This window comes from Hoplias malabaricus, chromosome 14 (assembly GCF_029633855.1).
Source record: "Hoplias malabaricus isolate fHopMal1 chromosome 14, fHopMal1.hap1, whole genome shotgun sequence".
Lineage (NCBI taxonomy): Eukaryota > Metazoa > Chordata > Actinopteri > Characiformes > Erythrinidae > Hoplias > Hoplias malabaricus.
Window position 1 is genome coordinate 14,337,880 of NC_089813.1, and position 144,179 is coordinate 14,482,058.

Genomic DNA, 144,179 nt, shown 5'->3' on the forward strand with positions numbered 1-144,179 from the left:
TTACACTGAGGTTGTGGTGGGGTGTTAGTGTGTGTTGGGCTAGTGCAACTGACTCAGACACAGCAGTGCTGGAGTTTTTAACCCCCTCAGTGTCACTGCTGAACATAGAACAGTCAACCAACCAATCTCCTGCCAACATTGTTCTGTGAGCAGCGTCCAGTGTCCACTGCTGAAAGACTAGATGATAACTAACACAAACCGTGCAGCTGCAGGTGAGCTATTGTCTCTGATTTTACAGGTGTATGTTTAGGTGAAATATTTGAACAAAATTTCAGACACGCTGTATGATGTCAGCATTTTCAAGAAGCTGTGTTAAAGTGTTGAAGACCACTGCCAATGGAATAGTAATTCTTTCTTTTTTCATATTGGACTGAAGGCCAAACGCAGACCAAACTTTCTTTTTTATTTTTTTAAACTATCCGGATTCATAAATTACATGTTTGGGTTTGTTAGTTGTGTTCGTGGACATGGTCCACTATATACTGTGTTAACATGTGTTTACTTACTATAACAAAGAAAACTTGTCAAATACAGACAGGTGTGTGTATGGTGTGTGAATGAATTCAGTCAGTGTCATGTGTGAAGGTGAATTAGGGCTGTTTCTCAATAGTAAGAATGGACTTGCAGTCTCCAGAAGAACATTCTAGAGAAATCACCTCGCAAGAGCAAATTCATGTTGCCGTAGTGAGATCTCATTTTTTTCTGGAGAAGAAGAACAATATCTGGGTACTTGGTAACTGTTCTTGCCGTTTGTGTTCCTCAGTATGGAACATACATTCAGCCGTGGAAGATGACATCAAGCAAGAACACAAGAATGTAAGAACACACACTGACCCTGTGGCCAAAAAGGCTCACTATTCACTATTCCCTCATTCACTATATAGTGCACTATTATGGGTCACTGAATTCAGGAGGGTAGTAAACGAGTTCGGACATTACTTCATGCATGGGTTTTTTAGCCACACAACACAGTGGGTAATCTGCTATCTGCTTGTGTACACGTGTGGTACACTACATTTTATAGTACATTATTGGATTGTTTCAGCGCACTGAAAATGGACAACTATGTTTTTGGACACTATTACACTATTTGCAGAACCCCAATATAGTGCATATATACTGCAGTCCCGGAGGGGGACTGAAGGACAGGGAACAAACCCGTGAAGAGACAGTGGTGATGCTTGGGCCTGTGGAAAGAAGTATCACTGGCAGGAAAAGCAATGCTGCACCTTGAGAATGCAGAGAAAGGAGCTGGTGGAGAGACAGCAGCTGAGAAGGCACCAGCAGGAAGAGGGTTGTTTGCTGTTGATGGAGCCCTTGCAACGGCACGGAGCACTTACATTCAGAACACAACTGCCCAAAATTTATCATCAAAATGTATAATGTCATTTAGATAATTGCTGAGATAAATCCCTCATCTTCAAAGACATAAAATTGTGTGTAAAACATCAAATAAGTCTCATGAGTTATAAAGAGGCCAGAGAGCACAGAGGAATTAAAACTTATGTTTGAAATGTTTCATGAGATATTCTGGTCTGATACTTACTCTAGTCTAATGAAGTCACATACTTTCCATTCACTATTTAAATGTGAGCTGCTTATTTGTGACACGTGGCAATGACAGTATAAAGTGTGTCACAAGTTCAGATTAAGAGATAAGATTAAGGTTAAACTGGGGGTATTTTATAGTTAACAGAGGTGTTGGTGAAGATATTTTGAAACAGTAGTTTTTCAAGCCATTCTTGGTTAAAAGTAGCCAAGCTGCATCCAAGCTACACTTCTACAAATTACAGAGCTACACTACGAGCTACTGAGGAAAAGTAGATGACACTGAAGCTACTTAGTGATATGAAATCTTAAATACACTGTTGATCAGAAGAGAAAAAAGTGAGGTGTGTGTGTGTGTGTGTGTGTGTGTTACTGAACTCAGGGATCGGACTCTCAGGTGATATGTAGCTGAGTTATACAGACATACAGTCTACACAGATGTCAGTAATTATCAGGTCTGTGTGGAACCTGTGGCGGCAGAAACCCAACACCTGCTCCAGAGGATTTCAGAGGAATTCACACATAGTGGAGTTTCTCAGAATCAAACAAATCAAGTGAGGCATCAGAGCTGTTGCAATCTAAGAGTGGAACCTGACTGATATCCAGTTAAGAAATTATTATTTAACAGATATGGTGAAGGAAAAAAAAAATTATGTTTTTTTCTCCTTCAATATTCAGACATTACATTTGATCATTTTTATAATGTGAATGTGAAATCTGAGTCAAATCACTGAACTACTGACCTCTGTCATGTTCCTCAAATAATTACTGAACAATTTTTGCAGTGTGACATGGTGCATTATCCGGCAGAAAGAGGCCACTGACTCTTCAGGAAATACAGTGGCCCTGACTGGGGGAACGGTCAGTGATAATGCTTAGGTAGGTGGGATGTGTAACGGTAACACCCACATGAATGTCAGGACCCAAGGTGGCTGTAACCTCTGTAACAACCTGTTCAGTTTTATTAAATAGCTCTTAAATTAACTTTAATATCAACATTACACTTTCATTTATTTTAAGTTCATTGTTGTTTCTTTATTTCTCTCTAATCGTCCACATGTTCATTTTTTTTTTTAAAAAAGTTGAGTCACAAAGATAAAGCGCAGTGTGGAGAATGGTGATCTCAGCTGCTGCTCCATGATCCAACAACTATTTCAAAAGTGTTTATGTAGTCATTTGATTTGTCTGAATACTTTGTACTTTAACACTTTTAAACTACTTTGTTTTTGGATGTAAATAACTCTTTTGTTGTGTACAATTATGAGTACATAGTAAAAACCCAGTAATCATTTTATCAAAGTAGAAGCGCAGTTCTGACCATCCTGAATCACATAAACACTACGTCATTAACGTAGTGTGACTTATCACTACCTTATTTACACAGGACCCGCCCAATTCCATAAACATGCCTTCATTTTTGCAGATCTTTCCATAGTGAGCCAATAACAGAAGAGCATTTTGAAGTTCCGGAGCCAATTATTGTCCTCGTGGGCGGAGTTTTATGTAGTCAGATTTGTGCCAAAAAGAATCGCACAAAAAAAAATTATCTCAAACGTAAAACTTATAATTTCCAAACAAAATATCCAGCTCTGAGTTTTTTGCGCCTGATCCCTGAGTTTTGCGAGCAGTTTTGGCACAAAGCTCTCGCGTGGGCGGGACTTCTCATTGGTGCCTTCCCATTGGCTAATGAGTTTTTGAGTGACAACTCAGTGCCCTGAACATCGTTCACGACTGAGAGCAGGAAGCGTGTTTATTCGGCGTTGGGATTCCGCTTTTGCAGAATGTAACGCATTTACGCGCTGAATAGCTCTGATATAATTTCCACTTTCATAATATTTAAACAGATAGTTCTTTTGCTTGAACTGTATAGTGTTAGAACCTTTTGACTTCTTGTTTATAAATATCAGTATTAATAATCATTGTTATTGTTAATAATTCATTATGTTAATAATGATTAGTGATTTATTAATTATTCACATTCCCTCTCAAAATCCAAAAATGACAGTTTGATACAACTTTATTAAATTTGTAGTCATTAAAGGAGCAGGAACACTCTTGTCTGTGATGTTTCTCTTTTCTCTGAGACCTCCTGTAACAAAATGCCCATAAGGCATTTGTTAAAAACAGATTAACTGTGATCTTCAAAATAAAATTTGAGCATTTAAACCGTCTAACAGTGATTACGGTAACGTAAACGTTCATTTATTCTGTTTCACCCTGAGTAAACAGACATGGGTGTGCATTCGCCTCAGATCAGCATCTGGTAACGAGAGACAGACAGGTTTGTTTTCACAGTAAAATCTTTAATGTTTTGTTTAAGACAGAACATTACCTCAATATCTACATTTATTGTCGGAGTTTGCAGATATTTCATAGTTTTTAAACAGTAAAGTACAAAGAGAATTCGTGTTTGTGTAAAATTACTCACAATGTTGAAATCTTTCCTGTCTCTCCACTACTGAGCTGCAACAAATGCTTTGGGCACTGAGTTGTCACTCAAAAACTCATTAGCCAATGGGAAGGCACCACTGAGAAGTCCCGCCCACGCGAGAGCTTTGTGCCAAAACTGCTCGCAAAACTCAGGGATCAGGCGCACTTAGAGAGCTCGCGCACAAAACTCGTGCAGCTGGCGCACAAAACTCAGAGAGCACACGCAGAACTCAGAGCTCACGCACTAAAACCATGGAGCACAAAGGTCAGAGCTGGATATTTTGTTTGAAAATTATAAGTTTTACGTTTGAGATGAATTTTTTGAGCGATTCTTTTTGGCACAAATCTGATTCCATAGTATATACCGTATATAGTATATAGTACATTCCATAGTATATACATAGTATATACACTACGTCATTAACGGATTTATCACTACCTTATTTACACAGGACCCGCCCATTTCCATAAACATACCTTCATTTATGCAGATGTTTCCATAGTGAGCCAATAACAGAAGAGCATTCTGCAGTTCCTGAGCCAATTATTGTCCTCGTGGGCGCAGTTTGAGTACATGCAGAGGGAGCACAGCCCCCTCTACTGGTCAGAGCTTATACAGATTTACATTGAGAGAAATAAAATGTGAAATGAGTATCACGTTCTACTTTTTTCAGAGAGTAGAATGATGAGATTCTGTACTGTAATATTTATCATAAACACTGAGCTATATTACAGCAGTATATGAGATATGTTTCTATTGTAAAAAGGTAAGCAGTGTGTTCTGTATTTATAGAGAGATACTGTATGAGTAGAGCCCAGAGGGCTTTATTAAGTGTAAACCTATTTCACAGGCAGGATGAATTTGAACAGGTACAGGGGCTTTACTAACATTTAGTAGAAAAATCATTTATTTTATTTAATTGTATTTTACTTTATGGTTAACACCAGTAAATTAATATTTTATCATGAAGTAGTTCAGAAATATCAGGTGTGGAGATTGAAATATGTTTTAATATGAAGTCATGGCCGTAACTAGCTCTGAGGACACCAAGTACTTTTTTACCTTTTCTGTATCTCCCATGCCCCCTCCAGGGTGTATTCCCGCCTTGCGCCCAATGATTCCAGGTAGGCTCTGGACCCACCGCGACCCTGAACTGGATAAGCGCTTACAGATAATTAATTAATTAATTAATTAATATATCTCCCATATTTTTAGGACACGGGTTTTCGACAGACTTTGGTCTTTGTATTTTTGCTGGACCTGGCAACCCTGCCCTCAATTTGCCGGTAGAATTGCAGTCCTGCTTTCGCAAGACCTTTCAATTACTAACTGTCTTTAAGTGTTTGTTGAGAGGTATGTTATACATATATTATAGACTAGTCTACGACACCGCTGCTATGACATAAACGTGAGGACTTTGTGAGGGCAAACTGAAGGTTTAGTCAGAAATGTGTATGTAGCTATAGAAGCAAATCCGTCTCTTCAGACTGAAATATTGCCACCTTTGAATTTGTAGCACTGAATTTTTTTGCACTGAAATTATGCATCTGAATTTTGTTGCTTTTGAATTGAAGTCTTCAGATTTCCACCTCTGAATATTTTGCTTCGTAATTATGCATCTGAATATAACTGCTCTTGAACTGAACTCGTGAATTTTCAGGAACACGCTTTCACTGTTATTATTCAAGGTTAATACTTTCAGATAAAAAAAAATCAAACAATATATTTCCAAGTTGCTCAAGTTCGATAGGCCAAATTCAGATGCCAAAATTCGAGTTTAAAAAAAATTCAGAAACACATCCGGGATACAAAGGATAAGCAATCGATTCTGTCTCCAATCGAACCAACATCCAACCACCACGCTGAAGTTAGCTACTTATTCGCCAGTTTCTTATTAGGGTTTTCTAAAGGGTGCAGTAGTTGCATTCTGTCGCCGCTAGATGGCAAAATACGAACACAACTTCCATGTAGCACTGCTGTTTAAAACCTGTTCTCTAGCTGCAGTACCGTTAGCTGAGCAGACTTTATACCTGTCGAGTTCTGCTACCTTGTCAGATCCTGCTACTAGTGTGTATTTACAGGTTTAACTCCCAAAATACAAAGACGTCTTAACACAGGATAAAAAGGGAATGATACAAAATGCTTTCAGTAGTTACATGTTTTATAGTAACGTTATATTTATTTTAAATCACTTTATTAAAAAGTTCAACACAAATAAAACTATAAGTAGTATATTTTGTAATTTATCTAAACATCAGTTATTTATATAAGTTGCAAATTTCTGTATCGTAATAACTTGTTTTCAGCTTTAAACAGTTATTATTAAAAGTAACGTGATAAGACATAATCCATACAGTACATTAGTACAATATAAGAACATGAACTGTTTTAATTACTGCATTAATACAGTAATATTGATTGGTCATGCAGTATATTACTAATATTATTATCATGGTCAATCAATACAACTGTATTAACGCTAGTAATTAAAACAGTCAGAGTTCTTATGTCCCAATCCTACATGGATTACTACAGTATGTTTATTTTAATGAGGGACTATATATATATATATATATATTAGTAATCATAAATAAGGAGAAGTGAGAGAAGAGGTTGAGTACAGCAAGAGAAAGAGAGAGAGATTAATTCTATTTTAATTTAAATTTTAATTTTAGTTACAGCCCTGTATGAAGTCTGTATTATTGAACCTGTATTGTATGAGTGTTTGCTTCAGTGTTTGTGTGGTGATACATGACAGATATTAAATCAGACTGATAGCATAACAGCTCCAGTCTGCAGTAACTGCTTGTAGTGTCACACGGCTAATTTTTCCTGTGACTGTTTCACACTGCTACATGTAATAGATGCTGTAACATGATCCTTCTAGGGAACAAACCATAAAACAATCACTACATGTACATTACAAACACATACGAAACAAAGACTATACACTCCAATCAACACAATAACAGAAAAGAAACATATTATATCATGGACATTTCTGCTCATATTTTCTAGTCGGTTAGACCCCTTCCCCACAGTTCTTCATTAATTAGGACCTCCATAGGACAGTTGGTATTATTTGGGTGATGGATAATTGTCAGCACTTCAGTGACACAGACGTGGTGGAGGTGGTGTTAGTGAAACGTGGAACAATCAGGAAGAGTACTGTGAACTCTTATGTTTGGAATTAGCATTTAGCTGAGGGGGCTTTGGACCAGTTTGGGCTACGCCACTGCGAGTGGACATTATTTTATTATTAAATGAGGTGTTTATTTTTAATAAAAACCAAGCCAAAATAAAAATATAGTACCCTTTTCTTTGGCAGGCTGTATTTTGCTGCAAAGAGCACATTAAAAAAAGGTCTCTGAATTAATCAGATAATTATAAGTTAACATGCAGCCTTTAGGTTAACACTATAAAATAAGAATCCAGCAAAATTTAATCAATAATTATATTTTAACAACAGAAGTTTAGCTTCCTAGTGATGGCACCCTTAAATCTGAAGCTTCAAAGCATGCAAACAAGATTCTCAAAATTTTAAATTCTTGAATTCAAATTCCTGAAAGAGTAACGGATCATGAATCTTATTTGTCCCACAGTTTTACTGCATTAAGCTAGAAAATATTTCTTTAAGTTTCTGATTAAAAAACATTCAGTTCTGAGAAATGTGTGTCTGATTACTGTAGGTTTAACAGATGATGTTGCTGTGGAAATATGAGGTGGATGATCAAACAGCAGATTTTAAATAAAAATTTTGTTCCATTTTGAACCATGTTTTGTCAGACTTTGTTCTCCACTAAACTGGTTTAAGATCAGAAAGGGTATTTTAGTTGTCTTACTGAACTAAAAGCAGGCCAGTGATTTGAGCTGCTGATTTACAGAGCCTTCATTTCTATGTAGTCACATTTTTAAGTTCTTTTAGAGTGGTTTTGTTTTTCACTGTAATCATGTGATTCTGAATATTTTAGTTTATAAAATGAGCTCCAGCTCTTTCAGATTTCTTCATTCTGGGTGTGTTACCTGCTGATGTTTCACACTAATACGTCATGTCCTCTGTTTCGCTCTCTGCTGCAGTGCTGGTTCTGCTCTTCCACCGCGGACAAACTCAAGGTGAATCATTACATGCATCTACTGAACTCTCTCATTATCATTCACATACACAGAGTATTACAGAGTATTCTGCGTATTTAAATGGCCATGTGAGGACACAGACATTTGGACTGGGTTCAGAAGGTTTATTTTCTCTTCCATGAATATTTAGTTACAAAATCTGTACCCAGAGCTGAAGTAGAGTTTTGAGCGACTGTGGCCTACAATGTGAACAAACTTGCATTCTAAGACCAAACAACCAGCAAGTGTGTTAACACCACCCAGACTGACTGTAACACAGTTTCAGTATAAGCTCCAGCAGTGCTATAAATGTGAGAGTTCATGCAAGAACATATGAAACAAGATGAACCCTAAATTCATTTCTTTATTAAGACTACTTTAACATGATTTGTTGTGTAAATGTATTATAGACAGCTCTGTGGTTTGTTTTCCAACAAGAGCTCATAATATTCAAGCTTCCAGCAAATAAAGGGTTTATGCAACAGTCTGAAGATGGGAAATTGCACACTTCCACTCAGTTATCACTGATCTGACTGCTGTCTGAATAAAATTTGAATCTAGATATTGAGTTATTTGGGCTTTGGCTGAATTTATTTTTAAAATGTAACAAAGCTGTGGTGAATTGGCTGGTGTTTGGTCAGAAATGTTGCAAACATCTTAACTTTGTCTTCAACTTTGAGTCAAAAGCCTATTTTATTAGCTCTGCGTCAGTGGACACGCCGTGTTGAAATGGGATAAAAGAGTAGTCACTGAACAGCTTTAACTACTCTGAGGTTGGGACTGTGGCCTCAGGTTTTCAAATGGAATTGGAAAACTTGAAAATCAGAAAAGTTCCCTCTTGTTTATGAACACAACACAATACACACACACACACACACACACACACACACACACACACAGACACACAAACAAAGGTTTTAACATATGATGATGATTGTGTTGTTGGTGACTCATAGTTGGTGACACTACTGACCTCCACACAGCAGATTAGGACTCAGTTCTCAGGGCTGGAAAACAACAATAAATCAGAGTAGTTGTGTAGGAGTGTGTTCACCTACTGTAGGTTTAACATGTAAAATGTTGCAAATGATTTAAACCCTGTTTTCATTTAGAAATAACATAAATGGAAGACAAATGTTGGAACTGTGAACTTTTATATTGTTCTATAAAATTAAAAAATATACATTTAACTGATTATGTATTTTTATTTAAACTGTGCTTAATACAAGCCAGATTACCCTTCTCCTATTCAGTCTGGAAGGTTCCATGATTTCCAAAAGGAATTAATTTTTATTTGTTTAACCACAGGAAAGTTTTCAAATTTGCCTCCATTTGTTGCCTCCAAAATGCTGCAATTTAACTGCTCTTGGGCTGAGAAGGCAGCTGCGTTTCTGAATTTTAACTTGTATTTGTGGATGCAGTGTGTGTGGTTTTGGGGAGTGTTCCTGATTTCCTGCAGTGATTTCTGCTGCAGTATCATGTCTTCTATTAATACAGTGCCATCTGAGGGCCCAAAGATCATGGCCATTCCATATTAGTTTTCAGACTCAAGACACTCGTACTCAAGATACTTATGTACTAAAGATGATGATATCACCAAGTTCTTTACTGTTTTATTCTGAGAAACTTTATTCTGGAATTATGTCACTATTTGTCTGTGCAGTCTTTTACAGAGTGGTGAAACTCTCTCCATTCTTACATCTGAAAGATTCAGCTGAAAAATATAATCAGTTTCAAAATGTTGCTTTAGCTGTAACTGCTGGTGTGAAACATGTTTCTGCTGTGGATGAATGGAGGGAAAAGAAATAGGAGAAATGAGAAATTAAGTGGTGAAATAAACGAAAAGAAGCCTCCCACACCAGTTACAACATGTACATTTTCTATGAGAGGAGTGTGAATTGTGGCTGTATTTGAACCTAATCCTAACACTGACAGTGCAGAAATGTTCATGCTTTTAGGACGGTAGACTGACATTATAATTACATTATTAGTAATTAGTCATGTTCATTACTAATTATTATAAATTACTAATAGCCGCGGTGACTGTTTACAGTTGTATGCAGCAGTGTGGAGACCCTCAGTGTCAGGGATCACGGAGCGGACTGACCGAGGCGGACGCACTTGCTAAAACACAGAGATAGACAGACTAGAATGATTAGACAGAATATCTAGACAGAAGGATACCTAGACAGAGACTGGAACAGAGAACTGAACAAGGAGAACTAAGCAGAGAAATAAATAGATACAAAGAAAGCTAGACTGAATTAAAATACAAACAGACCTGAGACAAGGGAAGCGATAGGAACAAAGCAAGGGAATGAGCGACAGACAAGACAGACAGACTGGAGAGTACAAACTAAAGTGGAAACTCAGAGACAAACATGACTAAGGAAATGAACAGAGGAAACAACATGACCTGGGAGTGAAACGAATGACCGACAAACAGGAACTAGACAAGGGAACTTAAATACATGACGCAAACAAGACACACCTGGACAGATAACGAGGAGGACGGACAAGGAGGCGGAACAAAGGCGGGGACTGAAAACAACAACAAACATAGCCATGTGCTCACTCTCAGCACATGGCCGGAAAAACAGACATGACGAGGGCGTGACAGATGCCCCCCCCCCCTGAACGCGCAACTCCCGGGGCGTGTACTCCTAAACCTCTCAGGAGCTGGCACAGGAGAGGGCACGGAAAACAAAACCACGGAAGACAAGACTCAAGACAAGACAGGAACAGACACAGGAACTGGGGACACGACAGGACTGGATATATGAGACAGGACATGGGACATGACAGGAGACTGACAAAGGGGGGCAACAAGAGACTGGAACGGACTGGACAGGACGGGAGTGGACACATGAGACTTGACTGGAGACTGGGGTCGCACATTGGACAGGAATTGTGACAAGACAGGGGACTGAACAGGTTTGGGGACAGAAGACTGGACATGGGCAGGTGACAGGACAGGGGACTGGAATGGAGACAAGACAGGTTACTGAACACTGGATGGATACAGGGACTGGACATGCGGCAGGACAGGTGACAGGACTGGGTGCTGGGAATGGACAGGAGACTGGACTTGAGGACAGGGGGTTGAAACGGGGACTGGACAGGAGATGGGACTTGAGACAGGACAGAGGGTTGAAACGGGGACTGGACCAGACTAACAGGGGACTGGACAAGACTTGGCAGGGGAACAGGACGTTTACGGGGACAGAAATGAACACAGGGACTGGGACAGAGACAAACAGACACAGGTACAGGGACGAGGACAGGGACAGGAACCAGGACAGGGACAGACAGGGGAACCAAGACAACATGGGGGTGCCCAGGACTGGCCAAAGTCTGTGGGGCTGTCCAAGAAGCCAGCCTGGGCACAGCTCTAGGGATCGGCCTCGAAGTCCTAGGGGCCGACCTACGGACATGACCAGGAGCGGCCGTAGCCACAGTCACAGGGGCAGAAACGGCCGTAGCCACAGTCACAGGGGCAGAAACGGCCGTAGCCACAATCACAGGGGCAGAAACGGCCGTAGCCACAGTCACAGGGGCAGAAGCGTCTGAGGAAGCCGCCTTCGCTGGAACAGGTGCGGCCGTGGGAGGCGGCACTTTCACGGAGACAGGAGCGGCTGAGGAAGCCGCCTTCATTTGAACAGGAGCGGCTGGGTTCGCCGCCTTCATTTGAACAGGAGCGATTGGAGGCGCTGCGCACACTGGAGCAGCAGCGGTAATCCGTCCTGCAATGACGTCCTCGGAAACAGGGGGACCTGCGACAACGTCCACGGAGGCAGGGGAACCTGCGACGACGTCCACGGAGGCCCCTGTTAGCCTCCTCTTTCTTGTCCTGAGGATGGAGGCTAACAGCCCCAACCCTCAACCCCACCCCCCAAAATTTCCCCAGACCTGAGGGGGTGATCCACCATCGAGGGGGTGACTCCAGCATGTTTCTTACGGCGATTCTTTCACTTCCCGCTGGAGTAATCCGTTGACTCTTGAATCGAGTCCTCTGTTAGGGGATAAGGAACCGTGCTGGGCATGAGCTGGAGCCGTCGACTCCATTCCAAGGCCGCTCTTAAAGCCTCCTCCACAGGATCTTTAGGGCCTGTACGAAATGGAGTCCGGCGAATTGCACACCTCGCAAAAGGATAGTCTGTGCTAGCTGCATCCTTAAATTGGTCGGTCATTCTGTCAGGGATCACGGGGCAGACTGACGGAGGCGGACGCACTTGCTAAAACACAGAGATAGACAGACTAGTATGATTAGACAGAATATCAAGACAGAAGGATATCTAGACAAAGACTTGAACAGAGAACTGAACAAGGAGAACTAAACAGAGAAATAAACAGATACAAAGAAATGAAGTGACCAATTTGGTGGTTTATCAGGTCCAGAACATTTTTAGAAGTTCTCATCTTTTTTATTGTTTAAATATTTAATTATTTGACCCCTTCTTTTATTATATCCCCTTCTTTAAGCACATGTCTGACTTTTTCACAGCATCACAATTCATCTCATTACAGCTGCTTCAGGAGCAAAAATACACTGATTCACTGAAGTAAAGCTTAGTTTAACTCAGTGATTCCCAAAGTGTGTGTGTGTGTGTGTGTGGGTGCCCTTTAGGGAGAGCACAGAGGTGTTTGAAAGGGGTGCAGCAAGGCAAGTGTATGAGAGGAGAGTAATGCACGTCACTTGTAATAATTCCACTGTAAATGTAATTTGAGACTTTATTTAGTTTGTTCATTAAGGAGATGCAGGTTTGTAAACAGAAGTCGTAGTTTTGTAACATTTTGCCTTCAAATAGATGCTTTAGAATCCCGAAGTCAAGACTGAATAGGTTTAGGAGCTGGTTTATACCTCAGTGAGTGGGAAAGTTAATAAAAGAGTGATCTATATAGATTTGCTCATGAAGGGAATCTCTGGTGTGGTTTTAAGTGGATTGTCCTGTGTTGTTGTAAAACATGTTGTAAGATGTTTGTAGATGTTTGTGAAATAGATCTCACTCCCGGCCCCTTCTTTGTTATTGGAGCCACTGTGATAACAAACCTCAGAGGAATCTGAGAGTAAAGTGTATCGTATCGTATGAATTTCAGAGTTTAAATTAAATTACAGTGGAGTCTGGAAGCATTAGATGTGTGTGTGTGTGTGTGTGTGTGTTGTTGGAGTGTGGGTGTGTGCTCGAAAATATTCTCAGCTATAAAAGGGGCACTGCAGCAAAAGTTTGGGAACCACTGATCTAGATTTATCCACAGCCACAAAGTGGAAAATACCAATAAGAGGAAATGTTTAGATTGAAGGGTGAAAAATATCCCTTCCACAAATTGATAGAGCAGTATATAAGATTTTAACAAACAAATATGGAATAGACTCCAGTTCAGTCTTTCACTCAGGACAGTATGAGCATGTATTCATTATTAAAATGTAAAAGGAACAAATTATATTATTTACCAATGATGGATTTGTTTATAGCACCTCAATAAACACAATGAAGGGTCTACAGAGTGAACTGGGTCCATCTGCAGGTTTGTTTTAACACTGTGTTCTGACAAAATGTCAGATATTTAACTGACTTCATCATTTCATATCAGCAGTAAAACCCAGACTGAGAGTGGAGTCTCAGAGCACAGCCTTTACTGGAGACACAGTTACTCTGAGCTGTGAGCTGCCACAGTCGACTGGATGGAGATTTTCTGGAGGAAGACTCTCAGTATTTACACCCTCCTCTGATTCCTGAAGATAGACACAACACAGTCAGTGCAGCAGTGTGTACTCCAGGAGGAACAGAGTTCCAGTGTGCAGCGCTCAGGGAGATTATTATTCTGTGTTCTACAGTGATACCATTCAATTACAGTCAGAGTCATGTGATGACGTCTGTTTCCAAATTTACTTGGGTTTAGAAATTTGTGGGTTTTTTATTTTAATATTTAAAATATGTCATTGCTCTGAGAAGAAAAAAAAATTCTCCAAAGCTAACTTTACAGGAGCAGTAAAAAGTTAATTTTATATTAGAAGTGTTTGAGTATTTATTGGTTCTTTTGTGAAGAAATCTGTCCCAGAATAAAAGTGCAGTTGGTGTTTCCAGAGTCAGAGAGAACTAGAGAAACATCAAAAATGGAGATACATGGTTTTGTTCTGTTATGATAAACATTTAAAAGCATTTGTGGTCTTTGAACAGAGAAACCAATGTCTACAGTGAAGATCCACCCAGCTCTGAGTGTTTTCATCGGAGAGAGAGTCACTCTGACGTGTGAAATACAAAGTGGATATTCCTGGAGTTATTATTGGTTTAAGGGTGACACACAGCAGTCTCAATACTCAAAGACGTACCAAATCCCTACAGTTGATGGGAATCATGAAGGTGCTTATTCCTGTAGAGGAGGACTTTCAGGCCGAATAAGAACACACACCAGTGCCTCTGTTACACTGACTGTATCAGGTGAGTGTGACACCTTTATTACATTATTCTATTATTAGAGTTCATATAAAACTATATTAGTTTTTATAAATCTGTGCTTCTCTCCTATTACAGCTGCAGGAGATTAGTTTTTTAGGATCCTTGACTTTTCCTCACCTCTGAAGTTCAGTTACATGTTGTTTGCGTTCTCTACTTCTCAAAGATCCAAAAAATCCAGACACATTCAGTGAGATCAGGGGCCAGATTCACAAAAGCTTTCCTAAGAAAAAATGTACAAAGGATCTTATAATAAACATGAAGCCTTTCATGCTGCATTTTAAAGTTTATAAATGCTGTGAGACACATCTTTAAACATGAATCACGCATTATTCCCAGTATTCAGTTAAATCTCTGCAGCTGATAGAGAAATGGAGGAAAAGAATAATCAGACTAGATGAGCATTAGAAACATGTAAATGAACTAGAACTAGAAGTGAGGGTGAAGGAAATCTTTTAATCTTCTTCTGTTAGTAGTGGTTCAGCTCTTTAAACTGATCATTTTAGAGATTTACCTGAATTCTACTCAACTCTAAAACCAGTGTCAAGGGCAGAGCACAGACTTCAAAAAAAGACATAAACACGAGGTAAACAAGTACAAGCCGCAATCCAAAAATCCCAGTGAGAATAAAGGAGCCACGATCAGAATCAGGACAAGAGATTTTAAAAAACTGCAGGAGAAACCCGCTCAGAAATGTGCAGAGAATTCACACAACGCTGGGCACAGAGCTCTGTGGGGGGGTTTTTGAAGGGGGCTGCTGAGGGACTTTCTAAGGAAATATAAACCATTAAATATAGATTGGTTTTCTGTGTCAAAGAAATGTATAAAACCGTCCGTAAAGAAGTTGGTGATCAAACTGAATACAGGGATGTACTTCCAAGTGAACACAAAACAGTTACGTTGGCTCATGGATTGTTCTTGTCTTTGCTGCTAGTGAGTAACACTCAGTGCATGAACCCCTAATGGCTCCACTTGTTCAGCCAATCAGAGCGCGAGTCTAGGGATTTTAGCACTGAGAGAGCTCAGTAGTGTTACAGTTTTGAACAAGAGAAGGAGTGGACCTATGTTGGTGGATGGACTTTTTCCCTCATTGTGTGCGTTCAGATACCTGTAAGTGCCCTTAACTTAGATAATGTACAAATGTTATCATTAGTGCTCCATACTGTAACTGTGTTGGTAGAACACAGGTGTGAGATTAAATGGTACACTAGTTATTTCAGTATTTCCTGTCTGAGAAAATTGAGTTATTTACCTTTTTAGACACAACACAGTGTAACTTTGCTCATGTTTGTCATGTTTGCCCAGGCTGTGTGTCACTCTCTTGCCCTCTCTCCTGCTCTGTTTTGTGATGAATGTTTCTCTGTGTTTGTTTTGGTTCCTGTCTCCACCTTTGTCTCCACCTTAGCCCTGCCTTAGCCCCACCTTGTCAGTCATTAGTAAATGACTGTAATAAACAGAATGTTCAAAATACTAAAGGCAGCAAAGTGTGTTTCTGAGACTCAGAGAGTAGTGTGTAAAAAAGAGAGATTTCCAATAAATTTATTTCACGACAGTAAAACCTCAACCTACGCTGACATCAAGCCGTAATGGATCTGTACTGAGAGGAAACCCAGTGACTCTGTACTGTACACTGGGTCAGTCTGCTGGATGGACCTTCTACTGGTCCAGAAACACACAGAGTCCTGAGATCAGAACCAGCTCCTCCATCTACACCATCAGCTCAGTTAGTGACTCTAATGGAGGTCAGTACAGGTGCAGAGCTGGCAGAGGAGACCCAGTCTACTACACACACTACAGTGATGCACTCTGGGTAAACGTCACTGGTGAGTAAGAGACTTTCACTAAGTGATGATATTTATTGCTATTAGGACTGAACATGTAATGATTTATATTTACATCACTACACACACAAATAGTCAACATTATTCAGAATTCATAACACATCTTCCTTCCACAGCGTCACATATTTATCTGTGAGTTTTATCAGGGGGTGTGGTGGTGTATGTTTGTGAAATGCAATATTAGAAGATATTTTAGAAACGGACAGAGACAATGTTTTACAGGAAATAAAAGCATCTTCTAATTGATATGATTTGATGAATTTTGCTTTTAATAAAACTAGGGATGTGAGCTAACAAGGAAGTAAGATTAAAAGTGTCATGTGCATAATCACTACTCAGAATGGTTCTGGAGGCAGCACTGACTTTGAGGCAGAAAGAAGGTGATTAGTTTCCAGCCAAAAGGTGGGATGAAGATGATTATCACACATCGGGCGGATATTTTCAAACACAGCGCTACAAACTGGTAAAGCTCTGTCTAGACCTCCATGGTTTGCCTGCTCTGACGGTCAGAAATGACTTTGAAAGAAATAAATGTGCAAAATAATTTTCTTTTTTTCCCCCCCTGTAGATTTGTTGCAGAATGTTATAATGCTCTGCTTCCTCAGAGGCAGCAGTCGTGCATTTCCACTTTGTCTTAGCCTCTACCTCAGAGGAAGCAGAGCATTATTGTATAACATTCTGTAGCTCCTTCACAGACAGCAGAGTCATAACTCCAATGTGCAGGAAACTACTTCTACAGAATCTGCCTCAGAGGCAGCAGAGCATTATAACATTCCTCAGCTTCCTCAGAGGCAGTTACATTATCCTCCATTCAAGCAAAACATAACAGAGATTTCTGCAGTGCTTCCAACAAATTACAAAACAGAACTATGTAAAGTAACAGAAATGTAAAGTATATTGCACATTTCTTTCTTCTAATGTCATTTCTGACAGAGCACACACTGGGTCTAGGCAGAGCTTTACTGGTTTACTGCATGTGTTTGGAAATCTCCTCCCAATGTGTTCGCTCAAATCAGGTTCATCCCCCTCTTTTGGCTGGTAACACTTTGGCCTCAAAGGCAGCACTGCCTCCAGAACAATTTTGAGTAGAGATTTTGCACATGAGAGAATAAATATAGCTTCATACTGACTTTAAAAATGAATGGACCAGCTCTAATTTTATTCATTTAACTGTAATGTGTAAATAATTCTCAGTGGTTTTTCTGTCAGATTTTCAATAAACTTAGTTGTGTTTTCTTAAACATTAATCAGCTCAAGGGTCCAGTTTTATAAATAACATCAACCCAAACAGCTCTGCTTCCCGTCATAAAGAAAACATTTGTTTTTCTTACAAACTGAAAAGATAGATTAATAATAATAATTAAATAAATAACTAAAGCAGTTCAGTAGATCACAGGAGATTACAGTCCGCTCTGTTACAGAGTCTAACAGCGGTAAATACACCTGCAGAGGGGAGAGGAAAAGTGACTCTCAGAAGTCAGAGATCAGTGCTGCTGTTACACTGACTGTGTCTGGTGAGTCTGTGGGTTTGAGGTGTATTTTCTTGTTAATTATACTGTATGTAATAATCTTCTCCCTCTGTATAAACGTGTTTGTGTCTGTTCTATTCTCCATGTCGTCTGTGTCAGGTGAAGCCCAGGCAGTATTGAGTGTGTCTCCACAGAGCTGGCTGACTGAAGGAGACTCAGTGACTCTAAGCTGTGAGGTTGATATCTCCTCTAAAGGCTGGACGTTCAGCTGGTACAGAGCTGTTCCCTACAGACAAGGTTTAACCCAGATTACAGATGTTCATGGTACAGTGGTGTATTCTGTAGAGCTCCTGTCAGACAGCAGAAGAGGAGCTGGAGGCTCCTACACTCTCAGTCCTGCTGCTCAGTATCACACAGGAGTTTATGTGTGTGGAGCAGAGAGATGAGAACCAGCCTTTCACACACAGTACAGCAGTCCACAGCCGCTATAGATCACTGGTGAGGAACTAGAGCCTGTGAAGAATATACAGTCAGAACAGTCTCACTACACTTCTGTTGATTTTTACAGTGAAAATGAGTTAATGTCCTCTACAGGAAACAGACTTTAATACGACACTGAGTCTAAACACATTGCTCAGGACACAGTTTATATTGTAAATTTCTGCAAATATAGAATTAATAATTAACTGTGCATTAAAATGTGTGTGTGTCTGTTCTCTGTAGAGGAAGTGTGTTTATTTTCACTTAGATTATTTAATTTACATTCAGTGTACTTTATATATACTCACTGTACATGCACACAAATGATGTCTTTTGATTTTGAACTTATGAATAAGAACATAGAATTAATTGTTTAGATTAGAGAGACAGAGGTGGGGGTTCAGAGCCTTGGAGCTCATTTGGGACATCCCTGTGAATCTATACGTTTCTGTGATTAGTACAAAGTCTAATTTGAAGTTGAATTTGAAGCGGACGTATGCAGGGGAAGTGTTTCTTTCTCTTCAGTGTGTTTTACATTTTAAACTTATTCTTTCAGTGAACCATGTGTGTGTCTGTGTGGCATTATGTTGGTATTTAACAACATGCTACATATTTCTCTTTTGTGTATTTTCAGGTAACTCTCCTCCAGTGTTTCTGATCATGATTCCTAACAGAACTCAACACTTCAGCACTGACTCTCTCTCACTGAGCTGTGAGGGACACAGAGACTCTGCTGGATGGAGAGTGAGACGATACACACACAGTGAAAATATGTCCAACTGTTCTTCAGTTCCAGGGTTTACCTGCAACATCAGCTCCCTCTCCACATCAGACACTGGAGTTTACTGGTGTCAGTCTGAATCTGGAGAGAGCAGTGATCCTGTCAACATCACAGTGCACAGTGAGTCTCCACTATTCTCATCAATAATAACAGACAGTAAAGAACTGAAAGGTAAATATCTTAATGAATTCAGAAGCTATTGCAGTTGTAATCAGAGGAGAAAATCTATCCCCAGCATTGACTTCTATTTATTTATTTATTTGTTTGATTGTGTTTTTGGTGTTGTGTCATAGTTAAAACTTTGTAATGTCAGAATAAAATATTTAAAATAAAAAAAAGTTGTTTGAAATGACATACTGTGAAGATGTGTTCAATTTTTTTTTTAATTACATTAAAGACTGCAAGACTTGTAGGAACATTAATGAATGAATTTTAAATGGAGCTACGGCGCCTGTAGCTTGTGGTGTTTTTGTTTCTGTAATTTTTAAAGTTTCTAATAACCTTTACAGCCAATATATTAAAATAAGAGAGTAATTATGAATGTAAACCAAGTTAGCACAGTTTAATCAGTTCAAATGTTCCTAATCTATTAGCAGATATTAGAATAATGGACTGTGTTAAGTTCAAGCTCATTAGCGGCGTACAAATCTACTCTACAACAACATTCTACACAAGCACCACACACATCACATGTTCAGCTTTTCTGAGAAAGGCAGTGTATTCTGTGGAAAACATGAACTCAGTCTGTATAATTATATTAAACTTTGCAAGCAATTAACCATCTGGAAAACACATTTCATATTTAAGATGCAGGGCTAGTCCAGACCATTACTCTGTTCTCTAGTGTTTTCACTGTTGTCCTGCAGATGGTGCTGTGATTCTGAAGAGTCCTGTCCACTCTGTGTCTGAGGGAGATTCTCTGACTCTCCGCTGTTTAAATCGCTCCACAAACTCCTCACAGCTCCCAGTTGATTTCTGTAAACATGGAGTACTTCTCCAGAAGCAGACAACAGGAGAGATGACCATCCATAAAGTCTCAAAGTCTCATGAAGGTCTCTACCACTGTAAACACCTAGAGAAAGGAGAGTCTCCACAGAGCTGGATCTCAGTCAGAAGTAAGAAGCAGCTACATGTAATTTAACTCTAACTCTACAGTAAAACCCTTAAATATTGTGATGTCATGGAGGTGGGTGATGAGACTAAGCCATGACTGCTTTTTTAGGTAACTTTTATTGAACACTTTAAAGGGCAGTAGGAAAGGAAGCAAGGGAATGAGCAGCAATCTGGGCTTGATGTGTAGCGAGATTCAGAGGCACCACACGCCGCCCAAGAACACATGCAGCACAAATACAACCCCCCCCCCCACCCCCGAAATCACAAACACAGCACAAAATCCCCTTAAATAACCCCCGCCTCCAAAATTTTTACCTTTTAAAGATTTTAACCCTGAAGAGTTGCTGTTTTTGTCAAATTATATAAAAAAAGTAAAACCAGGTTTAGTTCTGACAGAGACAATGTGCAGGCTGCTCAAACGCAGATGATTTCTTCACGCTATGGTGTGTGTTCTCTTTGTCAAACACACATTCTTGTTTTAACAAATACACACAAGTGAAAAAGATTATTTTGCTTTTATTGTGGAGCAGCGTCTCTTTTTACCTTTTTTGGAAATCAGTGGAACACCAATCAAAGTCGGAATCTGTGGGGAGCTGCACACTGTCTCTCGGGATCCTCACCACTGCAGACTGGTCAGTTTTCATTGTCAATATACTCACTAACATTTACATTTTACACTGTAGGCTATGTCACTCTAGAAGATCTTATTTCTTTTAATAAGAAATGATCCCAGTAATATGTAGTTAATATATTTGATGAATTATATGAGCCGGTCTGAAAGGGGAGGTGAACACTGAGAAAGTTGGGGAAGTGTTCTGGGAGGTTTGCTGTGAGCTGGGAATCTGGGCCCCTGTCACTCAGCAATCAAGCAAGAGTCTAAGGAGTGGGTGGGACTTGAACCTTTTCGTCACCAGAAACTGAAGGGAGAAGGAAGGATTTGTAGGGTGTAGCATGTGTAGGAGGAGGAGTTTAGGACAAGGTCATTCCCCAAACTTATTTGATAACTTGTTTTTAACAGTTATTTTCCTCTTTAGCTGTACTTTATAAAGGAGTGTATTTATGATGTGAGAATGCAGTGGAGATTTGTCCAGTGAAATTGTGTATGCCAATATTGTGACAAGTAAAAAGAAAAAACCCAAACAAAATGGTAAGATTTAAGTTAAATTCTTATGTTATTCTGTGCAATTCTGTGTATTTTACATTTTCTCTTTAAAACATTTTCTATATCAGAAGATGCAGTGATAACAAGTGATGTCACATATTCTGAAATTAAGGAGGAATCACCAAAACCCCATGGTAAAGGTATGAATTACACACTGCATATTATTTTCTAAAGAGCACAGAGAACTGTAACATGAAACACTGGCTGCTCTACTGTACAACATTCACTCAAATAATACTATTTTTCCAAAACCTCAAGGAGAGTTTAGTTCAGAGTGGGTGTACGTTTTTGGGAAATATTCAAGTGAATTGAAAATTATTATCAATTACTGGTTGAGGACGACATTTTTCTGATGTGTTAATGGATGTTGACAGAAGAAAGACAGTGGGGACACAAAGCTTCTGTTCTCTTTCAGAAACCAGAGCTGAACCCAGTGATGTGACTTACGCTGATATTGAACTGAAGCCAAAGAAGGAGTTAAAGGGTGAGTTTGAAAGAAAGTATCCAAATATGATAAGAGTGTGCTGTATGGCGGGACATTTGTGTGAATTGAACTAATGTCTTTACATTTCTTTGAAAAACAAAAGCCATATCAAGAATACTTACTTGGGTGACATTAATTCAGTGACTGTGTGCTGCAGGGAAAACCACTGCAGACGATGACACCATTTACTCAGACGTGAAGCACACCACACACTGAGGTAAGATGAAATCATAAAGTTTATCAGCTTGGCTTCACTAGTTGAAAATAATGGCGTTAATTACACAAGGCCACTGTGTTTAAATGACACTCTCGGGAAGTGTAAAAGGTAAAGGTAATTTATGTTCATAATTATTATTATTATTATTATTATTATTATTATTATTATTACTTCTACTATTACTATTTTCTGAAATGAACATTTTAAATACAGAAACCCTGTGTCTTTTCTGGTGGATTGTCTTTTGCATTTCAGTTGCTACCTCTTAATTTGCATTGTTTACAGCTCACTTTTAATCGTTTAAAGTAGTTTTTATAAAAATGCTGTTTTGCATATACTTTTTTTTCATAGACAGGAAGTAAATTTTAAACCTGTTTAATTCAAGTTGAGTTTTCAGAACATTATACATTATTCTACATATTTGTATTTTTTTCTACAATATAACAATGTAATCAACGCTTTTTTGTGTTCTTCTAATTGTTTTGTGTTCTGTTAATGACCAGAATTAAATAAACACTGTTTCTAACCACAATACTACTTCTCTTCTGTTCATTATTCAGAGATATGAGTCAATACTGACCACGGGCCACAGGATTTTTTAAAAAGATTGTTAAAATTACACATTACAGTACAAATAATTATTAACGTTTATGTTTGCGTAATGTGAATTGTAATTCAGCAGTCGTGAACTGGATAAGTGTTTACAGACAATGAGTGAATAAATGAATGAACAATCTCTGCCCTATTTTACAGCCATTTTATGTGTGTGTATGTGTGTCTGTGTGTTTGTGTGTGTACCAGGTGTGTCTGATTCAGGATCTCCATTCTCAGTTCTCAGAATTCTCAGTAGTCTCGTGGCAGTGACTCCGTATTTGATAACCTCTATTATGTTGGGGGTGAAATGCTACAGAGCTCAAGGTAAGAAAATTTTCAGTCAGCCCACAGTTTCAATGTATATCAGACATTTATCAATCTTTAACTGAATCAGAACATCTGATCAAAAACTAATGTGCTGTGTTTATCATTGTGTATTTCAGTTAAACCTGATGAAGTGAACAGACCATAGTAAGTGATAAAAGCTGGAGCATCTGACTGAGTGTTTAATAATGTGTCTTTAATGCCTCATTTGGAGACTCTCAAACAGAAAGGTCATAAAATAGAGGCTTTAAATAGCTGTTCAGTGTCCAGCAGCTTCATTTCTGCTCTGTCAGTGAATGCAGTTGTATTAATGCAGCAGCTGTGGACTGCTACAACAGCTACACAATGAGAATTTACCTCTAATAATAATTTTAATTCAGTTCATATACCACCCATTATACTGACACCTAGGGGCCTGAATGTGTTGGAGTTTCTGTATTAAATTTAAAGGTGACAGAGTGATAATTTCAGTGCTTTAAGTTGGCCTCACTGTCAGGATTCTGCCAGCTGCATCCTGATTGGCTCTGCCTCCTTCTACCAGTCATGACAATATAGCAAATTAGTGATGGGTCCTTTTGCTTGTCAAATTTCTTTTCCTGCAGTAGTAGGCAGTTCTTGGCCACGTTAAGTGACAAAAGGCACCCCACTCTGCCTAGACCCACTCAGTGAACCATAAACTCTTTTATTCAGTGAGTTCAAGCAGGTGGTTTATCTCCTGTGACTATTGATTTAAAGGACAAAAAAGATTTTTATATAAATAGCTACTTTTTTGGTGGTAAAAATAACTGATTGCTTCTTTAAACTCAAATCTTTGCCAATGCTTTTTATGCTTAAAAAATGAATGTCTAGAAAACCTTTTATATTATTGTTGTATTATTGTAGGAGTGGCACGGTGGTGCAGCAGGTAGTGTCGCAGTCACACAGCTCCAGGGGCCTGGAGGTTGTGGGTTTGATTCCTGCTTCGGGTGACTGTCTGTGAGGAGTTGGTGCGTTCTCCCCGTGTCCGCGTGGGTTTCCTCCGGGTGCTCTGGTTCCCTCCCACAGTCCAATAACACATGTTGGTAGGTGGATTGGCGACTCAGAAGTGTGTGAATGTGTGTGTGTCTGTGTTGCCCTGTGAAGGACTGGCGCCCCCTCCAGGGTGTATTCCCGCCTTGCGCCAAAGATGATTCCAGGTAGGCTCTGGACCCACCACAACCCTGAACTGAATAAGCGGTCACAGACAATGAATGTATTATTGTATGGTTAATACATATTAACTTTCAGAAGCCATTTTGAAAACTTTTCTTACTTTTCTGTATCTTAATTTTCTGTAACTAATTAATATTTACTAACATATTTTTCATCATTGTACAACTATCAATCAATTAATATTTTCACCAGTTTGAAAATGAATAAAAGACTCATGTTGGCTGTTTAAGACATGAGCAGTGATCACCGCTTTTATGATTTTTTACAAATATACAGCATTTTTGTCATATTTTATGATATTTCAGCAGTAATATATATATTTAATTCAGAAATAAGAGAAATAAACTTGAAGTGTGATCGTGATTTGTGTCTGGTGCGATTGTCAGTGTTGAAATAAAGATCAATAATTTATTTCAGTAATAAAAGGTATGGGTTGTGTTTATTCTGAACGACCAAGCTGTGGTAAATAATGTGATTCTTGTAACGGCTTTTCAGAAACTAAAAGAGAATTTCAGTACCATGTGCTCCTGTGGAGCTGAGAGGATTACAATTATTATTATTATTGCCTTTTCTTCTGTTCTATTTTTGTTTCATTTATTTAATATTGTTACATGTGACACCCCTACTTTAACATATTAGATCCCTAAGGTCCACAACAAAAAAAAAAAAAACAACCATCTCCTTCGACCCAACAGAATGAGGCCTGGAGAAAGCCTGCAGCTGCAGAAAAGAAATAAACTGAGGTCAACAATGGGGCTTATTTCCTTGATGGTTTCTGCTTTCACAAGCACGTACATACTGTACAATAACAAATCCAGAGGGGAAACACTTACTTAAATTATATTAAAAACTTAAACACTGGCCATTATTCCATTAGTAAAATGGTTGTATTAGTAAAAAGATTATATCAGTGTAATCTTTGTTGTATCTATATCAAACTTACATCTGTGAATTTATGAACAATGTCAAAATATTTCATATATTTAAAAAATCTTAGGAAAAACAGTAATAATTTAAATTGAGGCCAAAAAAAGGTAAAGAGGTAAACAAATGTATTAATTAATGCCAACCACAGTAACACATGTATTTATATGCACACACAACTCCTGTTCCTATTAATAAAGACTTTTAATTTCTACTGATAGTGTCTCCCCTTCAAATAAGAAACACAAAGCTTACCTTTTCAATAGAAGCATATCTCATATACTGCAATAATAAAACTCACTCAGACAGTGTTTTATAATGAATACCACAGTAAACTCTCATCATTTTGCTCTCTGAATAAAGGCACGATATTAATTTAACATTAAATTCCTCTCACTATGAATCTGTTTAAGCTCTGACCAGTAGAGGGAGCTGTGCACTCGCTGGACCCCAAACTCCGCCCACGAAGAAAATAACTGGCTCATGAACTGCTCTTCAGTTATTGGCTCACTGTGGAAATATCTGCAGAAATTAAGGCATTCCTGATGAAGGGTCGTCGGGTTTTTACCTTGTTATTTTAATTATACACAACAAAGGAGGGATTTTTAGCCAAAAATAAAATAATGTTTAAAAAGTAAAGTGGTAAGATGCAAAGTGTTCAGACAAAACAAATGACTACATTAGAACTTAGGACATAATGCAAGCTGCTGAGGGTTTTCCCACACTGTGCTTTACCTTCATCATTTACCTGAGCCCGCTTCAAAACTTGTCATTTGCTTAAAGTTTTGCTGCAACGTTTAAGGTGGAACTGAGGTGAGTATTTAATATTGTCTATTTAAGGTTCACCAAAAATGATAAATCTTAATAAGGAACTGATCTTTCAAATTTGTAACGTCCCTTAAGATGGAAGAGACACTTTAATAAGAAGACGTCATCATCTTTGTAAATTCGCCTGTTTAAGAATGAAAATATTGCACACTTTAACATTCTATCAGTAGTTTAGTCGACTACTGTCTAAAAATATATATTGTTTTTCCTTTTACCAATACTCTGTCAGCAAAGACAGGTGGGTGCCATATGAGTATGGAGTCAAAATAAAATGGTCAAAAAGATTCTGAGCTTGTGAAACAACACTCACAGAGGAACTTCTGCATTTGAGTAACTACATACACATACAATTCAAATCCACAAATGTATTTAAATCCTCAAATTTAAAACAACAACTACAATAATAATAATTTAAATTCACAAATTAAAATCAGAACACTGATTTGTTGCTATCACTCAACCTTTGCACACTACTTTTAAACGCTTCCAATTCTACGACATGCTGCTTCCATTCAGAGATACAACATGAACTAACATTGTTATGCTGCGGTCGGGTGCTCATTGGAAGGTTGTATATACGGTGGTGGGTAAGTAGTAAATACGACTTCACTGCGTTGACTTGAGCTTGACTGAATATCCACCCACTGTACACAACATGTCCCCAAAAAGTGATTCATAACAATTGCAAATAACAAACTCAAACGGTTTTTGAGTAATAACAAATCTGATCAAAATGTCTTTTAATTACAGAAAACATGCATAATCAAACTATTCAAATGCATATTTGCTATTTTCTCCTGGAGAAGAGGTATACGTCACATCTCGTAAACTCGTGTAGCATCCAGTGGTAAAAGGCACCGCTAGGTGGCACTGTTCTTTCCCCAGTGTTTCAGGACTGACCTGTTACTCTCAGGGCCGCAGTAAAACAACCAACTATAGGCGGGACTGGGACTCCATTGCCTGCCGCAGTATATGATGGACAGCTAACTCTGGCTGCGGATTGGCTAAACAAAAGCGATGACCAATGAGAAGCGTATTTTCTCTTTAGGAGCCGTGGGTATCTGCTCCTCCCTCCAGCTGACGCAGAGCATCTCGACGCTGAAGTTAGCTCCTTATTCGCAGATCCAGATTCAGTGAGCCGCGGTGAACGAAAGGGACTGTTCGATGTGCACATAATGCTGCGCACATTGTTTTAACTCTTCATGGACAAATGAATAGCACTAAACACAGAAAGTAACGAACTGTTTACCCTCACAACACTAATAAACAAGCCAAAAACATGTACGAAGCATTTTCTTTCTTCTTTTACTCAATCGCTGTTTAGTTTTTTATTTGATCCTACAGGTCTCTGCCGTTTTAAATACTTTAAGGTATTTTTATACATTATAAAATAATATATTGTATGGTATATAAAGATTTAAAATTGATACCTTTTTATTTATTTGTTTTAAATTGACCAGTAAAAATAAAACAGAAAATAGCAGGAATGTTAAATAGATATAAATTATTAAACAGAGAGTCTGTATTAAAGGTACTATCAGGTTGGGACACTGCAATTATCATCCTAAATATAGTTCTAATGTATAATATATATATATATACACAAAATGAGACCATACAAATTAAATATATTAATTATCAACATATTTTTATTCATTCTGTATCAGACACATTTTTTAATTGACTTACACTATGAAGTGTTGCATCTGTTAATAAAGACTTGTTTTCTACTGATACAGTGTCTCCTACAAATACTAATCACACTGCTTACCTTGTACAGTAGAAACATATCTCACATACTGCACTAATTCAGTCTAGAGTATAAATCTGTTTAAGCTCTGACCAGTAGAGGGTGCTGTCCACTCACTACTAGACTCCAAACCCCGCCCACGAGGACAATAATTGGCTCCTGAACTGCTTCTGTTATTGGCTCACTATGGACACATCTGCATAAATTAGTTGCTGTTTCATATAAATGATGTGTACAGGAGTTAAACTGGGCGGGTCCCCTCTAAATAACTCAATGGTCAGTCAGTTGGGCACTTGGGCTTCAGAACTGGAAAATGGAGCAAAGGAAGAGTGTGACCTGGTCTGATTCATCACTTTTTACATAATGTGGATGGCATTGTGCCTGCACTTTGCTTACGTGGATACAGCATAAGAAAAAGGCAAGTCAGGGGAAGCAGTGTGATGCTTTGGGTGATGCTCAGTAACCTTGGATCACCTGCCTAAGCACTGTCACAGACCAAGTACAATGACACACTGTAAAATTAGTTCAGGAACGGTTCAGTAGTTCAGTGTGTTGACCAGGACTTCACATTCCCCTCATTTCAATGTGACCTGAGAAACATAAGTCTAATCCATGGGGAATCCACCTCGCAACTTACAGGACCTAAAGGCAGTGGTGGACAGTGACCGTATTTTACTTTACGTTATTCATGTATCTGTATTTTTACTAGAATATTTCCATTTTGGGCGACTTTTTACTTTAACTCCACTACTGTTCAAAGTCAAATATCTTACTTTTTACTCCACTACATTATGAAAATTTGCCGTTCCTTTTGACCTACAGTGACATCTACAGAGGTTTAGTGGTGCCCAAGTCTCAATGGGGATAATGCAGTCACCCTCCCAAATTTGGAGACATCTCCACTATAAATGACCCAGAACAGCAAAAACTAGTCAATATTTTCCACCTGGAGCAGGAATAGAGCAATTTCCTAATCTTTTTTTCTTTTACACATATATTCTTTCAGCTAAAACATGGTTGATTGCGTCACTAAGATTTTAAATGTTTAAGGTGGGTGTAACATGAGGAATAGAAAAAATAGCACCACTGCACATCTTTCAGAAAATGCAGTACGACACCCAGAATATTAATGTAATGCTGATGTAAACAATTATGGAAAATTTCAGGCAGTAACAGGTACATATGTGCTCCCCTCAAAAATCTGCTAAATGGAGATACATCAGCAGGTACAATTTTATACAGTCATTCATTCAGACATAACTGTGTGCCTTCCTCCCTTAGAACACCGCATATATGACATTTCAAACACAGTATAAGTAACAGCCATTCCTGTCCTTATCATAGTCCATGGAGAGTGTTTGCTAAGCATTAAGCCTCAGTTTAGTCCAGAATGCAGCAGCTATTCACCAAAGGTACATTTGATTATACCCCGGTTCTCTCATCACTACATTGGCTGCCAGTACAATTTCACACCGACTATAAAATGGTCCTCCTGACCTTTAAATCTTTCCCCACAGCCCCACAGTATCTTAGTGAATGTATTATAATGTACAACCCGTCCCATATGTGTGAGTCAACCTCACCTCACACCCTGCAGTTTCTTCTCCTGTCTCTTCTAATTCTGCATCAGGGTTCTTCTAATAAAATATATATTTCAGTATATATATATATATATATTTGTAGTGTGATATGATGAATGTGTATTAATTTCTAATAAGAAATTTGGACTTTCTGAGATGTGATTTTAAATACCCAAACTTTAGCTGGTTTTCTCAGAGACATCCCCAAGCCACACCAAGTCAAGATTGGAATTTGAGATAAGCTTTTCAGAAAGAACTGGCTCCAAATTGGTGCCTGAAGGTCTGCGTAAGAGAGTCATAAAACAGACACTACAGGCCCTTTTAAGAAAGTTTACGACACAGGGTCTTGGAGGGTCATGCAACTCTTCTCAAATGCAGAATACAGAAAGACACATAAACTCAACCTTGATTAAAACTGTCTTCTCACACATTTTGAAAGATTGTTAAACAAAATAATCACAAACCATCCATCCATTATCTGTAACCGCTTATCCAATTTAGGGTCGAGGTGGGTCCAGAGCCTACCTGGAATCATTGGGCGCAAGGCGGGAATACACCCTGGAGGGGGCGCCAGTCCCTCACAGGGCAACACAGACACATTCACTCACACCTACGGACACTTTTGAGTCACCAATCCACCTGCAATGTGTGTTTTTGGACTGTGGGAGGAAACCGGAGCACCCGGAGGAAACCCACGCAGACACGGGGAGAACACACCAACTCCTCACAGACAGTCACCCGAAGCAGGACTCAAATCCACAACCTCCAAGCCCCTGGAGCTGTGTGACTGCGACACTACTTGTGCACCACCGTGCCGGCCCGTGATAAAACCAGTCCTTGGTTATTTATTTGTGTGCGCACCTTTCTTGTATAGAATTATTACTTCTAGTTCAGATTCAGTTTCAGAGTCAAGAACCTATGGCGGGTCAATGAGCATAATTCATTAATAATAATTATAATATGTAAAGTCATCTAACATGATGACCTGTTTGTCTAAGCTAAAATTGGACAGGTAAAGACACTACATATTATTTAATGGCTCCCAAACATGGAGCTTAGAAAAATGAATTAAATAATGAATTTTTAATAAAATAATAATTAGTTATCATTGACTCCGCTATGTAGTGCTTATGCCACCGCAACGTGTGCATAACTATTTCCACTACATGACCACGGTGGCCATTTTGTAGTCGGCTGTTTTGGATCCAACTTTAGTTATTTCAATGGGAAGCGTGTCATGTGACACATCAAACTTACTGGGAATTTCACATTGGTTTTAACATAACTTTATTCTTCTTGAGGTATTTACAAGTTTCTGACCACTTATAAAATGTGTTCAAAGTGCTGCCCATTCTTCACACACTGATAGCAACACTGCAGGAGAAATGCTAGCACAGGCTTCCAGTATCCGTAGTTTGGTCACCACCCATCTTGAAAAGTTTCCCCCCTCCAATATACTAATGTGCCACAAACAGGAAGTTAATATCACCAATCATTCCCATTTTATTAAAGTGTATCCATATAAATGGCCCACCCTGTATGAAGGAACAAACGGTGCCAAGAGTTACTATAAATATATTTTAGGAAATCATTTTTACCAAATGCTGTGGAGATGATGAATTCTTGACCACATCAAATAAACTGACACCTTAAAGAACCCTGCCATCTTAAAAAGTCTCCCATTATATTTAGACCACGTTCAATAAACTGCTGCTGGAATTTCATGTCCCACCTTAAAAATTCAGCCACAATTTACCAGGGCTTCCTCAAGTCAGTGCCTTATGCTGTTATTCCTATGCATTAGGCTCTATGTATGAGTCTGTGTTTCTGTGAGAGAGTGGCAGTTAAAGGTCTGTGTTCCAGTAAGTTCCTCCACACATTTCCTATGAGAGAGCATGTTCTGTTTGAACAAACACTGTATAAAAACCATACACCAGATCACAAAACTAATCACTTTGTACAAGAAAGAACCCTTTTATAATCGATTTGGTGCAAGAACTGTGCAGATTGAGCTAGAATTGTGTTATGGCAGTGTGAACACCCTCCCTAGTTCTGAAAACAAGTGTTAACTCAAAAACACAGTGAAATAATTTCATGTTCATAGCTGTTAGAAAGGGGACGTTCTCTAACATTTAAACTTTAAATGAATTTTCTATGTGAAAGTATAAGGGTTTTAGAACATGTTTAGCTGAAAAAGGCCTATTCAGAAAGACCCCTGAGTTAGAGTGGATTATGGAATCATCACCCACTCTAGCCTTCCCCATTCAAATGAAAAGAGAGATAATGAAAGAAAGATAAAATGAGACGGATGAGTGCAATTGGTCTGAAACTTGACGTGACGGGTCCCAGTGTGCCCAGGTCTCACCAGTAAATCTCATGGTCATAGCTTGAAAATACAAGAAGTATAAATATATACAGTCTACGATTGTTCCAAATTTGGTGGCTGTAGCTCAAAATCCATGACGTGTGAAAATGTTTATAGTAATGTGTGTAGAATAAAAACTTGTGATAAAGAACAGTGAAGAAAATAACAGTAATTTGGCTTTGATAAGCCAAATTAATTAAACAATTCTTTCTCTTGTGAAGCCCTCAGTTTCTAGTGATATTTAGTTGTTTTGATAAAACATTAGCAAAGTTTGAGATTAATTTTCTTGCCTCTGGGGGACCGGCCAAAATTTGTAGAACTGGATCCACGGAAGAAAGAGACTGATAGAGATGTGTATTCTGACAAATATAGCTTCTTTCTCAACACTTCTGTTAACTATAAAAATAGCTCAAGTTTAACCTTGATCTTATCTGGTATCTGGTGATACACTTTACACAGTGTTTTAGACTCTTGCACCCAGTAGCTGATGTTGGTCCTGTAAACACAGCACTTCCTCTATTTAAACTAAGAATGGAATATATGTGACCTCAGTAGATTAGAATATGTATCAGATCAGAATTTGTCACACAAGATTTCACACGTATCTCACAATTTATTTCTTCTCTCAGGCCTTATAACCAGTGAGATGGTTTATATAATGCTATGTCTTTGTAGGTGAGGTTTTTATCTTAGCACTTAGCTGTAAAACGGTCTATATTTTATATGATGATGTGTTCCCACCTTGTGCCCAGTGATTCCAGGTAGGTTCTGGACCCTCCGCAAACCTGAACTGCACAGTAAATTAACCAGTGTCAAATCAACACGATTAGTGTTAACACTGAGAGTGATAAATTATTACACTAACAGTGTTAATTTAACCCTAATAGTGTTGATCTAACACTGTTTAATTTACTGTGTGGATTAGCGGTTACAGACGATGAATGAATGAATTATTTGTGTGCTGCTGTGCTCTTGACTGTAAGGGCTCCTTGCTATGAGGGAGCAATCATCCCCAAGCGTTGGTTGTCATTCTGACACCATTTTGTTTTACCAGCCCGAGTGTCCCTTGGCCTCAGTCGCTGTGCCAACTTCTGCCTCTGCATTCTCGAGGTGCAGTGTCTCTACGCCAAACAGTTATTGCTTCCCACAGAATACGCACACGTAGTGCTGCCAGCCGTTCATTATTTGTGCGCTAACAGTTGCGTTGCGTTTTGAACCGATACGGGGTTTTAATCCGTATTTTGAGGTCACAGTATTATTGCAATACTTTGAAACAGAAACACGCAGCTGTCTCTCAGCCGGAGCGAGGGGCAGATTCTCCACGGCTCCTAAACAGAGAACAGCTTTTCATTGGTCGTCACCCTTATATAGCCAATCAGCAGCCAGCATTATCTGTCCATCGTTCAATGCTGCAGCCAATGGAGTCCTACAGGGGGTTGTTTCCAGCGGTGCACAGGTCAGTGCTGAAACACTGGGAACTACAGCTCTGCTTTCAGATATAACTAATGTTAGCACATTTCATTCTCCCTCAACACATTACAGATGATATACATACAAATCTAATTAGATAATTTAGTATAGATTACCAATAACAATAAAAAATTATTAGACAAATACGAGTCCTAAACAAGCAATTATAACTGGACATATGATAATGTAATGAGGACGAAATTCTTTTTAGACTCTTAGACCCATAAGAGTCTTTCACTTCAGATCCTATTGTAATTAATGAAAAATGTAATATAATACATTTATTTTAAACTGGTAATACAGTATTTACAAAATACATGGAGAGATTCTGCTTATCCATTGTTCAAAATGGCTACTGACAGGCACTGACCGTCCTGATGGCAGTTGGCTTAATAAATGTCTGACACGAAAAGGTTTTATCTAATTGACTACAGTCACAAAGGGTCCACACCTTCAAAACCTGACTATTGATGAAGGTAAAGGAGCCTGCTGAAAAAGCCAGTTCAAATGTTCATGCATTAACCCCTGCAGTATTTAGGGCAGACTGAAATGATGGTTATGATCTTTCCTGACATTATGACTGTATATTTTACAGATACCTGAGTTAATAGTTTTTCAGAAATACGTTTTGCTTTTTTACGTGTAGATGGATATTCTGATTTTTTTTTTTTAAGTAAAGGCAGCAGCTCCTTGAGGTTTGTTTAATCTGGACCTCGTCAATGAAATTTGCTGCTATGAGGCAATTACCCCTAAACTCCCGGTTAAAGCTTAGCCTCCCTTAATCATTAATCTCTAGTGATGGTCCTGGTATTTATCATTGTTATTATACTGAAATTGACAGTTTCATAGCAATATTTGAAAGTATCAAATCATATCTGAGACTTCAAGTAAGAAAGAAGAATCAGAGATCAAATATTTCCTTTTTATTGTTTTATTTAACAAACACATAATTAAAATATGTTTTGTGGCCAAGTTACGATACTTGTATTAAAATGATTACATTATTTATTTACACAACAAGAAAATAGAAATACCTTTGAAAAAGAAGACAGAGTATGTGTGATTATGTGTGGATATGTGGCCTAAAATCTCATGGCTTAGTCTGAAATATGGTGCAGGTTACACAAAGACCTCAGCAGATCTGAGGTCAGTAAAAAACATCTGTGTCCATATCTCAACTAAATGTGTATAGACAAGTGGCAGAATGTCTTTAACTGATGAAGTTGTCCCCAAACTGCTAAAAGCAAATGGTGCACTTAACATTTCATGGCTTCATTCTGGAGATGAAACTCCTGGAGCCCAAATAACTGGCACATACACCGGTACTAGTCAATACTAGTCAATAATATGCTGTTGGAAATGAGTTACAAGAATAAATTATACTCTTTATAAACTCCTTTACTTTGTCTGAAGCAGTTATTTCACTCAGAGCTCAGACAGTGGTGAACAATCACCCATTCATTTTTATTTCACGTGAATAATTATTAATGCAACTTAAAAGTATATATTTCTTGCACAGATATTTATGTGTTTGTAATGATTTATTTGCACTGAACACATTAATGGTCTATTATAATACAGATTAAAGTAAATTAGTCATATCCAGTATGTGAGTGTATGGAAACATAAGAACTGTTGCATACATTAACCAATCTCAAACCCACAGTACAGCTTCTCAGTTCTGAGAACAGGGAAGGGTTAGATATGTGTTTGTGATTTCTGTTCTACTGGTATAATGGCAATGACAACCTCAAAAATGAGGAACTGAAAACCAATCAGAGATATTTAAAACACATGCAGCGTGTGTGTATTCTAATAATGCTTTGTACACAGTCAGAGTTAAGTTGAGGTGTAGTGCTAGTCCTCAGCTCAGAGCAGGTATAATTTGGTGTTGGATCATTCTCAGCACTGCAGTGTCACTGATGTTCTAGTGGTGTGTTCAGACACAGCAGTTCTGCTGGGGTGTTCAAACACTGCAAATTCACAGACCTCTCCTATAGAAACACCTACTTTGTTAATCTAGTAGCTGTAAAGTCAGAGACAGTAAATATGTTGCTGCACAGTGACAATGAGGAGTTTAAAAACTCCAGCAGAACTGCTGTTTCTGATCCACTCCCAGCACTGCAACATCCACAAACACTTCCCCACCACGTCAGGGTCACAGCAGAGCTCAGACTGACCCAACACTGAAATAATATTTGTTCTTTGGTGGTTCTTTGGGTGTCTTGACTATTAAAGTGTGACAGTAAGCTAACTATGTATGCAGAGCAATATATGGTCTAATACAGTCTGTAAATGTACAGCTACAGCGTGCACCTATTTTAATGGAGTTGATAAAAATAGACAATACTCTAGAAATAGGTAGGTAATTTTAATGTTTTGGCTGATTGGTGTATATTATCAGTGGCTGATATTCACCAATCAGTAAATCAGTTATTTGTTTAGATGGAAGCCCACCAATGGGAACCCACCCAAATTCTAATCTAGACTTGTACCAATATGTGTCCATACAAGTAAGAACAATAGAACACACTCAACTGTGTTTACAGAAGGAGCTTACAAAGCCCCCCACCTGCCCCATCTTGAACTGTCAGATCACATCCTGCAGCGCCATTCTTCACATATCAACCACGGCTGAAGTTAGCAGCAAGTGAACAAACAGCCACAACAACCATCCAACTGTGGCCGGAAAGAGCAGTTTCAGCCCTGCAGGTCTGTTTTAGCTGCAGGTCTGGAACTGGCTGGAACATGTTTAAGGTGCTGCTGTATGTGAGTATTACACACACTTAGAGAAATCTGCGTTATCTGTCATTCATCAACAAATGGGTAGATGATGTAGTAGCCACTGAAACTTACCACAGGCCCTGGCTGAGTTCTAAAGAATATTTCTTGCTCAAAGTGCATAATGCCTCTTTTAGATCTGGTGAGAACATGGCACTTGGAAACAAAGAACAAACTCACTGTTGAAATGATGAAAATGGAGGCTGTCTAGGCATTAAAATGACATGAAAATTCAGAAACACTGATCCAAACTGTCACAGAATACAAAAAGTAATCCCATACACGTCAATGACTCTATCTTTCCAAGAGCTTTAATCAACTTCTATTCTCTTGTTATGAGACACCATGTTGAATGAGAATTTCTTTTTATCATTTTTTATAACCACTGTCCTTCCACAAAAAATAGAAAAAGAAAAACTAAATGGTGAAAACCTAAACACATTATAAGACTAAACTCAACAAACAACAACTGCAAGACTTCTCAGACGTACCAGAGACATGAAAGACATTCAGCTGAAGTGTGATGTCATGGACACCTTGAGGCCACTAAGGAGGGGTCTGTTTGGGAGGGGATGCAGCACTAATCAGATAAGACCTCAGTGTACTTTCTGCATGTGCTATACTTAAATATGTTGCATTTTTTATGTAACAAAATGAAGCATTGACCAATCCAATTTAAACTGACAGGTTACTGAACTGAAGGGTTAAAGCCTCTTTAATGAACTGTAACTAATTTGCTTGGATTGGATTTGTCTATCTTGATGGTTCACAATCATAAATGTGAGTGACATGTATCTGTGTGCAATGTGAACAAATCTGACATTTAACACTAGAAAGGCTGATGTTTTGGGATCCTGAGGACTACCCCTCCTTCTTGCAGCCCATTAGTGGACTGTTAGCTACACATTATGTAAATGAGGCATAGCAGAGAAGCACTCTCCAAAGGACACGGGTTCTCAGAGAGAGAAAAGATAGAGCCATATCCTCTTTTTTCACAAATTGTTAGTTTATATATTGTTTTACATTTTGGATCTAGGTTCATTGGTTAATTTCTCTGCCCTACTTTGGTGCAGATCTTTCTTTTCTTATTGCACCACACATTTACACTTTTACACATACATATCAGAGATAGACAGAAAGGTAAGGAGGGGTCGTTTGGAAGGGGATGCAGCGCTCAGTTGATGAGTTCCCTTTGTACTTTCTGCATGTTCTTTGAATACTTACATTTGTTGCAATATTTGTGTATTTCTCAGTTTGGATTTGATTATGTTGATGGTTCACAATTATAAATGTGAGTGACATGTATCTGTCTGCAATGTGAACCAATGTGAACAAGTCTGACCCTTAAATGGCTTAAATTGGTACGTGTGTGTGCTCCGTCCAAAATAGGTCCCTAGGCCCTGTGTAGTGCAGGATGTAAGTGCTTATATAACCGCGTCTACACCAAAGTCCTTCACAGCTGTTGGCTGCATTAAAAACATGAATTCTGATGTAGGTTCTGACATGTCCACACAGTCCTGGAAAAAAGATTTGAGTCACTTCAAATCACTTCAGTCTAGAAATGTGACCATAGCCTTAGCCCTGTGGCTAATATTCAGCATCCACTCTTCAACAGCTCTGAACAACGTGGTGTGACCTCACAGGTTACACACTGGATAAAATATTTTATGGGCTTTATCCAATTGAACTTGAGCATGTATTATTAATATGTAAAATGCTAATTCATATATCGAAGCAATATACATGCATCTCTCTCTCTCTCTCTCTCTCTCTCTGTGTGTGTTTAAGAGCAGAGGACGTGGTGTTGAACACAGTCCATTTCTCAGACTCATCTGGAGCAGTATGGAGTTCAGTCGTCTCTGTGTGATGCTCTGTGAGTATTATGAGTTAATATTTTCATTAGAGTGAGGGCTGCTGTATGAAGCTGTTCATTAAAAACATCTTTTCTGTGAATTTAGAGTCAGAGAGTTTCAGATACAGGGTTTCTGGATCCTTTACAGCAGAGGAGAGAATCTGGCTCAAGTGAAGACAATATAAATCACTCTATATTTTAAGCATCAATTCTTTGTGAACTATTTTACCTAAGTTTAAGTGGAAATTTAAAATGTATTTACAGACAGCGTGAGTTAAAAGAAACACAGGGGATTTTAGTATCATTTAGTAAAAGACTTTAGACGTGACTTTTTTGGGCAAACACTGGCACATTTATTGTTTACCATAAAGTAGATCAGAGTATATCAGCTCTGCAGATAGAAATGTTTTAATATAAAATCTGTGGTGTTGAGGCTGTGTAATCTGAGTGTATGATTCAGTATTTATTTTACAGACATTAAAAAGTTGTTCCACCACTTTACTTTTACAATGTTTTGTCAGACCTTGTTCTCCACCAGACTGGTTTAAATCAAATCAAATCAAATCAAATTTATTTATATAGCGCTTTTCACAACTGATGTTGTCACAAAGCAGCTTCACAGAATTCCAGTAAGACAAGATTTGACATGAAATGTAAAGACAAATGTAAAACCCTCAAGTGAGCAAGCCAGGGGCGACAGTGGCAAGGAAAAACTCCCCCAGCTGAGGAAGAAACCTTGGGAGGAACCAAGGCTCACAAGGGGTGACCCATCCTCCTCTGGTCAATCTACTGGTGATGATAGTTAGTAGTCCATGAGAACTTCAGTGTAGGGACAGCTTCAAGGCACTTGGTGGTTGCTGGAGCGTGGGCAGCTGGTCTGAAGCGTGGAGGAGGATCTCGACAGTCATCCATCAGTGTCCAGACAGACAGGTGGGCAGTCGTTTACTCGGAAAGATGTAAAGGGATGGAATTAGTTTTGAACTGTTTTGTGTTTGTAAAGTAGAAAATATGAAAATTTCCAGAGTGTGGCTAATGACTCCGGCAGATCTGACTATGACAGCATTAACTAAAAGGAGAGAACCAGGAGGACACACAGACACGGGAGCATCCTGAAACACTGGCATCCCTCCGCTCCACCGTCAACAAACCTGAGTGATCGCGAGAAGCGGCGGGACGACAGCACCAGCGTCTCAGTATACTATAATTCCCTGTGTCCATGGACCCCCCGGATCTGCCGCCTTTATCTATGGGGGAGCATTAGCTACCAAATGATAAACTAAACAAATGAGTTTTTAGCCTACATTTGAAGATTGCGACTGTGTCTGAGTCCCGAACATTTTCTGGAAGATCATTCCAGAGTTGGGGGGCTTTATAAGAAAAGGCTCTTCCCCCAGCTGAGGCCTTCTGAATTCTGGGAACATTTAAAAATCCAGTATTCTGTGATCTGAGTGAACGTGGAGGCTCATAATAGGAAATTGTATCTTGAAGATATTCAGGAGCAAGCCCATGTAGAGCTTTATATGTTAATAACAAAATTTTGTAGTCAATGCGGAATTTAACAGGCAGCCAATGAAGTGATGATAAAACTGGGCTGATATGTTCAAATTTTCTAGTTTTAGTGAGGACCCTAGCTGCAGCATTTTGAACTAGTTGAAGTTTTCTTAAATTGCTGCTGGTGCATCCTGACAGTAGTGCGTTACAGTAGTCAAGCCTTGAAGTAATAAAGGCATGTACTAATGTTTCTGCGTCCTGGAGGGATAAGGCATTTCTAATCTTAGCAATATTGCGAAGATGTAAAAAAGCTGTCCTAGTGATACTACCTATGTGTTGATCAAATGATAAATCCGGGTCAATTATGACACCAAGATTTTTTGCTGCTGAACCAGGTTTAACTGGAAAGTTAGCTAGATTTAAAATTAAATCTGATAATTTATTTCTTGTCATTTTTGGACCCAAAAGCAGGACCTCTGTTTTGTTGCTGTTTAGAAGGAGGAAGTTACGCAACATCCAGCCTTTCACATCTTTTACACAGTCCTCTATTTTCTTTAATCTGTGTTTGTCATCGGGCTTGGCTGAAATATACAATTGTGTGTCGTCTGCGTAACAGTGAAAGTTAATGTCATGGTTTCTTATAACTGTGCCTAGCGGTAACATGTATAATGTAAATAATAATGGTCCTAAAATAGAGCCTTGTGGAATTCCAAATCTTACTTTAGAATAATTTGAATTTAGATTGTTTACTTTTACGAATTGATAACGTTCCGTTAAGTAAGATTTGAACCATAATAGGGCTGTCCCTGTGATTCCAACCATGTTTTCTAACCTTTCTATGAGAATATTGTGGTCTATTGTATCGAAGGCTGCGCTTAGGTCAAGAAGCACCAACAGGGATACGTGGCCTTGATCAGAGGCAAGAAGAAGATCATTTGTTATCTTGACTAGAGCTGTCTCTGTACTATGATGTTGCCTGAATCCAGATTGGAATTTTTCATATATATGATTCTTATGTAGATATGAACTAAGTTGTTGGGCCACAGCTCTTTCTAAGATCTTAGACAGAAATGGCAAATTAGAAATAGGCCTGTAATTAGACAGTGTACTAGCATCAAGATTTGGTTTCTTGATCATAGGTTTAATAACTGCTAGTTTAAAAGCTTTGGGTACATGGCCCAGACTAAGCGATGAGTTTACTATAGTTAAAAGAGGATCAATAATAGCTGGTAGTACTTCTTTGAGCAACTTTGTGGGAATTGCATCAAGTGTGCAAGTTGTACAGTTTGCGGAGGTGATAATCTTCTCTAGTTCTAATTGTGGGAGTGGGTAAAAGGTTTCAAGTCTTTCTTTTACAGTTATATTATGTTTTATTTCATTCACATCAGGTGGCATCCAGGATGGATTTGATCCTGTGGCTAGAGTTTGTTGTCTAATATTCTCAATTTTATTATTAAAAAAGTCCATAAAATCTTTACTGGTGAGAGTTGCTGGAATTAGTTGTTCAGAACCTGCTTGATTTTTTGTAATTCTAGAAAACACACTAAACAGTGCTCTCGGATTATTTTTATTATTGGAGATCAGCAAGGCCAGATATGCTGAGCGAGCTTTAGTGAGGGCATTTCTATTTCTATACTCTATAAGGCTGTCGCCATTTCCGCTCTAGTTTTCGTAATGTTTGTTTTAAAGTACGGGTCTTATCGTTATACCATGGTGCGAGCTTTTTCTGTCTTATACTTTTATGTTTAAGTGGTGCTACCTTTTCTAAAGTAGATCGACAGGTATTTTCTAGGTAATCAGTTAGTACATCTAGGTCCATTGGGTCTGATGGAGTTGGGACTGGGGTCGATAGTTCTGGTAGGTTTTCTATAAATTGTAGGGCGGTAGATGGTTTTATTATACGCCTTGTAGAATAGCGAGGGTTCTTACATATATTATGGATAAAACGTAGCTCATATGAAATTAAGTAATGATCGGAGATTGCTGAGGATTGCGGTAAGATATTAATTTTGTCAATGTTAAGACCTAGTGTCAGAACTAAGTCTAAAGTGTGGCTGCAGTAGTGTGTAGGCCCTGTTACATTTTGAGTAATACCAATAGAGTCTAAGATTGAGGTAAATGCCTTTTTTAGTGGGTCACTTTCCTTCTCAAAATGGATATTGAAATCTCCTACAATTATAACTTTATGATTGCACACCGCTAGGTTTGTAGCAAAATCGCTGAATTCTTTCAGAAATTCTAAGTAAGGCCCTGGTGGTCTGTAAATGTTGCATAATAAAAATGCGTCCTTTTTTGTAACCGGATTTGTAATAATAGTGGAGAGAACCTCAAAAGAAGAGAAGGTGTCACATTGTTTAAGACTAATTTCTAGGGTATTTTGGTAAATTACACATACTCCACCTCCTTTGCCTGATATTCTTGGGCTATGTGCATAATTATAGCCTAGGGGGGTGGCTTCATTTAGTGCTAAATATTCATTTGGTTTAACCCACGTTTCCGTGAGACAGAAAACATTGAATTTATGATCACTTATAATATCATTTACGATGAGTGCTTTTGAGTTTAGTGATCTTATGTTGAGTAACCCAAATTTTAGTTCTAACCCAAATTTTAGTTTAGTTTAAGATCAGAAAGGATTATTGTAGCTGACCTGTTTTTGAGCAGTGATTTATGCTGCTGACTTTCAGACTTTTAAAGCCCCTGCAACTACATCTGAGTTTTATTTATTAATTAAGTTCATCAGATTCCTCAGGGCCCACAGTGTAAACGTACAATTTCTTATTAGTATCATCCCAAAGTCTAATAAATACTATGCTGTAATTTACCAGTATTGCTCTCCTCTTTTGGCTGGTCCTAAAATGGTTAAAGCTCATGTAAACTTTACCCTGACCAATCTCTCTGAGTTACCTGCTAATATTTCACACTAAAAGTCCTCTGTTTCTCTCTCTGCTGCAGTGCTGGCTGTGATCTTCCACCGCGGACAAACTCAAGGTGAATCATTGCATGCAGTACTGAACTCTCTCATTATCATTCACATACACAGAGTATTACAGAGTATTCTTCACATTGTAATAGACATATGAGGACACAGATGTCTGGAGGTTTAGTTTCAAAATTATTTTTTCTTTAGTAAATCTTTAGGTAAGAAATGTAATGTGAACCCAGCGCTGTAGTAAAGTTTTGAGGGAGTGTGACCTACGATGTGAAAAAGATGTGAAGTAGTCTGTGACTAAATAATGAGCAAATGTGTATACACCACAGAGACTGACTGTAACTCAGTATCATTGTGTGCCATTGCAGTGATATAAATGTGAGTTTATGTGAGAACATATGATACAATATAAATCCTAATATTTTTTGGAACATTATTTGTGAAGTCTTATTTTAAATCTACAAATGTGTGTAGGTGCAGCAGTCAACAGACACTGTGGTTAGTTTTCTAACAAAAGTTTTTAAAAATCAGCTAAGTCACATCTTAAATTGTTAGAAACAGAACCATGAAGCAGCTTTATTGTTGCAAATTGATCAGACGTGTTTCAGTAATACATCGTGCTAATGAAATATCTGATGTGCAAAAATGTGTACCAGATATACAGGGGTTGGACAATGAAACTGAAACACATGGTTTTAGGCCACAATAATTTATTAGTATGGTGTAGGGCCTCCTTTTGCGGCCAATACAGCGTCCATTCGTCTTGGGAATGACATATACAAGTCCTGCACAGTGGTCAGAGGGATTTTAAGCCATTCTTCTTGCAGGATAGTGGCCAGGTCACGACGTGATGCTGGTGGAGGAAAACGTTTCCTGACTCGCTCCTCCAAAACACCCCAAAGTGGCTCAATAACATTTAGATCTGGTGACTGTGCAGGCCATGGGAGATGTTCAACTTCACTTTCATGTTCATCAAACCAATCTTTCACCAGTCTTGCTGTGTGTATTGGTGCATTGTCGTCCTGATACATGGCACCGCCTTCAGGATACAATGTTTGAACCATTGGATACACATGGTCTTAATGGTGCAATGTGCAATTAATGAAGATTGGCAACCAGGCTGCTCCAATTTAGCCATGAAACCTCCCACACTAAAATGACAGGTGTTTCAGTTTCATTGTCTAACCCCTGTATATATATATATATATATATATATATATATATATATATCAGTGGCGATTGCTCTAAGACTGCAAGGGAAGCTCAGCTTCCCCTAAAATGTCAAGAAATAAGTTATCAAATATATACTGTTGTGTGTACATGTCATTGAATAAATATGCACAACTTTTGTTCAGAATCAGCTTCTTATCACTGGTAAAGATGTGGCTTTCCTATCAATCATTCCCGCTTCACGGTCCTTTAAACAGTGTGGACACTGAGCGTCCACAGAGTTCAATAGCGAAGCAGCGAAGTGCAGCAAAACGAGACATTGGCCAAAGTCATTGGCCCGGACGCTCAGCTTCTGCATGATGATTGGATGATCTGTCTGAGGCTGAATCCCTTTTTGATTGACAGCGAAATGAGCGAATCAGCGATCCTTTGGTGTAAAGATCCGTGGGAGCACAGGCGGACACACTTCACATGGGCCAAGGCTGTTTAAGCAGTCTAGCTCTGCTGGCCATTGAAAGGACACTAGTCAAGTCCCTGGAAAAGACGCCTTGTTGGTACGACAGGGTCACATATCATTTTCTTGAAAAGGAACAGAGGGTAGAATTTACGTATAAATAAACCGACACATTTTATGATGTAGGCCAAAATTGAGCTTCCCCCCCTTGAAAGACCAGCATCCGCCACTGATATATATATATATATATATATATATATATATATATAAATTGCACTAATTTAGAATTTGTGACATCTGAGAGCTCCTAATTTTAAAGCTTTCAACCTAAAATCTTCAGCTGTGTGAAGGTGGGTAAATGCACACCCATTGACTGATTTCTGCAAATAAAGTTTGAACATATTTATTCCTTTATTTGGGCTGTGGCTAAATGTATTTTTAAAGTTGATGAAGGCAGTGGAGTTTTGGCAGCCATTTGATCAGAAATGTTGCAAACACCTTAACATTCACTTTTCCTAGGATCCCTGTGTTCGTCAACATTATGCACAAATTTGCATATGATTAACACAGAGATAAATCAGAAGCCTGTTCTTCTAACGAGCTTAAATTTCTCAGAGTTACTGTCTGTGACCTCATTTAAACAAGATCCGATTTTCAATGGATTTTCCCACTAAAACTTCAGAAACCTCCAAATACTACTCTGCCAGTTTGTAGTTCAGGATATCAACAGAGTCTGTGTGAAAACAGGAAGTTGGACTGGAAAGAATGAAAGATGCAAATTTTAACAACATAGCAGCCGCCAGCTGTATTTCAAAAAAAGGCAGAATTTATAAACACAGTGTTCAATGAATGAAGGCTGCAGGGGGCCACAGCCAAAATGTTGCCCAGGTCTTTGGTCAGGGTCAGCTCTGTCTTTTGTTTCCCCTGTGTTTGTTTTGGTCACTTCTTCAACATGGATTACACTTCTTTACATTTTAGTGAAAATCACCTGTTTATTTGCTAGATGTAATTTAGTGGATTTATTGTTGTTTTTTTCAGACAGGAAATTAATAATGTGATAAAATAGATATTTAGTTTTTTTAGAGAGTATGTTCAACTATTTACACGTAGAAAATCAACAAAAAACAACAAAACCAAACAGCTATTTTTTTTTCTCTGCCAGTTTCAATAGTTGCAATAATTACAATTATTTATTTGTGTGTAGTTTTTACACCAAGAGGCACAAGGCAATCACACAAAGACAAACAATAGAAAAAAAATTAAAATTATGTTCTTCCCTTAAACACTATTTATACTCTAGAATTTAGATAGGTGTAGGTTAAAGCCTTTTTTTACAACTAGATGACTGTTTGGGAACAGCAGGAATGGTCACATGTGGCATGAACTCAGGGTGTGCCTCCATAATTTTTAATTTCGAAACCTATAGGAATATTTTTGCTTTCTTCCCTGTATATAATTTAACTATAGTCAAGTCAAATCTATTAGTGCAGCACATTTTTAATTCCTGATGGTTTCACAAAGCATTACAGACATTGAGAAACAAAACAAATAATTTAAATAAGATGTGTTACCTTCAATTTAAAGTTCAGAAATATTTTGCCGCTCCAAACTAATTTCATTTGGTGTGAGAGTGGCCAAACACGGCTCTTTTGATGATAAAGTTTGCAGACCCATGTTATGATCATGGATGTTTCTAGCCTCTTTTAAGGGGTGCTTCCTATCTCTTCTAAAAATAAGAGGAATAAGTCCATAGATCCATAGAAAGTACATATGTTTTAAACTAAATATTTTAACATGGAATATACAGCAACCCCCGTCCCCCCGCCACTTCAGAAATGGTACAATGGACAGCAAGAAGCAGGTGAATTAGTGAAGAGAACATTAGTGATTATCCCATGACAGCTTTTGTTTTCCTGCAGTCATTGAGTCCACAATGATTTCATATAACCACACTGAGCTTATGAGATCCTGTCGTAAAATGTGGATTCTCCCCAAACACCTCTTACATTAAATATATATCACTCAAGCTTTGTTGGTTCGGCCTATTTATTATTATTATTATTATTTCATTTTTGAGTCAAATTCAGTGTATTTGTGTATGATTGTCAGTGTAAAGTTGGACAGAGAAGGATGGAGATAGAGAGAGTGTGAGAAGAAGCAGGTGAGAAAATAGACATAGTGAGCATGGGGAAGTAAAACAGTGTTGAGCTGAGAAAGAAAAACTTGTTCACAATATAAATGTATGTATTTCATGGAGGTCATCCATTCTCCTTTTATTCAATGCTCTCTCTAAATGCACACTTACAGCATAATGTCAGTGGACTTTCCTATTATTATTTTGGCAGCAAATTCTGGTTTAGTCTTTGTCTTTTGAATAAAATTACATATAGTTTTGGTAATATTTACTCTAAATGTTCCATATTTTTATACAGAAATAGAAAGACAGGCAGAGTCTCTAGGAGATGACAGAGGACAGACCATAGACAGAAATGATAAGTAAGAACTAGTGCAGTGTACCAGCCCCCAATCCAAAGCAATAGGGTCTGAATATATTTTTTTCAGATTTAGGGGACAAGGATAATGACCCTAAACAGTTAAAGCTGTCAATAAAAACTGGTTCAGAAGTTTAAATGGCTAAAAACTCCACTAGAAAAACTGCTGCTTTCTGCTTCACTTGTAGGGTGTTAATTCCTTTATTGCTTCTTGGAGCAAAGAGCATGTAAGAGCTTTTCTTAATGTTCACAGTATATTTGACCCCTGGTTTAGATAAAGATAAGAAATAGAAGAATAAGTAATGATATACAGAAAAAAACAGGAGTACAAAAGAGATGGTTGGTGTAGCGTTGATTCAAGAAACAGATGTGGGCCAAGAAATTTACTTTTTGTTTGTTTTTTGAAGGAGTTCAGACTGTTACTAGTTCGCAGGTTGTGAACAGTTCCAGATACAAACTCCTCTGTGTGAAACTGTGAATTGTCTTAATGTGGTTCTGTAGAAGGCAGGATGTAGGTGGTCAGAGGCTCTGGGAGAGTTCTATTGAAGTATGTTTTAGAAACAGGAAGCAGGTTTTACTTGAATAAGAAAATAAAATGACAGATTTGAATGAGGTTAATTTGAGATACATTTAGAAACTTTAAGTTAAAAACAGAGGTTGAGAAGAAGTGTAATATGAAGAGGAGGAGATCATTCTGACACATCACTGTTGTAGAATGTGTGACCTGTGAGATTACTTTAGATAGTGCCAGTCCAGATAATGTTACAGTGTGACAGATATGGATAGATCACTGTATAATACAGAGTGAGAAGTACTTGCTGAGGTCATGTATGTTTAATTAATCTGATGACTTTAATATTTTAACCATTTATTGTGGTGTTATGGTCTTTCCAGCTGAGTTAATCCTCAGTAAATTCACTAAGAAATGTAGTCCAGTGGACAGGGGATATACTGGTGTTAGACACGTTCTGGTGGTTGTCCTGTTTGAATTCAGTGGATGAACTACAAACCGGATTCCAAAAATGTTGGGACACTAAACAAATTGTGAATAAAAACTGAATGCAATGCAAAGTTTAATCTGAGTAAATGTAACATTTTAAAGGAAAAATATGTTGATTCAAAATTTCAGTGTCAACAAATCCCAAAGAAGTTTGGATAAGTAGCAATACGTGGCTGGTAAAAGGAAATTGAGCATATAACGAACAGCTGGAAGACCAATTAACACTTATTAGGTCAATTGACAACATGATTGGGTATAAAAAGAGCTTCTCAGAGTGTCAGTGTCTCTCTGAAGCCAAGATGGTAAGAGGATCACCAATTCCACCATTGTTGCGCAGAAAGATAGTGCAGCAATACCAGAATAGTGATACCCAGCATAAAATAGCAAGGACTTTTAAGTTATCATCAACTGTGCATAACATCATCAAAAGATTCAGAGAATCTGGAACAATTGCTGTGGGTAAGGGTCAAGGCCGTAAAACTCTACTGGATGCTCATGATCTCCGGGCCCTTAAACGTCACTGCACCTCAAACAGGAATGCCACTGTCAAGGAAATAACAGAATGGGCTCAGGAATACTTCCAGAAAGCATTGTCAGTGAACACAATCCACCGTGCCATCCGCCGTTGCCAGCTGAAACTCTACAGTGCAAAGAGGAAGCCATTTCTAAGCAAGCTCCACAAGCACAGATGTTTGCACTGGGCCAGGGGTCTTTTAAAATGGAGTGTGGCAAAATGGAAGACTGTTCTGTGGTCAGATGAGTCACGATTTGAAGTTCTTTATGGAACACTGGGACGCCATGTCACCAGACCTGAGAGCATGTCTGGAAAGGCACCATTAATGCAGAGAACTATGTTCAGGTTCTAGCGCAAAAGACCCCACCCAATGTTCTCTACGGCCCCCCCGCGAAGGCCCGCGACCCGATCCGGCCCAAAGACGCCACCGTGGGTCTCTTGACCGACCGAGGACACGCTTCAGGGCGTCGGACGTGAGAAAAAACCAAAGCAAAGGGTCCGCGGGGCACTGGCGGGCCCCACGTCCCCTCCGCTCTGCCGTTGCCCTCTTAAGAGGAGGAGCAACTCTGGACTAAGTAGCCATGTGGTGGGCTCTCAATGGCCAAGGCAGACAGCAATAGAACTGGTGCATTTTGAATTCGTAAACACTCCAACATGTGCTTTTTAGTGCATGTATAAACATTGTATGTTTTCAGTAGTATTAGTGTGAGCTTTGTCAATGGTAAACTACTATACATTTATTGAGCGACACGAGAAACGTTAATACATTTAAACGTTAATACATATAAAAGTACTTTATGTTTTCCAAGTTTGTGAAAACGTTTGCAACAATTGCATATAAATAAAAAGGGCTCATTTATTTACAAAAGGTCTCATCACATCCTATATATAAGTACAGTATTGATAAGTACATATGCAGGTTAAGTAGCAAGTCTGAATTACACAGTGGATTGTGCGTGAAATTGTGTGTATAGAGATGTACGTGGATGTACTGCTGTTGCAAATATCAGCGTCCATGTGAAAAAAAAGTCAGCGGTCCCCCTGCTCCTCTTGCTCAGCCAGCCACTCCTCTAACGTCTTTCCTTCAGCAGTGGCACAGAATGACCTGTTGCCTATCCTGCTATGTCCGAACTCCCTAGTCTTTGGTTGGCCACAGCTGGAGCATCTGTAGTGTGTTTGCTGGTGGAACTTGGCAGGAAGCGTGGAATCCTTCCGTCTCCTCCACTCTGTTGTCCTGCTCAATTTTCTCTCGGGCTGAGCTGGCTGGGTCGGCTGTACTGGCTGGGGAGGTCCTGGCATAAGGGTCGGCTGGAATGGCTGAGACGCCGGCTGAAGCAAGAGAAGTGCCGGCTGGTTCGTCAAAGGTGCCGAAGGCTGAAGGAGCAGTACAGTTCCTCCGGAAGCCGGAGGCTGTGGCAGTTGCACCGGCGGAGCAGACGCAGGAGCTGCGGTAGCAGGCCGTCTTCGCTGTGCCGCTTGCCCCGACAGGTCCGGAGGAGTACCCTAGGACCTTTTCTTTCCCCACTCCTCCGGACCTGTCGGGGCAAGCGGCACAGCGAAGACGGCCTGCTACCGCACCTTCTCACTAGGCTGCGGCAATGGAACGGCTGCTGTGAGGCTTGGCTTGGGCAATGGAATCTCCATCGCCAACACCGTCTGCTCCTGTTTCTTCTGGATGCTGTTGTGCCTTTAAAAAAAAAAAAAAAAGAAAGAGAGAACAGTGTTATTCAGTGCTTGCTGGAAGAGAGCGTTCCAAGCATTGATGTTAATAAAAGTCGGCTCAAAAGTCTTACCACACAGAGAGGGTGCGCTGGTTGATCTCGTACAGCTGAAGCGACGTCGCCTGCACGAGACCTGGGCTGTTCAGTACCAGCCTCCTGATCCTGCCGTAGTCCTGCAGGATCGCAGCCCAGCGGTTCACCCTCGCTCCAGCGACCCTTCGGCCATGAGGGTGAACGTCACACAGCTCCAAGCAAATGGCCTCCACAAGGCGGCTTGCATCTGGCCACTGCGCAGGTCCCGTTCCTTCACCCAACAAGCAGCTGTTGGGAGAAACAGAATAATACAGAACACATTATTAAACATAAATGTGCCAGCACAGATCACGCAGCATTAAATTCTTTGTCCAGGAGTATGATTAACCTACCGCTTTAAGCTCTCGACCCCGCTGGAGACCGTGGACTTTGCATGGCTGGCCTTAAAGCGTCCCTGAAGCAGCCGCTCCCTGTGCCTCGGCTGGTAAGAGACACGTTGCTTGTCGACTTCCGGCAGACGGTTCCAAAGGGCGACGATGTCGGCGACCTGCTTCTCAGAGAGACAGGCTTCGTCGCGCAAGTCCACCAGGTACCTGGCCAGCCTCACCACGCATTCGTATCCTGGCGCTCCGTCCGGCCCTCTGAAAACCTGACAAGACAAAGACGTTCAGGTTAATCGTGCTCCCGTTTCCATGTATGGTTAAACGCTCACATGTAAAAAACATAGCACTTACTTCTTCTGCTTCCGGTTCTTGAGAGGGGAGGACCAGGTCTGCGGAAGCGTCTTCTGACTTTGCGGGAGGAGATGCCGCAGCCTCGGCCTCAGCCACCTTCGGGACGGGATCATCCAATGACAGAGGGTCAACGGTGGGGTCATTGTCCACTCCGACAAAGGATTCAGCTTCACCGAATCCTTCGTCCTCCCATTCCGACAGGTCATCGGGGGTGCCGTCGGGGGCATCCGGGTCCCGGCCGATGTCGTCCCTCAGCTCTTTGCACTGCTGAGAGAAGAGGTACTCGACACCGATCAGCTCACCTGAAACACAAACGATCACACAGCAGTTTAATAAGAGTGGCTATTTGTGCCGAATGAAAATAGATCGGCTATATGGTTACAGCACGATGATTCGCGTTCAAAAACGTTACCTGTGTACTCTCTGGGCTTGGTGTAGTCCTCCACCAGTTTACAGCCCAGCATCTCCTCACTGAGCTGGTTGAGCACGTGCTGCATGTGGCCAGTATAACACCACAGCACCTGCTCCGACCGGTTCACGGCTGATGAAGCGCGGTCCTCGTTCCACCTCACCAGCCCTTCCAGGAGGTATGCCTGGAAGTTCTCGGCATTGGCAGAACTGCCTGTAGGGCAAAGAAAACATATGTAAAAATCACTCCACCATGAAGTCACATGCATACAATCACAAAGTGAAGAAGAAAAATAAAGAAACTCACCAGGAATGAAATGGCTGAGGTGAAGGTGGAACGACTCGAGGGATGTGGAACCACGCGCACAGCGGTACACGGGAAGAACGACCCCTCCCTTCGTCACCTGCCCCGTCTTGGTGTACAGTTGGATTCCAGGAGGATCTTGGATGCAATCGAGGTGTTGCCGTTGTGTGTCCCAAATGACATCCATCCGTTCCTTGTCCAACAGGGGGATGCCCATCGTGTCCTTCATGTCAGTAAAAGCCACCAGCAGCTGATCTATGAGCTGCTTGGTTTCCCGTGCCCCACGTGTGCAACGGCGACAGTGCCGAGCGAGCAGCTTTGCGCTCAGCTTGGCGGTGAGCTCGTCCTCTGTCAAGTGCGTGATGCCCTCCCTGCGCCCAAGCTCATGTACGTGGACAGGGACTGCTGCTCTAGAACGGGGAGATCGAAAGTGGCTGCCATGTTCCACGAGTGGGAGGAGCTCGTCGTCAGACTGGACGTGTGGCACCTGATGAGAAGATTCTCCGTGGGAGTCACCACAGACAGCCACCAGCTGTACGGCATCTTTATGGCAAAGCTGTCTGCCTGCATTTTCGAGTGGGATGCCGGGGACGTGGCTCGTCTGCGAGAGGCCGTTCAGACGGAGCTGAAAGAGAAGGGCATCACGCACTTGACAGAGGACGAGCTCACCGCCAAGCTGAGCGCAAAGCTGCTCAGGCGACGTCGCTTCAGCTGTACGAGATCAACCAGCGCACCCTCTCTGTGTGGTAAGACTTTTGAGCCGACTTTTATTAACATCAATGCTTGGAACGCTCTCTTCCAGCAAGCACTGAATAACACTGTTCTCTCTTTCTTTTTTTTTTTTTTTTAAAGGCACAACAGCATCCAGAAGAAACAGGAGCAGACGGTGTTGGCGATGGAGATTCCATTGCCCAAGCCAAGCCTCACAGCAGCCGTTCCATTGCCGCAGCCTAGTGAGAAGGTGCGGTAGCAGGCCGTCTTCGCTGTGCCGCTTGCCCCGACAGGTCCGGAGGAGTGGGGAAAGAAAAGGTCCTAGGGTACTCCTCCGGACCTGTCGGGGCAAGCGGCACAGCGAAGACGGCCTGCTACCGCAGCTCCTGCGTCTGCTCCGCCGGTGCAACTGCCACAGCCTCCGGCTTCCGGAGGAACTGTACTGCTCCTTCAGCCTTCGGCACCTTTGACGAACCAGCCGGCACTTCTCTTGCTTCAGCCGGCGTCTCAGCCATTCCAGCCGACCCTTATGCCAGGACCTCCCCAGCCAGTACAGCCGACCCAGCCAGCTCAGCCCGAGAGAAAATTGAGCAGGACAACAGAGTGGAGGAGACGGAAGGATTCCACGCTTCCTGCCAAGTTCCACCAGCAAACACACTACAGATGCTCCAGCTGTGGCCAACCAAAGACTAGGGAGTTCGGACATAGCAGGATAGGCAACAGGTCATTCTGTGCCACTGCTGAAGGAAAGACGTTAGAGGAGTGGCTGGCTGAGCAAGAGGAGCAGGGGGACCGCTGACTTTTTTTTCACATGGACGCTGGTATTTGCAACAGCAGTACATCCATGTACATCTCTATACACACAATTTCACGCACAATCCACTGTGTAATTCAGACTTGCTACTTAACCTGCATATGTACTTATCAATACTGTACTTATATATAGGATGTGATGAGACCTTTTGTAAATAAATGAGCCCTTTTTATTTATATGCAATTGTTGCGAACGTTTTCACAAACTTGGAAAACATAAAGTACTTTTATAAGCTTGTAAATAAACCAGTTAAAATGTATTAACGTTTCTCGTGTCGCTCAATAAATGTATAGTAGTTTACCATTGACAAAGCTCACACTAATACTACTGAAAACATACAATGTTTATACATGCACTAAAAAGCACATGTTGGAGTGTTTACGAATTCAAAATGCACCAGTTCTATTGGTGTCTGCCTTGGCCATTGAGAGCCCACCACATGGCTACTTAGTCCAGAGTTGCTCCTCCTCTTAAGAGGGCAACGGCAGAGCGGAGGGGACATGGGGCCCGCCGGTGCCCCGCGGACCCTTTGCTTTGGTTTTTTCTCACGTCCGACGCCCTGGAGCGTGTCCTCGGTCGGTCAAGAGACCCACGGTGGCGTCTTTGGGCCGGATCGGGTCGCGGGCCTTCGCGGGGGGGCCGCAGAGAACATTGGGTGGGGTCTTTTGTTCTAGACGTCATCTCTTTCAGGGAAGGCCCTGCATTTTTCAACAAGATAATGCCAGACCACATTCTGCAGCAATCACAACATCATGGCTACGTAGGAGATGGATCCGGGTACTGAAATGGCCAGCCTGCAGTCCAGATCTTTCACCTATAGAGAACATTTGGCACGTCATAAAGAGGAAGGTGCAACAAAGAAGGCCTAAGACGATTGAACAGTTAGATGCCTGTATTAGACATGAATGGGAGAGCATTCCTATTTCTAAACTTGAGAAACTGGTCTCCTCTGTCCCCAGACGTCTGTTGAGTGTTATAAGAAGAAGAGGAGCTGCCACACAGTGGTAAAAAATGGCCTTGTCCCAACTTTTTTGACGCCATAATTTTTAAACAAATTTTTCCCTTAAAATGATACATTCTCTCAGTTTAAACTTTTGATCTGTGATTTGGAATCTACCTGGAATGATTCCAGGTAGGCTCTGGATCCACCGCGACCCTGAATTGGATAAGCGGTTACAGATAATGAATGAATGAATCTGTGATTTATGTTCTATTCTGAATAAAATATTAGATGTTGGAACCTCCACATCATTGCATTCAGTTTTTATTCACAATTTGTTTAGTGTCCCAACTTTTTTGGAATCCGGTTTGTAGAATGATTTCCCTTATTTATGAGTTCATTGATAGTTCTCCATGTATTTTTTGTATCACTGTGGTTTGTCTGGAGTTTAATTAAATAACATTGTTTTCTGTTTTAGTGCTAAGTGATTTGTTCAATATTCTTTGTAAAATTTATGCTTTTTTCAGATTTCCTTTGCTAAGGTGTTGGTAATCCATGATTATTCTGGGCTCCATTTTTGTGCTTGATTTGATGTGGAAAAGCTACATTAACTGCTTAATTTAGTTTCACTGAGAGTAGAGTTTGCCTTTTGGGCGTTTGGTTCAGTAAGAACATGATTCCTAAGTACAGGTTTTAACACTTTATAAAATTTTATATTAAAAATACTCTGAGATGGGTATTGAGACACAGCTATGCTGTAACAAGCAAAATGCACACATGAACAGGCTGTATTTAGCCTTGCTGTGTAGTCAGATTCAAGGGCACCCTACCCCAGCAGACACCTTTCACTGATGGTGAGCCCCCAAACCACAACACATTTCGCTACACACCAAGTCCCAACACACAAAAACATAAAAGAAAGCCCTAAAGCTATAAACCAATGCATGCTGGGGCTGCTCCCGTGAGGCAACAACCAACTGCCGCTACAATGTATAGTTTAAATCCTGTAATGGTTTGATAAAATGTGCTGAGAAATATGAGGGTACAAAGCAGCTCTGCCATCTTCTGTGCAGAGACACAACGTTTTGTTCCTACTGTGACGATGTACATTACAAAGGTACTTGTGATCCTTGAACAGCGAGACCAGCAGCTGCAGTAAAAGTCCAGGCAGAGTGTGGAGTCCTCAGAGTGAGATTCACTCTGATATTTTCCCTAAAACTCTCATCCCCAGAAACCAATTCTTTAGAAACTGATAATTCTGCTAATACGTTTATTCATTATAAATTAAATATGTCTTTCGTCCAATGATTATTGGTAGATTCTGGACCCACAATGACCCTAAACTGGATAAACATTTACAAACAATGAATGAATGAATGGATAGCACAGGACTCAGTATGTGTCTTTTGTAAAAAAAATATAGGTAAAATTATATAATTAATTATAACTATTACAATTATCGTACCTGGAGGAGAAAAATCTGCTTTTTTTTTGTTGAAAACTTGCAAACGCACCTCAGAGAAAAATTAAATATTGCATTTTCCTATTTTTATGTTAAAAAATCACATATCCTATATTTTATATCTAACAAGTAAATAGTTAATTTGCACTAAAATATTTGATCCATGAAGAGGAAGTGATGTTATGTTGAACAATGTCATCTGATCAGAGCCAAAGTTTGAAGAAAACTGTACGTTGTAATTTATTATTTCATATCAACAGAATATAAACCCAGACTGAGAGTGGAGACTCAGAGCACAGTCTTTACTGGAGACACAGTTACTCTGAGTTGTGAGCTGGCACAGTCAACTGTTTGGTTAAAAGACTCTCAGTATTTTCAACCTCACCAGATTTCTGCACCGAGTCACAGCAACACAGTGAGTGTAAAAGTGTCTACTGCAGGAGAAACACAGTTCCAGTGTGCAGCGCGCTTGCAAGGTTCTGATTACTTCAGTGATCCTGTCAAGATTGAAGTCAGAGGTATGTATTGATTCCTACTGATTTCTTATTATATTATATTATGACTTATTAATCAAGAATTGCATTATAGAAATATAAATCTTTTCTTCTATCAGGTCCAGAACATTTTTAGACTTTTTTTATCACATAAATATTTAATTGTTTGACTCTCCCTTTTTTTAAGCACATGTCTGACTTTTTCACAGCACCACAGTTCATCTCATTACAGCTGCTTCATGAGCAAAATATACACTGATCCATTGAAGTAAAGCTTGTGATTTTATTTAGTTTTGTTTATTAAGGAGATGCAGTTTTATAACATTTTGCCTCACATAGACTCTTTAGAGTCCCGAAGTCAGGCCTTAAAGGGTTTAGGAGCTGGTTTATACCTCAGTGAGTTGGGAAACTTAATAAAATATTCCACTGTTTAGGGGCAGCACAGTGGCACAGCAGGTAGGGTCCCAGTCACACAGATCCAGGGACCTGGAGGTTGTGAGTTCAAGTCCCGCTCCAGATGGCTGCCTGTGAGGAGTTTAGTGTGTTCTCCCTGTGTTTGTGTGGGTTTCTTCCCATGGTCCAAAAACACATGTTGGTAGACGGATTAGTGACTCAAAAGTGTCCGTGTTTGTCGCCTTGTGAAGGACTGGTCCAGGGTGTGTTCCTGCCTTGAGCCCAGTGGCTCTGGGTAGGCTCTGCACCCACTGTGTCCCTGAAGCGGCTACAGATAATGAATGAATGAATGGTTTATATTTGCTCATATGTAGTAGCATGGTTTTGTATGAAGGGAATCTCTGGTGTGGTTTTTAAGTTTATTGTAGTGTGTTGTTGTAAAACATGTTGTAAGATGTTTGTAGATGTCTGTGTCTGTGTTTGTTTGTGAAATGACCCTCACTCTCAGTTCCTTCTTTGTTATTGGAGTCACTGTGATGTAATACAAACCTCAGAGGAATCTGACAGTAAAGTGTATTGTCTCGTATGAATTTCAGTGTTTACATTACAGTGGAATTCAGGAGCACAAGGTGTGTATTTGTGTGGAGTACAGACTGATGCATGAAAAAAGTTCTCATCTAAAACAGGGGGGTGCTGCAGCTGTCACATCCTGGCCCAGTCCTGTCTGTTTTCCCCACCATGTGCTCATGTAACACATGGCCTTGTTTGTTGTTGTCCCTGTCTCCGCCCTTGTTCTGCCCTAGCCCCACCGTAGTCCTGCCTCTGTCCTGTTATTGTCTCCAGGTGTTCCTCGTTTTTCTTGTCCTTATAGAGTCCCTTTGTTTCAGTGGTGTTGTGTGTTTAGATATGTGTTTCACAGTCTTTCTGTCCACATGTGTCTACCCCAGTTCATGGCTTTTCCCTGTCCGTCCTTGTTTATCTCTGTTTAGTTAGTTTTGTCTTTATTACCCGTGTTTATTTTGATTCTGTCTGTGTCAAATAAAATTCCTTGCATTTATGTCCGTCTCCTCGTCCTCCCTGCGCAGCTGTGACAGCAGCAAAAGTTTAGGAATCACTGGTCTAAGTTTATCAACAGCCACAAAGTGGAAAATACCAATGAGAGGAAGAGTTTAGGCTGAAGAGGGAAAATATCTCGTCCACAAACTGGATCAGTAGTATATAAGACTTAACAAACAGATACTGAATCAAATAGACTCCAGTTCTGTCTTTCACTCAGGACAGTATGAGTGTGTATTCATTATTAAAATGTAAAAGGAACAAATATTGTCCTAATTTACCAGTGATGGATTTGTTTATAGCACCTCAATAAACACAATGAAGGGTCTACAGAGTTGTCAGGAGCGAGGGGCGGATAGGAGGAGGGCGGACGCACTCGCTAAAACACAGTTTTTTAATAAAGGGAGATAACAAAACAAAGAACGAAAACATACAGGGATACAAGGCAGGCTAAATTAAACAAGGGAAACTAAACAGGGCAAACCGGACTGACAGACTAAAGAGTTCACAAAATAACGATAGGAAAGGAAACTGCGACATGAAACAACGACTAAGAAAACAAACACGGAGAAACTGGAGACAGACGGACAGACCAGGAAACACTACCAACTAGACATAGGATAAACGTGAAATGAGAAATGTACGACCAACAGGACGTGACACAAGAGGGCTTAAATACAGACACAAACGAGACACAACTGGACAGATAACGAGGACGGGCTGACACATGACACGGACGAGGAGGCGGGACGAGGGCGGAGACAAGGATATAAACAAAACATAGCCATGTGCGAATAAAGCACATGGCGGGGACAACAGACTGACAGGACGAAGGCGTGACAAGAGTGAACTGGGTCCATTTGCAGGTTTGTTCTAACACTGTGTTCTAAAAAAATATCAGATATTTAACTGACTTCATCATTTCATATCAGCAGTAAAACCCAGACTGAGAGTAGAGTCTCAGAGCACAGTCTTTACTGGAGACACAGTTACTCTGAGCTGTGAGCTGTCACAGTCGACTGGATGGAGATTTTCTGGAGGAAAGACTCTCAGTATTTACACCCTCCTCTGATTCCTGAAGATAGACACAACAACACAGTCAGTGCAGCAGTGTGTACTCCAGGAGGAACAGAGTTCCAGTGTGCAGCGCTCAGGGAGATTATTATTCTGTGTTCTACAGTGATACCATTCAATTACAGTCAGAGTCATGTGATGACTTCTGTTTCCTAATTTACAAATAACATGAGTTCAGAAATATGTGGGTTGTTTTTGTCTAATTTACATATTTAAAGTATGTCATTGCTCTCAGAAGGAAAACTTTTATTTTCAAAGCTGTAAGTTTACAGGAGCATGAAAATGAATGTTTTGAGCATTTTTCTAGTTCCTTTGTGAAGAAAACTGTCCCAGAATAAAAGTGCAGCTGGTGTTTCCAGAGTCAGAGAGAAATTGAGAATCATTAAAAATGGAGATACAAGGTTTTGTTCTGTTATGATAAACATTTAAAAGCATTTGTGATCTTTGAACAGAGAAACTAACGCCTACAGTGAAGATCCATCCAGATCCGAGTGTTTTCATCGGAGAGACAGTCACTCTGACGTGTGAAATAAACAGTGGAGGTTCCTGGAGTTATGAGTGGTATAAGGATAGAACACTGCAGTTTCAACAATGGAATTCAGTCCAAACCTTTAAAGCTGATGGGAATCATAGAGGAACTTATTCCTGTAGAGGAGGACTTTCAGGACGAATAAACACACACACCAGTGCCGCTGTTACACTGACTGTATCAGGTGAGTGTGACACCTTTATTACATTATTCTATTACTAGAGTCAGTGATATAGAACTGCATTATAAATACATACATCTGTACTTTACCTCTATTGTAGCTACAAGAGATTAGTTTTATTCAGAAGATTATGGAGCCATCTCTGAACTTCAGTTACATGTTGTATGCATTCTCTGCTTCTCAAAGATCCCAAACACATTCCCAACACATTCAGTGAGATCAGGGGCTGGATTCACAAAAGGTTTCCTAAGAACAAAGTACAAAGGATCTTAAGATAAACACTAAGTAGTTAGTAGTTAAACGCAATAATAAAAAAAGTAATTTCTCAAATATAGTCTTCTGATAGTCTTCATTATTTTCTTTATTTCTCAATCATTTTACAGTTTATAAATGCTGTGAGACACATTTTAAAAGACGAATCACCCATTATTCCCAGGATTAAGTTAAATCTCTGCAGCTGATGGAGAAATGGAGGAAAAGAATAATCAGACTAGATGAGCATTAGAAACATGTAAATAAACTAGAACTAGAACTAAGGGTGAAGGAAATATTTAATCAGCTCCGCTGAACCACTGGTGCCTTCAGACTTGTAATATTCATATTCTCTGCTTCATTCATCTGCTTCCACTGGAGTGGTGTAGTTTATGTAAATATAAAGACAAGTAATAAGGAATCTGCCTGAAGCAAATCATGTGCAATCCATTTAAAAAATATATACTCGTATTTCGTCTTCTGTATTATAAGTCGAATTGCACATTATCATGCAATACCATTTAACGGATCATTCATTTAACGCCTTATTCAAGATAATGGAGCACTGTTTGACACAATTTATGACACTTTGGATATGTATTACCCCATTTTTCAAAAAGGACTAATATTTACACTCCAATTATTGCTTGTTAGAACCTAATGTTTCCCAAAATAGGTTTCACAGCGCAACATAAACCATGCGATGTATATTTGTAGTAATTCATAGAACTTTTTATTTTTTCACCAAAAAACAAATTTCGATGCCCAGAAAAACACTGAGACACCACGTGTGATCCTCTATTTAGACTTGAATAAATATCAATATAAATATATCTGGAACACTCAGAACCTTTCCTGGTGAAGAACACATAAATCCACATCTGTGGATCCCAGTTGATGTCTCTAAAGTTATTTGTAGTTAAAAAAAATTATAATAATAATAAACTATGAGCATCTACATTTTTTTGGCATTTAGGAGTCAATTGGAAGCATATGTAAACTTTTTTAGGTTAAAAAAACATATTTTTCTACTTTAAAGTGTCCTTTTACAGAAAAACCCAACTATATTCATTTATTCCAATGATTTAGAAAGTAATAATGATTCAAATTTGGCAATTAGCTATATTTTGGAAATTCTTAAAAGTAGCTAGAGACTAACAGGTTATTGTCTTCTATTAGTAGTGATTCAGCTCTTTAAACGGATCATTTTAGAGATTTATCTGAACTCTGCTCAACTCTAAAACCAGTGTGAGGTTTTTATAAATTTAAGAAAATAATTAAGAACCTATATTTTTAAAGAATGCTAAATGTTCTTAGAATTTTTCTTAAGAGAAAAGTTAAGAATGGGACAATTCTTAAGAAGATTTTTAAAGAATAACTATTTATCTGAACTTTTATCTTTTGTGTGAAGTTAAGAAAAAACAATCACATTTAAGAAGAATTTCTTTCTTAAGACACTTTGGTAAATCCAGCTCCTGGACTCTGGGGTGGATTGATTCTTGACATTTTCACATCCTTTCAGACCCATAGCTCACAGCAGAAGAACAGAATGTTTGCAGGTAGTGTCGCAGTCACACAGCTCCAGGGACCTGGAGGTTGTGGGTTCGATTCCTGCTCCAGGTGACTGTCTGTGAGGAGTTGGTGTGTTCTCCCCGTGTCTGCGTGGGTTTCCTTCGGGTGCTCCGGTTTCCTCCCACAGTCCAAAAACACACGATGGTAGGTGGATTGGCGACTCGAAGGTGTCCATGTGTGTGTGTGTGTGTGTGTCTGTGTTGCCCTGTGAAGGACTGCCGCCCCCTCCAAGGTGTATTCCTGCCTTGCGCCCAATGATTCCAGGTAGGCTCTGGACGCACCGCGACCCTGAATTGGATAAGCGGTTACAGATAATGAATGACTGAATGACATCAACTGTCCCAGAATAAAAGTGCAGTTGGTGTTTCCAGAGTCAGAGAAAACTTGAGAAACATCAAAAATGGAGACACAAGGTTTTCTTCTGTTACGATAAACATTTAAAAGCTTTTGTGATCTTTGAACAGAGAAACCAACGCCTACAGTGAAGGTCCAGCCAGATCCGAGTGTTTTCATCGGAGAGACAGTCACTCTGACGTGTGAAATACACAGTGGAGGTTCCTGGAGTTATGAGTGGTATAAGGATAGAACACTGCAGTCTCAACAATGGAATTCAGTCCAAACCTTTAAAGCTGATGGGAATCATAGAGGAGCTTATTCCTGTAGAGGAGGACTTTCAGGACGAATAACCACACACACCAGTGCCGCTGTTACACTGACTGTATCAGGTGAGTGATATTATATTATTAGAGTTATTCATTTAGAAATGAAATATAAACATACAAATCTTTTAATTTTCTCTATTAGAGCTTCAGGAGATTAGTATTTTTTCAGGAGATTATTGAGCCTTGATTTCTCCACTCCTCCAAAGTTCAGTTTTACATGTTGTTTCCATTCTCTGCTTCTCAAAGATCCAAATAAATCCAAACACATTCAGTGATGTTGAGGTCTGGACTCTGGGGTGGATTTATTATTGACATTTACACATCCTTTCAGACCCATAGCTCACAGCAGGAAAATGGATTGTAGATGAAAGCTTTAAGTGTTGTTTATCTGTTGGGGACAGTTCTGATGGTTTATCAGGTCCAGAACATCATTTGGATTTGTTTCATATTTTTTAAAATGTTTAATTGTTCGACTCTCCCCTTTTTTAAACACAAGGCTGACTATTTCACAGCACCACAGCTCGCCTCATAACAGCTGCTTCATGAACAAAGCATACACTGATCCACTGAAGTAAAGCTTAGTCTGAGTTTATCCACCGCCACAAAGTGGAAGATACAAATAAGAGGAAATGTTCAGGTTGTTGGAGAGTGAAAATATCTCGTCCACAAACTGGAACAGTAGCATTTAAACACTATTGGTGCTGGAGTATTTAAATAACGGTGGGTTAAAGCCTTTTTACAACTTGATGGCTGCTTTGGAGAAGAGCAGAAAAGCCTCCACAATTTTTACCTAAAATCCTTCAGGAATCTGTGAGAAAAGATTCAGTCGGATGATTTTTTATGTTTTGCTTTATTCCCTGTTTTTCAACTATTTATAGAACTTTATGAATACCTTCGTTTTAGAATTTAAAATTTTTTTGCAGCTGCAGACAATTTTCATTTTACACATCCTTTCAGACCCACAGCTCACAGCAGAAGAATGTAGATGAAAGCTTTAAGTGTTTATCTGATGGAGACAGTTGTGGAGGTTTATTCAGCACATTTTTAGAAGTGATTTTATTATTATTTAATATTTAATTTTTAACTCTGTTTCACAGCACTGCGGCTCGTCTCATTACAGCTGCTTCATGAGCAAGAAGTGCACTGATCCACTGAAGTAAAGCTTAGTCTGAGTTTATCCACAGCCTCAAAGTGGAAAATAAACAACATTCAGGGTCTTCTGTAGTGGAGCTGGTGCATAAAGGAGAGGAGGGTTTGTTTTAATTGTTGTAGCTGTAACTGAGAATAAAATGAGCTCACAATTTCATACAGAGAACACAGCCTACATTCGCTTATGTTTGTGTACAATCTGTAAATTACAGCATTAAAGAGAATTCTCTAATTTATAAAAGTAGCAAAACATACATCTGAGAGTGTGTAGTGATTCTGAGACTCAGAGCAGTGTGTAAAGTCTGACATCTGTTTTACTCTTAAACTTTAAATACAAAATTAAACAGAGTTTTTAAAATAACTAATTACTTCTGTTAACTGATGTTTGTTGTTTATCAAAAGAAAAACCTAAACCTACAATAACTTCAAATCCTGAAGGAGCTGCACTGACAGGAAACACAGTGACTCTGACCTGTACACTGGCTCAGTCTGATGGATGGACGTTCAGCTGGGTCAAAGGCTCACAGACACTTGAGATCACATCCAGCTCCTCCATCCACACCATCAGCTCAGTTAGTGTCTCTGATAGAGGTCAGTACTGGTGCAGAGCTCAGAGAGGAAGCTACTACACAGACAGTGATGCACTCTGGGTAAACGTCACTGGTGAGTAGGAGACTTTCACTAAGTGATGATATTTATTGCTATTAGGACTGAACATGTAATGATTTATATTTACATCACTACACACACAAATAGTCAACATTATTCAGAATTCATAACACATCTTCCTTCCACAGCTTCACATGTTTATCTCAGGGACATTGTGTCATTGTGACGTGGTGTGTGTTTGTGAAATGGATAATTAGAAGATATTTTAGAAACAGGCAGAGACACAACACACAGGAAAGAACATGGTCTGGTAAATGTTATGATACGATGAATAGTGACTTTAATAAAACTAGGGATGTGAACCAGAGATGAAGAAAGATTAAATTAGGTTTCATTCTGATTTAAATATTTCATTTATGTGTGTGTGAGTGAATGTGTGAGTGAGTGAATGTGTGAGTGTGTGTGAGTGTGTGTGTGTGTGTGAGTGTGTGTGTGTGTGTGTGTGTGAGTGTGTGAGTGTGTGTGTGTGTGTGAGTGAGTGACTGTGTGAGTGACTGTGTGAGTGACTGTGTGAGTGACTGTGTGAGTGAGTGTGTGTGTGTGTGTGTGTGAGAGAGACAGAGTGTGTGAGTGAGTGTGTGAGTGTTTCTGTGTGAGTGAGTGTGTGTTTATGTGGGTGTGTGTGTGTGTGAGTGAGTGTGTTTGTGAGTGTGTGAGAGAGTATGTGTGTGACTGAGTGTGTAAGTGTGTGATGCAGTGTGATGGACTGGCTCCTGGTCCAGGGTGTGTTCCTGCCTTGTGTGAGTGTGTGTGTGTGTGCTTGTGAGTGTGTGTGCTTGTGAGTGTGTGAGTGTGTGTGTGTGTGTGTGTGTGTGCTTGTGAGTGTGTGTGCTTGTGAGTGTGTGTGAGTGTGTGTGTGTGTGCTTGTGAGTGTGTGTGCTTGTGAGTGTGTGAGTGTGTGTGTGTGTGCTTGTGAGTGTGTGTGCTTGTGAGTGTGTGTGAGTGTGTGTGTGTGTGCTTGTGAGTGTGTGAGTGTGTGTGTGTGGTTGTGAGTGTGTGAGAGAGTGTGTGTGTGAGTGAGTGTGTGTGAGTGTGTGATGCAGTGTGATGGATTTCTGTAAAATGGCCCTGTGCAATAAATAAATGTGTTTAAAAAACATCCAAGTTTAAGATTTGATTCCAATTAAAAGTTATTATCTAGGACTGTTCTCTCTGAACATAGAACCATTTAGAGACTAATTTAAGCAGGAAGGACCCTTAAAAGTGTGTGTGTGTGTGTGAGTGAGTGACTGTGTGAGTGACTGTGTGAGTGAGTGTGTGTGTGTGTGTGTGTGAGAGAGACAGAGTGTGTGAGTGAGTGTGTGAGTGTTTCTGTGTGAGTGTGTGAGAGAGTATGTGTGTGACTGAGTGTGTGAGTGTGTGATGCAGTGTGATGGACTGGCTCCTGGTCCAGGGTGTGTTCCTGCCTTGTGTGAGTGTGTGTGTGTGTGTGTGTGTGTGTGTGTGTGTGTGCTTGTGAGTGTGTGTGCTTGTGAGTGTGTGAGTGTGTGTGTGTGTGTGTGTGTGTGTGTGTGTGTGTGCTTGTGAGTGTGTGTGCTTTTGAGTGTGTGTGAGTGTGTGTGTGTGTGTGCTTGTGAGTGTGTGTGCTTGTGAGTGTGTGTGCTTGTGAGTGTGTGAGTGTGTGTGTGTGTGGTTGTGAGTGTGTGAGAGAGTGTGTGTGTGAGTGAGTGTGTGTGAGTGTGTGATGCAGTGTGATGGATTTCTGTAAAATGGCCCTGTGCAATAAATAAATGTGTTTAAAATCATCCAAGTTTAAGATTTGATTCCAATTAAAAGTTATTATCTAGGACTGTTCTCTCTGAACATAGAACCATTTAGAGACTAATTTAACCAGGAAGGACCCTTAAATAGATACTGAACCTTTTGATAGTAACAATTTTTAAAATACATTAACATTTAAAATATTCACTAGTAATTAATTACGTTCTGATTAATTAATGTGGATATGATGATGAGATAAATGTATAATATTTTATTACATGTTTAACTCTCGTGATAACAGTGTTATGAGTGTGATTTTCTTTTTTTTACAGTGAGTCCTAAACCTGTGTTGACCATAGCGCCTGATAAAGGACTGTTTAAAGGAGAGAATGTCACTCTGAGATGTGACATAGAGGCAGGAGGAGACACTGAGTGGAATTACATCTGGTTTAAAGATAATAATGAACTAAAGCAGTTCAGTAGATCACAGGAGATTACAGTCCGCTCTGTTACAGAGTCTAACAGCGGTAAATACACCTGCAGAGGGGAGAGGAAAAGTGACTCTCAGAAGTCAGAGATCAGTGATGCTGTTACACTGACTGTGTCTGGTGAGTCTGTGGGTTTGAGGTGTATTTTCTTGTTAATTATACTGTATGTAATAATCTTCTCCCTCTGTATAAACGTGTTTGTGTCTGTTCTATTCTCCATGTCGTCTGTGTCAGGTGAAGCCCAGGCAGTATTGAGTGTGTCTCCACAGAGCTGGCTGACTGAAGGAGACTCAGTGACTCTAAGCTGTGAGGTTGATATCTCCTCTAAAGGCTGGACGTTCAGCTGGTACAGAGCTGTTCCCTACAGACAAGGTTTAACCCAGATTACAGATGTTCATGGTAAAGTGGTGTATTCTGTAGAGCTCCTGTCAGACAGCAGAAGAGGAGCTGGAGGCTCCTACACTCTCAGTCCTGCTGCTCTGTATCACACAGGAGTTTATGTGTGTGGAGCAGAGAGAGGAGAACCAGCCTTTCACACACAGTACAGCAGTCCACAGCCGCTATGGATCACTGGTGAGGAACTAGAGCCAGTGAAGAATATACAGTCAGAACAGTCTCACTACACTTCTGTTGATTTTTACAGTGAAAATGAGTTAATGTCCTCTACAGGAAACAGACTTTAATACTTCTGTGTATTTTCAGGTAACTCTCCTCCAGTGTCTCTGATCATCAGTCCCAGCAGAACTCAACACTTCAGCACTGACTCTCTCTCACTGAGCTGTGAGGGACACAGAGACTCTGCTGGATGGAGAGTGAGGCGATACACACACAGTGAGAAGGTGTCCAACTGTTCTTCAGTTCCAGGGTTTACCTGCAACATCAGCTCCCTCTCCACATCAGACACTGGAGTTTACTGGTGTCAGTCTGAATCTGGAGAGAGAAGTGATCCTGTCAACATCACAGTGCACAGTGAGTCTCCACTATTCTCATCAATAATAGAGGCTCAATACAGAGGACTACTGAGATTTTGAAAGAATTTATTTAGCTTAATTTTTCAAGTATAATTTAATAAAAAATCAAATACAGTCACGCTAAATACCATAGCAAACTTTTATTTACTCCTGTTTCTATCCTGCAGATGGTGATGTGATTCTGGAGAGTCCTGTCCACTCTGTGTCTGAGGGATATTCTCTGACTTTCCTCTGTTTATATCGCTCCACAAAGTCCTCACTCCTCCCAGCTGATTTCTATAAAGATGGAGTACTTCTCCAGAAGCAAACGACAGGAGAGATGACCATCCATAAAGTCTCAAAGTCTCATGAAGGTCTCTACCACTGTAAACACCCAGAGAAAGGAGAATCTCCACAGAGTTGGATCTCAGTCAGAGGTCTGCTGCTTTATTTTTATTTTCATTCAGCAATAATCTCTGTCCTATTTTACGGTGCTTTAATTTTGTGTGTGTGTGTGTGTGTGTTTGTCTGGTTCAGGATCTCCATTCTCAGTTCTCAGAGTGCTCAGTAGTCTCATGGCAATGACTCCTTATTTGATAATCACCATTGTGCTGGGGGTGAAATGCTACAGAGTTCGAGGTAAGAACTGAGACTTTAAAATAGTTTCACAGTTTCTCTGGATCAGATATTTATTTATCAGCTTTAAACTGAAGCAGAAATCTTAAACTGATCAGAGACTAATGTGCTGTTTGTGTCATTGTGTATTTCACAGTTAAACCTGAGGAGAACAGACCACACTCAGTGATAGAAGCTGGAGCATCTGACTGAGTGTTTAATACAGAGTTCTACATTACAGTTATAATAATGTGTACTGTATGCCTCATTTACAGACATTTAAATAGCAGTTCAGTGTCTAGCAGCTTCATTTCTGCTCCATCAGTGAGTGCAGTTGCAAAAGAACCTCACTGATTATTTATTTATTTGTGATAAAACATTTATCATGAACAATATCCAGATCATTAAAACAACTAACACACATTCAAACAAGGAACAGACACAGGCTCCACCCTGAAGCTGTCAGTCATTACATCTAATAACTTTCCTTCAGTTAATAAAAAAGCCATTATACTGACACCTAGTGGTCTGGACCTGTCAGAGGTTGTGTATTAAACGTATATTAAACATGGCTGGGGGCGGCACGGTGGCGCAGCAGGTAGTGTCACACAGCTCCAGGGACCTGGAGGTTGTGGGTTCAATTCCCGCTCCGGGTGACTGTCTGTGAGGTGTGTTCTCCCCGTGTCCCCGTGGGTTTCCTCTGGGTGCTCCAGTTTCCTCCCACTGTCCAAAAACACACGTTGGTAGGTGGATCGGCGACTCAAAAATAAAGTGTGCGTAGGTGTGAGTGAATGTCTGTGTCTGTGTTGCTCTGTGAAGGACTGGCGTCCCCTCCAGGGTGTATTCCCGCCTTGCGCCCAATGATTCCAGGTAGGCTCTGGACCCACCGCAACCCTGAACTGGATAAGTGGTTACAGATAATGAATGAATGAATAAACATGGCTGTCCTGAGATGGACGACCCGCTCTGTGGACCATAAAATGTTTCATGTAGGTACTCTGAATCAGGTGATTTGTCTCCTGTGACTTTCATGTTATAGAAAATGTATTAACGCTGGTAGTTTTTTAAAAGTAAATTAACACTTGCTTAAGACTTTTGTATTGGAACAAACATTTTGAATTAAATTAAAAAAAGAGGTTGTATAGAAAATCAAAGGAATAAACTGTCATCATTTAAGCATTTTTTAAAAACCTTTATATTATTTTATGATATTTCATTAGTAATAAATATTTTTTTTTTCAGAAATAGTATAAAATACCTGGTGTGATTGTGTTTTCTAAATGTCTGATTTTGTGATTGTCAGTTGAAATAAAGATTAAAAAAGTACTTTAATAATAAATGGTGTGGGTTGTGTTTATTCTGAATGACAAAGCTGTGCTACATAATGTGATTTAGACCTTTATTATTGTAACAGCTGTTCAGAACCTGTAAGAGTATTTCAGCACCATGTGCTCCTGTGGAGTTGTAAAGACTGGTGTTAAAAATGATGCCTATTTCTGCTTTCACAAACAAACACTTACTTTATAAAAACAAGTCCAGTGAGGGGAAAATCATTTATTTAATATATATATTAGTTAAAATCTGGCCTTTATTCATTAAAGTTCCATGCGATCAAATCATTAGTAAAATGAGACCTTGCAAATATTAATTATCAACATATTTTTATTAAATCTGTATCAGACTTACATCTTTGAATTTAACAGTGATATTTATCTTAACAACCATTTAATAGCTAATATATTTCAAAACACATTTTAGCAGTAACAGTAAAATTATTCAATTAATATTAATAAATGCCACAGCAGTAATTGTACTAACATAGATGTATTTATTTTAATGTGCACACATATGAAGTGTTGCATTTGTTAATAAAGTTTCTACTGATACAGTGTCTCCTACAAATACAAATCACACTGCTTACCTTGTACAGTAGAAACATATCTCATATACTGCACTAATTCAGTCCAGAGTATAAATCTGTTGACTCTGACCAGTAGAAGGTGCTTTCCACTCACTACTAGACTCCAAACCCCGCCCACGAGGACAATAATTGGCTCCTGAACTGCTTCTGTTATTGGCTCACTATGGACACGTCTGCATAAATTAGTTGCTGTTTCATATAAATGATATACAGTGTACAGGAGTTAAACTGGGCGGGTCCCCTGTAAATAACCAGTAAATAGTCAGTTGGGCACTTGGGCTTCAGAACTGGAAAATGAAGCAAAGGAAGAGTGTGACCTGGTCTGATTCATCACTTTTTACATAATGTGGATGGCACTGTGCCTGCGCTTTGCTTACGTGAATACAACATAAGAAAAACATTTCTCATCTTGAAATCTTTTTTTTTTTTTTTTACACATATATTCTTTCATCCAAAACATGGATGATTGCATCACTAAGACTATAAATGTTTAAGGTGGGTGTGACATGACAAATAAAAAAACTAGCACCTCTGCACATCTTTCAGAAAACGCAGTACTACACCCAGAAAATTAATGTAATGCTGATGTAAACAATTATGGAAAATTTAAGGCAGCAACAGATACATGTGTGTTCCCCTGAAATATCTGCTAAATGGAGATACATCAGCAGTTACAATTTTATACAGTCATTCATTCAGACTGTGTGCCTTCCTCCTTTAGAACACTGCATATATGACATTTCAAACACAGTATAAATAACAGCCATTCCTGTCCTTATCATAGTCCATTGAGAGTGTTTGCTAAGCAATAAGCTTCAGTTAAGTCCAGAATGCAGCAGCTATTCACCAAAGGTACAACATTTGATTATACCTTGGTTTTCTCATCCCTACATTGGCTTCCAGTACAATTTCACACTGACTATAAAATGCTCCTCCTGACCTTTAATCTCTCCCCACGGCCCCACAGTATCTTAGTGAATGTATTATAATTTACAACCCGTCCCATATGTGTGAGTCAACCTCACCTCACACCCTGCAGTTTCTTCTCCTGTCTCTTCTAATTCTGCATCAGGGTTCTTCTGATAAAATATATATTTCAGACAAAGCAACACTGGACAAACTTTTTCATCACTAATCCATTTTGGACGAATCCTTTCTCTGTCACTGCTTCACCTGCCACTCCCCTGTCTGCACCAGCATGCTCCTAATAAATATCTTGGCACAGTTTTGGAGCGCTGTTTGGATTTTGAGGAAAATTGTGAGTTCATTTATAAGAAAGCTCTGCGGTGTCTTTATCTGATTAAAATGAAAGTGTAATGTGTTATAAAGTGACAGTCTGGTTTGGGAGTCCGAGCTTTAGGGGCAAAGGAAAGCTTATGAGAACAGTGAAAATAGGTAGTAAACTGGTAGGAAGAAGTCAGATATCTATGAAGGATCAAACTAAAAAAAAGGCCTCTAAGATCATAATGAACTCAATCTGAACAGCTGCCTTCAGGCAAACGGTGCCAAGAGTTACTATAAATATCTTTAAAAAATCATTTTTACCAAATGCTGTGGAGATGATGAATTCTTCACCACGTCAAATAAACGGACACCTAAAAGAAACCTGCCATCTTAAAAAGTCACCCATTAGATTTAGACCACGTTCAATAAACTGCTGCTGGAATTTCATGTTCCACCTTAAAAATTCAGCCACATTTTCCCAGGGCTTCATCAAGTCAGTGCCTTACGCTGTTATTCCTATGCATTAGGCTCTATGTATGAGTCTGTGTTTCTGAGAGAGAGTGGCAGTTAAAGGTCTGTGTTTCAGTAAGTTCCGCTACACATTTCCTATGAGAGAGCATGCCCTATTTGAACAAACACTGTAAAAAAAAAAACATACACCAGATCACAAAACTAATCACTCTGTACAAGAAAGAACCCTTTGGTGATCGATTTGGTGCAAGAACTGTGCAGATTGAGCTAGAATTGTGTTATGGCAGTGTGAACACCCTCCCTAGTTCTGAAAACAAGTGTTAACTCAAAAACACCTCAGTGAAATAATTTCATGTTCATAGCTGTTAGAAAGGGGACGTTCTCTAACATTTAAACTTTAAATTATTTTTTTTAAAGTATAAGGGTTTTAGAACATTTTTAGCCAAAAAAGGCCTATTCAGAAAGACCCCTGAGTTAGAGTGGATTATGAGATCATCACCCACTCTATTCTTCCCCATTCAAATGAACAGTGAGATAATGAAAAAAAGATAAAATGAGACGGATGAGTGCAATTGGTCTGAAATTGACGTGACGGGTCCCGGTGTGCCCAGGTCTCACCAGTAAATCTCATGGTCATAGCTTAAAAATACAAGAAGTATAAATATACACGGTCTATGATTGTTCCAAATTTGGTGGCTGTAGCTCCATGACGTGTGAAAATGTTTATAGAAATGTGTGTAGAATAAAAACTTAGCTACAAAGAACATTAAAGAAAAGAACAGTAATTTGGCTTTGACAAGCCAAATTAATTAAATAGTTCTTTCTCTCATGAAACCCTCAGTTAGTTTCTAGTGCAATTTAGTTGTTTTGAGAAAACATTAGCAAAGTTTGAGAAAAGTTGGGGCACCGGCCAAAATTTGTAGAACTGGATCCTCGGAAGAAAGAGACTGATAGAGATGTGTATTCTCACAAATGTAGCTTCTTATTCTGTAAGTATCTGAAGAAGTCTGATCTAGAAAGACAATTTGTTTGTAATTGTTGAAATGAGGCAAAACAATTATTAATATACATATCTTTCAACTTCACAATGCCTTATTAGTACAATTACGAAATGTATTCAGACAGAGATGTATTTTTTTTTTTATTATTTGTTGTGTTCTCCGGTGTTGACCAAAGAAAGCTACATTTGCTTTAGCTTGTAGTGTAGATAATTAGCTCGGCTGCAGCTTGACTATTTTTAATCAAGAGTAGCTTAAGCTACTGCTTCAAAATATCTTTCTCAACACTTCTGTTGACTATAAAAATAGCACAAGTTTAACCTTAATCTTATCTGGTATCTGGTGATACACTTTACACTGTGTTTTAGACTCTTGCACCAAGTAGCTAATGTTGGTCCTGTAAACACCGCACTTCCTCTATTTAAATTAGGAATGGAATATATGTGACCTCAGTAGATTAACTTAAAAGTATATATTTCTTGCACAGATATTTATGCATTTGTAATGATTTATTTGCACTGAATAAATTAATGGTCTATTATAATACAGATTAAAGTAAATTAGCCATATCCAGTATGTGAGTGTATGGAAACATATAAGAACTGTTGCATACATCAACCAATCTCAAACCCACAGTACAGCTTCTCAGTTCTGAGAACAGGGAAGGGTTATATATGTGTTTGTGACTTCTGTTCTACTGGTATAATGGCAATGACAACCTCAAAAAATGAGGAACTGGAAACCAGTGAGAGGGATTTAAAACACATGCAGTGTGTGTGCATTCTAATAATGCTTTGTACACAATCAGAGTTAAGTTGAGGTGTAGTGCTGGTCCTCAGCTCAGAGCAGGTATAATTTGGATGTTGGATCATTCTCAGCACTGCAGTGTCACTGATGTTCTAGTGGTGTGTTTAGACACATGTTGTATCGTAGCAATTAATTCACTTAACAACCAATAAACAGAGAGAAGCTTGAGTTCAGGTTCTCGCACTGGTTCTTTTTTACTGAGGTTGTTTTTCTTTTATAAACTACAATACCCAAGCATAGAACTACAATTGCCTGGTATAGGACAGAATGCCATAAGGGTCAAAATGCATGAACAATACACAACATATTCCTTCCCCTTTACTTTGAATGCCACCACTAATACAAATATTCCCTAGTTTTATTTATTTTAACTAAATACAATCCCAGTACTGAACACTAGGGAAAGAGGGCTGACGACCTCAGTTCCCGGGCTGAACCCTGGGGATTATTCTGCCCCAATGGTGTGGGTTAGCCACTAGACTAAATATGCAGTCTCTCAGGTGGTCGTCTGATTCTAGAGGGATAACAACATCCAGTAGGCTCAGATGGCACATTCGCAGATGGACGGGTAGAAACATACGGCTCTAAGACAGGTGTTGGAGAATGAGGGCATATCCGGTTCCGGTCTTTATCCAACTCTGTTGATTGATTTTCGGAAGGGGGTTCCTGGTTAACACAGACGTCAGGGTAAAAGGTCAAATGATTCCACCTTAAGTGTGTCATCACTGGCTTTTGCTGAAGACAACAGTTGGTCTACATGTCTTCGCCAAATCACATTGTCTTGTGTTTGGACAGTATAGGAAACAGGACCAATTTGTGTAACTACTGTAGCTGGAACCCATTTTGCACCCTTGCTGTAATTTTGTGCCAGAACACTCTCACCTTGATTGAAAACTCTTTGCTTTGCTTTGCCACTCCTATCCACTTGAGTTCTCTGTTGTGACTGTACCACTTGTCTTGTGCTTGGTGGTCTCAGGAGGTCCAATCCAGTACGAAGCTGTTGGTTAAACATGGCAAATGCCGGAGTAACCTTTGTAGTGGCATGTCTGGTGTTTCTGTATGCTAACAGGAATGTGTTAAGTCGACGGTTAAGAGAACCATTGCCTCGAGATGAATATAGAGCTTGTTTCATCGTCTGGACAAATCTCTCAGCAAGCCCATTCGTTGCTGTGTGATAAGGTGATGATCGTATGTGCTTGATTCCATTTGCATTCAAGAAGGACTGGAATTCTTCCAACACAAATTGCGATCCGTTACAACTCACAAGCTGATTTGGCAATCCAAAACAACTGAAGATTGGCCTGAGTGCCTCAATGGTTTTCTCTGCCGTTGTGCTTTTCATCACTGCCACCTCTGGCCACTTGCTATGAGCATCCACAAAAATAAGGAACATGTGATCCTCTAGAGGCCCAGCATAATCTATATGGATTTTCTGCCATGGCTCATCTGGAAAATCCCATGGATGTAGAGGGACTAATTGTGGCACATTTCTCTGTTTCTGGCAAGCTACACAAGTCTTTGCTTTCTTCTCAATTGTTGCATCTAGCCCAGGCCACCAAAAGTAGCTGCGAGCAATCTCTTTCATTCTCACAACTCCACAGTGTCCCGAGTGAAGTTCTTCTAGCACCTGGCATCTCAGTGATGGTGGTATTACCACTCGAAAACCCCACAGCAAACAACCAGCTTGAACTGTGAGCTCATTTCTTCTCAACAGATAACAGATAACACTTTCGCACTTGGGCTGAAGTCACTGGAGCATCGGGCACCTCCTTAAAGTAGAAGATTTCTGCTTGTTGGTGTTCTGCATGCTTTATGAGCAAGGGAAGCCTAGACAAGCTATCAGCATTGCAGTGAAATTCAGACCTCTGGTACTTTATGTCATACATATATGCAGACAATAATAAGACCCATCGCTGCATGCGGCTGGCTGCATGTGATGGAATGCCAGCCTGGCTACCAAAGATTGAAATCAGTGGTTTGTGATAAGTAAGCAGAATTAATTTGCGCCCAAAAAGAAATTGAAGGAATTTCTTGACACCAAATACAATTGTTAGGGCTTCACGCTCAATTTGTGCATAGTTGCTCTCCGCTTTACTCAGGGTCCATGATGCAAAAGCTATCAGTCTTTCCTCCCCATTTGGTAGAGTATGGGACACAACAGCACCCACCCCATAGGGAGATGCATCGCATGCCAACTGAATCGGCAGAGAAGGGTTGAAGTGTGTGAGGGCCTTTGACTCAGTTAAGGCTACTTTTGCTTCATTAAAAGCCTTCTGACATCTGTCAGTCCATTTCCACTGTCTTGACTTAACTAGCAATTCATGAAGTGGACGTAGTATGTTTGCCAAATTTTGAATAATACATCAGTAATCCTAAGAAGGATCGCAACTGGCTCACATTTTGTGGTAATGGAGCATCAACAATTGCTTTGACTTTTGATAGGGCCTTGTGAAGACTAGTGCTATCAATCACATCAGAAGATCATCAAGGTAGTATTGTACACCCGTCAGCCCACTGAGGATCTGATCCATTGCTCTCTGAAACAATGCTGGAGCTGAGGTAATACCAAATGGAAGCCTTCAGTACCTATAGAGTCCCTTGTGTGTTACAATAGTCAGTAACTCTTGTGAGTCTGGATCTACATGCATCTGTAAGTAAGCTTGGCACAAATCTATCTTGCTAAATTTCTGGCCCCCAGAAAGACTAGCGAAAAGATCATCAATCAAGGGAACTGGATATCGTTCAGCAGCCAGGACTGGATTTATTGTGACTTTGAAGTCCCCACAGATTCTGACTGATCCGTCTTTCTCAATGACTGGGACAATGGGTGTAGCCCATTCACTCACACTAACCGGTTCCAGTACTCCTGCCTCGACTAGGTGGTTCAGCTCAGCTTCAACCTTGGGTTTGATAGCATAGGGAACAGGTCTCACCTTCAGACATTTTGGCTTACAGTCTGGCTTGACACTCAGCTTTACTGTGATATCTTTCATGCTTCCAAGCTCCTTTGCGAATACAGTAGGATGTTTCTTCAGTATGCTAGGAAGAGTTGCACCATCTTTTGCAACCATGTGCACCTCCTGCCAGTTCAGCCTAATCTTTTCCAGCCAGGAGCGCCCTAACAGTGATGGATGATTGCCAGCCACAATGTACAAAGGCAGCTTCACCTTTTGTTTGTTGAGTGCAACAGTCACATCCACAACTCCTTTTACTGGCACAGTCTCACCAGTATATGTTCTTAACGTCAGCTTAGAAGACTTTGCCTTAGATGCTGCAGCTCCTCCTTGTGGACTTTTTCTGAAACCAGCGATACTGCTGCACCAGTGTCCACTTGCATCAGTATTGGCTCTCCCTCCAGCAGGGGTGTCACCCAATAACCATCAGAGGTTCCTGAGACTGACATTACCTGCAAATATTCATAATCAGTTTCGTCACTTTGTTTCTCCGCTGACTCCTCCACTTGATATACCTGCTTTTTTTTGAGGTTTTCTGAAACCAACTTTGCTCTGTTCAGTGGTTTTGTTCAAAACTGGCTTCTTTGTTTTGCATGCTCATTCAATATGCCCGTATTTTCCACAATGTCTTTACACCAGCATTCCTGTGCTTGACGACCAGATTTACCACAGCAGTAGCATGGTTTGTTCACCTTGGGTTTTTGTTTTTCACTGTGCACTTTGTGTACTTGCACAGATCCACTTAGCTGTTGAGCTTCTTTGGCTGCCATTTTCATGGATGTGCTCACTTCAATTGCCCTCTCTAGCGTTAAGTTGCTCTCTGTCAAAAGACGCTTCTGAATGGTTTCACTGCGCAAGCCACAAACTAATCTGTCTCTTATGGTGTCGTTCAAAGTACGACCAAACTCACAGTGTTTGAGAGGTGCTTCAGAACTGCAACAAACTGTGATATTGACTCTCCCTCTTCCTGATTTTGTTTGTGAAATCTGATCTTTCAGCTATGATGAGGGGCTTTGGAGAGTAATGCATTTTCAGTGTATTTACAATAGTATCATAGGAGCAATCACCAGGTTTCTCAGGTTGCAGTAGGCTACGCAGCAGATTGTAGGTTTTACCCATTACGCTGAGAAATGTGGGCACTACCACTTCAGTCTTAATGCTGTTGGCCAGTACAAAGAACTCAAAACGTTCTGTGTATGAGCTACAAGACTCCACAAACTCTTCAAATAATCCAATGTGTCCAAAAACACCCGCCATTTCGTTATTTCTTTCTTTTGTTTTTTTTTTAACGTGCGTGTATATAGGATTAGCAGTGCCTTACATTCTTACTGCTGCAAGTGTTTACCCTGTCTGCTCTGAACTCCCGCCAAGAGCTAACTCCACACGGATGAATTTGCGTGTAAAACGCACAACGAGTAGCTCAGTTAGTCCTCAACTTTGCTCCAGAACTTTCATCTGAACCTAACTTTTATCCTCATCGCCAGTTTTGTTGTATCGTAGCAATTAATTCACTTAACAACCAATAAACAGAGACTTGGAGTTCAGGTTCTCACACTGGTTCTTTTTTACTGAGGTTGTTTTTCTTTTATAAACTACAATACCCAAGCATAGAACTACAACTTCCTGGTATAGGACAGAATGCCATAAGGGTCAAAATGCATGAACAATACACAACAACACAGCAGTTCTCCTGGGGTGTTTAAACAATGCAAATTCACAGACCTCTCCTATAGAAACACCTACTTTGTTAATATAGTAGATGTGAAGTCAGAGACAGTAAATATGTTGCTACACATTGACAATGAGAAGTTTAAAAACTCCAACAGAACTGCTGTTTCTGATCCACTCCCAGCACTGCAACATACACAAACACTTCCCCACCATGTCAGGGTCACAGCAGAGCTCAGACTGACTTCTCTGGTGATTCTTTGAGTGTCTTGACTATTGAAGGGTGAAAGGAAGTTAACAAAGTATGCAGAGTAACAGATGGTTTAATACAGTCTGTAAATGTACAACAACAACGTGCACCTATATTAATGGAGCTGGTAACAATAGGCAGAAACTGGTATGTAATTATACATATAATTACCTACCTGTTTGTCCACAGTCGTAAACATTAGCCCACATTAGTAAAAAAAAAATCTATGTGTAGTGCATTAAAACCCAACAAAACACTGGAATATGAGAATGTTTTTTCATGGGGGACTGCACATCTATGTAAAATATGGTTCATTAATGTTGGTTCATAAATGTTTTCATTGCTCTACAGCAGTAAAATAATCAACATATAAATTGCTATCCTCATTATTTACCCCATATCTACAACCATTTTCATAACTGGTTTTTACAACATTGTGTGAGATTGTGAAACACTGCGTCTGGGGAGCAACGATACAGTCAGTTCACTACAAAACAATCCCCCTGAGAGCTTCACTGTTGTTCTTGATTTCAGACTCATACATCTGAGGAACATTCTCCTAGATTTACACCATGTTTCCACACAAGCAAGAACAATAGAACACACTTGATTATAAATCCACTTCAACTGTCAGATCACATCCTGCAGCGCCGTTCTTCACATACCAACCACGGCTGAAGTGAGCACAAGTGAACAAACAGCCACAACAACCATCAAATTGTGGCCGGAAAGAGCAGTTTCAGCACTGCAGGTCTGTTTTAGCTGCACTGGCTGGAACATGTTTAAGGTGCTGCTGTATGTGAGTATTACACACACTTAGAGAAAGGTGCGTTATCTGTCATTCATCAACAAGTGGGTAGATGATGTAGTGGCCACTGAAACTTACCACACAGTCACAGGTGCTGGATGAGTTCTAAAGTATATTTCTTGCTCAAAGTGCATAATGCCTCTTTTAGATCTGGTGAGGACATGGCACTTGGAAACAAAGAACAAACTCACTGTTGAAATGATGAAAATGGAGGCTGTCTAGGTCTCGAAAATACACGATCTAAAAAAAAACACTGATCTAAACTGTCACAGAATACAAAAAGTAATCTTATAGACGTCAATGACTCTACCTTTCCAAATGATTTAATCAACTTCTATTCTCTTGTTATGAGACACCTGTCACAGAGGCAGTGGGCTCACACCTCTCGAGGTGATGAAGCAGTGTCTGTGACTGGGGCTGATGTGATGAGAACCCTCCTGAAGTTGAATGAGTTAAATATGTAAAAAAGACTGTTATAATCTTATTACAGCAGACTTGGGGTGAAAGTGAGTAGGAGACATTACCACTCTCTGTGTACTCTTCTTATGCTCTTCAGTGATAAAGGTAATTCAGAACTTTAGACGGACAAATAACCCCTGCCCTTCCACAAAAAATAGAAAAATGAAAAACTAAATGATGAAAACCTAAACACATTATAAGACTAAACTCAACAAACAACAACTGCAAGACTTCTCAGACAAACCAGAGACATGAAAGACATTCAGCTGAAGTGTGATGTCATGGACACCTTGAGGCCACTAAGGAGGGGTCTGTTTGGGAGGGGATGCAGCACTAATCAGATAAGACCTCAGTGTACTTTCTGCATGTTCTATACTTAAATATATTTCTTTTTCATGCAACAAAATGAAGCATTTACCAATCCAGTTTAAACTGACACTGAAGGGTTAAAAGCCTCTTTAATAAATTCTAAATAATTTGCTTAGATTGGATTTGTCTATCTTGATGGTTCACAATCATAAATGTGAGTGACATGTATCTGTGTGCAATGTGAACAAATCTGACATTTAACACCAGAAAGGCTGACGTTTTGGGATCCTGAGGACTACCCCTCCTTCTTGCAGCCCATTAGTGGACTATTAGCTACACATTCTGTAAATGAGGCACAGCAGAGAAGCAATCTCCAAAGGACACGGGTTCTCAGAGAGAGAAAGAGAGATATACAGCTATATCCTCTTTTTTCACAAATTGTTAGTTTATATATTGTTTTACATTTTGGATCTAGGTTCATTGGTTAATTTCTCTGCCCTACTTTGGTGTAGATCTTTCTTTTCTTATTGCAACACACATTTACACTTTTACACATACATATCAGAGATAGACAGAAAGGTAAGGAGGGGCCGTTTGGAAGGGGATGCAGCGCTCAGTTGATGAGTTCCCTTTGTACTTTCTGCATGTTCTTTCAATACTTAAATTTGTTGCAATATTTATGTAACAAAATGAAGTATTTATCTATCCAGTTTAAACTTAAAATGAAGGGTTAGTGGTTCTCTTGTTGTTGATGGTTCACAATTATAAATGTGAGTGACATGTATCTGTCTGCAATGTGAACCAATGTGAACAAGTCTGACCCTTAAATGGCTTGAATTGGTGCGTGTGTGTGCTCCGTCCAAAATAGGGCCCTAGGCCCTGTGTAGTGCAGGATGTAAGTGCTTATATAACCGCGTCTACACCAAAGTCCTGCACAGCTGCATTAAACACATGAAATCCGATCTGTTTACATTCATGCATCTGATATGTATCCGATCTAACATATGAAAATCTGATTTGAAAAGATAGGATCTGACATGTCCACACAGTCCTGGAAAAAGTCAGATTTGAGTCACTTCAGTCTAGAAATGTGAACATAGCCTTAGACCTGTGGCTAATATTCAGCATCCACTCTTCACCAGCTCTGAACAACGTGGTGTGACCTCACAGTTTACACACTGGATAAAATATTTTATGGGATACAGTGTCTAAATAATTATGGGGATGAGGCTGATTCCAGACCAGACCTCATCACATGAAGACTGTCCTTTTATTTTATTAAAGAATAGAGGATTGCTTTTAGTTAGGGCCTACGTTTATTTTTTTCCCACAAGAGGCTTTATCCAATTGAACTTGAGCATGAGTCTAATGTGTAAAATGATAATTCATATATCAATGTAAAATTGCTCTTTAGATTTCTTTTCCTCTCTCTCTCTCTCTCTCTCTCTCTCTCTCTCTGTGTGTGTGTTTAAGAGCAGAGGAAGTGATGTTGAACACAGTCCATTTCTCAGACTCATCTGGAGCAGTATGGAGTTCAGTCGTCTCTGTGTGATGCTCTGTGAGTAGTAAAAGTTAATATTTTCATTAGAGTGAGTGCTGCTGTATGAAGCTGTTCATTAAAAACATCTTTTCTGTGAATTTAGAGTCAGAGAGTTTCAGATGCAGGGTTTCTGGATCCTTTACAGCAGAGGAGAGAATGTGGCTCAAGTGAAGACAGAATATAAATCACTCTATATTTTCAGCATCAACTCTTCGTGAACTATTCCACTTAAACGTTAGGGCTATGGTTAGAGTTTAAAGAAGAACAAAGAATAACAGGGGCTTTAGTATCATTTAGTAGAAAAAACTCTCAAATGTATTGTTTATAATAACACCATTCTCCAGCTACTGAGGCTCATTCCACAGAACAACAATGTTGTAAAATGATTGCTTGGTCTTTTTTAGGGAATAAACTAGAATTAAATTGTTACATTTACTTAGACTTTAGACAACATTAAGATCAAACTAATTAGAAACCCGTTCTGTAATAAAGCCGGCATAATTTCTCTAAGACAAGGACATGTCTCTGAATAAACAGCAGTGTTTAATGTCCACACATTGTACCTCCATAAAGACTTTACAAACACACAACACAGAGACTTTACTCCAATCGATACAGTAACAAACCAGAATGATATAATGCCAGTGTATTTTTGTTCAGTATCATATAAGACCACACTGTAACACAGACACGTAGAATGTGAGTAAAAGTAAACGTTGTGTTGGACACTGTAGAGGGAGTTTCTGACTTGTTTTATTGGGTAAATCTGTGTAAAACCAAACCAAGAGTTCAGGTCGTGATCCGACATGGTGTAAGGAGTGGTTTAAAGAGGTGAGAGAGCCATAACCCCAAAGAATGCTATTGTTTTATGACAGTGGTTCTCTAACTGTGGGAGGAGTATCACTGGTGGTACGTGGAGCAGTAAGAGGTGGTGCATTAACAGCTCTGTTCACACATGGGCCTCACTCTGATTATGGTTCTACAAGGTTCTTTATTAAAGGAAATGGTTCTATATAGAACCCTAAACACCTGAAGAACCTTTTGCATGATTAAAGGGTTTTTTACATTGTGAAGGGGTTCTTCAGATTGATGAAGAATGTGTATATGGTTCTATATAGTACTTTTTAGAGAAGCGTTCTATATGGCACCAAAAGGGTTCTTCTCTTGTTACAATGTCAAGTTTGTTACAATGAAAGAACCATTATTGGTGCCATATAGAACCCTTCTCTAAAAGGTGCTGTTTAGAACCAGTTACAGCTCATTCTCCATCAACCTGAAGAACTCCTTCATGATGCAAAGAACCCTTTAATCATGCAAAATGTTCTTCAGTTGTTTGACTGCTGCTTCTTACCTGTGTGTGTGTGTGTGTGTGAACTGAATGTTAAATGGAATACTGATCTCTGCAGTGTTGATTGTAAAGTGTTCTTTGGCACCTAGAAAGGCACTATATAAATGTAACAATAAATAAATAAAGAACCCTTGTAGATCACAATATTTAAGAGTGAGGACAAAGTCCAGATAAAGTCCAGTACACATTTTACTGACATTTGTGTTCACACATACTGCTCTTCCGGGTGAAATCTGAAGTATTCCTGGGTTACCGTGTTTGTGTGAAAGGGGCTTATGTCGCCATGAATATGGGGTCTTATTCTTTACACATCAAAGAGCAAAAATGCAGGAAAACAAAAGGAGAGTTCATATACAGCAAGCTCCAAGAACTGCATTTTCAAAAGGAATAAACAACTTAACTATTATGTCCCCTGTTATTTCAATTTAAATTTTTTCATGAAATATTTTTTCAATTTTCCGTTCACTTTACACTTTTGTGCCCAGCTTTTTCAAAAATATTTTTTGTTTCCTGTATTCTTTTATTTGGCTTTTCTCTTTTGAGAAACGACTCTCTGAGATGCTGTATTTGTTACACTTCTGCAAAGGTGTGACACTGAGCTACTGTTGCTGGGTCTTATGTACAGAGCCCAATAGCGCACTAATTACTCCAAGGCTTCTGTTAAAGGGAGCTTCCAGAGCTCACAGTGTCTACTGTGCTGCCTAAAGACCCCTGCTGGTTACCGCCGATGCACACTGGGATCTTACACTAGTTCTACAATTACAGTCTGAAGTTCATCTGCATACTTTTCCCACCACAGAGCAGGGAGTGTTATATGGGTCATAGACTGTCAGCACTTCAGTGAGATAGATGTTGTGTTGTGATAGTGTGTTGCACTTGAGTGGATCAGTCACAGCAGTGCTGGTGGAGTTTTAAACACTGTAGCCACTCAGTTTCCACTATTTTAGACACATGTTCCACCACTCTGTTATTAACTGCTCTGTGGTGGTCCAGCGTTCCTGAGGGGGTCCTGACCATTGAAGAACATGTATTGAACATGTGGATTATATCTGATAACTAACTAACTAACTAACTAACTCTCTCTCTCTCTCTCTCTCTCTCTCTCTCTCTCTCTCTCACACACACACACACACACACACACACACAAAAAAAAGTTTGACACATTTTTTTTTCTTGTGCCTGCCTTAATGCACACATTTATCTGTTATAAAGGTCTTGAAGATGGAATATGGAAATGGTTTATTTTCTGAGCTCTGAGTTGCATGCTGCAATTTTTTCAATTAAAGCTTGTGTCAGAGCTTCGTTGTGTTTAATGTTAACTCTTTCCCTGAAACTTTTACTCACCAAGTTGAGGGATTCTAATTTAAATATCTTAAACTATTCAGAAATGTTATAAAATTTGGTTTATTTTCCCCAGTCATGCAACTCTAAACATTCATTCATTAATTCATTCATTATCTGTAACTGCTTATCCAGTTCAGGGTCGCGGTGGGTCCAGAGCCTACATGAAATCATTGGACGCAAGGCGGGAATACACCCTGGAGGCGCCAGTCCTTCACAGGGCAACACAGACACATTCACTCACACTTTGGAGTCGCCGATCCACCTACCAACGTGTGTTTTGGACTGTGGGAGGAAACCGGAGCACCCGGAGGAAACCCACGCAGACACGGGGAGAACATACCAACTCCTCACAGACAGTCACCCGGAGCGGGAATCGAACCCACAACCTCCAGGTCCCTGGAGCTGTGTGACTGCGACCACTACAATACATTTATTTTAAATTATGGTCAAAGCTACAACAATAAAACACAACCAGTGAAAAATGCTCAGTGACAAGAACCTTTCAGCACTTATTAATCACATTTAACTGACTGTTGACACTTAATGAGCTTATTCCTCCCACTCTACTTCAGGTCCCACTTTGGCTGCACTAACACTTACTGTAAGTTCAGCAGATGATGTTGCTGTGGGGAAATGGTAGATGATTTAACATTTTACAGAAAACCAGTGTTCCATTGTGACCCATGTTTCAGACCTTGTTCTCCACCAGAATGGTTTAAGATCAGAAATGATATTGCTTTTGAGCTAAAATCCAGTGATTTAAGCTGTGGATTTTCAGACTTTTAAAGCCACTGCAACTAAATCTGAGTTTTCTTTCTAATTAAGTTCATCAGGCTCCTCAGGGCTCACAGTGTAAATGTACAATTTCTTATTAGTATCATCCTAAAGTCTAATTAATAATAATTTACTGTAAGTAACTGTAATTTACCAGTATTTCTCTCCTCCTTTGGGTGGGTAAGGCTTATGTAACCTTTACCCCGACCAATCACAGAACAAACATGGCTCTGCCCTTTCGTCAAGTCTGAGCAATCTCATGCTTCAGCTTGCAGTCCATCCATCCATTGTCTGTAACCGCTTATCCAATTTAGGGTCGCGGGGGGTACTACCTGGAATCATCGGGCGCAAGGCGGGAATACACCCTAGAGGGGACGCCAGTCCTTCACAGGGCAACACAGACACACACACATTCACTCACACCTACGGACACTTTCGAGTCGATCGACCTGCAACGTGTGTTTTTGGACTGTGGGAGGAAACCGGAGCACCCGGAGGAAACCCACGCGGACACGGGGAGAACACACCAACTCCTCACAGACAGTCACCCGGAGCGGGAATCGAACCTCCACAACCTCCAGGCCCCTGGAGCTGTGTGACTGCGACACTACCTGCTGCGCCACCGTGCCGTCACTACGCAGCCACTACGAATAAAGCCTCAGCCAGAATAAATGCAGCACTTGCTCTGAGCCTCAGACTGAATATAAATGTCGCTCATTCTGAGCGTCTTATTGAGTAAACCCAGCGCTCATTCCAAGCCTCACACTGAATAAATCTGCCACTTATTCTGTGCCTCAAACTAAGTAAATATGTATTTCAAAATGTGTTCCCAGGGTCTTTAACTCTGTTCAAATTATGTTTATTTACACAACTACAATGATTTTATTTTGCACTTTATTCATTTGCTCATAAATAGTGTATTTTTGCTTAATGATAATAGGATCCAGCTCTTTCAGATTTATTTATTCTGTGTGTTTTACCTGCTGATATTTTACACCAATATGTCATGTCCTCTGTTTCTCTCCCTGCTGCAGTGCTGGTTCTGCTCTTCCACTGTGGAAAAACTGAAGGTGAAACATTACATGCAGCAACTGAACTGTCTCATTATCAGTCACATACACAGAGTGTTACAGCAATAATCAGCAAGTGCGTACACACTGCCCAGACTCACAGTAACTCAGTAAATGTGAGTTTATGTGAGGATATGTTACAATATAAATCCAAAAATAACTTCTTGAACATCTACATTTTAAATCTACAGAGGTACAGCAGACACTGTGGTTAGTTTTATACATAAGCTTTATGCAATCAACTATGTCAAATGTTAAAATGGAGCAGCTTTATTTTTGCAAAGTGATCAGACATATTTCAGTAATAAATCATGCTCATGAAATATCTAATGCCCAAACCTGCCAGAAATATACAAATAAATATGTAAAAAATCATAAAGATTACACTAATTTTGAGTTTGTGAAATCTGAGAGCTCATACATTTTAAATTTTTAACTAAAAAGGATTCTTCTTCAGCTGTGTGAATGTAGGGAAGTGCACACACATTACTGTATCACTGACTTGATTGTTATCTGCAAATAAAAATGGAATTGTTTATTCACTTTTGGGGGCTATGGCTAAATGTATTTTTAAAGTTGATAAATGCAGGGGAGGTTTGGCAGCCATTCGATAGTGTTTGTCGACATCATGCACTCATTTGCATATGATTCACACAGAGATAAATCAGAAGCCTGGTGTTTATTCTGTGTCAGTGGACACACTGTGTTAAAATGAGATCACAGAATAGTAAATGAAGAACCTCAGTGTCTCAGAGTTACTGTCTGTGAATTCTCAACAAGATCAGATTTTTAATGATGTTTCCCACTGGAGAATCAGAAACTTCCAAACTCAGCTCCCCAGGTTTATTCAGGGAACTGTGGTTCTGAATATCAACAGAGTCTGTTTGAAGACAGGGAGCAGGACTGGAAAGAGTGACAGAGGCAAAATTTAACAACATAGTAGCCGCCAGCCAGTATTTAAAAAAAAGGCAGAATTTCTAAACAGAACTACCAATGAACAATGGCTGCAAGGGGCAGCGGCCAAAGCCTTGCCTTGTTGTATTGTATTGTTTTGTTTGTGCTCCCCTTGTCATTTGACTGTTCCCCCCTGTCCTGTGTCTGCTTCCTGCTTGTTCCCAGGTCATGTGATACCTTTTCCTTGTGTTTCTAGTGTCACGTGTCTTAAATAGTGCACAGGTGTTTCTTGTTTGTGTTGTGTGATATAGTCCTTGTCAGTGTCTCCTGGTTGTGGGTCATTGTTCATGTGGTTGTATTTTGGCTGTGCCTCATGTTGCTGTCTTGCCACATGATGTCTACTTCTATGTTTAAAGCCTTGTGTAGAGCCTTGCCCTGTGTTTAGCCACTTTGTTCTGTATAGTCCTTGTTCAGCCTTGTTTAGTGTTTAGCCCTTGTGTTAAGTGTTTAGCCTCTGTGTTTAGCGTCCCTCTGTCTAGTTTCCTTTTAGATATTGTTAATAAAGTCTCCTGCATTTACCTCTTTCCCTTGCTCCTTGACCACTCCTACACAACCCACATTGTTACATTCTTTTTAGAGAGTGTGTTCATTTTTGTACACTTAGAAAATCAACAAAACAGTAGGGTGACCAGACGCCCTAAATAATAAAAAAGTGAAGTAGTCTTAAATGCTGAACTCATTTTTCCTAAACAGTCACTGATTTAACTGTAGAGTAGCTCATATGAACAGGCTGAAAGCAGAGCTGTCTATATATTGTAGTGAAATGACCTGTAGGCAATGATTCCTGTTTTTAGTTCTTTATATTAAATCAGATAATAGAGAATGTACCTGCTGCTGTGGGAGGAAAGATTATCTAAAATATAAGTTTGTGTGTCCAGCAGTTTTATTACCATCATATCTGCTGATAAGATGTTTAAAATGAAGTAACACACTTGTCACCTGTGTTATAGTTTGTGTGTCTATTATATCCTCAGACACTGTAAACGATCTTCATAATATTGATAACAGATTATTAGAATTAGTGTGTGATTGGAATCTGACAGCAGCTCAGTATTCTAAGAAAAAATGCTATACATTTATATTAATCTATTTATTTGTCTGTAAGTAGATTAAATTCTCATTATTTGTTTGTTATATTTGAAAATTGGCTGGCAGCACAAAGTGGAAGAGAGGAGAATAGAGAGGGGGGGGGACAGCAAGAAGCAGGTGAGTTAGTAAAGAGATCATTAGTGATAATGACATGACAGCGTTTGAGCTCCACAATGATTTCACATAACCACACTGATCCTGTGTGAAAATGTGGATTCTCCCCAAACACCTCTTACATTATATATATATCACTCAAGCTTTGTTGGTTCTGCCTACAAAATTTATTAGTATATATTTTTATTTTTTACATTTTTAAGTCAAATTCAGTACATTTGTGTATGATTGACAGTGTAAAGTGGGAGAGAGAAGGATGGAGATAGAGAGATAGAGTATGTGAGAAGAAGCAGGTGAGAAAATAGACATAGTGAGCAGTGGGAAGTAAAACAGTTTTGAGCTGAGAAAGCAAAACTTCCTGTTCACAATATAAATGTTTGTATTTCATGGAGGTTATCCATTCTCCTTTTATTCAATGCTTTCTCTAAATGCACACAGCATAATGCATTATAGCATAATGTCAGTGGACTTCTGGCAGCAAATTCTGATTAAGTCTTGGTCTTTTGAATAAAATGACATGTTTTGGTAATATTTACTCTAAATGTTCCATATTTTCATACAGAAGGAGAAGGACAGGGAGAGACAGGAGATGACAGAAAGCAGACCAGAGACAGAAATGAAGAGAAAGAAAACGTGCAGCATACCAGCCCCCAAGACAGACCAGGTAAATATGTCTCAACTTAACGGGTAGGGTCTGAAGATATTTTTTCAGATTTAGGGGATGAGGATAATGGCCCTAAACAGTTAAAGCTGTCTCAGCCGCCACATGATCAGTCTGGAACACAGACAATAGCCTTCAATAAAAACTGGTTCAGAAATTCAAATGGCTAGAAAACTGCTGCTTTCTGCTTCACTTGTAGGGTGTTAACTCCTTTATTGCTTCCTGGAGCAAAGAGTTTTTTATGAGAAAAACAAAGCTTTTCACAGTATGTTTGACACCCCTGGGTTAGATAGAAAGCAGAAATAGAAGAAGTGATGATATACAGAAAAAGAGGAGTACAAAAGAGATGCTTGGTGTAGTGTTGATTCAAGAAACAGATGTGTGACAAGAAGTTTACTTTTTTTTTGGAGTTCAAACTGTTACTAGTTCTCAGGTTTGGTGGTGAACAGTTCCAGATACAAGCTCCTCTGTGTGAAACTGAATTGTCTTACTGTGGTTCTGTAGAAGGCAAGATGTAGGAATAAATTGTTAATGAGTTGTTACTGTAGTGCAGTAAACAGAAAATATGAGAACACAGTTACAGGTGCACAGATGAAGTAGGAGATAAAAAATAAAATGAAATGTCACAGTAACATGTATTTCAATAAGTTATTAACATGCCCAGTGAGTCTGTGAGGTTCAGAGCACAATAATAAAGTCCTGACACAATGGAGAAGAGTGTAATCGCTGTCGGAAGAAACAATCTCCTGTTCCGTTCATTACTGAAGGGAAGCTGAATGAGTTGCTGAAGGTGCTCCTCTGTGTGACCAGTAGATCATGGAGGGGGTGTGAGGTGTTTATCCAGAATCCAGAATTGTTCAGAGTTCTCCTTCCCACCACCACCTCAAAGCCATCCACAGAGCAGCCCAAGATCGAGCCAGTGTAACCCCCATTTCATGTGAGATACAGATAACTCACAATTTAAAGCTCCTCAGCAGTTTAGGGGTTAATTTGATTGAGCTGAGTCTGATGCACTAAGATGTAGCCAATCATATTGGACAATTTAGTTTGTCCCGCCTCAGCTGCTGCTTATTGGTGATAGCTAATGCAGCAAATAGCGTTTTTTTCTATTTTTTGTTCTTTTCTCTCTTCATGCCCTGGAGGAAGGAGCTGTAGCTCCCAGTTAGCCTAAATAACAATTAAAATCACAGTTCTTTGTTGTTAAAAAAGTACCTGGTTGAAGATACAGCTACAAATAGTTGACAGTGTTGAGAAGACGCCCTGTGGTTTATAACTTGACTTATAAACACAGTTTTTGCAGTTGCTGGTTCTAGAGCTATTGAGGAAAAGTGACTAACAGCTGTACATTCATCCCAGAGGTCAGGTTTTTAGAGGGCATTGGAAGTCCTGGAGAGTGGATTTCCCCATTTCATCTTGGAACCCTTCTGTGAAATTGATGGCAAGCCATCCAAAGAACTGACACATCTGACCACTTTTGAGTTATGCTGAACTACCTGGTTACGTGGTAGGCCTACAATTAAGAGACTGAGACACATTTATTTTTCTTTCCTCATTGCAACTAATGGTTTAACATTTTTTTCCTTGATTTATTAGATATTATTTGTTGGGTTTATTGAAATTTAAAGGTGTAAACTTAGAACAAGCTACATAAATAGCAACAATATCTGACAAGCCATACCTTGTGTTTTGTATGTTTAATAGTATATGTATATTTTGTAAGTAAAGCCAATCATTTACTTTTTCTTGTTTGTGGTTCATGCTGACACACACCCCCACCACCTTAACAAGCCTAGACATACTGGACCTTACAGTAGCAAACTCCTATATTTCCTGTGTCTACTGAGCTTAATTATTGCTGTATAGTACACAGATTACCAGGTTAGACAATAGGAGTGTTACACCAGCCTTTCTGATCAGCTTGTTGAGTTTGCCTCCCAGCAGACAGCAGCAAAGAAGACTTGCACTTGCAACAACCATCTGATAGAACACTGCCAACATGTCTCTGCACACGTTAAAGAATCTGAGGTCCTCAAAAACAGTCTGCTCTTCCCCTTCCTTTACACAGACCCTGTGTTGTCTCTCCAGCCCAGTTTGTTGTGGAGGAGGACACCCAGGTGTTTGTATGTGTCAAACACTCAACCTCCTCACACATGATGATAACAGGTCTGGTTGTGGTCCTGTTCTTCCTGAAGCCCACCACCATCTCCTAGGTGTAAAAGTAAATGCAGGAGAAAGAATCATATTTCTACATTCAGCGGATGTTAACTTAAATTATTTTACTCCAAGTAATTTTGGAGCAGATGCTGTCTCTCAGCTCCAGGGTCCTGAGGTTGTGGGTTCAGTTCCCACCTCAGGCCACTGTCTGTGAGGAATGGAATAGAGGGCAGTTTGCCAACAGCTTTTCTCCAATCAGTACATCACCATCAATGCCTTTAAAGTTCTTTCTTCCTTCAGTTTTGTATTGAACAGAGTTTTATTCATGTCTGTGTGATCGGAGCCCTCAACATGAGGCTGGATGCAGACACAGAGTCTGAGACAAGACAGGAGACTTTTATCAAGCAATCGGGAAAATAAGAAAAACATGGAAATTTGGAGTTCTTAGACCTACTCAGATAAATGTGGCTGTGTCAGTAAGGAGAAGGAAAGAAATCAGACATTAATTACAAATAAATAAACAAATAAATAAAATCCTGCAGGTTCAGAGCTGCAGCCCTGGGTCAATGCAGGCACGGTCACTACAGCCCAGTCAGATCACGGTAGAGTCCTTCTCCTGCTTCGTATCAGAAGACATGTCTGTGGGAGAGAGAGAGACACAGAGATTTGTCTCGTAGGGGGGCGTCTCCCTGTCTGAGGCCGGGGTGGAGGACGTCTAACAGCTGCCGTGTTTTAATATTTACAGAATATCATTGCTCTTGAAATAGCTTTTCAAAAAAAGAAAATAAAAATATGTTGATATTTTAAAGTAGGCCTAGTGTTTGACCATTTTTTAGTTTGTTTTTTAAGAAATACTCTCACAGCAAAAAGTGCAGTTGGTATTTTCCAGATTCAGTCAAATATTGAAAAAACATCAAGAATGGAGATACAAGGTTTTGTTCTGTTATGATAAACGTCTCAACAATATTTGTGATCTTTGAACAGAGACACCAAAGCCTTCATTGGAGGTTGAGCCAGCTGAGAGTGTGTTCATCGGAGAGAGTGTCAATAAACACACCGTCCAGTGACACTGAGTATCAGGTGAGTGTGACACCTTTATTACATTATTTCTATTATTAGATTTATTCAGTTAGAATCGTGTTTCAGGAGATTAGTTTTTTCAGATTTATTATTGAGCCTTAATTTCTCCTCTCCTCCAAAGTTCAGTTTTACATGTTGTTTCCATTCTCTGCTTCTCAAAGATCCAAATAAATCCAAACACATTCAGTGATGTTGAGGTCTGGTGTTATTTATTTTCAATATTGTGAAGAAAGATGATGAAGAATCTCTGCAGACACGTTTAAAGTTGTTAATACATTTATAGAAACAGTGGGGTGGGTTGATTCTTGTCATTTACACATCCTTTCAGACCCATAGCTCACAGCAGAAGAATGGGTGTATTCTGTGTAGATGAAAGCTTTAAGTGTTGTTTTTCTGTTGGAGACAGTTTTGATGGTTTATCAAGTTCAGTAGTTTATATAAATTCTTCTTTTATTATTTAAATGTTTGACTCTTTTCACAGCACCACAGCTGATTTCAGAACAGCTGCTTCATGAACAAAAAATACACTGATCCACTGAAATAAAGCTTAGTCTGAGTTTATCCACAGCCACAGAGTGAAAGATAAAACAACATTCAGGGTGGTCTATTCTTTCCACAATAGACCACAACCTAAATTAGCTCATGTTTCTCCACACTTTGTAAATTACAGTAATTAGAGAGTAAAGGTAGTGACATGCGTCTGAGAGTGTGTGTGTGGCCTTGGCTAGTGCTTAGATTAGTGTGAGCCCGACTACGCCACCTAGGGAATTTCGCCCTAGGAAATAACCCCAAGTACTTTCCCAAAAGCACACAGGTACGTTCCGAAAAAAGAGAAGAGACACGAAATGGAGTTCAGCGTACAAAGTCCTTTACTCTCAGTTGTCTTACAACATTTAAATAACGATTTTATTAATAAGTTTTAAAAAAAAAATAAAACAAAATACAGTGGGGTTTTACCTATTGACTACTAAAAATAACCCCTACAAGGTTATTAACTAGATTCGCTCATCACAATGATCCTACCAGTTGCATACATTTTAACTGGGTTCCAGCAGATGCTATCCTATACAGAGTTCCAATACTAGAGACTATACAACCCACACACAGGTTACCAAAAAGAACCCCCTTGGGGTAGTGACTTCACACACAACAGATCGAGTGCCCAGGAAAAAGGAAAAAAAATGTACAAAAAGGATAACCAGTCAACCAAAGGGACACTCATACCAGGTTGCTCTGCAAGAACAGGTAAAAATACACAATTACGTTAACAGGCAGATCACACGCTTAAAAGGACTGTAATACTCACAGCCCGAACACCATCCAAAATAATAACCAAAATAAAAGGGTTAATTTAAAAGGCAAGAAAAACAAAAGAACTCAATAACAAACAAGAAAAACCCACAAGGGCAAATAATCAAAATAAAAGAAACAACCAGATAAAACAAGATAAGTGGTTCGACCTCACAATGTATCCACACAGGCAAAACAGCAGGAGACTAGGAGAAGCTCTGCTCCACACCACCTGGGCCACCTCCGATGGCGACACCCCAGAGCACCTAATAAAAGGAGCATTTTAATCATAAAAATATAAAACCGTCATAATAGGTGGGATAAAGCTAGCCATGTGCTAAGCACACATACCCTCTGTGCCTCAAACCCTTAAACCCATCTATAACTAAAACATTCACCAGCATAACTAAAAGAATGGAATTTGTACCTTGATGCAGCTTGAAAGCCCACTCGTTCTCAGGCACACCAACATACATCTAAATACAACATTCTCCTGTTAAATTCCCTCCTATTTAGTCGTTCACTTCATTAAAATAGGTGACGGTAGCTCCTAATGTCCACTGTTCAAACAATCATACTCACCAACTGCTTTATATGCACTGTCCCAGATTAGAGCTGCCGCTATCGGCAAGCAACGTGGTGAATCGACAGGGAGAGTGGCACCTGTCTTCTTTCCAGTAAGACCGTCCAAGACGTTCAGCAGCAAACACCGCGACCCAAAGAATAAAAAGTGGGAGCTTAGCCTACCACATGCTAACTGCGTGTATATATACACTGGAGCTAATGAGCAACAGCGTGACCCAGGAGAGAAAGGGGGGAGAAGACTGCTCCTGAACTACGGTGGCTGCACAAGCCCAAAAATAACTAATGGCCCAGTGACAGCTCTACCTGCTACATGTAGTGATTCTGAGACTATGAGAGCGATGTGTAAAATTCTCAGTTGTTTTTGTATAAAGCTGGTTGTTTCCCTAAACATTAATCCAACATGAAAGTCTGGTTACATAAATAACACAAACCTAAATGGCTCTGTCTCCCCCTTAAACAACTGGATAAACTTTTACAGACAATGAATAAATGATTGTTCGGACACTGTGTGAATAAATAATACAACATTCAGGGTCCTCTGTAGACGAGCTGCTCCATAAAACAGATTAATATTTATGTCTAATTATTTTACACTTAATTAAGAAAATGAAAAGAAAAGTTTGTTTTAAGTAATTATTGTTCTTTTATCGGGTGGCACGGTGGCGCAGCAGGTAGTGCCGCAGTCACACAGCTCCAGGAACCTGGAGGTTGTGGGTTCGATTCCCGCTCCGGGTGACTGTCTGTGAGGAGTTGGTGTGTTCTCCCCGTGTCCGCGTGGGTTTCCTCCGGGTGCTCCGGTTTCCTCCCACAGTCCAAAAAACACACGTTGTAGGTGGATTGGCGACTCGAAAGTGTCCGTAGGTGTGAGTGAATGTGTGTGTGTCTGTGTTTGCTCTGTGAAGGACTGGCGTCCCCTCCAGGGTGTATTCCCGCCTTGCGCCCGATGATTCCAGGTAGGCTCTGGACCCCCCGCGACCCTGAATTGGATAAGCGGTTACAGATAATGGATGGATGGATGTTCTTTTATCTTTTATTTTATTAAGAAAGAAAATGATGGATTTCAGAGTTCTATTGAAGTATGTTTTGGAAACAGTCAGGAAGCAGGTTTTACTTGAATAAGAAAATAAACTGACAGATTTGAATGAGGTTAATGTGAGATACATTTAGAAACTTTAAGTTAAAAACAGAGGGTGAGAAGAAGTGTAACATGAAGAGGAGGATAGTCCACTGTCCAGATAATGTTACAGTGTGACAGATGTGGATAGATCACTGTATAATACAGAGTAAGAAGTACAGCTTGAGGTAATGTATGTTTAATTATTCTGATGATACCAATATTTTTAGCTATTTATTGTGGTATTGTGTTAGATATTTATATATTCGGGGGGTGGTCTACAATGATTTCCATTAGCTATGTGTACATTAATTATGAATCATAAACAATAATGTTTCATGTGATTAGTGGGTGACATTTTGTATTATAACATCCATCCATTCATCCATTATCTGTAACCGCTTATCCAGTTCAGGGTCACGGTGGGTCCAGAGCCTGGAGGGGGTGCCAGTCCTTCACAGGGCAACACACACACTCACACATTCACTCACACACTCACACCTACGGACACTTTTGAGTAGCCAATGGATTATAACAATTCTTTTAAAAAGAATTTCTCTCACAGCAAAAGTGCATTTTGTTTTTCCAGATTCAGTCACAAAAGGAAAAATACAATAAATGGAGATACACTGTTTTGTTCTGTTATGATAAACATTTAAAAAGTGTTTGTGATCTTTAAACAGTGAGATTGATGCCTACAGTGAGGGTCTACCCAGCTCAGAGTGTTTACATCGGAGAGAGAGTCACTCTGACATGTGACATAGGAAGTGGAGATGACTGGAAGTATGAGTGGAAAAAGAAAGATGGTGCTCTCCGCAGTTCTCAGGGGAAGGAATATACTTCTGTTAATGGCTTTTCTGTTGTTAAGTCTGATGAAGGTGATTATACCTGTAAAGGAAGAGGATCTTTAGACCGAATATACACACACACCAGCGCCCCTTTAACACTGACTGTATCAGGTGAGTGTGACTCCATTGTTACATTATGTCTGTTCTAGGAGTTATTCATTCATGAATGTATTATAAATATATAAATCTATTCTTCTCCTCTCTTATAGCTTCAGGAGATTAGTTTTTTCGGGAGATTATTGAGCCTTATTCCACTCCTCCAAAGTTCGGTTTTACATGTTGTTTCCATTCTCTGCTTCTCAAAGATCCAAATAAATCCAAACACATTCAGTGATGTTGAGGTCTGGACTCTGGGGTGGATTTATTATTGACATTTACACGTCCTTTCAGACCCATAGCTCAAAGCAGGAGAATAGATGTTTTCAGGAGTGTAGATGAAAGCTCTAAGTGTTGTTTGTCTGAAGGAGACAGATTTGAAGGTTTATCAGATCCAGCACATTTTAGACATTTTTCTTTTATTATTTAAATGTGTTTGACTCTTTCACAGAACTGTATCTTGTCTCACAACAGCTGCTTCATGAGCAAACAATACACTGATCCTCTGAAGTAAAGCATAGTCTGAGATTATCCTCAGCCACAAATTAGAAGATAAAACAACACTGAGGGTCTTCTGTAGTTGAGCTGATGCATAAAACAGATGAAGATTGATGTTTAAGTGTTGTAAACTTAACTAAGAAAATAGAAAAAAAGTTTATATTTTAAGTAATTATTGGCCTTTTATATTTCATTTATTAATCACTAGATTCATTAGAATGCATTAGAATATTGGAGCACAGAAGGAAAATATACAATAAACAACAAAATAGTGCAGGGAAACTACAAAAAAAAACTTCAAGGACTTGTACTAGGCACTTTCCCACTTTAGTGAAACTTACATCAGATAAACTCTGTTTAGACAAAGAGAAGAAATAGAAGCAGAAGAGTGAAGAGTGAAAGTGGAGCACAAAAGAGATGGTTGGTGTAGTGTTAGTTCAAAACACAGTGTGTTCAGAATATTCATCTTCAGGATATCAATAGTCTTATATTGTGTCTTCAATGAGCCTTTCAGATTTTTGAGACACTTTGAAAATAAAGAGATAATATCCGCAGAAGGGAGCTAAACGTGTAGTTTTTCCACGGTATGGAAGTTCTGTCCATATTTTGCCATCTAGCGGCGACAGAATGAAACTAGTGCAGCATTTAAGGTGAAAGAGAAATGAATCCAAATGAATCGATTGCTTGTCCTTTGTATCTCAGATGTATACTCTGAATTTTTTAACTCGTATTTTGGCATCTGAATTTGGTCTATCAAATTTGAGCAACTTCAAAATATATTGTTTGAATTTTTTTATCTGAATGTATTAACCTTGAATAATAACAGTGAAAACGTGTTCCTGAAAATTCAGGAGTTCAGTTCAAGAGCAATTATATTCAGATGCATAATTACGAAGCAAAATATCCAGAGGTGGAAATCTGAAGACTTAAATTCAAAAGCAACAAAATTCAGATGCATAATTTCACTGCAAAAAAAAAACGTAAATAAATAAAAATCAATGCTACAAATTCATAGAAGGTAATATTTCAAAATCTGATGAGACAGATTTGCTTCCATACTATACCCTAATATCTGGTATTTCCCCCTTTGGCTGAAATAACCTCAATTAAATGTTTCCTGTAACCATTTACCAGTCTCCGACATCGACTGGGGGAGAATTTTTCTCATTCCTCCATGCAGAATTCTTTCAGCTGTGTGATGTTTGAGGGATTTCTTGAATGCACAGATCACCCCACAGCATCTCAGTAGGATTAAGATCCAGGCTCTTATTTGGCGATTCCAGAACTCTCCATTTCTTACTTTTGAGCCATTACTTTACTGGATTTACTGGAATGTTTTGGGTCATGGTCATGTTGCATGGTCCACATCCACTTCAGCCTCAGATTTTGGACAGATAGTCTCAAACACCCTCTGATACAGTGAAGAATTGATAGTAGATTCTATGATGGAGAGCTTGCCAGGCCTTGGTGCAACAATCAACCCCAAACCATGACATTTCAACCTCGCTGCTTCACAGCTGATATGGGGTTCTTGTGCTCAAATGCTGTGTTGGTTTGCACCAGACCTGTCTTCTGTTACTGTGCCCAAATAATTCAGCTTTGGATTGATCTATCCAAAGCACGTTATTCAAGAAGTCCTGCTCTGTGTAGGTGCTCTCTGGCAAAATTGAGTCTTGCCCTGATGGTTTTTTGAAAGCATGGTCTTCCTCCTTGCACACCTCCTATGAAAATCAAACTTGTGCAGTCTTTTCCTGATGGTAGATATGTACCTTGATATCAACTGTGGTAAGAGCTATGTGTAGGTACCCTGATGACATTTGCAGCGTAGTAACAGTATTTGAGTTAGTTATGTTTAATGGTGATTATCACTTATAATAATAATTCTTCTTATTACTGGATTTAGATGACAAAAATATTAATAATTTCAGAGATTGAAATACTGTCAACGCTAGTGATGAGTTCTCAGGATTTTCAGACTCTTAAGGAACAAACTCCACACACCGTATTATTTCAAATAATGGAAATACTTTAAGAGGAATGATAATACGTTGATAAACATAACACAATCATCAAAATCTCACGGAATCAACGCAGGTGAAACCAGTTCGAATTTAATAATTGACTAGGCTATATGACTTGTGAATAATGTGTTGCTAAATGATTTAATTAGTGTATAAATTTATCAAGAGACTTAACTCGGCATCAGCTTCTAAAGATGAGGAATTTACTTGCTTACTCTTTGTCGCTACTCCAGCAATCTGTTCTTCCTGTGCTTGACTTGTCACAGCTGGAGGTAGGCTGGTTAGTGAGGAGATTCCCTACAGGATGAGTCAGCCACTTTCGGTGTCCTTAGACCTGGCTTTTCCCGGAGTGAGGGAGAACGTTGCAAGGAAGCGCGCTGTTTTCCTCCGATCCTCAGAACCGATGTACTCCGACATAAATAGCTAATATTAATTTCAAGATTTTCAACTAATTATTCTTATTATTCTGGCTCTTATTCTGGCCAAATTAAGTTTCACCTGTTTTGATCAGTCGTAAAATTAAACTTGGATTGGGCTACAAACAACGAACACAAATGAGAAAAAAGATTACTGATAATTAATCGACCGTTTACTCTTTTAGTTTCTGTATTGCAATGCTAACTGACACAAGGCGTCCCCTGCTAGTTCACATGAAGGTCTGTCTTCTTTTTAAAGAGTCTTTTGGAAGAGTCGGCTTCGTCAGCGTAGAGAGAAAACAAAGAAAAACAAGAGACGAGAGCGTCAAGAAAACAAGGGCGTAAAGAGCGTAAAGAAGAGTATAAGAACGAGAGTAAGTAAGAAGAGAGAGTAAGGGAACTCGACTCCCTTTTTCATAGGTGGCGCGGTCACGCCCACTTGGGAGGTCTCCGTTCTCTGATTGGTTCCTGGGTTTGGGGAGTCCATGTGACCGTCTCAAGTTCCAGAGAAAGAAAAAAGATCACTTCTTCTGGGCGAATATATAACCTCAATGAATAAAAATACTTCATACATACTTGAATATATCATAATGAGTATACTGGAGTATTTTTATCACACACTGTATATATATATCGAGTATATTATCAACTATTCTAGATGTTAGAGATTAATTCATTTTTTTATTGAGACAGGAATTTTTCGTCGTGATTACAACAGTAATTCACATCACTCGGTTAGTTAGACAGTCACCTGAGAATAAGAGGATAACATTAATAACACATTGCATAATACATGCTTGGTTTCAGCAGAAACATATGCGTCCGAGGTGATTCTCTTTTGAGGGAGAGGGAGAAGGGTGGCATATGATTTCGCAAATGTCCACTTGGGGGCACTGTGCGTGTGTGTGGGGGTGCGTAGTCTTTCAGCACACACAGACTCTGTGGAATGCAGGTCGCGTCTTCTCCTTTTGTATAAAAGAGAATGGAGAGTCAGAGTCTTAATTTTTCATTTCTTGATCTGGATCCATCCTCCACTACACATTTTAGGATTGTTGGACATTTCTTTATGCATCTTGTAGTCTGCTCGTGGACTGAACCTGTTAGGAGGGCCTAATCTGGAATTATTGGCAGTTGGTTTTAACGTTCTCCACTTGTAAATTATTTTCCAAACAGTGGAATGGCTGATTTCTAATCATTGACATATTTTTACATCCCTTCCCAGACTCATACATCAAACAAATCAAACTAATGTCTGACATTTAAATAAGAGCCTCCTCCAATGATGGTCTAATCATTTGCAGCTGATGTGGTGCACCTAGTTAAACAGTAATACATGTGGGGGTGTCCTAACTAATTCCTCACAATAAATGTACATTTTTCTTCATTACATTTTACAGCTTATGTTTAGAAGGAATTTCTTCAGTTGTATTTGTTTAGTTATATAAGCTCAATATCTCAATACTGTTCACATGAAGCTCATATGTCCATATTTTTAAAAATGCTCAAAAAGACAAAGGCTTTCATGGGGTGTCCTAACTTTTTCACATGACTGTATGTAAATCCATTATTTTCATCTTATCATTTCAGGAGATTATTCAGTCTTGATTTTTCCACTCTTTTAAACAAAATATAACAACCAGAGATAGACAGACTTGGATAACTTGGCAGGATACTTGGACAAAGACCTAGACAGAGAGAGAAAAACAGACTATAAATAGACAGTGGGAGCTAAAGAGCCTAACCTGGACAAAGAGCTAAACAGAGAAACCTAGACAGAGAGCTAAACAGAATAAATGGTACAAACAGACTAAGATATGCACAAAGACTGAATGCATCTGAGGAAAGCCCAGGAAAAGGTGCGATATATAGGTTCTGCGCTGCCCTAATTAATGCCCCACCAACAACCAATTGTAGGAACCAACAAAAGGAACATATGCTCTGTCACATTTCTTTGTTAAATCTTAAAACTTTAGTGAAGTTTACTTCTACCTCTCTCAAATCCAAAATTTAAAAAAAAAAAAAAAATACATACCCAAACATTATCATCATGGTTACACAAGCACACGAAGCAAAGGAAACAGACAGATATACAAAGGGAAGTGAAGCAAAGCAAATGTCCAACCAACAGGAAGTCACACAAAGGAATTTAAATATACAGCACAGACAAGGGACACCTGGAACCGAGAACGAGGAGGCAGGGTAACAAAAGAGACACAGATGGAGACACTGACGAGGCGGTGGATTTAAGGCGGGTCTAGGGCGGAGACAGGAAAAAAAAATAAACAGAGCCATGTGCTAAGTAAGCACATGGTGGAAACAACAGACAGGTGACAGGACTAAGGCGTGACACAGTGATGTTGAGGTCTGGACTTTGGGGTGGACTGATTCTTGAGATTTACACATCCTTTCAGACCCATAGCTAACAGCAGGAGAATGGGTGTTTTTTTTTTCAGAAGTGTAGATGAAAACTTTAAGTGTTGTTTACCTGATGGAGACAGTTTTGGTGGTTTATCAGGTTCAATAATTTATATACATACATGCATACATTTTCTTTTCCGCTTTTCCATTTCAGGGTCGCGATGATAGTTTATATAATTTGTTTTATTATTTAAATGTGTGTTTGACAGCACCTTTCACAGCACTGCAGCTCATCTCAAAACAGCTGCTTCATGCTTCACAAACAGCATTTACAGACTTCTGTAGTCAAATAGGTGCATAAAACAGATAAAGATTGATGTTTAATAGGTGTAGCTCTTACTAAGAATGAAATGAGCTAAAATTTTCATACATTTTACACAACTTAAATTAACGTATGCTTTCATGCACTTTGTAAATTATAGTATTAAAGCGATTACTTAAAATAATCAAAGTAGCACAATATGTGTCTGAGAGTAGGTAATGATTCTGAGACTCTGAGAGCAGTGTGAAAAGTCTAAGATCTGTTTTACGCTTAAACTTTAAACCAACAGATTTCCAAAAAGCAATTAATTAAATTAAAAAATATTCCTTTTTCAGAAGTAAAAGCTCCACCTAAGCTCACCTCAAGGATTAAAGGAGATGTATGGACAGGAAACACAGTGACTCTGTACTGTACACTGGGTCAGTCTGCTGGATGGACCTTCTACTGGTCCAGAGACACACAGAGTCCTGAGATCCCATCCAGCTCCTCCATCTACACCATCAGCTCAGTTAGTGACTCTGATGGAGGTCAGTACAGGTGCAGAGCTGGCAGAGGAAACCCAGTCTACTACACACACTACAGTGATGCACTCTGGGTAAACGTCACTGGTGAGTAAGAGATTTTCACTAAGTGATGAATAGCTATTAGGACTGAACATGTAATGATTTATATTTACATCACTACACACACAAATAGTCAACATTATTCAGAATTCATAACACATCTTCCATTCCATCACATATTTTTCTGTGAATTTATGTTGAGGTGTGTACAGTGGTAAATGTATGTAAAATGAAAATCAAAATATTTTTTAGAAACAGGCAGAAACACAACATACAGGAAGGAGAATTGTCTGGTAACTGATATAATACGATGAACTGTGTTTTTAATAAAACTAGAGACGTGAAACAATAAGGAAGAAATATCAAATTAGGTTTCACCTTGATTTAATCATTTACTGCAGCAGCTCAGACTTTATTTATTTGACTGTAACATGTAAGTTCTTTTCAGAAACTACAGTTTCCCCCTTACATACAAAGATTGATAATAGGGCTCTGTGTTCTCCCTGTGCCTGTGAGGGTTTCCTCCAGTTACTCCAGTTTCCTCCCACAGTCCATAAACACATGTCAGTAAATATATTGGCTGTATGATATTGTCCATAGCTTTGAGTGTGTGATGCAGTTTGATGAACTGGTGCCCTGTCCAGGTTGTGGTCCTGGCTTGCCCCCAGTGATTCCAAGTAGACTCCAAACTCACCATGACCCTGAACTGGAAAAGTGGTTACAGACAATCAATGAACGAATGAATGAATAATATGGTTCTTTATGTGATGTCATTTTGGTTCCCTAAAATATATTTCATTGGTTGGTTTTTAGGAGAAGCATTTTTGTCAAAGACATATGTGCATTATTTAATTTGAAAAAAGGTGGGAACACACCCTGGAGGGGGCACCATTTTTTTACAGTGAGTCCTAAATCTGTGGTGTCCATAGCGCCTGATAAAAGAGTGATTAAAGGAGAGAGTGTCACTCTGAAATGTGACATAGAGGCAGGAGGAGACACTGAGTGGAATTACATCTGGTTTAAAGATAATAATGAACTAAAGCAGTTCAGTAGATCACAGGAGATTACAGTCCGCTCTGTTACAGAGTCTAACAGCGGTAAATACACCTGCAGAGGGGAGAGGAAAAGTGACTCTCAGAAGTCAGAGATCAGTGATGCTGTTACACTGACTGTGTCTGGTGAGTCTGTGGGTTTGAGGTGTATTTTCTTGTTAATTATACTGTATGTAATAATCTCCTCCCTCTGTATAAACGTGTTTGTGTCTGTTCTATTCTCCATGTCGTCTGTGTCAGGTGAAGCCCAGGCAGTATTGAGTGTGTCTCCAGAGAGCTGGCTGACTGAAGGAGACTCAGTGACTCTAAGCTGTGAGGTTAATATCTCCTCTAAAGGCTGGACATTCAGCTGGTACAGAGCTGTTCCCTACAGACAAGGTTTAACCCAGATTACAGATGTTCATGGTAAAGTGGTGTATTCTGTAGAGCTCCTGTCAGACAGCAGAAGAGGAGCTGGAGGCTCCTACACTCTCAGTCCTGCTGCTCTGTATCACACAGGAGTTTATGTATGTGGAGCAGAGAGAGGAGAACCAGCCTTTCACACACAGTACAGCAGTCCACAGCCGCTATGGATCACTGGTGAGGAACTAGAGCCAGTGAAGAATATACAGTCAGAACAGTCTCACTACACTTCTGTTGATTTTTACAGTGAAAATGAGTTAATGTCCTCTACAGGAAACAGACTTTAATACGACACTGAGTCTAAACACATTGCTCAGGACACAGTTTATATTGTAAATTTCTGCAAATATAGAATTAATAATTAACTGTGCATTAAAATGTGTGTGTGTGTGTGTTCTCTGTAGAGGAAGTGTGTTTATATTAATCTGCTCACACTCTTTGCACACTGATCAGTCACTAACACAGCTCCAGGGTTTTGGGGTTTTGGGTTCAATACCCAGTTTGGCAAGTTGGTGTGTTCTCTCAGTGTCTGTGTGGGTTTCCTCCCAAAGTCCAAGAGCAAATGTTGATACACTGTTGATACTATGTTGATATTGTTTTGAAAAATAAAAGGACATATAAGTCCTGGAGATGAAATGAAACGTATGAAATTTTAAAATTTACAATTATATTTGTATAAGTTACAATTATATTCCCTGATTAAAAGCAAAGAACATGAATCCTTGATGGTGCCGCCACAGTGAAAGTGTTTCTGACAGTGTAGGTGTATTGACTGTGTGAGTCTCTCCACAGGTGTAAGTGTATGAGGGACTGTATGAGTTTATCTAGCACTGGAGGATGTATTCCTGCCTTGTTTCAAAAGATAATGACTTCTTCCTGTACATCACCAACAATGTCTTTACAACAATGTACTAAACTTATTCATTGTTTTACCTTCAGTTTTGTTTTTTAACACATATTCATATTTTAAACATATTTAAACATTAAACACACACACAGAGTCTGAGGAAGACTAGACAGGGAGATTCATGTAGTCAGTTGTGTGAAGTCAGATTCCCACCAGACTCCTGCATGTTGTTGTCCAGCTGCTCCACAACAGAGGAGCTGAAATGTTGAGCATGTGAAGCTTCAGAGCTCTGACCAGTGCCTTAGAGATTAACACATATCTGTTCATGTATTACTACAAAGTAAAGTGCTTTATGTGTGTTTGAAGGGGGCATATGCACTGGAAGTGTGATTTATTATTAAAATAAATGTGTATCTTCCTCCTCAGTGTGTTTTATTTATTAACCAGTTCTTTCTGTGGACAGTATGTTTCTGAAGCATTATGTTAGTATTCAGCAACGTGATACACATCCGTCTTCTGTGTATTTTCAGGTAACTCTCCTCCAGTGTCTCTGATCATCAGTCCCAGCAGAACTCAACACTTCAGCACTGAATCTCTCTCACTGAGCTGTGAGGGACACAGAGACTCTGCTGGATGGAGAGTGAGACGATACACACACAGTGAGAAGGTGTCCAACTGTTCTTCAGTTCCAGGGTTTACCTGCAACATCAGCTCCCTCTCCACATCAGACACTGGAGTTTACTGGTGTCAGTCTGAATCTGGAGAGAGCAGTGATCCTGTCAACATCACAGTGCACAGTGAGTCTCCACTATTCTCATCAATAATAGGGGCTCAATACAGAGGACTACTGAGATGTTTAAAGATATTATTTAGTTTATTTTTCAAGCATAATTGAACAAAAATTTAAATACAGACACGCTAAATACCACAGCACACTTTTACTCCTGTTTCTGTCCTGCAGATGGTGATGTGATTCTGGAGAGTCCTGTCCACTCTGTGTCTGAGAGATATTCTCTGACTCGCCGCTGTTTATATCACTCCACAAAGGCCTCACTCCTCTCAGCTGATTTCTATAAAGATGGAGGACTTCTCCAGAACCAGACGACAGGAGAGATGACCATCCATAAAGTCTCAAAGTCTCATGAAGGTCTCTACTACTGTAAACACCCAGAGGAAGGAGAGTCTCCACGGAGCTGGATCTCAGTCAGAAGTGAGAAACAGCTTCATGTAATTTAATGCTTTCTCTAACTCTACAGTAAAGTATTTAACTTTAAATGATATTCTCTATATTTCTCCACTCTCAGGTTCTGGATCTGCTGTTATAACAATAGGAGTGGCAGTGGGGGGGACTGTTATCTTGCTCCTCATTATCATACTGGGCTGGTTCTGCTGTTACAAGAAAAAAAAAAGGTTTGAAAACACATGGTCAGTGTATAGTGAAGATGTGACTGGTCGGTATTTTGTGGCTGTTGTTGTAGGTTCATTTAACAAGCTTTTATTTTGGTTGTTTAAATTCTTCATAAAGAAAAGTTCTCAAAACCTGAAGAGTTGCTTTAAGAGTCATGTTAAAAAATGCAGATAATTTATTGACATTAAGGTATAATTTGGATCCCTTCATCAAACACATGCTTATTGTAACTAATGAACCCAAGTGAAAAAATGTGTTTGCTTTTACTGTGGTGCAGGGCCTCTTTGTCTCGTTGGAAATCAGCAGAAAACCAAACAGAGTGAGAATCTGTGGATCTCACCACAGCAGGCTGGTCAGTTTGCAGTGTCCGCATACACACTAATGTTCTCTTTTTACACTAGTTACACAGTCTCTCTAGAAGATCATTTACCTTTTGTCTCATGGCATTATTGATAAAACAGGACCCAGCTGTAGTTCATATATTTAATAAATTATATTTCACACATACAGACCCTACCCAAAACTGAGCTGGAGAAAAGGGAGGTGAACACTGAGAAAGCTGGAAGATAGTTCTGGGTAAAGCAGTCACTGAAGAGTTGAAGGGGAGGGTGGGATGTGAATATATTTGTCACTAGGAACTGAGGAGAGAAGGAAGGATTTGTAGAGTGTAGCAAGTGTTCTTTTCAAGAATATAATTACTTCAAGAGTTTAAACAGTTAAAAAATAAAAAAAGAACAGTAAGATTATTTGTTTTACAATGTGGTGTGAAAATATATTTAAGTCACTAATAAACAACATCTTCTGTTGTAGACGATCCTGCAGCTATGTCCAGTGATGTAATGTACGCCAGCATTGTGACTAGTAAAAAGAAAAAAAAAACAAAAATAAAGTAAGGGAATTACTAAATGATTATGTTGTTGTTTGCAATAAAATAAATGAAAAAATACTATTTTCATATGTATTCTATATAAAATGTTTTTTGTATCAGATGATGCAGTGATAAAAACAAGTGATGCGACATATTCTGAAATTAAGGTGAAAAATCCAAAACCCCATGGAAAATGTATGAATTGTATACAGCACTTCATTAAAAACTCAAATACAATTATTCACACAAAACCTTCCAAGTTTTGGTTTCACAGAGTGGAAGGTTTAGAGAAAGGTGAATGAAATATAATTATAAATAATTGGTAGAGGGCAACATTTGGATGTTGACAGAAGAAAGACAGTGGTGACAGAAAGCTTCTGTTCTCTTTCAGAAACCAAAGCCGAACCCAGTGATGTGACTTACGCTGATATTGAACTGAAGCCAAAGAAGGAGTTAAAGAAAAAACAGAACAGAGGCTTTATGTTTAAGGGTGAGTTTAAAGAAAGTATCTGAACATATTAAGAGCAGAACTGTGCTGTTTGAGTTTCTTTGTTAAAAATGGCATATAACAAGAACATATACTTGATACTAATTCAGCGACTGTGTGCTGCAGGGAAAACCACTGCAGACGATGACACCATTTACTCAGACGTGAAGCACACCACAGACTGAGGTAAGATGAAATCATAAACTTTATCACTGTTCTGCCTCACAAGTTTAAAATAGTGCTGTTAAGTACAAGGCCACTGTGTTTGAATGACACTCTCGGGGAGTGGAGGTGGTTATACGTTACGTTGGGATTTACCTGTGGTTTAAAGTGGTTTTCTCTTTTTAGGTTTTTGAAGGAACCTGTGCTGGTGCCAAACACCAAACAACCTTTTGTAGAATTCCTGATCCAGGTTTTTAGGAGCGCAGACAGAAGAGGTCAAGATATCAGTATATTCCATCCATCCATTATCTGTAACCGCTTATCCAATTTAGGGTCACGGTGGGTCCAGAGCCTACCTGGAATCATCGGGCGCAAGGCGGGAATACACCCTGGAGGGGACGCCAGTCCTTCACAGGGCAACACAGACACACACACATTCACTCACACACTCACACCTACGGACACTTTGGAGTCGCCATATCAGTATATTCACACTTTTAAAGTAGTTTGGGTACCATCTTTATAACAAATGCTCTGTCTGTATTTTATATTAATGAAGTGAAATGTTTCTCAGGGTTTTTTTTTTCATTATTATTTAATAATTACAGATGTTTAGAAATAATCATATATTCAAAACTCTGTTTGAAACCTTTATGTTTGTGATTTATTATTTGTAAAAATAATATAAAAATTAAGAGGGTTCCCAAAATGTACACCATTCTAGTCACTGGACCTTTCATCATGAGATCAGTTCTATCCCCAGTGATGCCTCAGTCTTCTGGAGGCTGACAGTGAGAGCAGATTGGCCTCACTCTCTGTGTGTGTGGATGAACTCCCCGTCTCCCCGAGTCACAGTAACAGCCAGAGCTGACATCACAGATCTGGAATCAGAAATGACTAATGATTGGGGAGAATATTGGGATAAAATAATTTTTTAACAAATGAGGGGTTTAACGGTTACAATGTAAATGCAGTTTATTTCATTTATTATTTTCTTAAATACTCTTTCGTATATTCAGTGTATTATAATCTGTTGGATGAACATTTTTAAATCAATTAATTCAAGCTGAAGTTTCATGAAATTATACAATATTTTACATTTATGTTTTTTATACTAAAATGAGCATTTAATCCAATGTAATAAAAGCTATGGTGATGTATTCTTTTCAGCTAATAACCAGAATTAACATGAATAAATATAATCTTATTAGAATACTGTTTCTGTTCTGTTCATTATTCGGAGAGATGTTTTAGCGTTGATCAAGGGCCATATCAAGCGTCAGTAAAAATTTTAGACGTTTGCGTTATTAAGGCTAACTTACTCCATTTACGTGCGTAAATAAATATATATTCCTTTCTAACTTTGTAGTTTTCACTGCCCTTATAACCCTATGCGCCCTTTACGTTGGTGTGGATGTTACTCGGATGTTAAGCAACAGAAGACAGATACAGTTCAGAGTCAAAAGTTTATGACGACATCAACAAACATGGCGGCGGCGGAGGAGGTGCTGATAATATAAATGTACTTACTGCAGCAAAGTCAAAGGATCAACAGCGGTTTAAAACGACAGTGGTCTGTGAGGCCATTAAATACTTTGCGACGTGTAAATGCAGAATTATATTGTCAGAGGTCGTGTTTCTTTGGTATAATCGGCTGCAATGCCCCCGCGGTTTCCAGCGATAACTGCTCCGTTTGAGTGAACCTGTCCATCAGCTCTGTTTTATTACCCAGAGATTCTTTCGACCAGCTCAGGAAACTATTTTTGTTCACAGTATGGGACTGTATTGTGAAAGGTGTGCTCAGTGTGGAGCTTGGTAAACTGCTTTTTGACTCGTTTCCTGCCTCATCCAGTCGTTTACACAAAGTGTGAATTGTGTTCAACAATGTTCTGTGTTTCTCACATGATCTCAGGTTTGTATCAGCTGAACCTTACATTTTTATAAGATACAAAATCTCAACACTTTAGAAAAGGATAAGAAAACATGCAGAGAAACAGGTGGAGTCTTGAGTCCAGTTAAAGTACCAACTGATTTTAAAATGTGCAGCAGGTTCTCAGTGAGTCTGTAGTGCTTCATTGTACAATAATGTCCCAACACAGAGGAGGGGGATGTAAAAGTGTTCAAAGTGTAATTTCTATTAAACTTTACATCAGAATATTTAAATAATTAACATGAAAAATATAAAACAAGTGAGTTAAATTAACCCAGCCATGTTCTAGAGCAGTAAAAATGTTCCTGTTGCAATTTCATACTAAATCTAATGGCATGCTTTAGTATAATGGACCCTGATTGGTTCAAGCTCATTCGAAACGTACTAAACACAACATTCTACAAAAGCACTCCACAAAACACAATTTCAGCTTTTCACAGGAATATCAGTCTGTATAATTATTGTAAGCTATAAAGCAGGAATAAAGATTGCAGGAATAACAGTCTGTGTTTATACCATTACTCTGTTCTCTACAGTGTTTTCACTGTTGTTCTGCAGATGGTGATGTGATTCTGGAGAGTCCTGTTCACTCTGTGTCTGAGGGAGATTCTCTGACTCTCCGCTGCTTAAATCGCTCCACAAACTCCTCACACCTCCCAGCTGATTTCTACAAAGATGGAGTACTTCTCCAGAACCAGACGACAGGAGAGATGACCCTCCATAAAGTCTCAAAGGCTGATGAAGGTCTCTACCACTGTAAACACCCAGAGAAAGGAGAGTCTCCTCGCAGCTGGATCTCAGTCAGAGGTCTGCTGCTTTCTGATTTATATTTTCATTAAACAATAATCTCTGTCCTATTTTATAGTGGTTTTATTATGTGTGTGTGTGTGTGTGTGTATCAGGTGTGTCTGTTTCAGAATCTCCATTCTCAGTTCTCAGAGTGCTCAGTAGTCTCATGGCAGTGACTCCTTATTTGATAACCTCCATTGTGCTGGGGGTGAAATGCTACAGAGCTCGAGGTAAGAACTCAGTCTTTCAGTCGTCTCTCAGTTTCTGTGAATCAGATATTTCTTTATCAATCTTTAACTGAATCAGAACATCTGATCAAAGACTAATGTGCTGTGTTTATCGTGTATTTCACAGTTAAACCTGATGAGGTGAACACACCATACGCAGTGATAGAAGCTGGAGCATCTGACTGAGTGTTTGATACAGAGTTATTATAATGTGTACTACAACGGCTCATTTAGAGACACTCAAACAGAAAGGTCAGAAAAGTGGCTTTAAACAGCAGTTCAGTGTCCAGCAGCTTCATTTCTGCTGTTAGTGAGTGCAGTTGGATTAAAAGCAGGTGATTCAACTCCTGAGACTTTCGTTTTATTCGAGAAAAGAAATCATAAATACCACCAAGGCTTTTTATGTTTAATATATTATTGAAAAGACAACATTTCTAATCACATTTGTATTCTTGATACATCGTAACCTGTACACTGAGAAGACATGTTGAATACTTTTGTCTTACTTTTTACTTTCTTATGTAACTAATATTTAAAATATTAGCATTAATTTTATTTTAATCCATTAATATTAAAAATGTTTTCAAGTTTAAAAATGAATAAAAGGTTCACTTATAGATTAATAGCATTTGTGTAATATTTTATGATATTTCAGCAGTATTAGCTGTATTTTCTTCAGTAATAGAATAAATATGCTTATAGTGTGATTGTGTTTTGTATCTGGTTTGTGATCGTCAGTGTTTAAATAAAGATCAATGATTGCTGTCAATAATTAATGGTGTGGGTTGTGTTTATTCTGAACGTCCAAGCTGTGGTTAATAATGTGATTTAGATCCTGATTCTTGTCACGGCTGTTCAGGACCTGTAAGAGTATTTCAGCATGATGTTCTCTGTGGATTTTAGAGGATGTTAGTTCTTTTTAGGTTTTTTTAAAATTTTATTCTATTTATTTCTATTTTGTTAGAAGTGACATCACTGCTTTAACATCTGAGATCCTAGAGATTCACAACAAAACACAACCGTCTCCTTCAACCAACAGAATGAGGTCTAGAGTAAAACCTGCTGCTGCTGAAAGGAGAATGTTTGTAGAGTGAGGTCAAATATAGTGCCCTTTATTTTCCTTCTTTTTTTTTTTTTTTTTGGATGTAGGTTTCTGCTTTCACAAACATTGGCTGATATTCACTAAAGTTCTATAAGTTCAAGTTCATTAGTAAAATGAGAGCCTCCAAATTAAATCTTTGTTGTATCTGCATTAAACTTACATTTATCAATTTATCAATGATTCATATTTCAATTTCAAATGACACTCATTTCACATTTTATTCCTTTCACTATAAATCTGTATAAGCTCTGACCAGTAGAGGGGGCTGCGCGCTCACTGCTTGACCCCAAACTCCGCCCACGAGGACAATAATTGGCTCCGGAACTGCTGAATGCTCTTCTGTTATTGGCTCACTATGGAAACATCTGCATAAATGAAGGCATGTTTATGGAAATGGGCGGGTCCTGTGTAAATAAGGTAGTGATAAGTCCGTTAGTGACGTAGTGTTTATGTGATTCAGGATGGTCAGAACTGCGCTTCTACTTTGATAAAATGATTACTGGGGTTTTACTATGTACTCATAATTGTACACAACAAAGTAGTTACTTACATCCAGAAACAAAATAGTTTAAAAGTGTTAAAGTACAAAGTATTCAGACAAATCAAATTACTACATAAACACTTTTGAAATAGTTGTTGGATCATGGAGCAGCTGCTGAGATCACCATTCTCCACACTGCGCTTTATCTTTGTGACTCAACTTTTTTTTTTTTTAAACATGTGGACGATTAGAGAGAAATAAGGAAACAACAATGAACTTAAAACAAAGTAAAGTTTAATACTGATATTAAAGTTAATTTAAGAGCTATATAATAAATCGGAACAGGTTTTTATAGAAGTTACAGCCACCCCCTGACATTCATGTGGGTGTTACCCTTACACATCCCACCTACCTAAGCATTATCACTGACCAAGTTCCCCCAGTCAGGGCCACTGTATTTCCTGAAGAGTCAGTGGTCTCTTTCTGTCGGATAATGCACCATGTCACACTGCAAAAATTGTTCAGAAACTATTTGAGGAACATGACAGAGGTCAGTAGTTCAGTGATTTGACTCAGATTTCACATTCACATTATAAAAATGATCAAATGTAATGTCTGAATATTGAAGGGGAAAAACACTCATTTTTTAAAATGTATTTTTCCTTCACCATATCTGTAAAATAATCATTTCTTAACTGTATATCATTGAGGTCCCAATCTTACATTTCAGCAGCTCCGATGCCTCACTTGATTTGTTTGATTTTAAGAAACTCCACTATGTTTGAATTCCTCTGAAATCCTCTGGAGCAGGTGTTGGGTTTCTGCCGCCACAGGTTCCACACAGACCTGATAATTACTGACATCTGTGTAGACTGTATGTCTGTATAACTCAGCTACATATCACCTGGGAGTCTGATCCCTGATTTCAGTAACACACACACACACATCTCACTTTTTTCTCTTCTGATCAACAGTGTATTTATGAAACAAATAAAAAATGTGTATAAAACTGCCCTTCACCGGTAAATACAAGATTTCATATCACTAAGTAGCTTCAGTGTCATCTAATTTTCCTCAGTAGCTCGTAGTGTAGCTCTGTAATTTGTAGAAGTGTAGCTTGGCTGCAGCCTGGCTACTTTTATCCAAGAGTAGAAAAACTACTGTTTCAAAATATCTTCACCAACACCTCTGTTAACTATAAAAGTTGTGTTCTGAATGTAAGTGCTCTGTGCCGTTGCAAGGGCTCCATCAACAGCAAACAACCCTCTTCCTGCTGGCGCCTTCTCAGCTGCCGTCTCTCCACCAGCTCCTTCCTCTGCGTTCTCGAGGTGCAGCATTGCTTTTCCTGCCAGTGATACTTCTTTCCACAGACCCAAGCATCACCACTGTCTCGTCACCGGTTTGTTCCCTGTCCTTCAGTCCCCCTCCGGGACTGCAGTATATATGCACTCTATTGGGGTTCTGCAAATAGTGTAATAGTGTCCAAAATCATAGTTGACCATGTTCAGTGCGCTCAAACAATCAAATAATGTACTTTAAAATGTAGTGTACCACACGTGTACACAAGCAGATAGAAGATTACCCACTTTGTTGTGTGGTTAAGAAAAACCTGTGCATGAAGTAGTGTCCGAACTCGTTTACTACCCTCCTGAATTCAGTGACCCATAATAGTGCACTATATAGTGAATGAGGGAATAGTGAATAGGGAGCCTTTTTGGCCACAGGGTCAGTGTGTGTTCTTACATTCTTGTGTTCTTGCTTGATGTCATCTTCCACGGCTGAATGTATGTTCCATACTGAAGAACACAAACGGCAAGAACAGTTAAAGTACCCAGATATGGTTCTTGTTCTCCAGAAAAAAATGAGAACGTGTTTGACCTCCAATGAGAGCGGCCTGAAAACCCCATCACTCACTGCGGCAACATGAATTTGCTCTTGTGAAGTGACTTCTCTAGAATGTCCTTCTGGAGACTGCAAGTCCATTCTTACTATTGAGAAAAAGCCCTAATTCACCTTCACACATGACACTGACTGAATTCATTCACACGCCACACACACATCTGTCTGTATCTGACAAGTTTTTTTTTGTTATAGTAAGTAAACACAGTATAACACAGTATATAACAAAGTTAACACAGTATATAGTGGACCATCTCCACGAACACAAGCTAACAAACAAAACTCAAACATGTAACTTATGGATCTGGATATTTAAAAAAAAAATAAAAATAAGGTTTGGTCTGCATTTAGCCTTCAGTCCAATATGAAAAAAAAAAGAATTACTATTCCATTGGCAGTGGTCTCGTGTGTAGGGGGCATAACACAGCTTCTTGAAAATGCTGACATCATACAGCGTGTCTGAAATAGCTCCTCTTTTCCCTTTATAATGGCATCATCATAAGAGACACATAAATCATAGACCTACAGTGTATACATTCAGATAGCACTAGACTTCAGATTCCCACATAGGAATAAACTTAAATGATGTTGTACTAAATATATATATAATGCAGTATTAAGATTTGGATGTAGTCATTTGCTACAGGGATATCTTCAAAAAGCAGAGTGAGAAAAATGTTTGTTTTAAAAAATATCTGGATCCTTGGGGATGGGGCCAAAACCACATATCAACACAGTTGATGATATACCCAGTCACTTTTATTTCATAGATTAAAAACAGCATTAAAATCACATAAAGACAAACAACAGAAAAGCTGTTCAAAAGCATATTCCTCCCTTAAACACTATCTGTACTCAAGTATTTAAATAAGTGTAGGTTAAAGCCTTATTTTACAATGTGATGCCAGCTTTGGAGAAGAGCAGGAATGGTCAAGTGTGGCACGGTGCAGAAATTTCATAATTTGTCTTGTTCAGCAGGTGCTGAGGATTCAGGGTGTGTAAACACTGCCTCCACATTTTTATCTGAAAATCTGCAGATATCTGTGAAAAAGGTTTGTCGGATGTTCTTCTCCATTAGTGATTGTATTTGTGAACAAAGAGAGCAACATCACTGAGCCAGTAGTAAATGCTGGCCATGCACTTGACATATTGTACCAATATCTTTTTATACAATCAAAAATAGTAGTAAAACCCTTCATTGTGTTTACAGAGGAGTTACAAAGCCCCCTCTGGCCCCCTCTTGAACTGTCAGATCACATCCTGCAACGCTGGTCTTCACATATCAACCACAAATGAAATGAGCACAAGTGAACAAACAGCAACAGCAACCATCAAACTGTGGCCGGAAAGAGCAGTTTCAGCACTGCAGGTCTGTTTTAGCTGCACTGGCTGGAACATGTTTATGGTGCTGCTGTATGTGAGAATCACACAGACCTGGGGAAGTGTGTTTTATTACTCTTTCATCAACAAGTAGGTAGATGGTGTACTAGCCACTGAAATTTACCACACAGTCACAGTCACAGGCCCTGGCTGAGTTCTAAAGTATTATTCTTTGCTCAAAGCCCATGATGCTTCTTTTAGATCTGGTGAGAGAGTGGCACTTAGTAACAAAGAGCAACCTCACAGTTGGAATGAAGAACGTGTAAACAGTGATTGTCGAGAACAAAACAGAGGATCCAAACAGTTACAGAAAACAAGAGGGAAAAATAATCTCATACACATCAATGACTCTACATTTTCAGATGCTTTAAACAACACAGAGGCAGTGGACTCCCACCTCCCCCCAGGTGATGAAGCACTGTCTGTGACTGTGGCTGATGTGATGAGAACCTTCCTGAAGTTTAATAAGAAGTTGAACCAGTAAAAGTCTAGGGGGAATCACCCCATCCTCTTTTTATGCTCTTTACTGACAAAGGCAATTCAAGCTCTCTTTAGACCGACAATAAAAATAATAATAATAAAAATACCCCAGAAAATGCTAACTACACAGTGTATAGCAACTAAATTCACTACCAGACTAAACTGAACAACAATAAACAACAACACAAATATAAGTCTCTATTCCCTGGGGGTGCAGGACATGTCCAATCCCACAACAGACCGCAGAGGCAAAGGAGCTGCAGCTAAGAAACTGTTAAATGCATGAGGTTCTCTGTAATTTGTCATGTAAGAATTGTTCACTGTAAGAGTTCTCAGATGTACCAGAGTCATGAAGGACATTCAGGTGAAGTGTGATGTCATGGACACCTTGAAGCCACTGAACGAGGGGCTGTATGAGAATTGATGCAGCACTCACCAGAGTTTCCTGTGCACTTTATTGTTTAGAACACAAAGTCAGAAGAACAAACAGCAAAATAAAGTGTTTGTCATCTTTAATAAAATCAGATTTATTTATAGATCAGATTTGTTTCTCTTGATGGTTCACAATCATAAATGTGAGTGACTTGTATCTGTCTGTAATGTGAAAGAATCTGGGGGTTGAGGTAGGCCCAAGGGCACTGCTTGTACATCTGGCTCAGAATTTGGTGCTACGCCCCTGTGTGTGTGTGTGTGTGGTTCCATCGCAAATGGGTCCCTTTGCCCTGTGTAGTGCAGGATGTAGGTCCTAAATAACAGCATCTACACCAAAGTGTTGCACGATATGTGCACACATTCATGACAAATATCCATGAATCTCATACATATCCCATGTATATATCCTATAGGATCAAATCAAATTTGAAAAGATTGGATTTGACATGTGCACACAGCCCTGAAATGATCAGATTTGAGTCACACCAGTCAATGGCAATGTGAATGTATTCTTAGCCCCAGCTCTGACCAACTTGGTGAGTTTGGTGATTTCAGATAAGGTCAGATGAGATTACAAAGTGGATCAAATATTTTATGGTGTACACTTAGAAAAAAGGTACATTAATGCTCCTAAAGGAACATACTGTGAAAATATACCTTTAAAGGAACAGCTGTAGTTTTAGAGTCCATTTGTGTTCCCTAAAGGTACATTAGATTTTCTTCTTCAGAAGGTGAGGTGAATATTTGTATGCTTCTTTTCTCTCTCTCTCTCTCTCTCTCTCTCTCTCTCTCTCTCTCTCTCTCTCTCTCTGTCTTTGTATTTTAAAGCAGAGGAAGTGGTGTTTAACACAGTGCAGTATGTGAGCAGTATGGAGTTCAGTTGTCTGTGTGTGATGTTCTGTAAGTAGTAAAAGTTCTGTTTATAAACACTGAGTGCAGCAGAGGAGAGAAGAAGACACCATCTTTAATGTGTATCAGAAGTTATTGAACAGGTTTACATGGAAATTTACCTCATTAAATAAGTGTAAACTTATTTCACAGGCAGGATGAGTTTGGTCATGCAGTATATTACTAATATTATTACTAATATACTGCATGGTCAATCAATACAACTGTATTAATGCTAGTAATTAAAGCAGTCAGTGTTCTTATGTCCCAATCCTACATGGATTACTACAGTATGTTTATTTTAGTGAGGTACTAAAGATTTAGGTCATATATATATATATATATATATATATATATATTGCCAAAGTGAATGAGAGGAGGATGAGCATACTGACAGAGAGAGAGAGAGAGAGAGAGAGAGGTAAATGTAAAACAAAATACATAATCTAAGTGGACTCAAAGCAGTTTATGGGAGAATGGATGGGGAACATAGAACATTAGAAGTCATCATTTGAAGTTGTAAACATTTGGCTTTGTGAAGTGAAGTGGCTTTGCATTCCCACAGTGTGGACCTCACTACAATTTTAATTCTAGTTATGGCCCTGTATGAAGTCTGTATTATTGAAGCTGTATCGTATGAGTGTTTGCTTCAGTGTCAGTATGGTGATACATGCCAGATATTAAATCAGACTGATAGCATAACAGCTCCAGTCTGCAGTAACTGCTTGTAGCTAATTTTTCTTGTGACTGTTGCTTATTTCACGCAGCTACGTGTAGTAGATGTTGTAGCATGATCCTTCTAGGGAACAAACTGTAATAAAATCACTATGTGTACTTTATAAACACATACAAAACAAAGACTATACACTCCAATCAACACAATAACAGAATTGAAACATATTATATCATGGACAGTGTTTGTTGTATTTCTGCTCATATTTTCTAGTCGGTTAGACCCCTTCCCCACAGTTCTTCATTAATTAGGACCTCCATAGGACAGTTGGTATTATTTGGGTGATAGATAATTGTCAGCACTTCAGTGACACAGACAGGATGGAGGTGGTGTTAGTGTGTGTTACACTGCTATGAGTGAATCAGACACTCGTCTTTTTACTGATTTTTGAACCTGTTTATCCTTTAACTCACAGTGCTGTTGATTTTTGGTGTTTGTCATTTAATAGTTTATAAATAAAATAAGTTAATGGGATTAAAAAAGCAGTGCTGCTGGAGTTTTTAAACACTGTGGCCTCTCACCTCCCAGTGTTTTAGACACATGATCCACCACCTGATAATACAGCTCTGTGGTAATCCTGTGGCTCTGAGAGGGTCCTGATCATTTCATTTTTTGATGCACTAAAAGTGAACTTGATGGAATCCAATCTTTTTTATATTATGGTCATGGCCACAGAGATGTTCACAAGTCATTTTTTACAAGTCCAAGTCAAGTCTCAAGTCTCTCATCCCGAGTCCTAATCGAGTCTCAAGTCTCTTATGGTTGAAAACCATGAATGCCATTGTTCCAGACCACATGACTGCATTGCTATTTCTTGATTTTAAATCATGTACTGTACTGTCATTTTTAGCACACACTACAGTATCAAAACTGATCAGACTGATCAGAAACACGTGCTTCAACAAATAGCTACATGAGATAATCTCACATAGGCAAAAAGCCTAGATTTATTCAGGTACAGTTTCCTAAAGAATTGATCATTTAAAGTGGATTATAGGTGTTATTAAATTATACAGAGCAATTTCAATAAAACATCCATGGTGAACTTTGAAAAATATATCCTAGAAAAGATGGATAAAAATATATTTTGTCCATAAAAAAATATTTATTATTTACAATCAGTCTAATTTACTTTAACTGTTAAATTAATATTTTAAAATGTAGGTATTGACAAACCTGTGCAATTATTGTGGCATTTATTTATTTAATTAAATATTTTACTGGTAATTTAGATTTGAGTCACACAGCATTACAAAACAGCAAGTGTTTGTATCCTCTTATTGTAGGCGATTTGGAGAGACTACATACATAGTTGAATCTAAATAAGATTAAGCATTCAGTGCAGAATCGCCCCATCATTTGTTTGTCATGTGATTTTGTATCGATTGAAGGTGATTCCCCAAGAGCAGCTACACTCAATATAATGAGCCACTACCTCAATATACTTCAGAGTTTAAAATAAATAAATGACGCTTGTATTCTTTATGAAGCTATGATTTGAAATACACTACTGTTTTATTTTTTTATTTACTGAACACATTAGGTGTATTTGCAGTATCAGATCAGATCGAATCGGTATGACTGATACCACTGATTTTACTCAGTATCTGATCGGAAAGGAAATCGGTGGTAACGAACATCACTAGTGCTGATATCTGTGGCTGCGTGCATGAGCTTCTTTGCACATGGCAGGAAGGGAACTGAATGCCGGTCATCAAACATACATGATATATATATATATATATATATATATACATTAAAATAACTAATGATATAATAATAAATTACATTACACAAAGATAGTTCACGAGTCCAAGTTGAGTCTTAAGTCACAGTTTGAGGGACTTAAATGCGACTCGAGTCAGAGTCTCAAACTCGAGTCCCCATCTCTTCCACCATCTACTGCCACAGCAATAACGCACAATGAGTGAAAAAAATGTTTTCAGTAATTCAGTGATTCACTTTCAGTGATTGACTTCTGACACTGAAAGAGTAACGGAGCATGAATCTTAATCTGTAATCTTGTGATTCTGAATATTTTACTTTATAAAATGAGCTCCAGCTCTTTCAGATTTCTTCATTCTGTGTGTGTTACCTGCTGATGTTTCACACTAATACGTCATGTCCTCTGTTTCTCTCTCTGCTGCAGTGCTGGTTCTGCTCTTCCACCGTGGACAAACTCAAGGTGAATCATTACATGCATCTACTGAACTCTCTCATTATCATTCACATACACAGAGTATTACAGAGTATTCTGCGTATTAAATGGCCATGTGAGGACACAGACATTTGGACTGTGTTCAGAAGGTTTATTTTTTCTTCCATGAATATTTAGTTACAAAATCTGTTCCCAGAGCTGAAGTAGAGTTTTGAGGGACTGTGTACAATGTGAACAAGCTTGCATTCTAAGACCAAACAACCAGCAAGTGTGTTAACACCACCCAGACTGACTGTAACACAGTCTCAGTATAAGCTCCAGCAGTGCTATAAATGTGAGAGTTCATGCAAGAACATATGAAACAAAATGAACCCTAAATTCATTTCTTTATTAAGACTACTTTAACATGATTAATTAAGTATCAATTAAAATCAATAGATTTGTTGTGTAAATGTATTATAGAGAGCTCTGTGGTTTGTTTTCCAACAAAAGCTTTATAAAATCTGCTTAGTCACATGTTAAAATTGTTAGAAATAGAAACCTGGAGTGGTGTTATTGTTGCACGGTGATCAGAAATGAAAAATCATACAAAAATTAGTTTGAGAGTATGAGAATCATTATTACACTTACGCTGAGAGCTCATAATATGCAAGCTTCCAGCAAATAAAGGATTTATGCAACAGTCTGAAGATGGGAAATTGCACACTTCCACTCAGTTATCACTGATTTGACTGCTGTCTGAATATAATTTGAATCTAGATATTGAGTTATTTGGGCTTTGGCTAAATTTATTTTTAAAATGTAAGAAAGCTGTGGTGATTTGGCTGCTGTTTTGTCAGAAATGTTGCAAACATCTTAACTTTGTCTTCAAATTTGAGTCAAAAGCCTATTTTATTAGTTCTGCGTCAGTGGACACGCCGTGTTGAAATGGGATAAAAGAGTAGCCACTGAACATCTTTAACTACTCTGAGGTTGGAACTGTGGCCTCAGGTTTTCAAATGGAATTTTCCCACTTGAAAAGCAGAAAAGTTCAAATACCCTCTTGTTTATGAAAACAACAGAATACACTCACACACACACACACACACACACACACAGAAAGGTTTTAAAATATGATGATGATTGTGTTGTTGGTGAATCATAGTTGGTGACACTACTTTCATGCTTTTAGGACGGTAGATTATAATTACAATTATAATTATAATTACATTATTAGTAATTAGTCATGTTCATTACTAATTATTACAAATTACTAATAGCCGCGGTGACTGTTTACAGTTGTATGCAGCAGTTTGGAGACCCTCTGCTAAACCCACTAAAGAAATATAACTTACGTTTTAGTGCACATTTTCCACATTTATAGACATCTATTTTTTAATGTTTGTGTTTATATTTTGACAGACACTGGGATGATACTGAGACACAGCCGTGCTGTAACAAGCAACGTTTTACTAAGTGCCTTAAAAGAGCAAAATGTGCAAAATGGCACAAGTGAACAGACTGTGTTTGGCCTAGACTTGGTCTGTAGCCAGATTCAGGGACATCACAACCACCACACTTCATTCTGACAGTGAGCCCCCAAACAACAACACGTCTCACTACACACTACGCCCAAACACACAGAAACATAAGAGAAAACCCTCCCTGATATGAACAACCACCAACTGCAACATAAACCCCAAAATTAGCCCTAAATCTACGAACCGGGGGAGTCCGCAGTGCATGCTGGGAGCTCTCCTGTGAGACCCCAAGCCAGTGCCGCTATAATATATACTTTAAATCCTTCTGCTTTGTTAAAAAATTTTTTTAACAAAAACAGTGATAAAATGTGCTAAAAAATATGATGCAGGGCAAAAAGCAGCTGTGTTGACATCTGCACAGAAGGTTTTGTTCCTGTGACGATATACATTACAAAGGTACTTGTGATCTTTGAACAGAGAAACTGTCATCCTTTGAAACTGACTCCTTTAAAACGGATCATTCTGTTAATACATTTTTATTAATAATGAATTAAATGAATCCCAGACAAAACCAGAGTAAAATCATCACTTGATTAGTACAGGCTTGGGGTTGTGTTTTTGAGCCCCACCTCAGGTCACTGTCTGTGAGGTGTTTGGTGTGTTCTCTCTGTGTCTGTGTGGGCTTCCTCCAGGTGCTCTGCTTTCCTCCCACAGTCCAGAAACACATGTTGTTAAATGGAGTGGTTGTGCAGGAGTGTCCATAGGTGTGAGTGTGTGAATGTTTGTTGCCCTGTGATGGACTGGGCACAAGGTGGGGTCACACCCTGGACAGTTTAGGATTGCGGTTACAAACAATGAATGAACAAATTAATCAATTAATGAATTAATTATTTAATAATACATGATTCAGTTTGTGTCTTTTGTGAAATAAGTAAGATTATGTAATTAATTATAATTATTAAAATGGTTGTATACTGGAGGAGAAAGATCAGCTGTTTTGTTGAAAAAATGGAACACACTACAGAGAAAAACTAAATATCACATGTTGCTATATTTATGTTGAAACAAACACATGTCCAATGTTTTACATCTAACAAATAACTAGTTACTTTCCACTAAAATATAAAGAAATTCAGTCCATGAAGAGGAAATGATATAATGTTTAACAATGTCATTTGATCAAGGGGCAAATGTTGAAGAAAACTGTACATTGTAATTCATCATTTCATATCAACAGAATATAAAACCAAACTGAAAGTGCAGCCTGAGGACCCAGTTATTACTGGAGACACAGTTACTCTGAGCTGTGAGACGCCATATTCCACTGGATGGGAGTTTTACTGGTGGAAAAACTCTCAGAATTTACAACATCCTCTGATTCCTGAAGATAGACGCATCAACAGAGTCAGTGTAACAGTGTCTACTCCAGGAGAAACAAAGTTCCAGTGTGGAGTGGGCCAGCCAGGTGACAGTCGTTATTACTACAGTGACATCGTCCAGGTTACAGTTAGAGGTATGTATTGACTGCTACAGATTTCTATTTTACTAAAAACCTGAGTTCAGAACTGTGTGTGGTATAAGGACGACATCCCCCTCAGTGAATCTCCACAGTGGAAGGAGAACAAATCTCTGAAATTAATCTGTATCATGCAGGTGTTTATAACGGTAAAGGAGAACATTGGGCTGAACACACACACACACACACACACACTCTAGTTAGGCTGTTACACTAACTGTACCAGGTGTGAGTGATGTGTTTATTACTGTTTATAATATGATTTATTAATCTAGAAGTACATTATAAATATACAAATCTAATCTTTGCCTGTACTATAGCATCAGGGGATTAGTCTTTTAGGAGCCTCTGTGATTGCTTCTCTGGGCTCAGCACTGCAGAAACTGCACTATGTACCTTTTGGAGGAGGGTAGAAAACCACTCCCCCTCTGATCTCTGTAAAGTGCTGTAAAAATGAACTACACTAGGGGGCGCCTCAGCAGCAAAAACCAAAATCTTACCCAGTGTTTCTCTAAGTGTTGTTTATCTGATAGAGACCAGTTTGGTGGTTTATCAGGTCCAGAACATTTTTAGTTTTCTTCTTTTTTATTATTTAAATATTTAATTATTTTACTCTCCTCTTCTTTAAGCACATGTCTGACTTTTTTCATCTCATTGCAGCTGCTTCAGGGGCAAAACATACATTGATTCACTGAAACTGTGTATCGGGGGGAGGGGGGGGGGCGCACAGAGGTGTTTGAAAGGGGGTGCAGCAAGGCAAGTGTATGAGAGGAGTAATGCACGTCACTTGTAATAATTCCACTGTAAATGTGATTTGAGACTTTATTTTGATTTGTTCATTAAGAAGATGCAGGTTTGTAAACAGAAGTCGTAGTTTTGTAACATTTTGCCTTCAAATAGATGCTTTAGAATCCCGAAGTCAAGACTGAACAGGTTTAGGAGCTGGTTTATACCTCAGTGAGTGGGAAACTTAATAAAAGGGTGATCTATATAGATTTGCTCATATGTAGTAACATGGTTTTGTATGAAGGGAATCTCCGCTATGGTTTTAAGTGTATTGTCCTGTGCTGTTGTAAAACATGTTGTAAGATGTTTGTAGATGTTTGTGAAATGGATCTCACTCCCGGCCCCTTCTTTGTTATTGGAGACACAGTGATGTAAGACAAACCTCAGAGGAATCTGACAGTATCGTATCGTATGAATTTCAGAGTTTAAATTAAATTACAGTGGAGTCTGGAAGCATTAGATGTGTGTGTGTGTGTGTGTGTGTGTGTGTGTGTGTGTGTGTGTGTGTGTGTGTGTTGGAGTATGGGTGTATGCTCGAAAATATTCTCATCTATAACAGGGGCACTGCAGCAAAGGTTTAGGAACCACTGATCTAGGTTTATCCACAGCCACAAAGTGGAAAATACCAATAAGAGGAAATGTTTAGGTTGAAGAGTGAAAAATATCCCTTCCACAAATTGATAGAGCAGTATATAAGATTTTAACAAACAAATATGGAATAGACTCCAGTTCTGTCTTTCACTCAGGACAGTATGAGCATGTATTCATTATTAAAATGTAAAAGGAACAAATGATATAATTTACCAATGATGGATTTGTTTATAGCACCTCAATAAACACAATGAAGGGTCTACAGAGTGAACTGGGTCCATTTGCAGGTTTGTTCTAACACTGTGTTCTGAAGAAAAGGCAGATATTTAACAGACTTCATCATTTCATATCAGCAGTAAAACCCAGACTGAGAGTGGAGTCTCAGAGCACAGTCTTTACTGGAGACACAGTTACTCTGAGCTGTGAGCTGCCACAGTCGACTGGATGGAGATTTTCTGGAGGAAAGACTCTCAGTATTTACACCCTCCTCTGATTCCTGAAGATAGACACAACAACACAGTCAGTGCAGCAGTGTGTACTCCAGGAGGAACAGAGTTCCAGTGTGCAGCGCTCAGGGAGATTATTATTCTGTGTTCTACAGTGATACCATTCAATTACAGTCAGAGTTATGGGATGACTTCTGTTTCACAATTTACAAATAACTTGGGTTTAGAAATTTGTGATTTTTTTATTTTAATATTTAAAGTATGTCATTGTTCTCAGAAGCAAAATTTTTTTTCTCCAAAGCTAACTTTACAGGAGCAGTAAAAAGTTAATTTTATATTAGAAGTGTTTGAGTATTTATTGGTTCTTTTGTGAACCAAACTGTCCCAGAATAAAAGTGCAGTTGGTGTTTCCAGAGTCAGAGAGAACTAGAGAAAAATCAAAAATGTAAATACATGGTTTTGTTCTGTTATGATAAACATTTAAAAGCATTTGTGATCTTTGAACAGAGAAACCAACGCCTACAGTGAAGATCCAGCCAGATCAGAGTGTTTTCATCGGAGAGAGAGTCACTCTGACGTGTGAAATACAAAGTGGATATCCATGGAGTTATTATTGGTTTAAGGGTGACACACTGCAGTCTCAATACTCAAAGACGTACCAAATCCCTACAGTTGATGGGAATCATGGAGGAGCTTATTCCTGTAGAGGAGGACTTTCAGGCCGAATAAGAACACACACCAGTGCCTCTGTTACACTGACTGTATCAGGTGATTGTGACACCTTTATTACATTATTCTATTATTAGAGTTCATATAAAACTATATTAGGATGTTTTTATAAATCTGTGCTTCTCTCCTATTACAGCTGCAGGAGATTAGTTTTTTTAGGATCCTTGACTTTCCTCACCTCTGAAGTTCAGTTACATGTTGTTTGCGTTTTCTTCTTCTCAAAGATCCAAATAATACAAACACATTCAGTGAGATCAGGGGCCGAATTCACAGAAGCTTTCCTAAGAAAATGTACAAAGGATCTTAAGATAAACACCAAGTAGTTAGTAGTAAAATGCAATTAAAAAAAAATTCTAATATAGTCTTCCAATAGTCCTCATTATTTCCTTAAGACTTTTCTCAACACGTCCTTCATTGTTTTTTTCTTCTGTAGACAGAGTGTAATGAAGCCTTTCGTGCTGCATTTTACAGTTTATAACTGCTGTGAGACACATCTTTAAACATGAATCACCCATTATTCCCAGTATTCAGTTAAATCTCTGCAGCTGATGGAGAAATGGGGGAAAAGAATAATCAGACTAGATGAGCATTAGAAACATGTAAATAAACTAGAACTAGAAGTGAGGGTGAAGGAAATCTTTTAATCTTCTTCTATTAGTAGTGATTCAGCTCTTTAAACTGATCATTTTAGAGATTTAACTGAACTCTACTCAACTCTAAAACCAGTGTCAGGGGCAGAGCACAGAGTTCAAAAAAGACAAAAAACACGAGGTAAACAAGTACAAGATGCGATCCAAAAATCCCAGCGAGAATAAAGGAGCCACGATCAGAAACAGAAAAAGAGATTTAAAAACTGCAGGAGAAACCCGCTCAGAAATGTGCAGAGGATTCACACAACACTGGGCACAGAGCTCTGTGGGAGAGAGGGGGGGGTTTGAAGGGGGCTGCTGAGGGTCAAGTGGGGATCAGTTTTCCCACATTTTAAATGATTGTATTCTGAGTTTGTAAGGAAATTATAAACCATTAAATATATGTAACAGGTAAAAGTCAAAAAAGTCAAAGAAACTATTACCCCAAACACTAAGTGATACAGACAAACCACCCCCCAACCTGTACACAATTATTTTGTTGGGTACCCTTCCTCACTCACAGGGGCTTCAACTAAATGAGCAGAGACAGCAATGAAGTAGAGGGCAAAATTTCCAAATTTATTAGAAACAATAAAGAAAATATTGCAACGAACGCAATTCCTCAAAACAAACAAACAAAAAAAAATACAAAAATAATAAAGGTCCAAGTTACCGTGGTAGTCACGCTGTTCCAGTGGGTGCTAATAAAAAAAAGCTATACAATGTGGAAATCACTCACACCACACCACCTTCAGCTCGCTAGACCCATGGCAATACAGTGAAATTTAATACCACTACAAAATTTAATCTGCTTCCCCACTGGACAGCTTCCTACCAATGGCAGCCTGGACAAAGAAATACAACATTAATGTAAACAAGCACAAAAGAAAATGTGCCATTATTTATTCTATTTAAAACACTAATCTGCCCTCTTTCAGTAACACATGGAATAATGAAAAGAAAACCATCCAAGGTTATTACAGTGACACAAGGAGCCAGGCACTTCTCACGTGTACCGGTCCTCACAGAGAAGCATAGAGGATCAGAATAGCAAAACAATAGAAAAAACAACAAAACAGCGACTGGTGACAAGGTAACCTAGAGCAATGGAATAAAAAAAAAGACAAGGTTAGCCTGTATCCCATTGCTTCTCCCATGCAGAGTTAGGCTCTCACACATGCTCACAAACCCCTCCATTACCTTCGACCACTCAGAGGTAAACCTACAAAGTTTTCACTGGGGCTGGTCTGCTTCTGCACATGCTATGCCTCCCTCTGCAAAATCCCTGAATCTAATAAAAACACAAATCATACCGACATAAATAACCCTACACTTTACCATAGTTAGGTCCTTAAAATTCCCAGGTACTAATTAAAATGACTCCCGCCCCAGACTTCAGCTTTATTATTATTATTATTATTGCACAATAAACATCCATTAAAACATAACTGAATACGAATGTACACAATCTGTCTAACACTGTTTTACTTCCTACATAACTAATAATATTCATGTAATGGCATAAAATAAAACCATTACTACAATACTGACCCAGTCTTGAAAGTCCCACGTCACTATTTTGGCTCCTCAGCACCTCATCGCCACACCACACCAACCACACACCGTACTTCTGAAGTTCTCAGGCACTACCTTGAATCTATAAAATGTTAAACCCGTGGTTCAGATACCTATGCATAACTTCATTATGCTACAAAATCACTAAGCGTACACTTACAACACGGAAATCCCGACGTGCTGCCCGACCTATGCAACTGGTGTCCATGATACCAAACAAACACCAGTGCGCAGGACCGGTTAAATATGATTACCTAGCCAATCGGTGCGTTACACCACCACCGCTATACTACACAAACCCAAATCAATTATGTCGCCTTAGCGGTGAACACTTCACTGTGCCTCACAGGTGCCACCATAAAAAAAAGTGTCTGACAGGAAACCAAACAGGGGTGGACAGGTCCTACTTGTCACATCTAGACTGGTTTTCTGTGTCAAAGAAATGTATAAAACCATCCGTAAAGAAGTTGGTGATCATACTGAATACAGGGATGTACTTCCAAGTGAACACAAAACAGGTACGTTGGCTCATGGATTGTTCTTAGTCTTTGCTGCCAGTGAGTAACAGTCAGTGCATGAACCCCTAATTACTCCACTTGTTTGGCCAATCAGAGCGCGAGTCTAGGGATGCTAGCACTGAGAGGGTTCAGTGTTACAGTTTTGAACAAGAGAAGGAGTGGACCTATGTTGGTGGAAGGACTTTTTCCCTCATTGTGTGCGTTCAGATACCTGTAAGGGTTTATATTATTGTTGTTATACAGCTCCCTTAACTTAGATAATGTACAAATGTTATCATTAGTACTCCATACTGTAAAGTTGGTAGAACTGAGGTGTGAGATTAATGGTACACTAGTTATTTCAGTATTATCTCTCTGAGAAAATGGAGTTATTTACCTTTTCAGACACAACACAGTGTGACTTTGCTCATGTTTCTACACCCAGGCTGTGTGTCACTCTCTTGCCCTCTCTCCTGCTCTGGTTTGTGATGACTGTTTCTCTGTGTTTGTTTTGGTTCCTGTCGCCTCCTTTGTCTCCACCTTAGCCCTGCCTTAGCCCCACCTTCTAATCAGGGTCTCCATCTGTGAGCTGGTAATTAGTTACTTGCCCCTATCCTCCATGAGTTCAGCCTGGTAATCAGAGAAGTGAAGAGACATTAAATGCTCTCACTGCCAGGGATAAAGCTCTGTAAGTAGCTTGATGGACTTAGACGGAGGACCGGTCCCAACACGAGATGATGAAAGAGAAACTTAGACTCAAAGTCCAGATCAGTGTCAGAGAAATCACAAGGAGGACAGTTTCCAGAGACAGATCAAAAACCAGTGTCAGGGGCAGAGCACAGAGTCCAAAAAAGACAAAAACACAAGGTAAACAAATACAAGTCGGGATCCACACATCAGTTTGAAGGGGGCTGCTGAGGGTAAATGGGAGACGGGTTTGGGGGAATTTAAGCAAGACTCTGTAGTATATGTAGTAATTTCTGCTTAAATCTAATGCCTGAAAATCATTTTGATGCTCCACTACTCCAGTCTCAGCACTGCTGAAACTGCACTTTGGAACTCCTGGTGGAGGGTAGGAAAATGAGAAATGAGCGCAGTTATGTTTTCAGACGTATAACACAGTCTAACTTTGCTTATCTGTCTACACTCTTAGTAAATGACTGTAATAAACAGAATATTCAAAATACTAAAGGCAGCAAAGTGTGTTTCTGAGTGCTTCTTATTTCCAATAAAATTATTTCACGACAGTAAAACCTCAACCTACGCTGACATCAAACCGTAATGGATCTGTACTGAGAGGAAACCCAGTGACTCTGTACTGTACACTGGGTCAGTCTGCTGGATGGACCTTCTACTGGTTCAGAGACACACAGAGTCCTGAGATCAACTCCAGCTCCTCCATCTACACCATCAGCTCCGTTAGTGACTCTAATGGAGGTCAGTACAGGTGCAGAGCTGGCAGAGGAGACCCAGTCTACTACACACACTACAGTGATGCACTCTGGGTAACCGTCACTGGTGAGTAAGATACTTTCACTAAGTGATGATATTTATTGCTATTAGGACTGAACATGTAATGATTTATATTTACATCACTACACACACAAATAGTCAACATTATTCAGAATTCATAACACATCTTCCTTCCACAGCGTCACATATTTATCTGTGAGTTTTATCAGGGGGTGGGGTGGTGTGTGTTTGTGAAATGCAGTATTAGAAGATATTTTAGAAACAGGCAGCGACAATGTTTTACAGGAAATAAAATCATCTTCTAATTGATATGATTTGATGAATTTTGCTTTTAATAAAACTAGGGATGTGAGCTAACAAGGAAGTAAGATTAAAAGTGTCATGTGCATAATCACTACTCAGAATGGTTCTGGAGGCAGCACTGACTTTGAGGCAGAAAGAAGGTGATTAGTTTCCAGCCAAAAGGTGGGATGAAGATGATTATCACACATCGGGCGGATATTTTCAAATACAGCGCTATAAACTGGTAAAGCTCTGTCTAGACCTCCGTGGTTTGCCTGCTCTGACGGTCAGAAATGACTTTGGAAGAAATAAATGTGCAAAATAATTATCTTTTTTCCCCTGTAGATTTGTTGCAGAATGTTATAATGCTCTGCTTCCTCAGAGGCAGCAGTCGTGCATTTCCACTTTGTCTTAGCCTCTACCTCAGAGGAAGCAGAGCATTATTGTATAACATTCTGTAGCTCCTTCACAGACAGCAGAGTCATAACTCCAATGTGCAGGAAACTACTTCTACAGAATCTGCCTCAGAGGCAGCAGAGCATTATATCATTCCTCAGCTTCCTCAGAGGCAGTTACATTATCCTCCATTCAAGCAAAACATAACAAAGATTTCTGCAGCGCTTCCAACTAATTACAAAACAGAACTATGTAAAGTAACAGAAATGTAAAGTATATTGCACATTTCTTTCTTCTAATGTCATTTCTGACAGAGCACACACTGGGTCTAGGCAGAGCTTTACTGGTTTACTGCATGTGTTTGGAAATCTCCACCGAATGTGTGCCATCAAATCAGGTTCATCCCCCTCCTTTTGGCTGGTAACACTTTGACCTCAAAGGCAGCACTGCCTCCAGAACAATTTTGAGTAGAGATTTTGCACATGAGAGAATAAATATAGCTTCATACTGACTTTAAAAATGAATGAACCAGCTCTAATTTTATTAATTTAACTGTAATGTGTAAATAATTCTCAGTGGTTTTTCTGTCAGATTTTCAATAAACTTAGTTGTGTTTTCTTAAACATTAATCAGCTCAAGGGTCCAGTTTTATAAATAACATAAACCTAAACAGCTCTGCTTCCCGTCATAAAGAAAACATTTGTTTTTCTTACAAACTGAAAAGAAAGATTAATAATAATAAATAAATAAATAACCCGACAGTTTCAGTGTTCAATCTAAAGGTGGAAAATAGGGTTCTTTGTATGAAGCCAGTTTTGATTCACTACAAACCACTCACTGGTTGTTTAAACAACATTTAAATTAAAGGTAATGTACCAGTTTAAGGATGTTTTCTAGATTTGATCATTTAACTAAAACCATTTGTGGTGAATTAATTCAGGAAAATCTTAAACTGATGTTATGAATCTCTTAATGGTCATCTTTTCTAATAAAATATTTTAACTCTTAACATATTCACTAGTGAACATTTCAGTTCTGTTTATTTAATATATCAATTCATATAACTAACAATAATAAGTTAAATTCATAATATATTCTCACTTTTTTACAGATAATCCTACAGCTGTGGTGTCCAGTGTAAAGCCTGATGAACATGTGTTTAAAGGAGAGAATGTCACTCTGAGATGTGACATAGAGGCAGGAGGAGACACTGAGTGGAATTACATCTGGTTTAAAGATAATAATGAACTAAAGCAGTTCAGTAGATCACAGGAGATTACAGTCCGCTCTGTTACAGAGTCTAACAGCGGTAAATACACCTGCAGAGGGGAGAGGAAAAGTGACTCTCAGAAGTCAGAGATCAGTGCTGCTGTTACACTGACTGTGTCTGGTGAGTCTGTGGGTTTGAGGTGTATTTTCTTGTTAATTATACTGTATGTAATAATCTTCTCCCTGTGTATAAACGTGTTTGTGTCTGTTCTATTCTCCATGTCGTCTGTGTCAGGTGAAGCCCAGGCAGTATTGAGTGTGTCTCCACAGAGCTGGCTGACTGAAGGAGACTCAGTGACTCTAAGCTGTGAGGTTAATATCTCCTCTGAAGGCTGGATGTTCAGCTGGTACAGAGCTGTTCCCTACAGACAAGGTTTAACCCAGATTACAGATGTTCATGGTAAAGTGGTGTATTCTGTAGAGCTCCTGTCAGACAGCAGAAGAGGAGCTGGAGGCTCCTACACTCTCAGTCCTGCTGCTCTGTATCACACAGGAGTTTATGTGTGTGGAGCAGAGAGAGGAGAACCAGCCTTTCACACACAGTACAGCAGTCCACAGCCGCTATGGATCACTGGTGAGGAACTAGAGCCAGTGAAGAATATACAGTCAGAACAGTCTCACTACACTTCTGTTGATTTTTACAGTGAAAATGAGTTAATGTCCTCTACAGGAAACAGACTTTAATACTTCTGTGTATTTTCAGGTAACTCTCCTCCAGTGTCTCTGATCATCAGTCCCAGCAGAACTCAACACTTCAGCACTGACTCTCTCTCACTGAGCTGTGAGGGACACAGAGACTCTGCTGGATGGAGAGTGAGACGATACACACACAGTGAGAAGGTGTCCAGCTGTTCTTCAGTTCCAGGGTTTACCTGCAACATCAGCTCCCTCTCCACATCAGACACTGGAGTTTACTGGTGTCAGTCTGAATCTGGAGAGAGCAGTGATCCTGTCAACATCACAGTGCACAGTGAGTCTCCACTATTCTCATCAATAATAGAGGCTCAATACAAAGGAATGAAGAGAAGTATAAAAGATTTTAATCATTTAATAACATTTCAAATGCAGTTAAGCTCTTTACCACAGTAACACTTTATTTACTCCTGTTTCTATCCTGCAGATGGTGCTGTGATTCTGGAGAGTCCTGTCCACTCTGTGTCTGAGGGAGATTCTCTGACTCTCCACTGTTTATATCGCTCCACAAAGTCCTCACACCTCCCAGCTGATTTCTATAAAGATGGAGTACTTCTCCAGAAGCAGACGACAGGAGAGATGACCATCCATAAAGTCTCAAAGTCTCATGAAGGTCTCTACCACTGTAAACACCCAGAGAAAGGAGAGTCTCCACGGAGCTGGATCTCAGTCAGAAGTAAGAAGCAGCTTCATGTTATTTAACTCTAACTCTACAGTAAAACCCTTAAATATTGTGACGTCATGGAGGTGATGAGACTAAGTCATGAACTTTTATTGAACTCTTTAAAGGACAGTAGGAAAGGAAGCAAGAGAATGAGCAGCAATCTGGGCTTGATGTGTAGCGAGATTCAGAGGCACCACACACCCTAAGACCACATCTCACAACACACGAAGCCCAAGAACACATGCAGCAAAAATACAAAATCCCCCCCCGGAAATCACAAACACAGCACAAAACCCCCTTAAATAACCTCCGCCTCCAAAACAACCCTGAACTAACCAACAGTAAGTATTCTGAGAAACTTGGCATCACCACAATATAAATGAATAAATGAAAGTCTGTTATTTGTCCACTCTCAAGGTCTGGACTTGATGGTGTAATAACAGGAGTGACTGTGGGGCTGAGTGCTTCCCTGCTCCTCATTATCATACTGGGCCTGTTCTGCTATTACAAGAAAAACAAAGGTTTGAAAACTGATTTTAACCATGAAGAAATTATGTAAAAAAAGTAAAACCAGGTCGTTTAGTTCTGACAGAGACAATGTGCAGGCTGTTCAAACGCAGATGATTTCTTCACGCTATGGTGTGTGTTCTCTTTGTCAAACACACATTCTTGTTTTAACAAATACACACAAGTGAAAAAGATTATTTTGCTTTTATTGTGGGGCAGGGTCTCTTTTTACTTTTTTTGGAAATCAGTGGAACACCAATCAAAGTCTGAATCTGTGGGGAGCTGCACACTGTCTCTCAGGATCCTCACCACTGCAGACAGGTCAGTTTTCACTGTCGACAAACTCACTAACATTTACATTTTACAATATTGACTATGTCATTCTAGAAGATCTTATTTCTTTTAATAAGAAATGATCCCAGTAATATGTAGTTGATGAATATATTTGATGAATGATATGAGCCGGTCTGAAAGGGGAGGTGAACACTGAGAAAGTTGGGGAAGTGTTCTGGGAGGTTGCTGTGAGCTGGGAATCTGGGCCCCTGTCACTCAGCAATCAAGCAAGAGTTGAAGGAGTGGGTGGGATTTGAACCTTTTCGTCACCAGAAACTGAAGGGAGAAGGAAGGTTTTTTGGGTGTAGCATGTGTAGGAGGAGGAGTTTAGGACACGGTCATTCCCCAAACTTATTTCATAACTTGTTTTTAACAGTTATTTTCCTCTTTAGCTGTACTTTATAAAGGAGTGTGTTTATGACGTGATAATACAGTGGAGTCATTAATAAACAACTTCTGTTCCAGATGATTCTGCAGCTTTGTCCAGTGAAATTGTGTATGCCAATATTGTGACAAATAAAAAGAAAAAACCCAAACAAAATGGTAAGATTTAAGTTAAATTCTTATGTTATTCTGTGCAATTCTGTGTATTTTACATTTTCTCTTTAAAAAATATTCTATATCAGAAGATGCAGTGATAACAAGTGATGTCACATATTCTGAAATTAAGGAGGAATCACCAAAACCCCATGGTAAAGGTATGAATTACACACTGCATATTATTTTGAAAAGAGCACAGAGAACTGTAACATGAAACACTGGCTGCTCTACTGTACAACATTCACTCAAATAGTAATATTTTTCCAAAACCTCAAGGAGAGTTTAGTTCAGAGTGGGTGTAAGTTTTTGGGAAATATTCAAGTGAATTGAAAATAATTATCAATAACTGGTTGAGGATGACATTTTGAGATGTGTTAATGGATGTTGACAGAAGAAAGACAGTGGGGACACAAAGCTTCTGTTCTCTTTCAGAAACCAGAGCTGAACCCAGTGATGTGACTTACGCTGATATTGAACTGAAGCCAAAGAAATGATTAAAGGGTGAGTTTGAAAGAAAGTATCCAAATATGATAAGAGCAGAAGTGTGCTGTGTGGCGGGACGTTTGTGTGAATTGAACTAATGTCTTTACATTTCTTTGAAAAACAAAAGCTATGTCAAGAATACTTACTTGGGTGACATTAATTCAGTGACTGTGTGCTGCAGGGAAAACCACTGCAGACGATGACAACATTTACTCAGACGTGAAGCACACCACAGACTGAGGTAAGATGAAATCATAAAGTTTATCAGCTTGGCTTCACTAGTTAAAAATAATGGCATTAATTACACAAGGACACCGTGTTTAAATGACACTCTCTGGAAGTGGAGGTTGTGTCATCAAGACCCAGAGTTAGTCTGTACACACTACAGCCTCACATTATTCTCCATTATTATATATTATCCAGGACTGAAGATTTTGAGAAGCTACAGTAATTGATATAACTATGATTCATATACAGAAACCAAATGTGTTTTTATTTTAGTAAATTAATTTTTGAATTGTGATGAGGTGAGTTTTACCTGCTGTATTCCTTCAGTTATGATCATCCATCATCCATCCCAGTGTGATAAAGTCTGAATATACTGATCCCACACAGTGAAACCCAGGAATGGTGTGTGGAATTAAAGACGGAGAATGGAAATTATACATAAAGTAAACATAGGGATATATTAATAAAAAATGTGCCAAAAACAGTTTACATTTGCTTTGATCTAAACCCAGGTTTTATAGCGTTCAAAGACACAAACCTATTCAGTTAAAGTGCTTTTCTCTTTTTAGGTTTCTGAAGGAACCTGTGCTGTTGCAGTACTCCAGACAACCATTTGCAGAATGTGTGATCCAGGTTTTTAGGAGCGCTGACAGAGGAGGTCAAGATATCCATATATTCAGACTTCTTCACTTTTTTAAATATTATAAAAAATGCTCTTCCAGAATTGTATATTACCAAAGTAAAATCTTTCTATGTTTTGTTTTATTTAATTAATACAGCCTTGTTGAACTCTGTTTGGATATGTAGTGTGGTTTATGCTATTGTAAGTTAAATATTAAGGGGGCTCCTGAGATTTTCAGCATTAAATACATTGGAGCTGTCATCCAGATTGGTGGATTGATCCCCAGTGACGCCTTAGTCTTCTCAGGCTGTGAGTCAATGAGAGTAAAACTGGCCTCACTCTCTGAGTGAGTGGAATGGTCACCCTGTATTCCCCATCACACAAGTACCATGTAAACCAGTGCCGACATCATAGATCTGGGCAGCTGCCACCCTTCTGCAGTGTGTTGAGCTGTCCAGTGGTGTAGAAACAGTAGCAGTTTGAAAAGATGCAGTGGCTGGTTTCACACGTCTCTGAATAAGAATGTGATTACCTTCACTGTCCCTGATCGCTGGCTTTGTGTTTGACTGGAGCTAGTACAAGCGTTTAGGGTGGAATCGTTAATAACTAATGATTGGGGAGAATATAAGCATAGCATTATTTTTTTAACAACCGAACAGTTTAACAGTTAAAATGTAAAGGTAATTTATGTTCATTATAATTATTATTATTATTATTATTATTATTATTATTAGTAGTAGTAGTAGTAGTAGTAGTAGTAGTAGTAGTAGTGGTATTATTACTACTACTATTATTATTTTTATTATTATTACTACTACTGTTTTTATTTTCTGAAATGAACATTTTAAATACAGAAAACCATGTGTCTTTTCTGGTGGATTGTCTTTTGCATTTCAGTTGCTACCTCTTATTTTGCATTGTTTACAGCTCACTTTTAATCGTTTAAAGTAGTTTTTATAAAAATGCTGTTTTGCATAAACTTTTTTTTTACATTGACAGGAAGTAAAGTTAGGTCAGGATTAAGGCAATGAGAGTATAACAGTATTATTCTATAAATACTGTGTATTATATTCCTATTTAATCTATAATAATCTGTTTGTTGAACATTTTAAACCTGTTTAATTCAAGTTGAGTTTTCAGAACATTATACAGGGTGGGCCATTTATGTCAATACACCTTAATAAAATGGGAATGGTTGGTGATATTAACTTCCTGTTTGCGGCACATTAGTATATGGGAGGGGGGAAACTAGATGGGTAGTGACCATGGCGGACATTTTGAAGTCGGTCATTTTGGATCCAACTTTTGTTTTTTCAATGGGAAGAGGGTCATGTGACACATCAAACTTATTGGGAATTTCACAAGAAAAACAATGGTGTGCTTTTGTTTTAACGTAACTTTATTCTTTCATGAGTTATTTACAAGTTTCTGACCACTTATAAAATGTGTTCAAGTGCTGCCCATTGTGTTCGATTGTCAATGCAACCCTCTTCTCCCACTCTTCACACACTGAGGGCAACACCGCAGGAGAAATGCTAGCACAGGCTTCCAGTATCCGTATTAAGGTGTATTCATATAAATGGCTCACCCTGTACATTATTTTACATATTTGTATTTTTTTCTACAATATACCAATGCAATCAAAGCTTTTTTGTGTTCTTCTAATTGTTTTGTGTTCTGTTAATGACCAGAATTAAATAAACACCGTTTCTAACCACAATACTACTTCGGTTCATTATTCAGAGATATGATTCAATACTGACCACAGGCCACAGGGTTTTTAAAAAGATTGTTAAAATTACAAATTTCAGTACAAATCATTTTTAACGTTTATGTTTATGTAATGTGAATTGTAATTCAGCAATCGTGAACTGGATAAGTGGTTACAGACAAGTGAATAAATTAATGAACAATCTCTGCCCTATTTTACAGTCATTTCATGTGTTTTTGTGTTTGTGTTTGTGTGTGTATAAGGTGTGTCTGATTCAGGATCTCCATTCTCAGTTCTCAGAGTGCTCAGTAGTCTCATGGCAGTGATTCCTTATTTGATAACCTCTATTGTGTTGGGGGTGAAATGCTACAGAGGTTGAGGTAAGAAATTTCGTCCCACACTTTCAATGTATAACAGACATTGGTTCTGAATGAACCAATGTAAATAATGTGATTTAGATCCTGATTCTTGTAACGGCTTTTCAGAACCTAAAAGAGAATTTCAGTACCATGTGCTCCTGTGGAGCTGAGAGGATTATAATTATTATAATTATTATTGTCTTTTTTCTGTTCTATTTTTATTTTATTTATTTAATATTGTTACAAGTGACATCCCTACTTTAACATACGAGATCCCTAAGGTCCACAACAAAAAAACAACCATCTCCTTCGACCCAACAGAATGAGGCCTAGAGAAAGCCTGCAGCTGCAGAAAAGAAATAAACTGAGGTCAACAATGGGGCTTATTTCCTTGATAGTTTCCGCCTTCACAAACATGTACATACTGTACAATAACAAATCCAGAGGGGGGAACACTTACTTAAATTATATTAAAAACTTGAACACTGGCCATTATTCCATTAGTAAAATGGTTATATCAGTAAAAAGATTATATCAGTGTAATCTTTGTTGTATCTATATCAAACTTACATCTGTGAATTTATGAACAATGTCAAAATATTTCATATATTTAAAAACAGTTATAATTTAAATTGAGGCCAAAAAAAGGAGGTTAACAAATGTATTAATTAATGCCAACCACAGTAACACATGTATTTATATGAACACACAACTCCCGTTCCTATTAATAAAGACTTTTAATTTCCACTGATACAGTATTCCCTTCCAATAAGAAACACAAAGCTTACCTTTTCAGTAGAAGCATATCTCATATACTGCAATAATAAAACTCAGACAGTGTTTTATAATGAATACCACAGTAAACTCTCATCATTTTGCTCTCTGAATAAAGGCACATGATATTAATTTAACATTTAATTCCTCTCACTATGAATCTGTTTAAGCTCTGACCAGTAGAGGGAGCTGTGCACTCGCTGGACCCCAAACTCCGCCCACGAAGAAAATAACTGGCTCATGAACTGCTCTTCAGTTATTGGCTCACTGTGGAAATATCTGCATAAATTAAGGCATTCCTAATGAAGGGTCCCTTGGTTTTTACTTTATTTTAATTATACACAACAAAGAAGGGATTTTTAGCCAAAAATAAAATCATGTTTAAAAAGTAAATTGATAAAATACAAAGTGTTCAGACAAAACAAATGACTACATTAGAACTTAGAACATAATGCAAGCTGCTGAGGGTTTTCCCACACTGTGCTTTACCTTCATCATTTACCTGAGCCCGCTTCAAAACATGTCATTTGCTTAAAGTCTTGCTGCAACGTTTAAGGTGGAACTGAGATGAGTATTTAATATTGTCTATTTAAGGTTCACACAGACTAGGAAGAGTGACATTTGATAAAGAAAACATCATCTTTGTAAATTCGCCTGTTTAAGAATGGAAATATTGCACACGTTAACGTTCTTTCAGTAGTTTAGTCGACTACTGTCTAAAAATATATATTTTTCCTTTTACAAATACTCTGTCAGCAAAAACGTGTGATAGTATCAGTGTTTCAGTTTTTATGGTGGGTGCCATGAGTATGGAATCAAAAAATGGTCAAAAAGATTTTGAGCTTGTAAAACATTTGCAATGCTCAATTTTAAAACAACAATAATGATTTAAATTCACAAATTTGAAAAAAAAAATTGTATCGTATAGAAATAATTTTTAAATGTATAGAAAAGATTTGCATTTGTAAATCAAATGTTGTGAATGTGTGAATCAGTACATTTTTGAGGTTACACATGGGAAAAATCCACACATTCACCTTCTCTGCTGCTTGTGTGAATCCCTTTTTGCAGTTGCGGATTATTGACAGCCAATTGATGGACCAATAGGAAAACTTTAGCTGGACCAATCAGATCGCGGGGTTTGTGTAACCAATCAGAACACTGATTTATTGCTATCACTCAATCTTTGCACGGTACTTTTAAACGCTTCCAATTCTACGTCATGGTGCTTCCAGTCAGAGATACAACATGAACTAACATTGTTATGCTGCGATCGGGTGCTCATCGGAAGGTTGTATATACCGGGTGGGTAAGTAGTAAATACGACTTCACTGCGTTGGGGAGCTTGACTGAATATCCACCCACTGTACACAACATGTCCCCAAAAAGTGATTCATCATTAAATAACAATTAAACGGTTTTTGAGTAATAACAAATCTGATCAAACTGTCTTTTAATTACAGAAAAATGCATAATAGAACTATTCAAATGCATATTTGCCATTTTCTCCTGGAGAAGAGGTAAAAGGTCGCCATATAAGCGGTGGTTTGTTCGTCTGCTGGCCACATTTGTGGATCAGGCTGCATTTATATGTGGATCGGGTGAAATGTGAAAGGAAAGTCTCAAAATCCAAAAACCCACGAAAGGAAATGAACAAATGCATGTCACGGAAAACTCGTGAATGACTCAATTCACAATTTACAAATACATTTTAAATTCGAGACTTCGACAAATATTTGCAATGTAAATTTAAACAAATGTATTTATTTTCACATAAAAGTATGATATCTATGAAAAACAAAACATATTTATGAATGTAACTGTATTTGTACAAACTGCAGACTGAGACAGAGATTGGGATGTGTTCATTTGTGAACAGTGAAACATATTTGTGACTTGTGTTTTATTTGTGGATTAACATTTACGCATTTGTAAAGTATTTTGAGACTAATCTCTCTCCATACAAATCTGATTCCATATTTTTTCAGCACGAACCGTGTTGTCCATGGAGCTTGACGGGGGTCAATTATAACAGATCATATAAATAATTAAAAGGAACTAAAACAGGACCACCACACATTTTTATATGTTTCTGGTGCTGTTAGGCATGAAGCCATGCTCGTTGGTCAGAGCCGTGGCTTTTCTCCGCTGTTCACAAGCTCAGCAGGAAGGCTCTGAACTCAGCAACATTCACACAGTATTATATCTCACTGTGGTCTGACTCCACGGTAAACAAGAATACAGAGTGACACTATCATGACTCTAACTGTATTCAGCGACAGCGGACTCTCTTTTCTACACATTTAAAAATTATTTCTATACATTACAAATATTTTTTCCACATTAATGAATTTAAATTATTATTACTGTAGTTGTTGTTTTAAGGATTCCAATACATTTGTGGATTTGAATTTTACGTGTATGTAGTTGCTCAAAGTTACAAATTCTGTTACATTTATGAGTATTGTTTTACAAGCTCAAAATAACACTGGGTTTCTAGGTTACAACTATCAACTCAGTCATTTATGATGCAGATTATTGAGTGAAGGTTACAAAGAGCAGCCAGTAACAAATAGTGAGAGCTGAAGAAGAGAAAATAATTCATATTGTTTTCTCTGATGAGACGGCATGCAGCTACAGGTTGGAGGCTTGTACTGCTGTAATTGTGTTCAATGATGTCTGCCTGTAAGATGGCAAAATGGGTGCAAGGGGCGCATTACAGCCTGAATGATGGAGCTGCCCACAGCGTTGCCTGTGTGCATTGTGTAAATATCGGCTTCTTGCGCTAATATATCGGCCGATGCCGATTTTATTAAAAATGCCAAAAATCGGCTGATTAATCGGCCAGCGATCGATATATTGGTCGATCACTGGTTTAATATGGTGCAGGTTACACAAAGATCTCAGCAGATCTGATGTCAGTGGAAAAAAAAACGTTGTGTCCATATCTCAATTAAAGAATGTCTGTAGTGGGCAGAAAGTCTTTAACTGACACTGAGTAGGTTACTTTAAATTTGAGAAAAGCAAATAGTTCACTGAACATTTCATGGCTTTATTCAGGAGCTGAAGCTCCTCAAGCCCATAGAACTGGCACATACACCGGTACCAGGGGTGGACTGGGACAAAAAATCATCCCGGGCGTTTTGGATCAGACCGGTTCACAACACTCGATAATACACTAATTTTAGGTCTCTTGAATGTGTATACCAACTGTGCAACGCTTTAAAACCACGTAACTTAAGTCAATGAGTTAACGACAATCAGTGTGGGTGGACATATTAAATACTTCCAAAAAGTGTAATTTATTAACACTATAAAAATGTACATTCCACACAGTGTTGAAGTCCCTACTGTGGTAAACTTTAGTTTTCCAATTTTGACACGTTTGGCAGCGTTTGCTGGAAGATCATGTTTATTTTTTCTCGCAGGTTCTCTGTGCCTCCTTTGCGTTTTCTCTCCATTTCAGAAAATCCTAACAGATATTACGTTCATCCTACATAGCACTGCACACTGGCGCACAGAGCCAAAGGGATGAAATGTTTCATGATTTGATTGCGCCAGCGCTGTGTCAGTAAATAAAATAACAATGGGCCACAGACCAGCGTATTTCAAGAGCCAGTGGTCAGGAAACAAACTCTTATGCTAACATGTTTTTTTTTTTGCTGAATTCATTACACAGACAGGACTAACACGAAATGGGTTGGTGTTTAACAATGTGACTGGGACAGCCTCAATGTCAATCGGGGAGCTGATCTACTGGTTGTATGGGCTGGTCTGATAAAAAAGTGTCGGGACTGTAGGCCCACGAGGAAAATGCCCTGTATGTCAGACGGCCAGTCCATCCCTGATTATTATACACACACAGAAACTAAACGAGCCATATCCTGTTTGTGAGTGTATGTAAAAATATAATAAGTATTGTATACATCAGCCAATCTCCAACCCACAGTACAGCTTCTCAGTTCCGAGACCAGGGAAGTGTTGAATATGGGTTTGTGACTTGTCTGTGTGAGTCTCTGTTCTACTAGTATAATGCAATGACATCCTGAAAAAATGAGGAACTGAAAACCAATGATGGGAGAGATGTAAAACATGCAGTGAGTGTGTATTCTTATAATGCTTTGTACATAGGGAGATGAGGTGTAGTTCTGGTCCTGAGCACAGAGCAGGTATAACTGAGTGGATCAGACACAGAAGTTCTGTTGAAGTTTTTAAACACTGCAAACTCACTGGCCGCTCATATAGAAACACCTACTTTGTTAATCTTGTCACTGTAAAGTCAGAGACAGTTCATATATTGCTGCACAGTGACAATGAGGAGTTTAAAAACTCCAGCAGAACTGCTGTGTCTGATCCACTCCCACCACAGCAATATACAAAAACACTTCCCCACCACGTCAGGGTCACTGCAGAGCTCAGACTGACCCAACACTGAAATTATATTAGTTCTATGGTGGAAGCTAACAAAGTATGCAGTGCAACAGATGGCCTACAGTCTATAAAATTACAACTATAACATTCACCTATATTAATGGAGCTGTTAAAAATAGACAGTAATGTATAAACAGGTAGGTGTTTTTAATGTTTTGGCTGATTGTGGTATATTATCAGTAAATCAGTTATTTGTTTAGATCGACGCTTACCAATGGAAACCCACCAAATTTTAATTTGTGAATGTTGTTTAAAATTAAGAAATGACACAAATGACACACATATAGTACGTTAAAACCCAATAAAAAACTGAAATGTGAGAATGTTTTTTATGGGGAACTGCACATCTATGTAAATAAATGTTGGTTCATAAATGTTTTCATTGCTCTGCAGCAGTACAATAAATAACATATAAAGTTATTTACCCCATATCTACAACTCTGTGCCATTTTCATATCTGTCTTTTACATGACACTGTGAAACACTGCGTCTGGGGAGCAATGATGCAGTCAGTTCACTACAGAACTATCCTCCTGAGAGCTTCACTCTTGTTCTTGATTTCAGACTCATACATCTGAGGAATATTCTCCTAGATTTACACTGTTTCCATACAAGCAAGAACAATAAAACACACTTGATTATAAATCCACTTCAACTGTCAGATCACATCCTGCAGGGCCTTTCTTTAAATACCACCTTTAAAGTGAAAAAAAAACCAACCACAAACACCATTAAAAGTGTGGCCGGAAAGAGCAGTTTCAGCACTGCAGGTCTGTTTTAGCTGGAACATGTTGAAGGTAATGTGAGAATCACACAGACCTGGGGAAATGTGTTTTATCTGTCATTCATCAACAAGTGTGTAGATGATGTAGTAGCCAATGAAACTTACCACACAACACAGGTGTGTAGATGATGTGTGTAGATGATGTAGTAGCCAATGAAACTTACCACACAACTTACCACAATCACAGGCCCTGGCTGAGTTCTAAAGTATTTTTCTTTGTTCAAAACCTCTGATGCTTCTTTCAGATCTGGTGAGATGGAGGGACTGTGCAACAGAGAACAAACTTGCTGTTGGAATGAAGAAGATGGAGGCTGTCTAGGCATTAAAAACACAAGAACATCTTATAAACACTGATCCTTGAGAATAAGGCAGAGGATCCAAACTGTCACAGAATACAAGAGGAAAAATAATCTCATAAGCATCAATGACTCTTTCCAAATGCTTTAAACAACTTCTAATCTCGTTTAGAGAGACCTCACACAGGCAGTGGGCTCACACCTCCCCAGGTGATAAATAAGAAATGAAATATGTGAAAAGACATGTAATAATCTTACTACAGCAGACTTGTGGAGAATGTGAGAAGGGAGGCATTACCACTCTCTGTGTCTCTTTAGTGATAAAGGCAATTCAGGCCTTTAGATCGACAAATAAACCACTGTCACACCTAAAACAAAATCTGCACATGATACAAGACTAACTCAACAGCAACAACAACTTTAAACAATAAATAACACTAATGTAAGTTCCTTTTCACTGGGTGTACAGGGCGTAATGGGATATACATTACATGTCCACCCCCCAACAGAACACAGAGATGGAGAAGCCCAAAAAATATGCATGAGGTGCTCTTTCTGTAATTTGTCATGTAAGAAATATTCACTGCAAGAATTCTCAGATGCACCAGAGTCATGAAAGATATTCAGCTGAAGTGTGTATCAGGGGCACCTCATGGCCACTGTGGAGGGGATGCAGCACTCACCAGATGAGTTCACAATGTAATTTCTGCAACAACATAAATATTATAAATAAAAAATCCATAAATAATTAATTTGATTTTTTATGTAACAAAATGATGTATTTACCAATCCAGAAAATGAATGTTTTGTGCTAATTTAATAGCTCTTTAATAAATACAGTTTTACTTGCTCAGATCAGATTTGGTTCACAATCATAAATATGTGTGACCTGTATCTGTCTGCAATGTGAACAAGTCTGACCCTTAAATGGCTTAAATTGCTACGTGTGTGTGCTCCGTCCAAAATGGGTCCCTAAGCCCTGTGTAGTGCAGGATGTAAGTGCTTATATAACAGTGTCTACACCAAAGTACTGTATGTATACTGTACAATATGTCTAACACAAATACATTTATAATCAGCTATTTCCCCTGCACTGCTCATTTTCGAACGGTCAGTTTGGTGCAGTAGCCCTAGATTCACCGCTCACTCAGTGCACTAGGGAGGAGGCATGGAGCCGTTTGAGATGCAGCCTGCATGCAGCTGTGGGCTGCACTACTGTTTACATACATGACTCATATGTATCTGATCTAACATATGCAAATCTGATTTGAAAAGATGGGATTTGACATGTCCACACACAGCCCTGTGCACATTTTATGCGCCCTTCCCATAAGTCTGCAGCAGACAACACTTTGGTGAAGGGAATTACCCAAGGTCCACTGCAGGCCTGTGACATTCCTCGAAGAAATCAATAACAATAATAAAGAAAAGTCAGATTTGAGTCACTTCAGTCTATTAATGTGATCATAGCCTTAACCCTGTGGCTAATATTCAGCAACCACTCTTCACCAGCTCTGAACAATGTGGTGATTAGGTGAGGTCAGGTTACACATT

General features: G+C 39.0%; 2 protein-coding genes and 1 long non-coding RNA gene across 3 annotated transcripts in view; 2 read left to right on the top strand and 1 right to left on the bottom strand.

Annotated features, from left to right (window-relative positions):
* Positions 1 to 49,447: 49,447 nt before the first annotated feature.
* On the bottom strand, positions 49,448 to 50,078 carry LOC136665751 (uncharacterized). The gene is made up of 3 exons (XR_010795308.1): positions 49,953 to 50,078; positions 49,600 to 49,848; positions 49,448 to 49,493 (listed from the first exon to the last, which is right to left on the bottom strand). It is a non-coding gene; the product is annotated as an uncharacterized lncRNA (long non-coding RNA).
* A 4,495-nt stretch (positions 50,079 to 54,573) lies between these two features.
* LOC136666300 (Fc receptor-like protein 5) lies at positions 54,574 to 114,344 on the top strand. The gene is made up of 18 exons (XM_066644396.1): positions 54,574 to 54,588; positions 55,322 to 55,451; positions 60,949 to 61,209; positions 62,698 to 62,958; positions 64,998 to 65,273; positions 65,388 to 65,726; positions 65,856 to 66,122; positions 66,292 to 66,540; positions 66,571 to 66,581; positions 83,153 to 83,175; positions 101,709 to 102,004; positions 103,658 to 103,924; positions 104,089 to 104,348; positions 104,419 to 104,578; positions 104,813 to 104,887; positions 108,541 to 108,789; positions 108,885 to 109,001; positions 114,223 to 114,344. The coding sequence occupies exons 1-18, from the start codon at positions 54,574 to 54,576 to the stop codon at positions 114,342 to 114,344; spliced, it is 3,378 nt and encodes a 1,125-aa protein (XP_066500493.1).
* A 3,626-nt stretch (positions 114,345 to 117,970) lies between these two features.
* LOC136666301 (Fc receptor-like protein 5) overlaps positions 117,971 to 144,179 on the top strand; it is a 116,126-nt gene continuing 89,917 nt past the window's right edge. Inside the window, exons 1-8 of the mRNA XM_066644397.1 lie at positions 117,971 to 118,022; positions 121,399 to 121,524; positions 123,858 to 124,118; positions 128,029 to 128,298; positions 130,043 to 130,321; positions 130,436 to 130,774; positions 130,904 to 131,170; positions 131,321 to 131,569. Of these exons, the coding sequence (XP_066500494.1) occupies positions 117,971 to 118,022; positions 121,399 to 121,524; positions 123,858 to 124,118; positions 128,029 to 128,298; positions 130,043 to 130,321; positions 130,436 to 130,774; positions 130,904 to 131,170; positions 131,321 to 131,569 (1,843 nt within the window). The remainder of the gene's footprint in view (positions 118,023 to 121,398; positions 121,525 to 123,857; positions 124,119 to 128,028; positions 128,299 to 130,042; positions 130,322 to 130,435; positions 130,775 to 130,903; positions 131,171 to 131,320; positions 131,570 to 144,179) is intronic.

Bases quoted from the DNA above. Each gene is read 5' to 3' on its own strand.
- LOC136666300 (XM_066644396.1), top strand. The intron at 55,452-60,948 runs GTATGTATTGAT...ATCTTTGAACAG, and splicing joins TGTCAAGATTGAAGTCAGAG to AGAAACCAACGCCTACAGTG. The intron at 104,579-104,812 runs GTCGGTATTTTG...ACTGTGGTGCAG, and splicing joins GTATAGTGAAGATGTGACTG to GGCCTCTTTGTCTCGTTGGA.